The 144179-nt window shown below is 42.8% G+C and overlaps 3 protein-coding genes across 4 annotated transcripts; all 3 read left to right on the forward strand.

Moving 5' to 3' along the window:
• The first annotated feature begins 30245 nt into the window (after positions 1 to 30245).
• nck2a (NCK adaptor protein 2a) lies at positions 30246 to 91699 on the forward strand. 2 transcript variants are annotated; one of them, XM_014174378.3, is made up of 4 exons: positions 30246 to 30486; positions 67929 to 68173; positions 88260 to 89062; positions 89539 to 91699. In XM_014174378.3, the coding sequence occupies exons 2-4, from the start codon at positions 67945 to 67947 to the stop codon at positions 89755 to 89757; spliced, it is 1251 nt and encodes a 416-aa protein (XP_014029853.3). In that variant the 5' UTR covers positions 30246 to 30486; positions 67929 to 67944; the 3' UTR covers positions 89758 to 91699. The 2 variants fall into 2 exon arrangements, with proteins under 2 accessions (XP_014029853.3, XP_014029854.3); XM_014174379.3 differs by having other exon boundaries at positions 30267 to 30353.
• An 8177-nt stretch (positions 91700 to 99876) lies between these two features.
• LOC106586770 (otospiralin) lies at positions 99877 to 103330 on the forward strand. The gene is made up of 4 exons (XM_014174377.3): positions 99877 to 100018; positions 101792 to 101869; positions 102263 to 102301; positions 102967 to 103330. The coding sequence occupies exons 2-4, from the start codon at positions 101806 to 101808 to the stop codon at positions 103167 to 103169; spliced, it is 306 nt and encodes a 101-aa protein (XP_014029852.1). The 5' UTR covers positions 99877 to 100018; positions 101792 to 101805; the 3' UTR covers positions 103170 to 103330.
• Positions 103331 to 130351: 27021 nt separating this feature from the next.
• Positions 130352 to 136132, forward strand: ecrg4a (ECRG4 augurin precursor a). Its single transcript, NM_001141598.2, is given in 4 exon segments — positions 130352 to 130455; positions 132846 to 132893; positions 132990 to 133159; positions 135822 to 136132. Coding segments are annotated over 4 exon segments (438 nt in total). The 5' UTR covers positions 130352 to 130385; the 3' UTR covers positions 135972 to 136132.
• The last annotated feature ends 8047 nt before the right edge of the window (positions 136133 to 144179 follow it).

Below are 144179 nucleotides of genomic sequence, written 5' to 3' on the forward strand. Positions count from 1 at the left end.
AGGCACTATGGTGGTCTGCTTGAAAGATGTAGGTATTACAGAGTCAGACAGGGAGAGGTTGAAAATGTCAGTGAAGACACTTGCCATTTGGTCAACGCATGCTCGGAGTAAACGTCCTGGTAATCCGTCTGGCCCTGCGGCCTTGTGAATATTGACCTGTTTAAAGGTCTTATTCATCGGTTATGGAGAGCGAGATCACACAGTCGTCTGGAACAGCTGATGCTTTCATGTATGTTTCAGTGTTACTTGCCTCGAAGCGAGCATAGAAGTAATTTAGCTTGTCTGGTAGGCTCGTGTCACTGGGCAGTTCGCGGCTGTGCTTCCCATTGTAGTCTGTAATAGTTTGCAAGCCCTGCCACATCCGACGAGTGTCAGAGCCGGTGTAGTACGATGCGACCTTAGTCCTGTATTGATGCATTGTCTGTTTGATGGTTCGTCGGAGGGCATAGCGGGATTTCTTATAAACTTCCGGGTTAGAATCCCACTCCTTGAAAGCGGCAGCTCTACCCTTTAGCTCAGTGTGGATGTTGACTGTAATCCATGGCTTTTGGTTGGGGTATGTACGTACAGTCACTGTGGGGACGACGTCATCGATGCACTTATTGATGAAGCCAGTGACTGATGTGGTGTACTCCTCGTGGTGTGTGATGGAGCGTATCGGTGAGGTAACGTGATGTGTGATGGAGCGTATCGGTGAGTTAACGTGATGTGTGATGGAGCGTATCGGTGAGGTAACGTGGTGTGTGATGGAGCGTATCGGTGAGGTAACGGGGTGTGTGATGGAGCGTATCGGTGAGGTAACGTGGTGTGTGATGGAGCGTATCGGTGAGGTAACGGGGTGTGTGATGGAGCGTATCGGTGAGGTAACGTGGTGTGTGATGGAGCGTATCGGTGAGGTAACGGGGTGTGTGATGGAGCGTATCGGTGAGGTAACGTGGTGTGTGATGGAGCGTATCGGTGAGGTAACGTGATGTGTGATGGAGCGTATCGGTGAGGTAACGTGGTGTGTGATGGAGCGTATCGGTGAGGTAACGTGATGTGTGATGGAGCGTATCGGTGAGGTAACGTGATGTGTGATGGAGCGTATCGGTGAGGTAACGTGATGTGTGATGGAGCGTATCGGTGAGGTAACGTGGTGTGTGATGGAGCGTATCGGTGCGGTAACGTGGTGTCTGTGTTTGTGTGCTGAGATTCAGCTGTAAATTAGACTGTATTGCTGATAATCACTGTGTGGAATTAAAGTCAACCCGACTACCACACTCACTAATAGATGTTCTGTCATGTTTCATTGCTGCCAATGCCAGGATGCTTATATTGACATTATATTATATTGACACAATTCATCTCGCTGTCACTCCCAGCCCCAAGCTCTGGCTCCGGCACCAGCGCTTAGCTCCAGCCCCATTCCTGGCCCCAGCCCTTGACCCCCTTCCCAACCCCTCAATTCCCCATCCCCACCCCAACTCTTCGCCCAGCCCAATGTGTCCTCGTTCCAGCCCTAATTCCCTCCCCACAACCATCCCCTTTCCCCCATGCTACTCAACACCCCCTCAACCCCCCCATTTCATCCCTGGCACCCATTTATCCTCATCCCTGGGCTATCAGCCTAGTCAATAAGCCCAGCAGGGGGGGGGGGGGGGGGGGGGGGGGGGAATAACGCTGCAGCTGTCTGGGCACTACCAGGGTCCATGGTGCTGTTAAAGCCTGGTGCTTACCGATGCCGCAAATACAGCCAGGACGGAAAGGTCAGGTCGCCCAGCCCCTGTCATCACCAGACCCCCGTTAATCATTTCCCCCCCAACAGGCTCATGGAGCCAGACCCTCCCTGGGTTACACCAGAGCCCAGCTGATCCCCTGGAAGGGGAATCTTTCGAACCTTTGAACCGGCCAGAGCTCCAGCACACTGACATGGATCCCTTGATAGAGATTGCTTTGATGGACCGGCCGTGACACAAGGTCACCAGGAGGAGGGACCCAAATGAGCAATCAGAGGTAATGGAAATTGAGGAAGTCATTTTGGAAAACATTGAGTGAGCTGTTGTGGATGCAGGCTTTTGTTCTAGCCAAGCATTAACATACGTACAGTACTAGTCAAAAGGTTGGACACACCTACTCATTCAAGGGTTTTTCTTTATTTTTACTATTTTCTACATCTCCTCTCCAGGGTTGACCACAACAGAGAGGACATCAATACTGAAATGGGTATACCCAAGAGGATACTCGTATATCATATACACACATCTCCTCCCACCAGCCTCCTCTGGTGTCAATGCATACTGAGAATGTGTCATAGGCGTCGTAAGGGACAGACCAAGGCGCAGCGGGTATAGTGCTTATCTTCTTTCTTTATTTTAAAGAGAACTCTCAAACAAAATAAACAAAACGACGAAACAGTTCCGTAAGGCACACAGGCTATACAGCTATCCAGGAAACAACCACCCACAAAAACACAGGAAAAACAGGCTGCCTAAGTATGGCTTCCAATCAGAGACAACGAAAGACACCTGCCTCTGATTGGAAGCCATACTTGGCCACACATAGAAAAAGAAACATAGAAATAGAAAACTAGAACCAAAATCCCCTAGAACCAAAAAACCCCAAAACACACAAAACAAACACCCCCTGCCACGCCCTGACTATACTACAATTACAAATGACCCCTTTACTGGTCAGGACGTGACAGTACCTCCCACCCCCCCCCCCCCCCCCCCAAAAGGTGCAGACCCCGACTGCACCTCCAAAACCAAAAAACTTTCATTGTGTACCTATGATGAAAATTACAAGCCTCTCTCATCTTTTTAAGTGGGAGAACTTGCACAATTGGTGGCTGACTAAATACTTTTTTGCCCCACTGTATCTGTGACTAACAGATGCATTATCTGTATTCCCAGTCATGTGAGATCTAAAGATTAGGGCCTAATGAATTTATTTCAATTGACTGATTTCCTTATATGAACTGTAACTCTGTAAAATCATTGAAACTGTTGCATGTTACATTTGTTTTTGTTACGATGGAAGCAGTCAATATGGGCACCTCATATGACTGCCTTCATTGAATGTAACTTGATTTAGTTTTATCTGTAAGCATGTGTTCCATATATAAACAATTTAATCACCTTGTTTCCAAAGAGAACTCCTAATCACCTTACAAACTAATGTGACAGTTAATGAATGCATTATGAAACTTCCTCTAAATGTCCCTAATAGAAATTCTCTAACACTAGATTTGAATGATATCCTTATCATTGAATGTATGTATGCTGTAAATAAACTGTGCTTTCAGGGTTGACCACAACAGAGAGGACATCAATACTGAAATGGGTATACCCAAGAGGATACTCATATATCCTATACACACATTTCCATATCTCTTTTCTAGTCAATTCTGTTGTCGTGACGATGCAGTAAAGTGATGTAGGTCTATGAGGCAGCAAAGCCCTGGTCATTTAACCCAGTGTTGTGTTTCCTGCCTTAAATCCCTGGACAGGTTGGTGGAATGGTTCCCCCAGCCTTCTATCGTTGGTTTGTGTGCTTTATTTGGAAACCACAGGGCTGCTAATTACTGTAGGTTGGTTCCCTTTGTCAGACTCAAGAAAGAGGTCCACATGTATTAGGACATCTCTCTCTCTCCCTGTATCGCCTCTCCTCTCATTTCTCCTCTTCCCTTTCTCCCTTCATTTCCACTGCCCCAGTCCTCCTCTCTCTCCCCTTTACCCTGTCCCAGTCCTTCTCTCTCCCCTGCCCCCTTCCCCAGCCCATTTCTCTCCCCTGTCCCAGACCCCAGCTTTCTCTCTCTCACCCTTGCCCCAGTCCCTCTGTCTTTCCCCTGTCCCAACCCTCTGTCTCAGCCAGCAGGACTACAGCACTGCCGTCCCATCTGACCCATCTATCTGGTCCAGAGGGTAACCAGGCCCCTTCGCTTCGGCATGCGTTTATCTAACTAATTCTGTCTGCTGGAGGGCGAGGACAGCTGGTGCGGTGACACGTGGGGAACGGGGTCCAATGCAGAGGATATGGATCCCCCAAAGATATGGCAGTGATTAGAGAAGGAGGAGGAGGGGTGGATGAGAGAGAGGGGCAGGGAACTGGACAGGGGGTGAGGGGTGCCATTTCTTGTGCCTGTCATCGAACGACTACCCCTCTTAACTGCCCTGCTATTTTAGTGGAGGATGTGGAGGATGGTCTGGGGGAATCGTTCTGGCCTCAGACCACCCCTCATTAATATAATGTTTCTTTGTGTTCTTGTGGTGTGATATCAGCACGTCATTGGAGACTGAAACACTGTATTGTTGTTGCTTGAGAGTCTTACCCAACAGAAAATCAATGACAGGTGAGATACTGTGGTCCGGGGGGTCTGCTGCTGATCACATTAAGTCCTCCTCTCAACTGGAGGTAAAAACACCATCATAAAGGTCACCATTGATTAGGATCACCACCCTAATTATTGGTCAGTCATGGGGGAGAGCTCAAATGGAAAGGTCACATATAGTAGCATAGCATTTCTCTTTTCCTCAAGTCCTTACCCTATCCCCCTCTCACCAAACAGACACCACGCTTCAAAACATTGTGTGGACGCAACGTCTTGGTGCATGACTGATTTGATCCAGTGTAGGGTCTGTTGTGGTGTATTCCTGTATGGACCATCAACAGTCTTCAGCCATCTTTCAGTACTTTCAGAAGTCATTTTTCTTGCTCCCCTCCTGGTTTTTACTGGTCCAACATGAGGGAAGAGTTGTAAGCAAGGGTTCCAATACATAGTGTTCATGACAGTAGTTGTGGAACTTGTATGGTCAATCCTTGGCTTCTAGAACTTTTTTTGTTCCAAGAAAATAGATTTCAGCATGTTCAGGAGAAAACACTTCAGATTGAACCTGCTGACTATCTGCCTGACCACAAACTGGTCATTTCAACCCCAAATAATCTGTGATATCACCTTTTTTTCACCCAACTTTTAACCTACATCCAATGACATGGTGACATTCTATGTTGAATTCACGTTAGTTGAAAACTCAACCAACTGTAAATCAAAACTAGAGGTTGAACTGACGTCTGTACCCAGTAGGATGTTACTATTGTTCTCCTCCTCAGAACGCCACATTTATTGTGCAAGTGCACCTGAATCCAGTCCTTCAGGGGCCCAAACTAATTAAAGGTCTAGACAGGTTTGCTGAAAAATAACCCTACCACCTAACTCTCATCAGCTAATTAGTCTTGTTTTCTTGGAGCTAAAACACCGTCACATTTTACCGATGTCTTTTGAAGAAAAGGTGGCCACAAACGTGTGACAATTTATGTTCTGAAGTCATGTGTCTTTGCTTGCGTGATGCCTAGTTTGTTCAATGCCCTATTGGTGGCCTATTTAGATGATCATCTATATTTGATGGTCTCTTTGTTTGATGATCTAGTTGTTTGTTCACTTGTTTTGATGGGAAGCACTCACTCACTGACTAGGGGCAATATTCTGACTCCAATTTTCATAAGTCTCCCATAGATGTTGATGAATGATTTCCAAGAAAGTCAGAATCAGCCCCCAGGAACATAACAACGGCTGTCTTATAGTTATACAGTTGACTGACACTGCTTTTCCTAACTAAGTAACTTTCCTACTGAGTTCCACTCACTTTGATTTCATGCTTTTCAGAGTCTTCAAGAAAGGCCTAGTCTTGATAATTATATTACAGGTCTCATGTGCTTCTCATATACAGTACCAGTCAAACGTTTGGACACACCTACTCATTCAAGGGTTTTTCTTTATTTATACTATTTTCTGCGTTGTAGAATAATAGGGAAGACATCAAAACTATGAAATAACACATATGGAGTCATGTAGTAACCAAAAAAAGTGTTAAACAAATCAAGATATAGTGCTTGATTTTTGCGACTGCACTTGAAGAAACTTTCAAAGTTCTTGACTGACATCCATGTGTTAAAGTAATGATGTACTGTTGTTTCTCTTTGCTTATTTGACCTGTTCTTGCCATAATATTTATTTTTATTTTGTTTAACCTCTCTAGGGTATGTGGGACGAAATCGTCCCACCTACTCAACAGCCAGTGGAATCCCGTGGCGCGTTATTCAAATACCTTAGAAATGCTATTACTTAAATTTCTCAAACATATGACTATTTTACACCATTTTAAAGACAAGACTCTCGTTAACCTCTTGGGGCTAGGTGGGACGCTAGCGTGCCACCCGTGGTGCACTCCATCAACAGCAGGTGCATTTCAAGAGCGGCAAATTTGAATCCAAATAAATGTCAAAATTCAAATTTTTCAAAAATACAACTATTTTACACCATTTGAAAGATAAACATCTCCTTAATCTAACCACGTTTTACGATTTCAAAAAGGTTTTACGGCGAAAGCATAAATTTAGAGTATGTTAGGACAGTACATTTACAAGAGTTGTGTGTAATGTTTTGTCAAGTCAAAGACAGGGTCACCAAAACCATAAAACCAGCTAAAATGATGCACTAACCTTTTACAATCTCCATCAGATGACACTCCTAGGACATTATGTTAGACAATGCATGCATTTTTAGTTCTATCAAGTTCATATTTATATCCAAAAACAGCGTTTTACTATGGCATTGATGTTGAGGAAATCGTTTCCCTCCAGTCAAGTCAGTGTCACAAATTAAATAATTAAAATTAGAAAACATTGGTAAAATATTATATTGTCATTTAAAGAATTATAGATTTACATCTCTTGAACGCAATCAACTTGCCAGATTTAAAAATAACCTTACTGGGAAATCACACTTTGCAATAATCTGAGCACTGCGCCCAGAAAAATACGCGTTGCGATACAGGCTAGACGTCATGTTGGGGAGATCTAAAATCGAAAATACTATGTAAATAATCCATTACCTTTGATTCTCTTCATCAGATGTCACTTCCAGGTATCACAGGTCCATAACGAATGTAGTTTTGTTCAAAAAAGCTCATCATTTATGTCCAAAAATCTCCGTCTCGTTAGCACATGATGTAAGCCAGCCGGACTTCTCGTCATGAACGAGGGGAAAAAATATATTTCCGTTCGTTCAAACATGTCAAACGTTGTATAGCATAAATCATTAGGGCCTTTTTTAACCAGAACATGAATAATATTCAAGGTGGACGAATGCATACTCTTTTATAACGTATTGGAACGAGGGTACCCAACATGAACTCGCGCGCCAGGTGTCTAATGGGACATCATCGTTCCATGGCTCTTGTTCGGTCAGATCTCCCTCCAGAAGACTCAAAACACTTCGTAAAGGCTGGTGACATCTAGTGGAAGCAATAGGAAGTGCCAAAATATTCCTAAGCCCCTGTGTTTTTCAATGGGATAGGTTTAAAGTCAATACAACACATCAGGTATCCACTTCCTGTCAGAAAATGTCTCAGGGTTTTGCCTGCCAAATGAGTTCTGTTATACTCACAGACACCATTCAAACAGTTTTAGAAACTTTAGAGTGTTTTCTATCCATATATAATAAGTATATGCATATTCTAGTTACTGGGTAGGATTAGTAACCAGATTAAATCGGGTACATTTTTTTTATCCAGACGTGCAAATGCTGCCCCCTAGCCCCAACAGGTTAATCTAACCACACTGTCCGATTTCAAAAAGGCTTTACAACGAAAGCAAAACATTAGATTATGTCAGCAGAGTACCCAGCCAGAAATAATCAGACACCCATTTTTCAAGCTAGCATATAATGTCACAAAAACCCAAACCACAGCTAAATGCAGCACTAACCTTTTATGATCTTCATCAGATGACAATCCTAGGACATTATGTTATACAATACATGCATGTTTTGTTCAATCAAGTTCATATTTATATCAAAAAACAGCTTTTTACATTAGCATGTGACGTTCAGAACTAGCATACCCACTGCAAACTTCCGGTGAATTTACTAAATTACTCACGATAAACGTTCACAAAAAACATAACAATTATTTTAAGAATTATAGATACAGAACTCCTTTATGCAAGCGCTATGTCCGATTTTAAAATAGCTTTTCGGCAAAAGCACATTTTGCAATATTCTGAGTAGATAGCCCAGCCATCACGGCTAGCTAATTTGACACCCACCAAGTTTGGCCCTCACCAAACTCCGATTTACTATTAGAAAAATTTGATTACCTTTGCTGTTCTTTGTCAGAATGCACTCCCAGGACTTCTACTTCAATAACAAATGTTGGTTTGGTTCAAAATAATCCATAGTTATGTTCAAATATCCTCTGTTTTGTTCGTGCGTTCAAGACACTATCCGAAGGGTGACGCGCCCGACGCGTTTCATGACAAAAGAAATCTAAATATTCCATTACCGTACTTCGAAGCATGTCAACCGCTGTTTAACATCAATTTTTATGCGATTTTTCTCGTAAAAAAGCGATAATATTCCGACCGGGAAACCCTGTTTTAGTTTTGATATAAATATGAACTTGATTGAACAAAACATGCATGTATTGTATAACATAATGTCCTAGGAGTGTCATCTGATGAAGATCATCAAAGGTTAGTGCTGCATTTAGCTGTGGTTTGGGTTTTTGTGACATTATATGCTAGCTTGAAAAATGGGTGTCTGATTATTTCTGGCTGGGTACTCTGCTGACATAATCTAACGTTTTGCTTTCGTTGTAAAGCCTTTTTGAAATCGGACAGTGTGGTTAGATAAAGGAGAGTCTTATCTTTCAAATGGTGTAAAATAGTCATATGTTTGAGAAATTGAAGTAATAGCATTTCTAAGGTATTTGAATATCGCGCCACGGGATTCCACTGGCTGTTGACTAGGGTGGGACGCAAACGTCCCACCTAGCCCAGAGAGGATAATCTAATGTTTTGCTTTCGCTGTAAAGCCTTTTTGAAATCGGACAATGTGGTTACATCAAGGAGAAGTGTTTCTTTAAAATGGTGTAAAATAGTTGTATGTTTGAGAAAGTTGAATTATGACATTTTGTTGTTTTTAATTTGCCGCCCTGATATTTCACTGGCTGTGTCCCACAGGTGACAGCTAGCGTCTCACGTAGCCCATAGAAGTTAATTAATGAATAACTTGTTCTTTGTGGAAATATTTCAATTACTGTAGTTGATAATATTGGACTTGGTGTAATCAGATATGCAATATTATCCATCCTCGAGGATCAATTTTACATAAAGACTTCCATGAATGAGTGTTTTGTGTGAGCAACTAGACTTTCAATAGAGCCTTTTACCGTGCACTCTAGATTCCAAATTCCTGCAAACTTTTTATTTACATTTTATTTATCCAGGCGAGTCAATTAAGAACAAATTCTTATTTAGAATGATGTCCTGAAATGGACATTCACAATCCTATTGGTTGCATCATATGTGTACACAGCCACACCATATTGGCGTATAGCCTCTGCAACCAGAGGAGCTCACTGACACTAGAGCTCAAAATGAACTGGTATTTTCCATCTGCGCAAGGACAGCCATGGGATCACCCTGCAAACCCACAGAGGGGCTTAGACAGGAGGTGATCATTTGAGGCCATCCCTGGAGATGGGGGTTACAGAATGGGGTGAGTGGGGTACTAATGGATGGGATTTGGAGGGTTGTGGTTTCAAATTGGAGTAAATTTCGAAGGAGATCTTAAGAGTTCCCCAGAGCAAGAATAAGACAGGGGTAGACCCATAAACCTCAGAACAGGAATAGGACTGGGATAGACCCATATACCACAGAACAGGAATAAGACAGGATAGACCCATAGACCTCAGAACAGGAATAGGATTGGGTAGAACCATAGACCTCAGAAAAGGAAAAAGACTGGGATATACCCATATACCACAGAACAGGAATACGATTGGGGTAGACCCATAGTCCTCAGAAAAGGAATAAAACAGGGGTAGACCCATAGATCTCTGAACAGGAATAGGACTGGGTTAGACCCATAGACCTTAGAACAGGAATAGGACTGGGGTAGACCCATAGACCTCAGAACAGGAATAGGACTGGGTGGACCCATAGACCTCAGAACAGGAATAGGACAGGGTAGACCCATAGACCTCAGAACAGGAATAAGACTGAGATAGAGCCATAGTCCTCAGAACAGGAATACGATTGGGGTAGACCTGTAGTCCTCAGAACAGGAATAGGACTGGGTAGACCCATAGACCTCAGAACAGGAATAGGACTGGGTAGACCCATAGACCTCAGAACAGGAATATGACTGGGTAGACCCATAGACCACAGAACAGGAATAGGACAGGGGTAGACCCGTAGACCTCAGAACAAGAATAAGACTGAGGTAGACCCATAGCATTCAGAACAGGGGTAGAACCATAGACCTTAGAACAGGAATAGGACAGGGGTAGACCCGTAGTCCTCAGAACAGGAATAAGATTGGGGTAGACTCGTTGTCCTCAGAACAGGAGAAAGACTGGAGTAGACCCATAGGCCTCAGAACAGAAATAAGACTGGGGTAGACCCGTTGTCCTCAGAACAGGAATAAGACTGTGTCGACCCATAGACCTCAGAACAGAAATAGGACTGGGGTAGACCCATAGACCTCAGAATAGGACTGGGGCAGAACCATAGACCTTAGGACAGGAGTAGAACCATAGACCTTAGAACAGGAATAGAACAGGGGTAGACCCGTTGTCCTCAGAACAGGAGAAAGACTGGGTAGACCCATAGACCTCAGAACAGGAATATGACTGGGTAGACCCATAGACCTGAGAACAGGAATTAGACAGGGGTAGACCCATAGACCTCAGAACAGGAATAGACAGGGGTAGACCCATAGACCTCAGAACAGGAATAGGACAGGGGTAGACCCATAGACCTCAGAACAGGAATAGACAGGGGTAGACCCATAGACCTCAGAACAGGAATAGGACATGGGTAGACCCATAGACCTCAGAACAGGAATAGACAGGGGTAGACCCATAGACCTCAGAACAGGAATAGACAGGGGTAGACCCCAAGACCTCAGAACCGGAATAGGACAGGGGTAGACCCGTAGACCTCAGAGCAAGAATAAGACTGGGGTAGACCCATAGACCTCAGAATAGAAATAAGACTGGGGTTGACCCGTAGACCTCAGAACAGGAATACGATTGGGGTAGACCCATAGCCCTCAGAACAGGAATACGATTGGGGTAGACCCATAGACCTCAGGACAGGGGTAGAACCATAGACCTCAGAACAGGAATAGGACAGGGGTAGACCCATAGACGTTCGAACAAGAATAAGACTGGGGTAGACCCATAGACCTCAGAACAAGAATAAGACTGGAGTAGACCCATAGACCTCAGAACAAGAATAAGACTGGGGTAAACCTCAGAATAAGAATAAGACTGGAGTAGACCCATAGACCTCAGATTAAGAATAAGACTGGGTTAGACACATAGATGTCAGAACAAGAATAAGACTGGGGTAGACCTCAGAACAAGAATAAGACTGGAGTAGACCCATAGACCTCAGAACAAGAATAAGACTGGGGTAGACACATAGATGTCAGAACAAGAATAAGACTGGGGTAGACCCATAGACCTGAGAACAGGAATAAGACTGGGGTAGACCCATAGACCTCCAAACTGGAATAGGACAGGGATAGACCCATAGACCTCAGAACAGGAATAAGACCAGGGTTGACCCATAGACCTCAGAATAGGAATAGGACAGGGGTAGACCCATAGACCTCAGGACAGGAATAGGACCAGGGTAGACCCATAGACCTCAGAACAGGAATAGGACCAGGGTAGACCCATTGACCTCAGAAATCCCTTGCTATGGTGGTATTGTAAGATAGAGAAGAGGAGTCTGAGATGGGAGAAAGGGGGAGAGGGGTTGATGTTTTACTCAAGGAGGTATTTCACACCCTTTATTCTCCTCCATATCCATCCCCATTCTCCATCTCGCTGTACAGATAAGTGGAGTGACGATAGGTCTGAGGGTAGGTATGGAGTTACAGAATATTCTGGTCTGTTTTGATGTGTAGCTCATAGTGGATATTGTAGTCAAAGTCCAGGCTTTCACATAGGTGAGGATCATTAGTGTGGCCCTATCTCATGACAGAATGAAACACTCTTATAGCTACAAACTGTTTACTGTATGTAGGCAAACTCTGTTTAAGTGCAGTTTTTCAGTTCCATTTTAATTACATAAACTTTATCTGCTCCTAATAGTGGCACCCTCCAATTTAGTGCACACTATCACAAATCTGGACAGTCCCGAGACGTTGCATTGATCATGAGTCAACTTTACTGATAAACGTTTAAACAAAGAAAGGAACGGTTCTAAATCTCTGAATCAGAGCAATCAAGTACAGTATGTTACTAGTCTAAACTTCGCCCAGTAATGTTTTTGTTGTTGTTGAGGGATTGGAAGTACCCATCAGATATCAGTCGTATGGTTTTGTTTCCTGAGTTGTTTGTACTGTATGTATTTTGGCCGAGCCCATAGATGTGGTATGATACCTTATCCAGGAGCATTCACTTGGTGACCTGCCACAAGACATTCTTTAGTTGGAACACTATTCAATTACCAAATTACATTTTGAGCTAAATGTAATTTCACCCAGTCCTTCCCAAACAAATGATTCAGAGAACTGCAGTACCAAGTAATTGTGAGAAGGGTTGTTCCATGAAATGCCTGCCTTTTGCATCACTTTGATATTGTAGTCCTTTCCTGCAGTCAAATGACCAAATCTCCCTCTAGTGGCCTATTGGGTGTAACGTTATTCATAATTCATTATTTCATCATTAATAAACACTTTTTTACAAATAAATGCCCAAAATCTGGTGTTTCTATGTCAAACAGTTTTGTTGTATTTCAGTTTTCTGTGATGTATATAAAGTGTAATATTGGGATGTAAACTCCTAATGTAATACATGTCTACTCTATATCTGACATGGTACATGGTCTTCTGTTTGTTAAACCTGTAACCATGTGTGTGAGGTGTATACTTATGTTTCAAAGTAAAGTTGTTTAAGACTACCAAGAAACATTACGTGAGACCCCGATTTACCCCACTGCAGTAAACGTTTTAAGCGTCAATTAGTATTAACCACATGGGGAATTAAATACATGTTAAATATGAATATAGACTTGCTAAAATACATGTCCCTCCTTGCACCCTCTGTGACTTTTAGGAACATTTTAACCCACTTAACCCAAGTTTTCACCATCATTGTAAAGCCCTAGTTTTGTTGTAGGCAGCAGCATACCACCCTGCCTCCCACTGCTGTCTTGCCTCAGAAGCTAACCCGGATTGGTACTGGATGGGAGACCAGATTCTGCTGGAAGGGATGTTGGAGGGCCAGTAGGAGGCACTCTTTCCTCTGGTCTAAAAAGATATCCCAATGCCCCTTTAATTTTCTATTTTATTTAACCCATTGAGATGGAAAAACTCGTTTTTTTCTGAAGTTGAACATGTGCTCTTTATGACAGGATGTAAAAATTAAGTGAAATCTAACTTTTTTTTCTGGATTTTAACTTCTTACTGGACACTTTGTAACCTTTGTCAGTCCATAGCTCAAATGTATGCTTTACATCAAATATTCTGCCATGTGCCATTTGGCATTACTGGGAACTGGTGAAGGAACCTCCTCCAGTCCAGTAAATCCTATCATATTCAGTCAGTCGTTCCCATTGGGACAGGGTGTCACCACCCAAAGACATATGGGTGCCTTGTTGCCAAAACAGGTGCCCAGTCTGCCAAAGCAATATGTCTAGCTGGAGTTAGCCGCTGGACTCCCAGAAGTCAGTGAGGTGATTTGGAAAAGCTGCTGACTGAGTGATGGATCGTTGGTCTGAAATGGAAGACATCCTACTACGATACAGTCATGGGAAAGCAGGTGTAGACATGGGCCAAATGAGTTATTTAACTATGATTAATTGGTTGATCCCTGACAGGTTCCTCAAGATAGAGGGCTGAGGGCGGTGAGAGGGGCCACCTTTATGACTCACACACACACCAACTATATCAATTTAAATGTATGTCCATGAATGTTTCATATGTGCTTCGACCTGTCTCAAAATGAACATAGTTGGTTCAGAGATGTTTGGACATTTCAACCTACGTGTCCTGATCGTGTCTGGTGTGGATGGACAGAATCAACAGGTGCGCTATGGCGCACCCGCGTGCCCGGTCTAGTCAGCATGTAAACACACACACCAACACACACACACCAACTACACAGAGCTGCGGGTAGTAGTTTGGGGGTGGGGGTGCTGCGATTTTTTTCGTCTGGGTGGGAGGACGACTGGAAAAATAGTTTTGCCTGCGCTGTAGACAGATATATCGGTCTACTAATACAGGACTATTAAAGGGCCAGTGCACTACTTTTGTGTAAAAAATATCCATTTAGATTTTTTAGATTTTTCAGGGGGTGATGTAGCAACCTCTGCACCCCTACTTCCCGCGGCTATACAGCTACCAATATATACAGCTATCAATATTAGTTTGATAAATCAGCCAATTATTTGCTTTAGTTGTCGGTCTATGAAACTATGTAGTAAAACGTTTTGTAATTATGCCTCATTACCTCTAGAAAATATGCAACAGGACATGGAAATAAAAGGACGTAGAAACAGCCCAATGATAACAGCAAGATCTAATCATCCTAGCCTTCCCTGTCAGTGATTCTGGTATACCTGTCAGTGATTCTGGTATACCTGTCAGTGATTCTGGTATACCTTATACCTGTCAGTGATTCTGGTATCCCTGTCAGTGATTCTGATATACCTGTCAGTGATTCCGGTATACCTGTCAGTGATTCTGGTATACCTGTCAGTGATTCTGATATACATTTACATTTACATTTTACATTTATACCTGTCAGTGATTCCGGTATACCTGTCAGTGATTCTTGTATACCTGTCAGTGATTCTGGTATACCTGTCAGTGATTCCGGTATACCTGTCAGTGATTCTGATATACCTGTCAGTGATTCTGGTATACCTGTCAGTGATTCTGGTATACCTGTCAGTGATTCTGATATACCTGTCAGTGATTCTGATATACCTGTCAGTGATGTATCGTGTGCAGAGTGAGCTGGTCCCAACTTTGCTTTGTTATGCTTTAATTACGTTTACTCTTTCTCTTCTTTTTTTTTACCCCACCCTGAACAAATAAAATCTCTGTTTAGAGTTAAGAGTACAGTGCACTCTGAAGCCATTGGTTTAAATTATACCAAATATTGTAAATGCTCTTTCGGGTGTATGTATGTATTATTAGTGTATTCTGCAGAGACTGAATAATTAAAAAAGGCATCAGTATGTTTCAAAGGTGCTGAGTTAATTGCATTGAGGTTCAATGGAAACAGAAAAAAGTGTTGTGATGTTTTCGAATCATTTAATTGTGTGAATATAGTAGGTTCTGGTATATCTCCAGCCATCGCTGGTGTAAAGATGTATTACAAGTAGGGTCCTGAGTTTTTCCTGATCACATGACCTGACCTGCGAAAACGGCCGAGTTAGCCAAGTTTTTTTTTTAAGCAGAGGGAAGGGACTCGAAAAAGGAGACACCGAGCATCACTGCAGGGAGGGGGGAAGGGGGGGACGAGTATGAGTATTTATTACAAACACATGGGGGCGCTTTTGGACAAGAAACATATCGGTAGGTGAGAAGCCAGGGTTGAAAACTCACCTCTTTTCAATGTAGGCTACTGCAGTGTTATTGTATTATATGGTGATAATGCTGTAATTAAAATAACTCCTCAGAACAACTAAAGTTTCATGTCACCCTAGTCAACAAAATCCTATAGGATCAAATATAAAATCTAATTAGAATCCAAAAGAAAATCCTATCAGATTTTGGAGCCTATCCTTTACGATTGTATTCTATAGGATATAATCAAATAGGATAGAATCATATAGGATAGAATCATAGCGGATAGAATCATATAGGACAGCACCATATAGGATAGAATCATATAGGATAGAATCATATAGGATAGAATCAGATAGAATCATATTGGATAGCATCATATAGGATAGCATCATATAGGATAGAATCATATAGGATAGAATCATATAGGATAGAATCATATAGGATAGCATCCTATAGGATAGCATCCTATAGGATAGAATCATATAGGATAGAATCATATAGGATAGAATCATATAGGATAGAATCATACAGGATAGAATCATATAGGATAGAATCATATAGGATAGCATCATATAGGATATAATCCTATAGGATAGGACCATATAGGACAGGACCATATAGGATAGAATCATATAGGATAGAATCATACAGGATAGAATCATATAGGATAGAATCATATAGGATAGAGTCAGATAGGATAGAATCATATAGGATAGCATCATATAGGATATAATCCTATAGGATAGGACCATATAGGACAGGACCATATAGGATAGAATCATATAGGATAGCAGCATATAGGATAGCATCATATAGGATATAATCCTATAGGACAGGACCATATAGGACAGGACCATATAGGATAGAATCATATAGGATAGAATCATACAGGATAGAATCAGATCGGATAGAATCATATCGGATAGAATCATATCGGATAGAATCATATAGGATAGAATCATACAGGATAGAATCCTACAGGATAGAATCATATAGGATAGCATCATATAGGATATAATCCTATAGGATAGGACCATATAGGATAGAATCATATAGGATAGAATCATACAGGATAGAATCATATAGGATAGAATCATATCGGATAGAATCATATAGGACAGCACCATATAGGATAGAATCATATTGGATAGCATCATATAGGATAGAATCATACAGGATAGAATCATATAGGATAGAATCATATAGGATAGCATCATATAGGATATAATCCTATAGGATAGGACTATATAGGACAGGACCATATAGGATAGAATCATATAGGATAGAATCATATAGGATAGAATCATATAGGATATAATCCTATAGGATAGGACCATATAGGACAGGACCATATAGGATATAATCATATAGGATAGAATCATATAGGATAGCATCATATAGGATATAATCCTATAGGATAGGACCATATAGGACAGGACCATATAGGATATAATCATATAGGATAGAATCATACAGGATAGAATCATATAGGATAGAATCAGATAGGATAGAATCATATCGGATAGAATCATATAGGAGAGCACCATATAGGATAGAATCATATTGGATAGCATCATATTGGATAGCATCATACAGGATAGAATCATATAGGATAGAATCATATAGGATAGCATCATATAGGATATAATCCTATAGGATAGGACCATATAGGACAGGACCATATAGGATAGAATCATATAGGATAGAATCATATAGGATAGCACCATATAGGATAGAATCATATAGGATAGGACCATATAGGACAGGACCATATAGGACAGAACCATACAGGATAGGACCATACAGGATAGGACCATATAGGATAGAATCATATAGGATAGGACCATATAGGATAGAATCATATAGGGTAGAATCATATAGGATATAATCATATAGGATATAATCATATAGGATAGGACCATATAGGATAGAACCATATAGGATAGGACCATATAGGATAGCATCCGAGGGGGCATATGGGATGAGGAGTCGGGTGCTTAGACCAGGACACCAATACGATTTGCTCTATACTCTTGTATATAAAATCATAGGATAGAATCCTATAGGAGTCCAATAGGATTGGTTCCAACATCAGATAGGATTTTTCTATTGGAATCTTGTATTAGAATCTTATAGAATCTTATAAAATACAACCATGTAGCATATAATCCCATAGGAGTCCAATAGGACTCAAAAATCTGATATTATTTTTCTATTGGATTCGAAATGGATCCTTGTATTGGAATCTTATAGATATTTACATTACATTCTAAAGGATTTGTCCACCCTTTGAAGACATTTTTTGGGGGGTTCCAGGTAGAACCGTTTTGCCTTCCAGGTAGAACCCTTTCTACAGAGGATTCTACATGGAACCAAAAAGTGTTTTCCTTTTTTCTAAGAGTGTAGTTAACTTGGCTAATTAACATAGGGAGTACCCATCCTCCAAACCTCTTAGACAATTACCTATGAAGGTGGACATTGAAATAACATTGAAATATGACATTTAAATAAGGTTTCAGACCCTTTACTCAGTACTTTGGTTAAGCAACTTTGGGAGCGATTACAGCCTCAAGTCATCTTGGGTATGACGCTACAAGCTTGGCACACCTGTATTTGGGGAGATTTTCCCATTCTTCTCTGCAGATCCTCTCAAGCTCTGTCAGGTTGGACAGGGAGCGTCGCTGCACAGCTCTTTTCAGGTCTCTCCAGAGATGTTCGATCAGGTTCAAGTCCGGGCTCTGCTGGGCCAGTCAAGGACATTCAGAGACTTGTCCCGAAGCCACTCCTGCGTTATCTTGGCTGTGTGCTTAGGGTCGTTGTCCTGTTGGAAGGTGAACCTTCGCCCCCAGTCTGAGGTCCTGAGTGCTCTGGAGCAGGTTTTCATCAAGGATCTCTCTGTACTTTGCTCCATTCATCTTTCCCTTGATGCTGACTAGTCTCCCAGTCCCTGCCGCTGAAAAGCATCCCACAGAATGATGCTGCCACCATCATGCTTCACTGTAGGGATGGTGCCAGGTTTCCTCTAGACATGATGCTTGGCATTCAGGCCAAAGAGTTCAATCTTGGTTTCATCAGCCAAGAGAATCTTGTTTCTCATGGTGTGAGAGTCTTTAGGTGACTTTTGGCAAACTCCAAGCGGGCTGTCATATGCCTTTTACTGAGGAGTGACTCCCGTCTGGCCACTCTACCATAAAGGCCTGATTGGTGGAGTGCTGCAGAAATGGTTGTCCTTCTAGAAGGTTCTCCCATATCCACAGAGGAACTCTGTAGCTCTGTCAGAGACACCATCGGGTTCTTGGTCACCTCCCTGACCAAGGCCCTTCTCCCCCGATTGCTCAGTTTGGCCGGGTGGCCAGCTCTAGGAAGAGTCTTGGTGGTTCCAAACTTCTTCCATTTAAGAATGATGGAGGTCACTGTCCTCTTAGGAACCTTCAATGCTACAGAAATGTTTTGGTACCCTTCCCCAGATCTGTGCCTCAACACAATCTTGTCTCGGAGCTCTACGGACAATTCCTTCAACCTCATGGCTTGGTTTTTGCTCTGATATGCACTGTCAACTGTGGGACCTTATATAGACAGGTGTGTGCCTTTCCAAATCATGTCCAATCAATTGAATTTACCACAGGTGGACTCCAATTCAGTTGTAGAAACATCTCATGGATGATCAATGGAAACAGGGTGCACCTGAGCGAAATTTTGAGTCTCATAGCAAAGAGTCTGAATACTTATGTAAATAAGGTATTTCTGTTTTTTGTTTTTATACATTTGTTTTCGCTTTTTCATTATGGGGTATTGTTTATAGATGGATGAGGAAAATGTTGTAACTGTAACGTAACAAAATGTGGAAAATGTCAAGGGGTCTGAATACTTTCCAAATGCGCTGTATATTAAATTAAATAAATGTTAATATCTTTGCGCTACTGTAACTAATAATTTATTTTGCAAAGATGCTGTGAATTCTAAGGGGAAAGCCCCCCCCCAAAAAAATATTATGTTAATGTAACATTGTATATAATATTGTATGTCATATTATAATGTATATTTAAAAGACAGGAAGTTGCATGAATAAGAATCAGATCAAATAACTCAAGTGAGTGTTTTGTTGAAAAAAGATGTACTCTATTGGTGGTCGTACTGCAAATGAACGTACTGTTGTTCTATATTATATATTACTGTTGTTTCCGATCAATATAAATGTTCTAATTAATGTTGCTGTATTGTACTGGAACAAATGACAACAAACTATAATTTAATGAATTCAATTAAGAAAGAAATTGTCTGGGAAAAATCCTTCAAGACTCATCAAAAACCTATAGGATCCAATAGGACAAAAATCAATCCAATAGGATTCTGATAGAGGTGACACAAAATCCTATAGTAGCCAAGTGGTTAGAGCGTTGGACTAGTTAGGTTGCAAGTTCGAATCCCTGAGCTGACAAGGTACAAATCTGTCGTTCTGCCCCTGAACAAGGCAGTTAACCCACTGTTCCTAGGCCATCATTGAAAATAAGAATTTGTTCTTAACTAACCTGCCTAGTTAAATAAAGGTAAAATAAAATACTGAAAACAAGCTAAAAATGCAGGTTTTCTGACAAATGCTCAGTGCTATTATTGGGAAAACTTCAAATATGAATTGAAGATGTCAGTTGAAAAAGAAAACAGAAAGTCAGATCTGTTCATCAAAGTAACAAGGGAAACAGCTACTTGTTTTTCTCAGACGGTTGAGATTCAGCGCATGACGGTCACAGAATACATTACATTGTCATAGCAGATGCTTTTATCCAGCAAATTCCTTTGTATTAAATTATGCCTTAAAGGGATATTTCGGGAATTTGGCAATGAGGCACCTTTATCTACTTCTCCAGTATGAAGGAAATAAATTAGAGGTAGTTTCACAAGCCAATGCTAACTAGCATTAGCGCAATGACTGGAAGTCTATGGGTATCTGCTAGCATGCTAGGCATTGCGCTAACAGTAGTTAGCATTGGTTTGCAAAACTACCTCTAACTTCCTTTATACTGGACACCGAGACATACAAATGTTATCCACAAGTTTATCCGACTCCAGGGAAGTAGATAAAGGGCTTCATTGTTAAAATCCCGAAGTATCCCTTAAAGAGACCAGTTGATCAGTTACCAGTACAGATCGTTATTCTGTCTGGAAAGTAACGGCAGTAAAGAGACCAGTTGATGAGTTACCAGTACAGATCGTTATTCTGTCTGGAAAGTAACGGTAGTAAAGAGACCAGTTGATCAGTTACCAGTACAGATCGTTATTCTGTCTGGAAAGTAACGGTAGTAAAGAGACCAGTTGATCAGTTACCAGTACAGATCGTTATTCTGTCTGGAAAGTAACGGTAGTAAAGAGACCAGTTGATCAGTTACCAGTACAGATCGTTATTCTGTCTGGAAAGTAACGGTAGTAAAGAGACCAGTTGATCAGTTACCAGTACAGATCGTTATTCTGTCTGGAAAGTAACGGCAGTAAAGAGACCAGTTGATCAGTTACCAGTACAGATCGTTATTCTGTCTGGAAAGTAACGGTAGTAAAGAGACCAGTTGATCAGTTACCAGTACAGATCGTTATTCTGTCTGGAAAGTAACGGTAGTAAAGAGACCAGTTGATCAGTTACCAGTACAGATCGTTATTCTGTCTGGAAAGTAACGGCAGTAAAGAGACCAGTTGATCAGTTACCAGTACAGATCGTTATTCTGTCTGGAAAGTAACGGTAGTAAAGAGAGATCTGAAGAACTCTTCAAATCGAATAGTCTCCTCAATCATTTCTTCAAAGCACTTCTGTTGGCAATATATTGCCACAATAGGGACCATTCATTAAGGAGAGAACTGGTTCAGTCTTATTGGATCTAATGAATTGTTCTCCCATTTCGGAATGGCTGCATCCACATTGTCTTCCTTAGAGGAATTCACTTGTTTCCTTCCTTTTGCATTGCATCATTGTCATGTCTGTTTAAGCTATGACTTTAAAAGGAGCATGTAATGCAATTATTTACTTCTGAAGTACCAAAGTCAAACCAGAGAGAGAAATGGAAGGGCAACAGAGAGAGTAGTTTTTTGTTTTTTATTTACACATAGAGAAAAGTTGACTTACTGGAAGTAAGCTGGTCACAGACAGCTACTTTGGCCCTCCACAGTGATATTACTTTACCTTCCTGGGTCACATTCAGCGGCGAGAAAAGTAAAACATTTTGAAACAGGGAGATACAAGACCTGAACTTGTTTTTGTTCAACATTGCAAATCAATTTGCTCAGGTACCCTAGTACTGAAGATCCCTGTGGGTTGCATTCAGTGGGAACAAGCTCCCTTTAGTTGGTTTATTAAAATCAAACTTCCTCAAAACAACAACTGATAAAGGTTTCATAAGGAAAGAGAATAAACATTGAACAAAGGTCAGATTGGAGTGTTTGTCCTGGCTTCCAGTCAAAGGCAGCAACGTGTCCTTTACACAGCAACCTGGAAGCTCAACAATATGTCATGCATAAAGCAAGTTGTTATATCACTGTGTAAATTGATTCCATTCCAGATAATACATTTAAATCTAGGCTGTTTGAGTTTTCTCTTTGACTCAGCCAATTTCTGAATGAAAAATAACCAGTCACTAGTCAACAAGGTATATGAGTAATAGAAGTGTCACACCACCCATTGTCCCTTGACTCTCCATCACAGCCAAGCCAAGCCGGCAACACCCGGTTTGAACTAAATGTTAGAATTTACCTTTCGTAGCAGGGTAGGAGAGCTTTCTGGCTAACACCTAACTCAGAGTCTGAAATGGCTCTTTGATGTATGCACAATTGTCCATAATGAAGGGGGCTGTGCTCTTACTGGTTGGCTTTCTCACTCAAACACCCACACACACGCAGAGCCCCCGAGCGCTGCCCAGGTCCATTACAATGGTTGGATTTTGAAATCCAAACAATGAGAGGTCTCAACCTCTGAGGAAAAAAAATACATTTAAGAGAACCAATCAAACCCATCTCACAATTTCTGAGTGAATATTGCATTAACAAACGGCCTCCTATCCAGACCAGTGTGATAACAGCTCTCCTTGTGCTGAGTAATGTGGGTCGCATCAGCCAGGGTAGAAAGTAGGCAACAGGTTGGGAGAATTAAAGTAGCAGGTTAGGAGAATTAGGTTAAGGCTAGGAAAAGAGTTAGGGTTACTTAAAATGATAATAGATATATATACTGCTCAAAAAAATAAAGGGAACACTAAAATAACACATCCTAGATCTGAATGAATGAAATAATCTTATTAAATATTTTTTTCTTTACATAGTTGAATGTGCTGACAACAAAATCACACAAAAATAATCAATGGAAATCCAATTTATCAACCCATGGAGGTCTGGATTTGGAGTCATACTCAAAATTAAAGTGGAAAACCACACTACAGGCTGATCCAACTTTGATGAAATGTCCTTAAAACAAGTCAAAATGAGGCTCAGTAGTGTGTGTGGCCTCCACGTGCCTGTATGAACTCCCTACAACGCCTGGGCATGCTCCTGATGAGGTGGCGGATGGTCTCCTGAGGGATCTCCTCCCAGACCTGGACTAAAGCATCCGCCAACTCCTGGACAGTCTGTGGTGCAACGTGGCGTTGGTGGATGGAGCGAGACATGATGTCCCAGATGTGCTCAATTGGATTCAGGTCAGGGGAACGGGCGGGCCAGTCCATAGCATCAATGCCTTCCTCTTGCAGGAACTGCTGACACACTCCAGCCACATGAGGTCTAGCATTGTCTTGCATTAGGAGGAACCCAGGGCCAACCGCACCAGCATATGGTCTTACAAGGGGTCTGAGGATCTCATCTCGGTACCTAATGGCAGTCAGGCTACCTCTGGCGAGCACATGGAGGGCTGTGCGGCCCCCCAAAGAAATGCCACCCCACACCATGACTAACCAACCGCCAAACCGGTCATGCTGGAGGATGTTTCAGGCAGTAGAACGTTCTCCACTTTGTCTCCAGACTCTGTCACATCTGTCACATGTGCTCAGTGTGAACCTGCTTTCATCTGTGAAGAGCACAGGGCGCCAGTGGTGAATTTGCCAATCTTGGTGTTCTCTGGCAAATGCCAAACGTCCTGCACGGTGTTGGACTGTAAGCACAACCCCCACCTGTGGACGTCGGGCCTTCATACCACCCTCATGGAGTCTGTTTCTGACCGTTTGAGCAGACACATGCACATTTGTGGCCTGCTGGAGGTCATTTTGCAGGGCTCTGGCAGTGCTCCTCCTGCTCCTCCTTGCACAAAGGCGGAGGTAGCGGTCCTGCTGCTGGGTTGTTGCCCTCCTATGGCCTCCTCCACGTCTCCTGATGTACTGGCCTGTCTCCTGGTAGCGCCTCCATGCTCTGGACACTACGCTGACAGACACAGCAAACCTTCTTGCCACAGCTCGCATTGATGTGCCATCCTGGATGAGCTGCACTACCTGAGCCACTTGTGTGGGTTGTAGACTCCGTCTCATGCTACCACTAGAGTGAAAGCACCGCCAGCATTCAAAAGTGACCAAAACATCAGCCAGGAAGCATAGGAACTGAGAAGTGGTCTGTGGTCTCCACCTGCAGATCCACTCCTTTATTGGGGGTGTCTTGCTAATTGCCTATAATTTCCACCTGTTGTCTATTCCATTTGCACAACAGCATGTGAAATTTATTGTCAATCAGTGTTGCTTCCTAAGTGGACAGTTTGATTTCACAGAAGTGTGATTGACTTGGAGTTACATTGTGTTGTTTAAGTGTTCCCTTTATTTTTTTGAGCAGTGTATATATGCAGTAGCAGTCAAAAGTTTGGACACACCTACTCATTCAAGGGTTTTTCTTTGTTTTTACTATTTTCTACATTGTAGAATAATAGGGAAGACATCAAAACTATGAAATAACATATATGGAGTCATGTAGTAAGCAAGAAAGTGTTAAACAAATCAAAATATATGTTACATTTGATATTCTTCAACGTAGCCACTCTTTGCCTTGATGACAGCTTTGCACACTCTTGGCATTCTCTCAGCCAGCTTCACCTGGAATGGTTTTCTAATAGTCTTGAAGGAGTTCCCACATATGCTGAGCACTTGTTGGCTGCTTTTCCTGATTCACGCAGTCTCCTCTGAACTGTTGATGTTGAGATGTGTCTGTTACTTTTCTGCATTTATTTTGTCTACATGTATTTGGGCTGCAATTTCTGAGGCTGGTAAATCTAATGAACTTATCCTCTGCTGCAGAAGTAACTCTGGGTCTTCCTTTATTGTGGCGGTTGTCATGAGAGCCAGTTTCATCATTGCTCTTAATAGTTTATGCAACTGCATTGACTGACCTTCATGCCTCAAAGTAATGATGGACTGTTGTTTCTCTTTGCTTATTTGAGCTGTTCTTGCCATAATATGGACTTGGTCTTTTACCAAATAAGGGTATATTCTGCATACCACCCCTACCTTGTCATAACACAACTGATTGGCTTAAACACATTAATACCACATATTAACTTTTAACAAATGAAATTAAATAAAATTTTATTTGTCACATACACGTGTTTAGCAGATGTTATTGCAGGTGTAGGGAAACGCTGTGTTTCTAGCTCTAACAGTGCAGTAATATCTAACAGTAATATCTAACAATTTCACAACAATACACACAATTCTAAAGTAAAGGAATGGAAATAAGAGGAGCGTGTCATCAGTCCGGTGCAACCTGTGCCGGCTCCACGCACCAGGCCTACAGTGCACCTCCCCAGCCCGGTACGTCCTGTGCCGGTTTCACACACTGGCCCTGAAGAGTGTGTCACCAGCCCGGCACCACGCACCAGGCCTACAGTGTGCCTCCCCGCACTTGCCCTGAAGAGTGTGTCACCAGCCCGGTGCAACCCGTGCCGGCTCCATGCACCAGGCCTCCAGTGCGCCTTCCCAGCCTGGTACGTCCTGTGCCGGCTCCCCGCACTCACCCTGAGGAGCGTGTCATCAGTCCGGTGCAACCTGTGCCGGCTCCCCGCACTCGTCCACCAGTGCGTGTGTACAGTCCGGAGTCTCCAGCGACGGTTCACAGTCCAGAGCTTCCAGCGACGGTTCACAGTCCAGAACCTCCAGCGACGGTTCACAGTTCAGAGCCTCCAGTGACGGTTCACAGTTCAGAGCCTCCAGTGACGGTCCACGGTCCAGATCCTCCAGTGACGGTCCACGGTCTGGAGCCTCCAGTGACGGTCCACGGTCCGGCGCCTCCAATGACAGTCCGCGGCCCGGAGCTTCCTGTGCCGGTTCCACTGCGCCGATGCCCAGTCCAGGCACGTAGCACCCGCTCAGTCCCGCTCCATGGCCGGAGCCTTCCTCTGTGCCGGTGCTCAGTCCAGGCACGGCGTCCAGTCCCGCTCCATGGCCAGAGCCTTCCTCTGCGCCGGTGCTCAGTCCAGGCATGGCATCCAGTCCCGCTCCATGGCCGGAGCCTTCCTCTGCGCCGGTGCCCAGTCCAGGCACGGCGTCCAGGCACGGCGTCCAGCCCGGCTCCATGGCCGGATCCGTGGTCTGAGCGGGTGCTACGTCCCGCACCGGAGCCGCCACCGACGCTAGTTGCCCACCCTAACCCTCCCCTTCTAGTTTCAGGTTTTGAGGTCAGAGTCCGCACCTTTGGGGGGGGATACTGTCACGCCCTGACCATAGAGAGCCCTCTGGGTTCTCTATGGTGTTTTAGGTCAGGGATTGACTAGGGGGTTTCTAGGTATTATATTTCTGTTATGGGTGTTTGTATGGTTCCCAATTAGAGGCAGCTGAATATTGTTACCTCTAATTGGGGATCATACTTAGTGTGTCCTTTTTTCCACCTACTATATGGGATATTGTTTTGTATGAGTGCCTATGTGCGCTACGTATTTCACGATCATTATATCTTTGTTGTTTTGGAAGTTTCACTATCATTAAAATGTGGAACTCTACTCACGCTGCGCCTTGGTCCAATTATTCATACGACAGTCGTGACAATAGTCAATGAACATCATTCTTACATAGGTATTCCTCTTGTCCAGATGGGATAGGGCAGTCTGCAGTGTGATGGCGATTGCATCGTCTGTGGATCTATTGGGCCGGTAAGCAAATTGAAATGGGTCTAGGGTGTCAGGTAAGGTAGAGGTGATATCATCCTTAACTAGTCTCTCAAAGCAATTCATGATCACCTAAGTGAGTGCTACAGGGCAAAAGTTATTTAGTTCAGTTACCTTTGCTTTCTTGGGTACAGGAACAATAGTGGACATCTTGAAGCATGTGGGGACAGCAGACAGGGATAGGGAGAGATAGAATATGTCCGTAAACACTCCAGCCAGCTGGTGTGCACATGCTCTGAGGATGTGGCTAGGGATGCCGTCTGCGAGGGTTAACACGTTTAAACGTCTTACGTTGACCACGGAGAACGAGAGCCCACAGTCCTTCGTAGCGGGCCGCGTTGGTGGCACTGTGTTATTCTCAAAGCGGGACGAAGAAGGTGTTTAGCTTGTTCGGCAGCAAGACGTCGGTGTCCGCGTCTTGGCTGGTTTTCCCTTTGTAGTCCGTGATTGTCTGTAGACCCTGCCACATACGTCTCGTGTCTGAGCCCTTAAATTGCAACTCCACTTTGTCTCTATACTGATGTTTTGCCTGTTTGATTGTCTTATGGAGGGAATAACTACACTGCTTGTATACGGCCATATTCCCAGTCACCTTGCCATGGTTAAATGCGATGGTTTGCGCTTTCAGTTGCAGGGCGCCAAATTCAAACATCAGAAATCTCATAATTAAAATTCCTCAAACATACAAGTATTATACACCATTTTAAAGATAAACTTCTCGTTAATCCAACCACAGTGCCCGATTTCAAAAAGACTTTACGGTGTAAGCACACCATGCGATTATGTTAGGTCAGCGCCAAGCCACAAAAAACCATACAGCCATTTTCCAAAGAAGGAGAGGTGTCACAAAAGTCAGAAATAGCATTAAAATGAATCACTAACCTTTGATGATCTTCATCTGGTGGCACTCCCAGGACTCCATGTTAGACAGGAAATGTTTGGTTTGTTCAATAAAGTTAATCTTTACGTCCAAAAACCTCATTTGAAATTGGCGTGTTATGTTCAGAAATGGATTGTCTCAAACAAACATCCGGTGAAAATGCAGAGAGCCACATCAAATTACAGAAATACTCATCATAAACATTGATATAAGATACAAGTGTTATACATACGATGAAAGATACACTTCTTGTTAATCCAGACGCTGTGTCCGATTTCAAAAAGGCTTTACGATGAAAGCACACAATGCGATTATGTTAGGTCAGCGTCTAGCCACAAAAACCATACAGCCATTTTCCAACCAAGAAGAGGTGTCACAAAAGTCAGAAATAGCATTAAAATGAATCACTATCCTTTGATGATCTTCCTCTGATGGCGCTTCCAGGTCTCCATGTTAGACAATAAATGTTTGTTTTGTTCGATAAAGTTCAACTTTATGTCCAAATACCTCCTTTTTGTTTGCGAATTTAGTCCAGTAATCCAAATGCACAAAGCGCGGGCACAAAGTCTAGACGAAAAGTCAAAAAAGTGCCATTTGAGTTCGTAGAAACATGTCAAACGATGTTTCTAATCAATCCTTAGGGTGTTTTTTTATCATAAATATTCAATAATGTTTCAACCGGACAATACTGTTTTCATTAGAAAGGAAAGGGAATGGAGCTTGCGCCCACGGCCACACACGTGACTAAACTAAAGGCTTTCACCTGGGCCATCTGCTTCGAGTGCTCTTATTCGCTCCGTTTCACAATAGAAGCCTGAAACGGAATCTAGTGGAAGCCTTAGGGAGTGCAATCTGACCCCACAGACAATGGATATCGATAGGCATTCACTTGAAAACTACAAACCTCAGAATTCCCACTTCCTGCTTGGATTTTTCTCAGGTTTTCGCCTGCCATTTGAGTTCTGTTATACTCACAGATATTATTTTAACAGTTTTGGAAACTTTAGAGTGTTTTCTATCCAAATCTACTAATTATATGCATATTCTAGCTTCTGGGCCTGAGTAACAGGCAGTTTACTCTGGGCACGCTTTTCATCCAAACTTCCCAAAGCTGCCCCCTATCCCTAAAGAGTTAATAGTCACAGTGGGTACAACATATCCTATACACTTCCTGATAAACTCAGTCACCGTATCAGTATTATACTTCGACATTATTCTCGGAGGCTAACCGGAACATATCCCAGTCTGCATTATCAAAACAATCTTGAAGTGTGGATTCCGATTGGTCAGACCAGCGTTGAATAGTCCTTAGTGCGGGTGCTTCCTGTTTGAGTTTCTGACTATAGGAAGGGAGGAGCAAAATGGAGTCGTGATCAGATTTGCCGAAAGGAGGGCAGGGGAGGGCCTTGTAGGCATCCCAGAAGTTGGAGTAGCAGTGGCCGAGTGTTTTAGCAGCGCGAGTACTACAGTCAATGTGTTGATAGAATTTCAACATTCTTTTCCTCTAATTTACTTTGTTAAAATCCTCAGCTACAGTAAATGCGTTCTCAGGATATGTGGTTTGCATAAAGTCCAGTGAAATTCTTTGAGGGCTGTCGTGGTATCGGCTTGAAGGGGGATATACACGGTTGTAACTATAACCGAAGATAATTATCTTGGGAGGTTATACGGTTGGCATTTGATTGTGAGATATTCTAGGTCGGATTAACAAAAGGACTTGAGTTCCTCTATGTTAGCACTATCACACCATTAGTCGTTAATCATGAAACATACACCCCCTCCCTTCTTCTTCCCAGAGAGATATTTGTTCCTGTCTGCGCGATGAACTGAGAACCCAGCTGGCTGGACTTACTCAGACAATATATCCAGAGAGAGCCATGTTTCTGTGAAACAGAGTATATTACAATCCCTGATGTCTCTCTGGAAAGAAATCCTTGCCCTGAGCTCGTCAACTTTTTTTCCAGAGACTGGACATTTGAGGGTAATATACTCAGAAACAGTCGGTGGTGTGTGCACCTCCTACGAACAAAGGATCCAATTCAGGAAAGTCGTATTCCTGGTCGTAATGCTGGTAGTGCTGGTGAATTACTGTCGCTCTGATATCCAATAGTTCATTTCGGCTGTATGTAATAACACACAAAAAAAATATGGGCTAATAACGTAAGAAATAACACATAAAAAACAAAATAGTGGCAAGTTTCCTAAGAGCTAGAAGCACGGCAGCCCTCTCTGTCGGCGCCAGTTAACACCTGTTAATTGAAATGCATTCTAGGTGACTGCCAGAATGCCAGAGTGTGCAAAGCTGACTTCAAGGCAAAGGGTGGCTATTTGAAATAAAATAAATAAAATATATTTTGATTTGTTTAACACTTTTTTGCTTACTACATGATCCCATATGTGTTATTTCATAGTTTTGATGTCTTTACTATTATTCTACGATGAAGAAAATAATACAAATACAGAAAAAACATGGAATGAGTAGTTGTGTCCAAACTTTTGACTGGTACTGTATTTATATATATTTATATACAGTACCAGTCAAAAGTTTGGACACAACTACTCATTCCATGGTTTTTCTGTATTTTTATTATTTTCTTCATCACAGAATAATAGTCGTAGAATAATATATATATATATATATATATATTATTCTATATAGAGACGCAAGCTTTAAGTATCCCATCTAGCCATGAACGCAACACCCCCCGCAAGCCTCCCTTGGCAGCGGTGACGTCACTAGGTCGAGTGAATTGAGGTGGAGGCAGCTACGAGAAAGGAATTGTTTTGGGAAACCAAAGAAAGTACGTGAATTCATTTTGTTGTGCTTTTCCTTACGACTCGACTGGTTTGTGGAAACGGTTTATTTTCGTTCTTGTTCGAGTGTGTGTGCTTCGTCTGTCCCCGTTGCCCGTTCTCGTTGGAGTGAACACAAAGGTAAGAAAAAAATTAACTGAGCGTAAAGTTGGTGTGGTCGCCCCGGGGTTATGTTTGTGGCGTGAACTATAGCCTATAGTCGCTGTATTTTCTTTTCACAAATGTAGCATTGCGAACTATGACAAGTCAGTGGTTATAAACATTACACACAGAAGTCTATTTATCGTGTGGTACAAGGCCTAGACGTGGACAATATTCATGGAACATTTTGTCAGAACACTAAACTAAACGTCACTTTCTGATTCTTTCTTTCAGTCACTGTGTCGTCGTGTCCACACACTGGCAGTTGTTAGGCTGTATGTGCGTTTTTACAGGATTGTTTAAATATGGTTAACGGGAATGCTTTTTGTTGTTGCCTTTTTACATGAAATAATGCACTTTATTATTAGAAGTAGGCTAGAATATGCTAGTAGAGTATATCGTGTAAATTAACATTCGACTCATTCATTTGTATCTGTTGTGCTTCAACTGTCTGAAACCAAATATTATCTGGTTTGCATTGTAGGCTGTTTTTTTCTTTTAAGAGTTCCTCTTACTTTCAGTTTTGTCTATTTGTGATTTTCAGGTTTCATCAATTGGAGAACTGCTAAATGCTATCCCGTAGCCAATGACCTTTCCCGCAATTGGTCTACAATCGAATCAAAACCTAGATTCTCGCACACATCTCATATTCGTTGGTATGAGCATTTTGCTTCAACAGCTTCACGTAGACAATTAAACAATCTTCATAGCAAACCTTTATCACACATTGAGGAAAATTATATTTTGTTGCCAGAAAAAAAGGAGCTTCACATTGTAGGCTACGATAGCCGGCAGGCATTACATACAGCAGTAACCTGTTTTGCAGTCTGGAAGAATGGTTAATGAACTTCTTTCACACACAGTCCAGACCAAAAGAGCATGACAGAAACATCTAAAGAAATATAATTTATAATCCACCACTCTTTTGTCTACTAGGCTACTGTTTAGAAACCGTCATTCAGCCCAAGGCTGACCTTTTATGCAAATGAATGCACTCACACCACCACTCCACAGCACCCTTATGTTATTCCATCAGGCTTTCCGCGGTGTGAAGTGGTTCCATCCAGAGATACTGTACTTTACAGTCAGGCGTTAATCCCATTTTTTACCCGTGCTGCAAATGTCACATAAATGCCAGAACTAACACATTTAGCTCAGTGCTATGCACAGTAATATGAAAACGTTCCACTGATTAACAGACTCATAAGGAAATTTAGCTTATCAGCTTTCTTATCCTTATCAGACCAGTTTTATGTGACGCGGATGAAGGTTCTGTATCTGGGACAGTCAGCGGGTCAGGTGTAGTTTTGGGCCGCACCTAGCAGATACACCCCTCTGAGAGGTAGGTCACCATGGCAACCCAGTTTTTTACGGGACATGGTTGGCTGCCGTTGTTGCAATGACAGGTATGTAAATGAAGGTTTTGGCATTCTCTGTAGGCTTGTTGTTAAAGGTCCAATGCAGCTGTTTTTACCTCAATATCAAATCATTTCTGGGAACAATTACGTACCTTACTGTCATTGTTTTCAGATAAAATGCACTGGGAGAAAAGGGTCAATATCAGGGGATATCTATATTTATCTGGATACGCATGTCCTTCATTTCATATGGAGCTAGGATATTCTCCGTAATGGGACAGTTTCTACATGAATCCAATCCGGACCTTAGAAATCTCCCTGCTACCTTATGAGTCCAGGGAGATATCTGGGATGAGCTCCCTTCAAGACAAGCTTCTGATGCGCGTGTACCCACTTACATATTTGTAGAATATTTTGATATCGCAAAAGGGTATGTGTCAACATGCTGACATATCTAAGCCTTTATACTTAGGCATGAACGAATCCACTTACTTTCAGAAATGTATAAAATCTGTAGTCATTATCTGATCATTTATGTATCCTTATATAACATTTTTAAATGATTTCAATAGATATCCTTACATGATCTGTACATCTTCAAATGTCTGCTCAAATAGACTAAATCTGACTCATGATCAGTGTCCAGCCTCCAAATTATATAACCTTTTTATTTTTATTTAACCTTTATTTAACCAGGAAAAGCCCACTGAGACCCAGAGTCTCTTTTTCAAGGGAGATGTGGCCAAGAAGGCAGCAACAATCAATACATTACATCATTAAAACATATAACACAACATGATCCAGCCTAAAAAAAGCATTTACACTCCTCCGTAACAGTCTCCTATCAATATTTTAAATTAATTCAGTGACACTAACATATCTAGATGAAGCATGGATTGTAGACTATTACTTGCCTCTGATGCACAAGAAGAGAAGGTAGTCTTGCCTAATACTGTGAATGTCCTGGGGACATTAAGTAGCAACCACCTAGCAGACCGGGTATGGTAACTGATGGTGAAGAAGACCAGACTACAGAGGTAAAGAGGGAGTTTACCCAAAAGGACTTTGTAGATGAACACATACAAATGTATCTTTCTGCGTATATAAAGTGAGGTCCAACCTACCATTCGGAACAAGGTGCAATGCTGGGTGAGTGACTTGGCATTTGTAATAAAGCGCAAGGATGCATGATAAATACAGTCCAGTCTCTGTAAGACGGAGGAAGTTGCATGCATATACAACAAGTCACCATAATCAATTACAGCGAGAAAAGTGGCCTGAACAAGCTTCTTTCTAGCCATAAGCAGGAAGCAAGCCTTATTACGAAAATAAAAACCCAATTTCAATTTAAGCTTTGTCACAAGATTATCCAAATGAACTTTAAAGGGCAACTTGTCACCCAACCAAATACCTAGGTGTTTGTAGGATAACACTTTTTCCAATGGATAAGCCACCATATGTGACAATGCTAACCTTTTCTGGCAGAGTTCCAGCTCTGGTAAAGGTCATGAATTTAGACCATAAAGGGAGGCCTGCAGTGACTGAAAAGCAGTCGGGAACTCCTCAACATCCTGCTCCAGAGAAGGAGTACATTAATACATGACTGTATCATCTGCATATAGATGGAACTTTGCTGGTTGCATCCATTTCCCAAATCATTAATACAAATTGGGAAAACAGGAGCTCAAATGGAACCCTGGGGCACACCTCTATTAATCTCTAGAAAGCTAGACTTGTGATTGTCAGTATATACACATTGTGTTCTGTCAGAAAGATGGTTTCTAAACCAGTTTACTGCCCCTTCACTGAGACCAATGTTTCTGAGTCTAGCTAGCAACAATTCATGGTCAACTGAATCAAAAGCCTTTGATAAATCCACAAACAGAGTAGCACAATGTTGCTTTTTATCAAGTGCATTAATGATGTAATTTGCCATAGCTGCAGTTGTGGTGCTGTGCCTCGATCTAAAGCCAGACTGAACCCCGCTCAGTATGTTCTTTTCAATTCAGTTTTTTTAACTGTGAGTTCACTAGAGATTCATAGACTGGCCAGGATAGGGAGTTTGGAGATAGGACGATAGTTATTAGCATCTGAGGGCTCTCCAGCCTTTAGCAGTGGGAGGACATAAGCTGATTTCCAAATGCTGGGTATGGAATTGGTCAAGAGACTCTAGTTGAAAATGTGAGACACAGGTTCAGTAATAATACCAGCTGCTATCCTTAAGAGGTAGGGGTCCAGGTTGTCTGGACCTGCAGACCTTTTAGTGTCTATTGCCTTTTAGTGCTTTATAGACCTCAGTATAAGAAACAGGCTCAAGGTTAAAATGGTTCACATGAGGGACTATATCATAGTTGACTGTAACAGAGCTTGCGTTAGAGGCCTGGGCCCCACCATTATCTAAAACTGAACCAGCCGATATGAAGTGCTTGTTAAAAACCCCTACAATATTGGCTTTATCCTTCACTTCATTAGAATCCATCATTAAATGGTCAGGAAGGCCAGAGGATACATTAGAACCTGACACTGATTTGATTAGCTTCCAGAACTTGGTAGGGTTGTTTAGGTTCTCTCTCTTTGTTTCTTAGCGCTCTGAAGGAGGCCCATTCAACAGGAGCATTTATGTCTAGCTTGAGCCCAAGATATATTTCTCTTTCTAATTCATTCTGCCAAGTTATCTGAAAACCAGGGATTGTCTGGTCTGTGCACTGCAGACACTAGAGAACACATGATCGAGAGGAATAGGAAGCAGTTGCTTTGCGAGCCTGATAATGCATGATATAAGTGATTTATAGTTGGTATTAAGCAGTCACAAAAGTATGCCTTATTTACTTTGAGGAACTACTAAAATAGTGATTTTTGTCAGACAGCGTAGACAGCAGCTCTGTAGAGATGAGGTGATGACTCTGTAGAGATGAGGTGATGACTCTGTAGAGATGAGGTGATGACTCTGTAGAGATGAGGTGATGACTCTGTAGAGATGAGGTGATGACTCTGTACAGATGAGGTGATGAATTGGAATGAAATAAAGTCATCAGTAATGTGAATAACTGATGGTTAATAAGTCATAAGCAGTAATGGGCAGTCACTATCATCATAGGACTTTTATTCAGTGTTACAGCATTCAACCCAAACAATGCATAGTGCATCTAACCTGTTGGGGCTAGGGGGCAGTATTTGCATGGCCGGATAAAAAACGTACCCGATTTAAAACTGGTTACTACTCTTGCCCAGAAACGAGAATATGCATATAATTAGTAGATTTGGATAGAACACACTCTAAAGTTTCTAAAACTGTTTGAATGGTGTCTGTGAGTATAACAGAACTCATATGGCAGGCCAAAACCTGAGAAGATTCCATACAGGAAGTGCCCTGTCTGACAATTTGTTCTCCTTCTGTGGCATCTCTATCGAAAATACAGCATCTCTGCTGTAACATGACATTTTCTAAGGCTTCCATTGGCTCTCAGAAGGCGCCAGAAAGTGGAATGACGTCTCTCCTGTCTCTGGGCGAAAAACAGCAGGAGATTTTGTGAGTGGTCAGGCAGTGAACAGCGACACTGGAGATGCGCGTTCATGTGAATTCTCCATTTTTTTCTTTCAGCCTTTGAATGAATACAACGTCGCCCGGTTGGAATATTATCGCTATTTTATGAGAAACATGGCATAAAAATGTATTTTAAACAGCGTTTGACATGCTTCGAAGTACGGTAATGGAATATTTTGACTTTTTTGTCACGAAGTGTGCTCGCGCGTCACCCTTCGGATACTGACCTGAACGCATGAACAAAGCAGAGGTATTTGAATATAACTATGGATTATTTGGAACCAAAACAACATTTGTTGTTGAAGTAGAAGTCCTGGGAGTGCATTCTGACGAAGAACAGCAAAGGTAATCACATTTTTCTTATAGTAAATCGGAGTTTGGTGAGGGCCAAACTTGGTGGGTGTCAAATTAGCTAGCCGTGATGGCCGGGCTATGTACTCAGAATATAGCAAAATGTGCTTTCGCTGAAAAGCTATTTTAAAATCTGACACTGCGATTGCATAAAGGAGTTCTGTATCTATAATTCTTAAAGTAATTGTTATGTATTTTGTGAACGTTAATCGTGAGTAATTTAGTAAATTCACCGGAAGTTTGCGGTGGGTATGCTAGTTCTGAACATCACATGCTAATGTAAAAAGCTGGTTTTTGATATAAATATGAACTTGATTGAACAAAACATGCATGTATTGTATAACATAATGTCCTAGGAGTGTCATCTGATGAAGATCATCAAAGGTTAGTGCTGCATTTAGCTGTGGTTTTGGTTTTTGTGACATATATGCTTGCTTTGAAAATGGAATATTGAAGACTCATGTTAAAAGGAACCACCAGCTTTCATATGTTCTGAGCAAGGAACTTAAACGTTAGCTTTCTTACATGGCACATATTGCACTTTTACTTTCTTCTCGAACACTTTGTTTTTGCATTATTTAAACCAAATTGAACACGTTTCATTATTTATTTGAGGCTAAATTGATTTTATTGATGTATTATATTAAATTAACATAAGTGTTCATTCAGTATTGTTGTAATTGTCATTATTACAAATAAATAAGCAAAAAAATAAAGAAATAAAAAATCGGCCGATTAATCGGTATCGGCCCTCCAATCGGCATCTGCGTAAAAAAAATAAAAAAAAAAATAAATACAAAATAACATAATCGGTCGACCTCTAGTTCCTTACTTTATAGAACGGGTGGCAACCCTAAGACTAAATATTGCTGTTACAATGCACAACTTTCAATGTTATGACATAATTATGTGAAATTCTGGCAAATTAATTACGGTCTTTGTTAGGAAGAAATGGTCATCACACAGTTCGCAACGAGCCAGTCGGCCCAAACTGTTGCATATACCCTGACTCTGCTTGCCCTGAACGCATGAGAAGTGACAATTTCTCTAGTTATTGACTGCTAACATGCATTTCTTTTAACTAAATATGTAGGTTTAAAAAAAATATACTTCTGTGTATTGATTTTAAGAAAGGCATTGATGTTTATGGTTAGATACATTTGTACAACGATTCAGCTTTTTTTGTGAATGTGCTTTTGTTAAATCACACGTTTGGCGAAGTTGAAGTAGGCTGTGATTCGATGATAAATTAACAGGCACAGCATTGATTATATGCAACACAGGACAAGCTAGTTAATGTTGATGATATTGCTAGGTTAACCAGTGATTATGTTTTTTTTTTTTATAAGTTAAGTTTAAAGTTTAGCAACTTACCTTGGCTCCTTGCAGCCGCAGGTCTTTTTGATGCTGCACTCGCGTAACAGGTGGTCAGCCTGCCACGCAGTCTGCTCGTGGATTGCAATGTAATCGGTGTCCAAAAAGGTCGATTACCTATTTTTATGAGAACTTGAAATCGGCCATAATTAATCGGCCATGCCGATTTTAATCGGTCGTCCTCTAATGTACATACTACCTCAACTAACCAGTGCCCCTGCACATTGACTCTGTACCGGCACCCCCTGTATATATTATTTTTTTACTGCTGCTCTTTAATTACTTGCAACTTTTATCTCTTATCCATATTTTTTGAAACTGCGCTGTTGGTTAGGGGCTCGTGAGTAAGCATTTCACTGTATAACACCTGTTATATTCGGTGCATGTGACAAATAAAATTTGATTTGATTTTAAACCTGCTTTGTAATATCACACCAACAATGGGACGGTGTTCTGTCTTAAATAGCTGTAGGACTAAATGCTCTGGCTATGTCTGACATGGGCTACCGACATCCTACTCTTCCCTAAGATATAATTAGTTGTGTACACACTTCAGTACCAATCTCCTTCAGTACCAGTCTCTGATTTTAAACAAAGAGCTGTATGGAGCTCCAACTTGCTGTTTGTTTGTAGACCGGGTGTATTAACCACAGTGAGACAGAATCAACTATTTGTCCGTTGAAGACGCAGACTCTTTCAGGCGCCTAAACGTCCCCAAACCTCTAGTGCAAGGGGTCCCAACTACTGGATCATTACATTTTTTAACAACTATTTTTTTTAAAACATTTAGTCAATTTGGGGTCTTGTTGGTAGGTACTTCTAAATGATGGCAACATGCAATGGTGAGGAAACTCGTATTTTTCCGTTTGTGCTGTTCTCAGTTGGCATCATATGTTTTCGCAAGCATGAATACTTCTCCAGGTTCCGTGTTTGGTCTCTTCTCAGTGTTTCAGATATATATCTAACAATTCCTCTCTCTTCATGTGTGTTTCAGATCTCTCTAAGTTTCTCTGTCTTGATCTCAGTGTTTCAGATCAATAGCTAACAGTTTCTCTCTTTCATATCTGTGTTTCAGATCTCTATATATTTCTCTCCCTCTCTCCATATCCGTGTTTCAGATCTCTCTATATAAGTTTCTCTGTCTTGATCTCAGTGTTTCAGATCAATAGCTAACAGTTTCTCTCTTTCATATCAGTGTTTCAGATCTCTATATATTTCTCTCCCTCTCTCCATATCCGTGTTTCAGATCTCTCTATATAAGTTTCTCTGTCTTGATCTCAGTGTTTCAGATCAATAGCTAACAGTTTCTCTCTTTCATATCAGTGTTTCAGATCTCTATATATTTCTCTCCCTCTCTCCATATCCGTGTTTCAGATCTCTCTATATAAGTTTCTGTCTTGATCTCAGTGTTTCAGATCAATAGCTAACAGTTTCTCTCTTTCATATCTGTGTTTCAGATCTCTATATATTTCTCTCCCTCTCTCCATATCCGTGTTTCAGATCTCTCTATATAAGTTTCTGTCTTGATCTCAGTGTTTCAGATCAATAGCTAACAGTTTCTCTCTTTCATATCTGTGTTTCAGATCTCTATATATTTCTCTCCCTCTCTCCATATCCGTGTTTCAGATCTCTCTATATAAGTTTCTGTCTTGATCTCAGTGTTTCAGATCAATAGCTAACAGTTTCTCTCTTTCATATCTGTGTTTCAGATCTCTATATATTTCTCTCCCTCTCTCCATATCCGTGTTTCAGATCTCTCTATATAAGTTTCTGTCTTGATCTCAGTGTTTCAGATCAATAGCTAACAGTTTCTCTCTTTCATATCTGTGTTTCAGATCTCTATATATTTCTCTCCCTCTCTCCATATCCGTGTTTCAGATCTCTCTATATAAGTTTCTGTCTTGATCTCAGTGTTTCAGATCTATATCTAACAGTTTCTCTCTCCATATCAGTGTTTCAGATCTTTATATATGTTTCTCTCTTTCTCCTTCTCAGTGTTTCAGATCTGTATATCTATAAGTTTCTTGTTCTCTGTCTCTTTGGAACACTGACCTAAATAGACTTGAATGTCTCTCTATGAAGGCTATAATTATAGTGTTCAAGACTTGGTGGAGCCTTGCAAGCCCATAGCCCATCCCTTGATATTTAGTGGTTTCTCATTCCATTCAAACATATTGTTTTATCATATGTTATCCCTCAGTTATACGTTTGACAATTTTCTGACTGGCCGTCTGTATAAATAGGAAATAGAATATGTGTAATCATCCACATTTATAGCTAGGCTACACAATAAATTAAGACTTCCACTGTGACGTGTAAAACTGACCCAGAATCACCAAGATGTCATCATTCCTCATCTGTTGTGCTTGTTAGAGAAAAGAAGCCATGTTGTAAAACCACCCATTCACAACACCACTGATTTGGTAGCACAGTAGCTGGTCCTAAACTCTCTGATCTTTCTCCCACTGCAAAATGTTAATCTGCCCAATAGAGGACTAGATGGACACAGACCCAGATGGTTGGAGATATATTATGTAATGAAGGATGGGAGGTCCAAAGGTTAGCTCATTGTTATTCACCCTCTAATCATGTTGTAATCAGGAACAGGGCAGCCGTTAATCGTGGCAGCAGTTACAGGGTAAATCCATTTTGAATTCAATCACTTTTTGACGGCACCCCTTTTCGATTTGAACAAAACCTTCCATACATATTTGCCTGTTGTAGAAGTGCTCAGAAAGTCACTTTTTGGACCTGAATACCAAAACATTCAATAGATAAAGGTGCTCAAAGTTGACCCATTTAGCATAACCCACCATACCATGAGACATTCATGTCTTCATCACTGGAGAAGATAAACAGTTGAGATTGATATAATTTAAAAGCTTACAAACAGGGTGGTCAAACAATTTTTTAATTTTTTAATAAAACAATTACTTAAAAAAAAATCTTAAACGTCAATGCATATGTTGTACCTTAGACCCTATTTTACATCATCTGAGGTGTGACCGCCATTGGTTGAGACACAACATTCTCTTGAATATTTTGGCTGATAAGTGCTAAAATGGGAATAAAACGGACATTTTAAAATGGTACCACAAAGATGGTTGGAGGTTCACACATCAGAGAATGTTGACTTGAATGTGAATACTGTCAATCCTCCGTAGGAAACCTATTGAAATCATATCGATGAGAATACACATGACATCTTTATGGGGTGCGTGTGTTTTTCTTTCTGTATGCCATATATATCTGTGCATACACATTGCAATCCTACTTATAACATAGTGAGAGCAAATGTTGAAGAGATGCATGTCATTATAGGCACACAGTACATGATCATCAGAAACGTCCCTTCCAGCTTGGAGCTCTTTAAGAGTTATCCGACACGGACAGTCCAAGGAGATTTTGTCCTCTGGCTGAACCTTCTATTTCTGCCCTCTCTCATCAGTGATTGTTTTACAGACTTCTTTCTCCATGTCATTACATGGTGTACCAGCTCTCCCACTTTTCCTCACTCACTCTTTCTCCTTCTCACTCATTTTAAGCTGTTTATCTCACTTCTGTCTCAACGCTCCCACTCCCATCCTCCCTTCCCTCTCTCTCAGGTCCTCACTCCGCTTGCATCCAACAACTGAACCAACAGTCTGTCAGCTCAGCTCCAACGGACTTGTGTCACCACTGGGCACCCAGCCTAATCCTGTTCTGGGCTGCAGATACGGATAGAGAGGGACAGCGAGGGGGACAGATTGGGGGGAGGGGGAGATGGCACTGGTATGTCTCTTTCATGGCCCATCTACACCCTGTCCACAAGCCCTGACCCCAGCCCCATATGGTTCCATAAGGCCCTTAAAACAGGCCCTTTAAAAGACCCACCTTTCCCATGGATGCTGGGGGAGATGGAGGACGTGGGAAAGAGAGGGAGTATGAATGGGAGTCACTGAAACAGTCAGTTAACTCAGTTCATCATGAAGACATGAAATACAGCTCCAGTGTACAGCTTTAGACACTCCACAGGGCTGGGACCGGGGGGGGGCTGGGACCGGGGGGGGGGGGGCTGGGACCGGGGGGGGGGCTGGGACCAGGGGGCAGGATTTCTGTTGGGACTATGAGTTCACACCAGTGCCACTCTCCCCCTTTCTCCCCTTCCTCACCCCACCCTCTTCCCCCTGACAGACAAAATAACCCTCAGAAGTGCTCGTTAAAGAGTAATTAAGGGTGGATGGCACTCCCGCGCCATCTCGCAGTCTGCATGGCTGGCTTCAAATTACCCTGGTGAAAATTGGCACTTTGGGGCGAGGGGTGAAACCCAACACCCCCCTGAGTGAGAGAACGAGAACGAGAGCGACACAGACCTCAGTTCATGACCTCCTCTGCAACAAACACACTTGTCTGACAGAAGCAGTTCGGTAATATCACTGCATCGAGCTTTGGATTCCCTTAGCTTGCTATCTGGTCACTGGAAATACAGTGGGTGGTGGGATTCTGTGTGTGTATTTTCCTGCTGCCCTAGGTGTAACCTGTATGTGAGTTGAAAATTAAATACAAAGGAATAATTTAATTACCTACTACTCGTGCTCTTTCGCTGACAACTCATTGACACTTCCGTTCTGTGAAAGTTGTCAAAGTTCCTGTCAACTTGGGGTACCAGTGTAACGCCCCCAGAGGTGGCATGCGCAGCAGTCATATGTTAGTGCAAGATTAAAGCAGCCAATCCCAGAGAACAGGCATGATGCCAGCAGTAGCATGAAGCCGTGATTCCCTTTCTGCCTCCTGGCTTCAGTCATGTTCAGATAACAACCCAGATCGCCAGGGTGTTCTGAGGAGAGGTTAAACCCTCATGGTGCTGGATTGCCATTGTGGAGAGCGGGGGATTGGAGAGAGAAGTAGGTTTGGGCGGTATCTAGATTGTCATAACGGGATATTCGGTAAAACCGGCACTGAATACAAGGGGTGATTATTTTCAAACCCCAGTGAGTCTATGTAATCCGAAAGTTAGCAATGCTAACAAGCACATGTAAATCCCATATAGAATGCTAATGAGTGCATTGTGAACATTTTAATGGTATTTGCAGAACAGACAACCCATCTCAAAGTTATACAAGTTAAAAATAAAAATGCTATTCACAGTTTGCTGTACACACTAAACAAATATTAGACAGCAAAGCTCTTGATCCAGGAGGGGGTTCTCTGATGTTACCAATCAAATATTGATTTTGGAAGAAGTTAGTTATCTAGCTATGTGGTTAACTAGCTACTTAATTAGCAAATCAAATGCACACTTGCAAAGCACAAAAACCTGTGGCGTACTGCATTAGCATCGAATAGCCCCTGCGATATGCAACTTTTCAGGGAAGTTAGGAACCAATATACACAGGCAGTTAGGAAAGCGAAGGCAAAATGTTTCAAGCAGAAATTTGCATCCTGTAGCACAAACTCCAAAAAGTTCTGGGACACTGTAAAGTCCATGGAGAATAAGAGCACCTCTTCCAGCTGCCCACTGCACTGAGGCTAGGAAACACTGTCACCACCGATAAATCCACAATAATTGACAATAAGCATTTTTCTATGGCTGGCCATGCTTTCCACCTGGCTACCCCTTCCCCGGTTAACAGCCCTGCACCCCCCCACAGCAACTTGCCCAAGCCTCCCCCATTTCTCCTTCACCCAAATCCAATGTTCTGAAAGAGCTGCAAAATCTGGACCCCCCCCTACAAATTAGCCGGGCTAGACAATCTGGACCCTCTCTTTCTAAAATGATCCGACGCAATTGTTGCAACCCCTATTACTAGCCTATTCAACCTTTCTTTCGTAACGTCTGAGATTCCTAAAGATTGGAAAGCTGCCACGGTCATCCCCCTCTTCAAAGGGGGTGACACTCTAGACCCAAACTGTTACAGACCTATATCTATCCTACCCTGCCTTTCTAAGGTCTTCGAAAGCCAAGTTAACAAACAGATCACCAACCATTTCGAATCCCACCGTACATTCTCCGCTATGGAATCTGGTTTCCGAGCTGGTCATGGGTGCACCTCAGCCATGCTCAAGGTCCTAAACAATATCATAACCGCCATCAATAAAAGACTACTGTGCAGCTGTATTCATCGACCTGGCCAAGGCTTTCGACTCTGTCAATCACCGCATTCTTATCGGCAGACTCAACAGCCTTGGTTTCTCAAATGACTGCTTCCCCTGGTTCACCAAATACTTCTCAGAAAGAGTTCAGTGTGTCAAATTGGAGGGCCTGTTGTCCAGACCTCTGGCAGTCTCTGTGGGGGTGCCACAGGGTTCAATTCTCGGGCCTACTCTTTTCTCAGTATACATCAATGATGTCGCTCTTGCTGCTGGTGATTCTCTTATCCACCTCTACGCAGTCAACTCTCCTTCCGTGGCCTCCAACTGCTCTTAAATGCAAGTAAAACTAAATGCATACTCTTCAACCGATCGCTGCCCGCACCTGCCCGCCCATCCAGCATCACTACTCTGGACGGTTCTGACTTAGAATATGTGGACAACTACAAATACCTAGGTGTCTTGTTAGACTGTAAACTCTCCTTCCAGACTCACATCAAGCATCTCCAATCCAAAATTAAATCTAGAATTGGCTTCCTATTTCGCAACAAAGCATCCTTCACTCATGCTGTCAAACACACCCTTGTAAAACTGACTATCCTACCGATCCATGACTTCGGCGATGTCATTTACAAAATAGCCTCCAACACGCTGCTCAGCAAATTGGAGGCAGTCTATCACAGTGCCATCCGTTTTTGTCACTAAAGCCAAATATACTACCCGCCACTGCGACCTGTATGCTCTCGTTGGCTGGCCCTTGCTTCATATTCGTCGCCAAACCTACTGCCTCCAGGTCATCTATAAGTCTTTGCTAGGTAAAGCCCCGCCTTATCTCAGCTCACTGGTCACCATAGCAGCACCCACCCATAGCACGCGCTCCAGCAGGTATATTTCACTGGTCACCCCCAAATCCAATTGCTGGATCGAATCCCCGAGCTGACACGGTAAAAAATCTGCCATTCTGCCCCTGAACAAGGCTGTTAACCCGCTGTTCCCCGGTAGGCCGTCATTGTAAATAAGAATTTCTTCTTAACTGACTTGCCTAGTTAAATAAATAAAAAATAGATCACATGCTCCGGTCTCATTGTTGTGTGCCTGGAGACTACCGGTGGTAAGCTTCATAATGTGATCTGCTTTCTCTTAACGAATTGCACAAGTTCACTGCAGGTATTTACTTAAAAAGTAGCTACAAATATTCAAATGGATAAAAAAAGTATCAAATAAATAGTTTTGACGGTATGGAGAGAGAGGGAGAATCAACTACTTCCCCATTACTGTGTAAGATGTGATCCTCTGTCCATGCATGGCTCACATAGCCCTGATGGTGACACAGCTCTCAGGGTCAGAGGTTGCTGCTATATCCTAACCTATCCCTGATCTTTTCTCTGGTAAGACTGGTAGAGCTACCCTATAGCACTAGTTTACAGTTTTAAAATACTACTTTATAATATCAATAGAGCCCCTAGAGATTTCCACCAGTTAGGACTTTTAACAGATTATAATATGTGTCTCAGGCTGCTAATAAGTTCTGACTGAACTACCCAATCACCCATCTCAGCATTGCTCTATCTAGAGGAAACCTCGAGCTGTGATGTGCTATTTAACATCACCTGTCAATTAATTAATATAATATGCCTTCTGTGTGTGATTGTCCATCAGCCGAGTTCATGGTGGGCCATGGATTAAAGGAGTTACTGATTTGTCACATTTCCTCTGGATTGGTCTCAGAGGTCGACCGATTAATCGGAATGGCCGATTTAATTAGGGCCGATTTCAAGTTTTCATTTGTCCGATTTTTATTTTTATTTTTTATTATAAAAAAAAATAAAATGTTAGACCTTTTATTTAACTAGACAAGTTAGTTAAGAACACATTCTTACTTTCAATGACGGCCTAGGAACAGTGGGTTAACTGCCTTGTTCAGGGGCAGAACGACAGATTTTTACCTTGGCTACTTCGAGCTCGGGGATTCAATCTTGCAACCTTACGGTTAACTAGTCCAACGCTCTAACCACCTGCTTTACATTGCACTCCACGAGGAGCCTGCCTGTTACGCGGATGCAGTAAGAAGCCAAGGTAAGTTGCTAGCTAGCATTAAACTTATCTTATAAAAAACAATCAATCAATCATAATCACTAGCTAACTACACATGGTTGATGATATTACTAGTTTATCTAGCCTGTCCTGCATTGCATATAATCGCTTAGGTACACGTTGCTCCAACCATAAACATCAATGCCTTTCTTAAAACCAATACACAAGTATATATTTTTAAACCTGCATATTTAGTTAATATTGCCTGCTAACATGAATTTCTTTTAACTAGGGAAAATGTGTCACTTCCCTTGCAAACAGAGTCAGGGTATATGCAGCAGTTTGGACCGCCTGGCTCATTGCGAACTGTGAAGACTTTCTTCCTAACAAAGACAGCCGACGTCGCCAAACGGGGGATGATTTAACAAAAGCACATTTGCGAAAAAAGCACAATCGTTGCACGACTGTACCTAACCATAAACATCAATGCCTTTCTTAAAACCAATACACAGAAGTATATATTTTTAAACCTGCATATTTGGCTAAAAGAAATCCAGGTTAGCAAGCAATATTAACGAGGTGAAATTGTGTCATTTTGCGTTCATTGCACGCAGAGTCAGGGTATATGCAACAGTTTGGGCCGCCTGGCTCGTTGCGAACTAATTTTCCAGAATTGTACGTAATTATGACATAACATTGAAGGTTGTGCAATGTAACAGGAATATTTAGACTTAGGTATGCCACCCGTTAGATAAAATACGGAACGGTTCCGTATTTCACTGACAGGAAAAACGTTTTGTTTTCGAGATGATAGTTTCCAGATTCGACCATATTAATGACCTACGGCTCGTATTTCTGTGTGTTATTATGTTATAATTAATTAAGTTTATGATTTGATAGAGCAGTCTGACTGAGCGACGGTAGGCAGCAGCAGGCTCGTAAGCATTCATTCAAACAGCCCTTCGCAATGCATTGCGCTGTTTATGACTTCAAGCCTGTCAACTCCCAAGATTAGGCTGGTGTAACCGATGTGAAATGGCTAGCTAGTTAGCCGGGTGCGTGCTAATAGCATTTCAAACGTCACTCGCTCTGAGACTTGGAGTAGTTGTTTCCCTTGCTCTGCATGGGTAACGCTGCTTCGAGGGTGGCTGTTGTCGATGTGTTCCTGGTTCGAGCCCAGGTAGGAGCGAGGAGAGGGACGGAAGCTATACTGTTACACTGGCAATACTAAAGTGCCTATAAGAACATCTAATAGTCAAAGGTATATGAAATACAAATCTTAGAGAGAAATAGTCCTATAATAACTACAACCTAAAACTTCTTACCTGGGAATATTGAAGACTCATGTTAAAAGGAACCACCAGCTTTCATATGTTCCCATGTTCTGAGCAAGGAACTTAAACGTTAGCTTTCTTACATGGCACATATTGCACTTTTACTTTCTTCTCCAACACTTTTTGTTTTTGCATTATTTAAACCAAATTGAACATGTTTCATTATTTGAGGCTAAATTGATTTTATTGATGTATTATATTAAGTTAAAATAAGTGTTCATTCAGTATTGTTGTAATTGTCATTATTACAAATAAATAAATGGTAAAAAAAAACGGCCGATTTATCGGCATCGGCTTTTTTTGGGGGGGGTCCTCCAATAATCGGTATCGGTGTTGGAAAAATCATAATCGGCCGAACTCTAGCCTCAATGGGTTAGTGTCAAAGAACCCCTTTTGACCCCTTCTCCCCTCTATTAGTACGCGCCAATAGCCTGACAAGCTGCAGTGTGCCGCAGTGTTAATAAACACACACACACACACACACACACACACACACACACACACTGAGGGTGCACTATGAAACTGTTTTATTTATTAGATGGATGGCTTAAGGGTGACTGGGGCCCTAACGAGATTACCAGTGCCAAGCAAATACATGGCCACGCACAAGCAGATGCCTGTTGAATGTTGTTGTTTTGTGTGGAAGGAGTGACATCCAGCATTCTGCCTGTTTGGGAAAATAGAAACACTTCTGTTGCCTAGAGATGGGTTGTTTTGGCTTCCATTTTCTAAAAGAACATCTATTTTATGTGGTGTTGGTGTGTGACAATGTCATAGTTGGTAGTGTCAGGAGTTTTGCCCTGACCAAGAAAATGTCAGGCTCACACACATACACACACACTTGTTAATGCTGTGTCAGCCGGTCGTGACAGTGTGATTTTTAGTCTTGGGCCAGAGATGATCCTCTTCACACAGGCTGCTTCCGTTTCTCTCCTCTGATTGTGCGTCAACCTTACTTCCTGGGGCTGGGAGCATTGTCACGACGTCAGAGCAGGGCTTATATAACACATGCACAATTGGGCAAGGCAAGCAGGAGAGAAGTGACTCACCCCCCAGTATATACCTGCAGCGCACCAGGCCAAAGGCCATGGCAGCCACACTGACTCTCTCTCTGTGTGTGTAGAGAGAGGGGGGGGGAGAGAGAAAAATAAGCTGTCTTGTGGCATGCCAACGACCAGCAGGTGAGTATGGTAGTGTAATGAAGTAAACCCACTTTCTTCACTCCAAATAGTTCTTCACATTCTCTATTTCTCATTCTCCCTGTACTGTCACTCTGGTGCCATTGGGTTGCTCTTCATCAAAGAGAATAATTCAGCTGTTCAGAGCAGCTGTGGAGGAGAGAAGAGCAGGAGGTACAAAGAGAAGGTTAAGCACACGCTGAAAGTCAACAGCACTTAACATTACTGGAGAAAGAAGAGGGGCAGAGTAAGAGAGAACAATTCTATTTTTACTTTTATGTAGTCTCTTATTTGCATATGTAGCGATTTTGGTTAAGTTAGCATTGAGCATTGATGTCTACTTCCTGAGACCTTGAAGTACAGGTGCTAGGACTCATGAATGCCTTGGCTTGTCAGACGTACAGAGATCGACTCCGTTACACATGCTAATCTGAATTCCCTGAAGCCAGCCTGGGAGACAGAGCCAAGAGAATCTCATCCACATGTTATGCTCTGGTTCTTGACTCCACACCTAATGATGCCTACGGTGACTGCACAACACACCATGTCTGTGTAGGCAAAGCTCTCCTCTCTCCACACTCACTCACAATATAGTTTATGTAGGAGAGAATAGGCATGCTTCTTTCTAGGGTATCTCATTAAGAAAATACCATGCCTGCCTTCCATTGCCTTGGAGGGATTACACACATATGGTCATGCATGTATAATTACACATGTACATTAACAGATAATTACATTAATGTATATGGGCAACATTGTCCAATGTTTGAACCCATCATAGTACCAGCCCCAGAGACGTATTCAACCCTCTCCTGTCATAGTACCAGCGACAGAGAGGTCTTCACAACTCTCCTGTCATAGTACCAGCCCCAGAGAGGTCTTCAACCCTCTCCTGTCATAGTACCAGCGACAGAGAGGTCTTCAACCCTCTCCTGTCATAGTACCAGCGACAGAGAGGTCTTCAAACCTCTCCTGTCATAGTACCAGCGACAGAGAGGTCTTCAACCCTCTCCTGTCATAGTACCAGCCCCAGAGAGGTCTTCACAACTCTCCTGTCATAGTACCAGCCCCAGAGAGGTCTTCACAACTCTCCTGTCATAGTACCAGCGACAGAGAGGTCTTCACAACTCTCCTGTCATAGTACCAGCCCCAGAGAGGTCTTCAAACCTCTCCTGTCATAGTACCAGCGACAGAGAGGTCTTCAACCCTCTCCTGTCATAGTACCAGCCCCAGAGAGGTCTTCAACCCTCTCCTGTCATAGTACCAGCCCCAGAGAGGTCTTCAACCATCTCCTGTCATAGTACCAGCCCCAGAGAGGTCTTCAACCATCTCCTGTCATAGTACCAGCCCCAGAGAGGTCTTCAACCATCTCCTGTCATAGTACCAGCGACAGAGAGGTCTTCAACCCTCTCCTGTCATAGTACCAGCGACAGAGAGGTCTTCAACCCTCTCCTGTCATAGTACCAGCCCCAGAGAGGTCTTCAAACCTCTCCTGTCATAGTACCAGCCCCAGAGACTCACTTAAATAATTAATTTGATGATACAGAAGTAGCAATACAAGGATATAACATCTATAGAAGAGACAGGAATGCTTATAGGGGAGGTGTTTCTGTATCTATTCAGAGCCATATCCCTCTAATGCTTAGAGAATATCTTATTTCGAGTGTTATTGAAGTGTTGTGGTTGCAGGTTCACTTGGCACATCTAAAGCCTTTTCTTTTTGGGTGTTGCTATTGGCCACCAAGTGCTAACAGTCAGTATCTAAATAATGTGTGAAATGCTTGACTGTTTACATCACATACACTGAGGTATACTTTCTTGGGGCCTGAATATTGACTGGTTTTCATCAAGCTGTGCACTCAAAAGGAAGCTTCTCACTGTAACCAGTGCCTTTAATCTGGATCAGGTTATTAATCAATTTACCAGTGTGTTTACAAACACTACAGGAACAAGATCATCCACATGTATACACATTTTTACTAAACTCTAGAACTTGGTTCTAAAGCTGTATCTGTACCCATTGGATGCAGTGATCACTATAGTGGCAATATCCCGAAAGCTGGGCTTAAAATAGTGTATAAGAAATCATACAAAAGATTTTGCTGTGACTCCTATGTGGAGGATGATAAAAATATTTGTTAGTCTGATATGATTGATAAGGAGCATCCTTATGCTACAGATGCTACACACTATGGAATTGCTTCTTCCAATTATTGATAAACATGTACTTGCTGACTAAGCCTGACATTTTCTTGGTCAGGACAAACTCCTGACACTGTTCAACTGACTATCGCCCCATAGCACCCACTTCTGTCATCATGAAGTGCTTTGAGAGACTACTTCAAGGATCATATCACCTCTATCTTACCAACCACCCTAGACCCACTTCAATTTGCTTACCGCCCCAATAGATCCACAGACAATGCAATCGCCATTGCACTGTACACTGCCCTATCCCATCTGGACAAGAGGAATACCTATGTAAGAATTCTGTTCATTGATTATACCTCAGCCTTCAACACCATAGTACCCTCCAAGCTCATCATTAAGCTAGGGCCCTGGGTCTAAACCCTGCCCTGTGCAACTGGGTCATGGACTTCCTGCTGGGCCACCCCCAGGTGGTGAAGGTAGGACACAACTACTCTTCGCTGGTCCTCAACACAGGGGCTCCACAAGGGTGCGTGCTCAGCCCCTCCTATACTCCCTGTTCACCCATGACTGTGTGGCCATGCATGCCTCCAACTCAATCAAGTTTGCACATGACAGATGAGTCGTAGGCCTGATTACCAACAATGACGAGACAGCCTACAGGGAGGACGTGAGGGCCCTGGCAGAGGGGTGCCAGGAAAGTAACCCCTCTCTCATCGTCAATAAAACGTAGGAGCTGATCGTAGACATCAGGAAACAGCAGAGGGGGCACACCCCTATCCACATTGACGGGACCACAGTGGAGAAGTTGGAAAGCTTCATGTTCCTTGGCGTACACATCACTAACAATCTGAAATGGTCCACCCACGCAGACAGTGTGGTGAAGGTGCAACAGCGCCTCTTCAAACTCAGGAAGCTGAAGAAATTTGGCTTGGCCCACAAGACCCTCACAAACCTTTACAGATGCACAACTGAGAGCATCCTGTCGGGCTCTATCACCACCTACAACTGCACCGATGTCTGGTACTGCAACGCCCGCAACCGCAGGGCTCTCCAGAGGGTGGTGCGGTCTGCCCAACGCATCACCGGGGCCACACTGCCTGCCCTCCAGGACACCTACAGCACTCGATGTCACAGGAAGGCCAAAAAGATTGACATAAACCACCTGAGCCACAGCCTGTTCACCCCGCTATCATCCAGAAGGCGAGGTCAGTACAGGTGCATCAAAGCTGGGTCCGTGAGAAGCTGTTTTTCAGTTTCTCAAGGCCATCAGACTGAAACCTGGCAGCATCATGCTATGGGGATGTTTTTCAGTGGCAGGGACTGGGAGACTAGTCAGGATTGAGGCAAAGATGAACAGAGCAAAGTACAGAGATTTTGATTAAAAACCTGCTCCGGAGCACTCAGGACTTCAGACTGGGGGTAAGGTTCACTTTCCAAAATATCAATGACCCTAAACAGACAGCCAAGACAATGCAGGAGTGGCTTCTGGACAAGTCTCTGAATGTCCTTGAGTGTCCCAGCCAGATCCCGGACTTGAACCCGATCAAACAACTGTGGAAAAACCTGAAAATGGCTGTGCAGCGACACTACCCATCCAACCTGACAGAGCTTGAGAGGATCTGCAGAGAAGAATGGGAGAATCTCCCCAAATACAGGTGTGCCAAGCTTCATACTGTCATACCAAGAAAATGCAATGCTGTAATCGCTGCCAAAGGTGCAAAGTACTGAGTAAAGGTTCTGAATAAATAGCTACAGTTGAAGTCGGAAGTTTACATACACTTAGGTTGGAGTCATTAACTTGTTTTTCATCCACTCCACAAATGTCTTGTTAACAAGCTATAGTTTTGGCAAGTCGGTTAGGACATCTACTTTGTGCATGACACAAGTAATTTTTCCAGCAATTGTTTACAGACAGATTATTTCATTTACAATTCACTGTATCACAATTCCAGTGGGTCAGATGTTTACATACACTGAGTTGACTGTGCCTTTTAAAAAGCTTACAACATTCCCAAGAATGATGTCATGGCTTTAGAAGCTTCTGATAGGCTAATTGACATAATTTGAGTCAATTGGAGATGTACCTGTGGATGTATTTCAAGACCTACCTTTAAAACTCAGTGCCTCTTTGCTTGACATCATGGGAAAATCAAAAGAAATCAGCCAAGACCTCAGAAAAAGATTGTAGACCTCCAAGTCTGGTTCATCCTTGGGAGCAATTTCTAAATGCCTGAAGGTACCACATTCATCTGTACAAACAATAGTACTCAAGTATAAACACCATGGTACCAGGCATCCGTCATACCGCTCAGGAAGGAGATGCGCTCTATTTCCACAGTAAAATGAGTCCTATATCAACATAACCTGAAAGGCCATCTGAGTAAGGAAGAAGCCACTGCTCCAAAACCGCCATAAAAAAGCCAGACTACGGTTTGCAACTGCACATGGGGACAAAGATCGTACTTTTTGGAGAATTGTCCTCTGGTCTGATGAAACAAAAATAGAGCTGTTTGGCCATAATGACCATTGTTATGTTTTGAGGAAGAAGGGGGAGGCTTGCAAGCCAAAGAACACCATCCCAACCGTGAAGCACAGGGGTGGCAGCATCATGTTGTGGGGGTGCTTTGCTGCAGGAGGGACTAGTGCACTTCACAAAATAGATGGCATCATGATGTGGATATATTGAAGCGACATCTCAAGACATCAGTCAGGAAGTTAAAGCTTGGTCGCAAATGGGTCTTCCAAATGGACAATGACCCCAAGCATTCTTCCAAAGTTGTGGCAAAATGGCTTAAGGACAACAAAGTCAAGGTATTGTAGTGGCCATCACAATGCCCTGACCTCAATCCTATAGAAAATATGTGGGCAGAACTGAAAAAGCGTGTGCGAGCAAGGAGGCCTTCAAACCTGACTCAGTTACACCAGCTCTGTCAGGAGGAATGGGCCAAAATTCACTCAACTTATTGTGGGACGCTTGTGGAAGACTACCTGAAATGTTTGACCCATGTTAAACAATTTAAAGGCAATGCTACCAAATACTAATTGAGTGTATGTAAACTTCTGACCCACTGGGAATGATGAAAGAAATAAAAGCTGAAATAAATCATTCTCTCTACTATTATTCTGACATTTCACAGTCTTAGGATCACCACTTTATTTTAAATGACCTAAGAGGGCATTTTTACTAGGATTAAATGTCAGGATTTGTGAAACTGAGTTTAAATGTATTTGGCAAAGGTGTATGTAATCTTCCGACTTAAACTGTATGTAAATGTAATATTTCAGTTTTTATTAGCAAAAAACAATATATATATATATATATATATATATATATATATATATATATATATATATATATATATTATATATATATATATATATATATATATATATATTAAAAGTAAAGAACATATTATTATTATTATTTTTTTTATGTCCCCATGGGTTGATGAGAAATTGAAAAACAGTATGGTTGAAAGAGATGGGGATAAAGAAGTGGCTAATAAGTCTGACTGCACATCTTACTGTAAATTGCGTAATTATGACTAAACTCAACAAAACTGTTTTGAAGCGAAGATCAATAATATAAAGAGTGATGGAAAAAAACTTGAGTACTTTAAATGAAATTATCAGTAGAAAGACAAATTCAACTCCATCTTTAATTGAATCAGGTGGCTTCTTCATCAAACATTTATTTTAATGATTACTTAATTGGCAAATTGGGGAAACTAACAGTGAGCCATTGTATTCGTGCATAAAAAAAAATGAGATGGGCATTGCAAGTTAGAATTTTGTAAAGTTAGTGTGGGAGAGGTGGAAAAATGATCGCTATATTATTGCAAACCTCCTGGCATTGACAACTTAGATGGATAACTACTAAGAAAGGAGTAGCTATGTAGTCGGCTACCAATCAGTCATATCTTTAATCTGAGCCTAGCGGAAAGTCTTGTTCCTCAGGCACTTCCGGTGAATTTACTAAATTACTCACGATAAACGTTCACAAAAAACATAATTATTTAAAGAATTATAGATACAGAACTCCTTTTATGCAATCGCGGTGTCCGATTTTTAAAATAGCTTTTCGGTGAAAGCACATTTTGCAATATTCTGAGTAGATAGTTCGCCATCATGGCTAGCTATTTTGACACCCACCAAGTTTGCTACTCACCAAACTCAGATTTACTATAAGAAAAATTGGATTACCTTTGCTGTTCTTCGTCAGAATGCACTCCCGGGACTTCTACTTCAATAACAAATGTTGGTTTGGTTCAAAATAATCCATAGTTATATCCAAATAGCGGCGTTTTGTTCGTGCGTTCAAGACACTATCCGAAGGGTGACGCGCCCGACGCGTTTCGTGACAAAAAAATTCAAAATATTCCATTACCGTACTTCGAAGCATGTGAAACGCTGTTTAAAATCAATTTTTATGCGATTTTTCTCGTAAAAAAGCGATAATATTCCACCGGGAGTCGTTGTTTTCATTCAAAGACGAAAAAATAAAAACATGGCGTCTCCTCGTGCACTCGCCCCCAGTCTCATTGTTCTCAGATCGACCACTATCCAAATGCGCTACTGTTTTTTAGCCAGAGACAGCAGTCATCATTCACCGTTTTGCCGCCTTCTAAGAGCCTATGGGAGCCGTAGGAAGTGTCACGTTACAGCAGACATCCTCAGTTTTCAATAAAGAGAGTGTAGAAGGCCAAGAAATGGTCAGAGAGGGCACTTCCTGTTTGGAATCTTCTCAGGTTTTTGCCTGCCATATGAGTTCTGTTATACTCACAGACACCATTCAAACAGTATTTTCTATCCAAAGCTAATAATTATATGCATATTCTAGTTTCTGGGCAAGAGTAATAATCAGATTAAATCGGGTACGTTTTTTTTATCCGGCCGTGAAAATACTGCCCCCTAGCCATAACAGGTTAAACTACAGGCGGCCCCGAACAAAGTGGCACATCTTACTCTTCATTGTAATCAAAGGGATAATTTAGATGCTATGCATGCCATTCTCTCTTGGCTAAGAGTTGAGGAGAGGGACTGCATCACTTTTTTTTTTTTTAATAAGAAACATCTTTTCACAGTCCTCACATCCAGAACAAATTCAAGAAAGAGTACTGTACTATATAGAGCCGTTATTGCATGGAACTCCCATTTCATATTGCTAAAATGAACAGCAAACCTGGTTTAAAAAAAAAAACCTGGATAAAGCAACAACTCATGGCACAACGCCTCTCCCCTATTTGACCTAGATAGTTTGTGTATGTTGATATGTAGGCTACGTGTGCCTTTTTTGGGGATGCTAATCAAATACCAAATACCAGCCCTAGAGACCTCTTCAACCCTCTCCCATCTATCCTCCCCCACCTCTTAAAAATCACCACACACACACTCTGCTGCATCTGGTCTCCCAGGTGTGCACAGCACTGGGACTAATGAGAGAAACAGGATAAGTTAAATAACGAGTATCCTGGAGGTTTGTGCGTTTCTGTTTGCTTGTGTGATGAGCGAATGAGAGTTTGTTTGTTGCATCTGAAGCTAAATCTAAATCCACATTTGATTCTGGGGTTCAGACTATGGTTCCCCCTTCTATACACAAGTGTGTGTTCAATTCACCTGGCATTGTGGGTGTCATTCTGTGTTGAGTGACATAGTTAGGAGCTCTACTGCTAAATCAGAGATCCATGCGTCACGTGTTTTTTTTGACAGGTATTTTAGCAGCCAGTCACTGTGAAAAGGACACATCCTGACCTGTAGTGAATGGGAGGTTAAACGTTAGCTGAGGGGAACCTGCAGGTAACTGCAGACCAGTGGCATCACATTTCCTCTGTGTGCTGAGTGTGTACAGTATGAACAGTCTGCAGCCCCCTGAGCTTAGTCCTCTGAGCTAACGGCGGTGCTTACACCAGCAGATCTCTGTTCTACTCCACTGTTTCTTACCCCTTCCTATATACCTGAGGGGTGTGCAGCATGTAGGAATGCGTGTGTGATCAACATGGCCAGTAATCTTCTCGATATATCCACCCTGCACAGCCAGAAGAGGACTGGCCACCCCTCATAGCCTGGTTCCTCTCTAGGTTTCTTCCTAGGTTTTTGGCCTTTCTAGGGAGTTTTTCCTAGCCACCGTGCTTCTTTCACATGCTTTGCTTGCTGTTTGGGGTTTTAGGCTGGGTTTCTGTACAGCACTTTGAGATATCAGCTGATGTACGAAGGGCTATATAAATAAATTTGATTTGATGTTCAGGGGATGGGTTTTCCATAGGGCATGATTTCCTTCCATGTTTCCATCATTCTCCTCTTCTGGGTCTGTGTTTGTCTTTAACTCAGGGTATCTAATCAAAATAATCTCATGGCTAATCCTGTGGTGACATGGAGCCTTGTGCAGGGATGAAAGCTATTCGGTGATATTTGCCGTTTTGATCAAAATAGGTCATCCATGTGAATCGTGCAGATCCATAAAAAAACGTGTGTGGGGGGGTCAGACAAAGTGCGCAGACGCAGTGTGTATCACCCTGTTGAGCTATATAAGAGGTGCAAACAGATTGTCTTCCTGGGAGAGTCTCAATACTTGTGTCCTCCACACCTTCTCAAAACACATTGGAGGAGAAGGTCAGAGGGGACAGAACTCTGGTTTTCTCATCCAATGGGTTTTGAAGATCCGAGGCTGCAAAGGAGTATGCAATTGATATTCTCCCACTATATGCTCACTAACCCTACCTTCTCTGGCGGCTGTCATCACGCTCTCCACGCAACAAAATGTTCCTGACTGGGAAATTTGGAATACAAGTCGAGGTAAGTAACCTGTGTTTTAAATAATTATACGGTTATAATTGATCAGAAACAAATTATAGTTGCATTTGTTTCAATAGCGCAAATGATTAAAGTTATTAACGTTAGCTAGCTACCTTAGCATCTAAGCTGGCAAGCTAACATCACCTCCCGCCAATGAATAATGGTGTATGTTTCTCATATCGAAATGACCGTCCTACGCATCCTAAAAATACAATCTCGGAGTTGGGAGCGTCAGATATGTCATATCAGTGTGAGTGCTTCCAATAATATTGTGTGACAGCTGTGAGCAGCCAGCCGCATCGCCTAACCAGCCATGAGTCTACTCAGCCACTTCTCTCCAGACCCAGCGCCAGGACAAAGTTTCTGAGGGGGCAGTTGAAATCTGTGAGGGGGCACATTTTTGGGGAGTTCTTGCATTGGAATTATATTAAATTTTGCTTATGCTATAACACAAAATTCTAATTCCGAGACTCTGAGACCATTGAGTGCTTTTGAAGTGAATCGATGCTGCGCTGTATCAGCAGAATGGACAGTGCCCTACACACTAAATCAAGGCCGTTTTGGTAATGAATATAGGCTACAAGATGGGGTGTTTTGTAATAGGTGAATTACCCTTTTTATGTGAATGCAGCTGTACACACAACTGTCTTACCAAAATAATGCAAACTAAATGCTGAAAGTAGTAGCCTAGTTATTCATGCATGCAAACAAAAACACTGAATAGCAGTTTGGATTAGAATACTGACACGACTGCGAACGCAAACAAATTAATGCATCAGAACAAAACAGCGGTACCTAGTAGGCCTAGTAAACACTATCAGATGGATAAAGGCATGACACAATCTATATTTAGGCCAGTGACTTTAACAGTAAACAAAAGTTGAATGGAGATCCAAATAATGAAAACACAGCCTACTACAGTGAGATGCAGCCATGACCAGCTGTCTTTCCAAACAAATAGGCCTATAGGTCCTCTTCAGACAATCCACACTATACTTCTGTGGATTTAAATTTGACCCATGTAATGAATTAAGCAATGTCAGCATACCATAAACATGTTTCCTGAGTATTGAGATTGTTCAAATATGTATTATGTACTTGTTGTTTTTGCAAATGTATTACCTTTTTGGACCGTCACTAGTTATCATCCCTGCTTGTGGGAGGCACTATGATTGTTGGTGTGTTTATGTCTGTGTGCCATTGCTACACTTCAGATGTCCATGACCTTAAGCAACCTAAGGAAATGGGCATCTGGTGTGACAGTGGCAGATGTATTTGAGTTGGGGAGAACCCAAAATATTTTATACTACCCCTTTTTTCGTGATATCCAATTGGTAGTTAGTCTTGTCCCATCGCTGCAACTCCCATACGGACTTGGGAGAGGCAAAGGTCGAGCCATGCGTCCTCCCGAAACAACCCTGCCAAGCCGCACTGCTTCTTGACACAACCCGGAAGCCAGCCTCACTGATGTGTCGGAGGAAACACGGTACAACTGGCGACCGTGTCGGCGTGCATGAACCCGGCACGCCAAAGGAAACATGTTAGCACCCGGCTAGGCAATGCAGATGCTCCAGGAGCCATGTTAGCCCCAGGTGGTTGTGCCACAGAACCCTCTCCAGTACTGTAACTGACACCAACATAAAGGACAGTTTGCAGAAGTACAGTCATTGTGATTGAGGATTGTCTTGGAGTTGCCTGGGGGGAGAGGGTGTAGTACAATAATCAATGATGTTCAGAACACTGCTTTAGCCCACAGCCATGTGTGTTGTATTTCACCCTTTGGTTGACAATATGGCTGATTTACATTGGCACTGTGACACACACACGCACGTGTTCACCTCAGCATTACCCTCACTCCTCCAGACGGTGCTAAACAAACTGAGCTGTACCTCCAAAGCTCTTGTTTTCTGTGCTTTGTATTGTGTGCCCAGGGACATGGAGGAAGGGACCATGCTGTCATCTCTCCTGGGGTAAAAATAGAGAATACATGATTAACACTGTAGTCTGGTGCACTTCCATTGAAGCGGTGAGAAATAAACAAAGGGAAGACAAAATATGCCAGTCACAAAACAATGGTAGTACAGTAGGAACCATCTAGAGACAGCAGGAGCGGTATCGATACTCTCAATGATCGGCTATGAAAAGCCAACTGACTTTTACTCCTGAGGTGCTAACCTGTTGCACCCTCGACAACTACTGTGATTATTATTTGACCATGCTGGTCATTTATGAACATTTAAACATCTTGGCCATGTTCTGTTATAATCTCCACCCGGCACAGCCAGAAGAGGACTGGCCACCCCTCATAGCCTGGTTCCTCTCTAGGTTTCTTCCTAGGTTTTGGCCTTTCTAGGGAGTTTTTCCTAGCCACCGTGCTTCTACACCTGCATTGCTTGCTGTTTGGGGTTTTAGGCTGGGTTTCTGTACAGCACTTTGAGATATCAGCTGATGTAAGAAGGGCTATATAAATACATTTGATTTGAGTAAGTTAGCCCAAGAAGAAGGAGGGGTTAAGATAGTCGTGGGACGGACTACATTAAAATAAAATAGGACACTCCAACGCCTGTACCTATTGCTTGACAACATTTTAAATCTAGACAGATTTCAAGCCAGCTCCATCTTGAGTACTATGTGAGTGTCCAGGCATTTTATTCTACTACACATTTTTCTCGCTTTTTTGCAGTCTGACCAGTGAGTAGAGGTAGGTTTGTGTGTGTGTGACCACCACACCAACCATAACCATGGAAACTCACTAAACAATGTCTCTCCCACTCAGGGGGGAATGGAAAGAAATTACAGAACCAGAGTGAAGTGAGAAATTGCTTGAAAATTTGGGAGTGAATGGAGTAAAGACTGGGTGGATGGAGAAAGAGAGGAATTCACAGTTTTAGTGAAGATGGACATACGTGTGAAAGCGCTGTCCAAGGCGGCTGACCGGGACTGGGTGGACCCAAGACACTGCCTAATCTTCTCTCTGGGTGGAGAAGATGATTGAGAGGACAGTGATACTTTCTGAAAATAATGACCTCCCTGCTTTCTGAAGCACTGAGGTGGAGCGCTGTCACAAAGTCAACTATATATACTTTAGAAACTTTTTACACTGCACATGAAAATGTAGTAGTTCAGCTTTGATGTGTAACTTTTGTGGAAATGCCATTTTCTGGTGCTGAAGAGAAGGACATGTAGAGCAGGTGTTCTTAATCCTGGTCCTGGGGACCCAACGGGTGCACGGTTTTTCCATAGCACTACCCGCCTGAATCCATTAATCAACTCATCAAACCTTTAATTAGTGATATCAGATGTTTGTCCCCAGGACCACGATTTAAAATACACCTGGCATAGAGTATGGTTATTTCAGTCTTAGAGCTTACTTATGCTCTGTCCATTTTGCTGTACAGGCTTTTGTCAGCGATATGGTTTAATCACAGTAGCTTTGATCAGGACTTACAATAGCTTAATTCGATAAGTCCCTCTTCCTGCTTTATTTTATCCCCATGAAGTAGCCGGCTGAATGACTGCAGGCCTGGGCCTCGTTCTGTCAGTAGCTCAAGCTATCTCCTTAGGGTCTATTTTGAGCAGGCACTTGAAAGGACAGCATGATGTCTTCCTTTTGGGACCTCCCTGAGCCATCAAAGTCTTGGGTCTGTTGACAGTTTTTAGCCTGTCCTCTTTGATGACATCAAACATGGTAGTAATTTTCTGCCGCTCAAAATGAAGAGGAGCACGCACCAACCTCATCAGAGAGAGAGAGCGATGGGTCTCGCCAACTGCATTGCATACCACACCCCTGATGTGTGCAAACACACACACACACACACGCGCACACACACCTGTCCCGTTTAGTGTTTCAGGCCAGGTGTGAACAGAGTGGTAGGGCAGGACTGTGGCAGTGGGCTCACTATAAAACACATCATTAACATTGACAGTGTTCCAGTGAATTTGGCCACGATGACGAGGGCTTTGACCTGCTTTCAGCACCCATTGTCAACCCGCCAAAGCAGTCTGTTGTGGGTGCTGCTAGTAGGCCCCTCCAGATCACAGTGAACCGATGGGTCTATAGGAGTACCAGGAGCTGTTTCCTTATCCTGCGGTGTATTCATTCAGGATGCTTCAAAGGCCCCAGTCACCCCTAGTCCTCAGTGCTAGGAACTGGTCACTGGCTGGAGATCAACCAGTTTCAGAAATGACCCAAAGAAAACACCACCAAACAAATCAAAGTGTTGGAAAAAGGGGAGAATAGTTTGTTGTTCCCCTGGCTCTTCCTCTGTTTTTGACCTGAATGCCAAATGCGGAGAGCTGTGCCAGTCTTGTTTCTTTTTTTAATCCTCTTTTACTATCGCTTTGTGTTGTGATGAAAAGGCCTGGGAGTTTTTTTTTTCTCTCCCTGTCAGTGAAGAACTGAAGTGCTGGAGTAGTTCAATTCAGCACTCTGTCACTTCTCTTCGTCTTTCAACTCTCAATAGAGGGATGGAGGGTCAGGGGGAGCAGTCTCCCTCTCTTTCTCCTATTCCCCCTTTTAACCACGTGTCTTCCCTGTTTCTTCCCAATTTTATCCTTTAAAGACAATCTGACAATAGCAGGCAGGCATAGATGACAATGCAGCTGAAACTTGATGGCTGTAGGGAAAGGGTAATGAAATAAATTGAGTTGTATACTAAAGCTTTGCCTGGAGGGTGGACGTCAGCTGTAACACATCTAGGCCAGAACTGAGGTGCGTCGGAGCTTTAACGCATCTAGCACAGAACTGAGGTAAGCTGATTGTGTGTAGTAAGAGTAGTGATGGGGGGGGGGGGGTCTATACAGTTTTAGTCAAAATGCTATATTGTCAATCGCAATATTATCTTTGCGCTAGTTGCTGTACCTGCACCAGAATGCTAGTATTTTTCCTTCATAGCTTGTTCTCCATTTTCTGTATAAATATTGAGTTAAAAAAAATGTTTTCCTTGACTTGTTTTCTCATTACTCTCTCTTGTGTCTCTGCAGCAGACATATGGTGAGCAAAATGCTTGGAACATCGAATCACATTAAAATCACAGTATCGAATTGCAATACATATAGAATTGTGAGAATCGTGATACGTATCGTGAGGTCCCTGGCAATTCCCAGCCCCAAGTCAGAGTGCTGCTATGTTTTAATGTGTAGAGTGTGTTTAGTGAGACTGTTGGGGTGTGTGTGCTGACTGTTGGGGTGCCTTCCCTGTGGCTCAGTTGGTAGAGCATGGTGTTTGCAATGCCAGCATGGTGTGTGCAACGCCAGGGTTGTGGGTTCGATTCCCACGGGGGGCCAGTACAAAAAAATGCATGAAATGTATACATTCACTACTGTAAGTCGCTCTGGATAAGAGCGTCTGCTAAATGACTAAAATGTAAATGTAAAAATGTGTGCCGACTGTTGGGGCGTGTGCCGACTGTTGGGGCTTGGGGCGTGTTTAGTGAGACTGTTGGGGCGTGTTTGGTGAGACTGTTGGGGCGTGTTTGGTGAGACTGTTGGGGCGTGTTTGGTGAGACTGTTGGGGCGTGTTTGGTGAGACTGTTGGGGGTGTTTGGTGAGACTGTTGGGGGGTGTTTGGTGAGACTGTTGGGGGTGTTTGGTGAGACTGTTGGGGCGTGTTTGGTGAGACTGTTGGGGGTGTTTGGTGAGACTGTTGGGGGTGTTTGGTGAGACTGTTGGGGGGTGTTTGGTGAGACTGTTGGGGCGTGTTTGGTGAGACTGTTGGGGGGTGTTTGGTGAGACTGTTGGGGCGTGTTTGGTGAGACTGTTGGGGCGTGTTTGGTGAGACTGTTGGGGGGTGTTTGGTGAGACTGTTGGGGGGTGTTTGGTGAGACTGTTGGGGGGTGTGTGCTGACTGTTGGGGGGTGTGTGAACGCCCAGAGAGGGGCTTCCCCATCTCTCCCTAATGAGCACGGTCGTTGGGGGAGACTGAATAATCACCATGGATACAGAGGTTGCGGGGCCATCACACTCTGAGGGAGAACGAGCGTCATCTATCAGAACGCTGATGAACTGGGGAGGGTGGGTGAGAGAGAGAGGTGAGACAGACTGCAAGAGAAGGGAGGGAGACAGGTGGTTATTATCATACACTTCTTACCGGTCACATCCTTGTGTGTGAGGTTGATTTGGGATTGGTTGTGTGTGTAATTTCGATAGCAGACACTACTGCCCAATGATAGCCTGTGGATGAGGTTAGATGTGTGTGTAACTGTGTATACAGCTGTTCTGTAAGCCACGTTGGTAACACCTCAACCCCTCTCACTCAACCTTCTGCATTGTTTCCAAGGCAAGGACAGACTCACAGGCAAGATTTGGCCTGCTCCTCTCCTACCTGAGTTATACGGTCCTGTGTGGCAGAGCTTCTCGTGAATTATACGGTCCTGTGTGGCAGAGCTTCTCGTGAATTATACGGTCCTGTGTGGCAGAGCTTCTCGTGAATTATACGGTCCTGTGTGGCAGAGCTTCTCGTGAATTATACGGTCCTGTGTGGCAGAGCTTCTCGTGAGTTATACGGTCCTGTGTGGCAGAGCTTCTCGTGAGTTATACGGTCCTGTGTGGCAGAGCTTCTCGTGAGTTATACGGTCCTGTGTGGCAGAGCTTCATCAGTGAATTGCCCTCTCATTAAAGAATAGTGTCGAAGACGATATGAGAAAGGAAATGTGTGATCCCAAGTTTCTTTCCCCCTGTGGGCCGGGGTATTTGACCATTTATCGAGATATCTGTCTCTAGAACACTCCAGTGTACGTACAGACAGACAGACAGACAGTAGCAGCACTATGTTTAACCACCGGCCTTTAGCTAAGTTTCACACAGCAAGGGTTTAGCAGTTGTCTGTCTCGCTCTCTCTGTCGATCTCGCACTCTCTCACCATGAATATGTAATCAGGCCGTTACTATGCAACGTGCATTTTTAAACAACGACTACCTCCTCACAGTAGAATAGTGTTACTATACTATTTACCTGCAGGTCAGGACTTCAACAGAAGGGAGACTGTGATTGATTGAGTCGGGCACTAGTTTATTGCTCCTCCAGGTTTGGATTCAAAGAGGTAGACCTGGGCTGTCTCAACACAAGATGTAATGCATCAAAAGTAGACTGTTTTTAGTATTTCACTTTAAAAAAAATAACATTTGGTGACGAGGTTGACGATTGTAGAACGTTAGTGTTGTGTGTGAATTACTTCTCTCCCTCTTCTTCTTTGCGATCATCTCCATTTCATGTTTACAAGGCGGCGCTTCCGTTGTTTATTTGACGGTTGTTTCCCAGCAGCAGTGGTTGAACTCCGGCGGAACATTCTAAACATAGATGCTGAATTAGGATGTTTCATTCCACTGGCATGTGGGACACGTGGGAATTTCATTAGGCTGTTATGGTTAGGCTTGACAGAACAGAACACTGAGACTGAGCACACCTGACCGGCTCTCATAAATATAGACATTTAATATGGTGTTGTGTTCATAAATATAGACATTTAATATGGTGTTCACCTCATAAATATAGACATTTAATATGGTGTTCATAAATATAGATGTTTAATATGGTGTTCATAAGTATAGATGTTTAATATGGTGTTCATAAGTATAGATGTTTAATATGGTGTTCATAAGTATAGACGTTTAATATGGTGTTCATAAGTATAGACGTTTAATATGGTGTTCATAAGTATAGACGTTTAATATGGTGTTCATAAGTATAGATGTTTAATATGGTGTTCATAAGTATAGACGTTTAATATGGTGTTCATAAGTATAGACGTTTAATATGGTGTTCATAAGTATAGACGTTTAATATGGTGTTCATAAGTATAGACGTTTAATATGGTGTTCATAAGTATAGACGTTTAATATGGTGTTCATAAGTATAGATGTTTAATATGGTGTTCATAAGTATAGATGTTTAATATGGTGTTCATAAGTATAGATGTTTAATATGGTGTTCATAAGTATAGATGTTTAATATGGTGTTCATAAGTATAGACGTTTTAATATGGTGTTCATAAGTATAGATGTTTAATATGGTGTTCATAAGTATAGACGTTTTAATATGGTGTTCATAAGTATAGACGTTTAATATGGTGTTCATAAGTATAGACGTTTAATATGGTGTTCATAAGTATAGACGTTTAATATGGTGTTCATAAGTATAGATGTTTAATATGGTGTTCATAAGTATAGACGTTTAATATGGTGTTCATAAGTATAGACGTTTAATATGGTGTTCATAAGTATAGACGTTTAATATGGTGTTCATAAGTATAGACGTTTAATATGGTGTTCATAAGTATAGACGTTTAATATGGTGTTCATAAGTATAGATGTTTAATATGGTGTTCATAAGTATAGATGTTTAATATGGTGTTCATAAGTATAGATGTTTAATATGGTGTTCATAAGTATAGATGTTTAATATGGTGTTCATAAGTATAGACGTTTTAATATGGTGTTCATAAGTATAGATGTTTAATATGGTGTTCATAAGTATAGACGTTTTAATATGGTGTTCATAAGTATAGACGTTTAATATGGTGTTCATAAGTATAGACGTTTAATATGGTGTTCATAAGTATAGACGTTTAATATGGTGTTCATAAGTAAACACTCCCCAACACGCAGGCAGTCAGGCGCGCATACAATACATGTCTGAATGTACGGATACATGCACACACTTCCATGTACAGTCAGCTGTAAAGTAGTGTGACTGTTCACCTGATTCCTGTCCTGCATGGTGAGCTGGAGCATGCATACGGTCTCTTTCACACTAATGGGCTGGGCTGGGTGTGTATAGCCAGCACTCTCTTGTTAACCTCTCTAGGGTAGGTGGCACCAAATCGTCCCACCTACGCAACAGCCAGTCTAATCCCGTGGCGCGATATTCAAATACCTTAGAAATGCTATTACTTCAATTTCTCAAACATAGGACTATTTTACACCATTTTAAAGACAAGACTCTCCTTTATCTAACCACACTGTCCGATTTCAAAAAGGCTTTACAACGAAAGCAAAACATTAGATTATGTCAGCAGAGTACCCAGCCAGAAATAATCAGACATGCATTTTTCAAGCTAGCATATAATGTCACATAAACCCAAACCACAGCTAAATGTAGCACTAACCTTTGATGATCTTCATCAGATGACAACCCTAGGACATTATGTTATACAATACATGCATGTTTTGTTCAATCAAGTTCATATTTATATAAAAAAACAGCTTTTTACATTAGCATGTGACGTTCAGAACTAGCATACCCCCCGCAAACTTCCGGGGAATTTACTAACAATTTACCAAATTACTCACGATAAACGTTCACAAAAAGCATAACAATTATTTTAAGAATGATAGATACAGAACTCCTCTATGCACTCGATATGTCCGATTTTAAAATAGCTTTTTGGTGAAAGCACATTTTGCAATATTCTAAGTACATAGCCCAGGCATCACGGGCTAGCTATTTAGACACTCAGCAAGTTTAGCCTTCGCCAATAATCAGATTTACTATTACAAAAGTTTGATTACCTTTGATGTTCTTCGTCAGAATGTACTCCCAGAACTTCTACTTCAATAACAAATGTTGGTTTGGTCCCAAATAATCCATCGTTATATCCAAACAGCGGCGTTTTGTTCGTGCGTTCAAGAAACTATCCGAAATGGTAAATCAGGGTTACGAGCATGGCGCATTTCGTGACAAAAAAATTCTAAATATTCCATTACCGTACTTTGAAGCATGTCAACCGCTGTTTAAAATCAATTTTTAAGCAATTTATCTCGTAAAAAAGCGATAATATTCCGACCGGGAATATGCGATTTCGGTAAATAGAGGGAAAAAAGAAAGACTGGGGTGACCGGTGCACGCGCTTAAGCCCACTGTCCCCTGATCGGCCACTTGACAAAGGCGATAATGTGTTTCAGCCTGGGGCTGGAATGACGACATTCAGCTTTTTCCCGGGCTCTGAGAGCCTATGGGAGCCGTGGGAAGTGTCACGTTACCGCAGAGATCCTTTGTTTTGGAAAGAGATGTCAAAGAAAGCCAATAAATGGTCAGACAGGCCACTTCCTGTAAAGGAATCTCTCAGGTTTTTGCCTGCCATATGAGTTCTGTTATACTCACAGACACCATTCAAACAGTTTTAGAAACTTTAGGGTGTTTTCTATCCATATCTAATAAGTATATGCATATTCAAGTTACTGCGTAGGAGTAGTAACCAGATTAAATCGGGTACGTTTTTTATCCGGCCGTGTAAATACTGCCCCCTAGCCGTAAGAGGTTAAAACCATCTAGTCTGTCAGAAAGACTGTCAGGGTTGCACGGCCAAACTGAAGGTGCAACAACATCGATGTTTCAATGCTTGACTTCAGGAGTTTCATTCAGTGACAGTCAGCTGTTTAATTAAGCAATAAGGCCCAAGGGGGTGTGGTATATGGCCAAAATACAATGGCTAAGGACTGTACATGTGCACGATGCAACGCGGAGTGCCTGGACACAGCCCTTGGTATATTGGCAATATACCACTAACCTCCGAGGTGCCTTATTGCTATTATAAACTGGTTACCAATGTAATTAGAGCAGTAAAAAGAAATGTTTTGTCATACCCGTGGTATACCCAGCTGTCAGCCAATCAGCATTCAGGGCTCGAACCACCCATTTTATAAAAAGCATTATCCCGTAAGTCAGTATGAGCTCCAATCTCAGCCTCTCTGAGTTACATCTCTGCCCTCTTTCTCTCTGAAGGGAGAATTTTTTTTTTACATTTTTACGGGAAAAACTCCTGGGCCCCATTGGTGTTTAACTGGCTTCACATACATCTGCCATGTGATCTCAGATCTGGTGGATCAGGATCCAGATTTTTAGGTGCTTCCTGATAGAGGTCAACCACAGTTTAATGAAAGCCTAACCACACTGGCTTGGTTTCAATAAGGAGTTCTCCTATGACTGCTGTTTGATATATGTGGTTTTTAGTTCATCACTGTTGCACCGTCTATCTTATTTTATAGCTGGATGGTGTAGTAGTGATTGTTATCTGATGGCATAATTATGGTGTGTAAAATGGAGGCAGGGTTGCATTAGTGTGATTATATGTATTAGTAGGCTTTCCTGCTTTTTTCCCTCTCACACATTTACCTCATTAGCGTAATTGTTAAATCATTGATTTTGGGGTGGGGGGGGCTACCATGCAGCCAATCAGTCTCTTGGTCTTAGGTCTAATTTGGGATTGATGTGTAACTTACTCTCTTCTCTCTCTGTCCAGGGGGACTCCATGAAAGATGACGGAGGAGGTGACAGTTGTAGCCAAGTGGGACTACACGGCCCAGCAGGACCAGGAACTTGACATCAGGAAGAATGAGCGGCTCACCCTGCTGGACGACAGCAAGACGTGGTGGAGGGTGAGGAACGCCTCCAACCAGACCGGCTACGTCCCCTCCAACTACGTAGAGCGCAAGAACAGCCTGGTGAAGAAGGCCTCTCTGGTCAAGAACCTCAAAGACACACTGGGTAAGAGGGTTGGAGCTGGGTTTATCAGTATGTTGTTGGTGACAGTGGTGGTAGTTTGTCAGTGACGGTGGTGGTGGTAGTTTGTCAGTGACGACGGTGGTGGTGGTAGTTTGTCAGTGACGGTGGTGGTGGTGGTAGTTTGTCAGTGACGGTGGTGGTGGTGGTAGTTTGTCAGTGACGGTGGTGGTGGTAGTTTGTCAGTGACGGTGGGTGGTGGTAGTTTGTCAGTGACGGTGGTGGTGGTGGTAGTTTGTCAGTGACGGTGGTGGTGGTGGTAGTTTGTCAGTGACGGTGGTGGTGGTGGTAGTTTGTCAGTGACGGTGGTGGTGGTGGTAGTTTGTCAGTGACGGTGGTGGTGGTGGTAGTTTGTCAGTGACGGTGGTGGTGGTGGTAGTTTGTCAGTGACGGTGGTGGTGGTGGTAGTTTGTCAGTGACGGTGGTGGTGGTGGTAGTTTGTCAGTGCGGTGGTGGTGGTAGTTTGTCGGACGGTGGTGGTGGTGGTGGTAGTTTGTCGGACGGGGTGGTGGTGGTGGTAGTTTGTCAGTGACGGTGGTGGTGGTGGTGGTAGTTTGTCAGTGACGGTGGTGGTGGTGGTGGTAGTTTGTCAGTGACGGTGGTGGTGGTGGTGGTAGTTTGTCAGTGACGGTGGTGGTGGTGGTGGTAGTTTGTCAGTGACGGCGGTGGTGGTGGTGGTGGTAGTTTGTCAGTGACGGTGGTGGTGGTGGTGGTGGTAGTTTGTCAGTGACGGTGGTGGTGGTGGTGGTGGTAGTTTGTCAGTGACGGTGGTGGTGGTGGTGGTGGTAGTTTGTCAGTGACGGTGGTGGTGGTGGTGGTGGTAGTTTGTCAGTGACGGTGGTGGTGGTGGTGGTAGTTTGTCAGTGACGGTGGTGGTGGTGGTAGTTTGTCAGTGACGGTGGTGGTGGTGGTAGTTTGTCAGTGACGGTGGTGGTGGTGGTGGTGGTGGTGGTTTTGTCAGTGACGGTGGTGGTGGTGGTGGTAGTTTGTCAGTGACGGTGGTGGTGGTGGTGGTAGTTTGTCAGTGACGGGGGGTGGTGGTGGTAGTTTGTCAGTGACGGTGGTGGTGGTGGTGGTAGTTTGTCGGTGACCGTGGTGGTGGTGGTAGTTTGGCAGGGTTATCAGTGTGTTATCGGTGTGCTGGAGGCAGGGTTATCGGTGTGCTGGAGGCAGGGTTATCGGTGTGCTCGAGGCAGGGTTATCGGTGTGTTATCGGTGTGCTAGAGGCAGGGTTATCGGTGTGCTGGCGATGGCAGGCGTGGTAGTTTATCAGCAGTAAAAAAGAGGAGCATCCCTCGACTTCCTCCTCTATTTTGTCAATCCCCTCTACACAACCGCTAGAAATGGATGAGGTCATTATTAATCCTTCTCCTGAATTGTATGCGTGTGTCCCACTCTGGTACTGGGGCTGGATGTGAGCCTCTGTCTTACTTTACAGAGCAGCTATCCACCAGCATCTCAAGGACAGTGTTCAGTTGGCCATCTCTCTGTGAATTGCCACAGCTTGATGTCTGTATATCCTCACATTAATACAAGCACTCACTCATGTGTGACCTGTGAGTGTAAAGGTCATGCACCTGTCCCAGGTTTGTCAGCATTCCTCTTCACAGGTTTCCAGTTGGAAAGATTCCTAGTTTAGAGTTAAGGGTTCAGGATAATGTGTGTAACGTCATGAAAACTGCTCAGCACACTACAGGATTATGGAAGATTATATCTTATCTAAGATGTTTACTAAACATCCATGGATGATCCAACGTGAGCCTGTCTCTCTCTGGGCTGGTGGAGACTGAAGAGACGCTGGCATGTTCTCTCTCGCCATCTCCTTTCTCCCTTTTTTATACTCTCTCATATACTCAAATACATTTTGCTGAACTGTGAACTCTTGTGCGCACCAGAGAGAAAGAGACCTAGGGAGTTGAGCACACAGGGGCATTAGTATGGAGTTGGTCCCCCCCCCCCCTTGTTGCTGTAACAGCCTCCACTCTTCTCGGAAGGCTTTCACTAAATGTTGGAACATTGCTGCGGAACTTGCTGCCATTCAGCCACGAGCATTAATGAGGTCGGGCACCGATGTTGTGCGATTAACCCTGGCTCGCAGTTCGCGTTCCAATTCTTCCCAAAGGCGTTTGATGGGGTTGAGGTCAGGGCTCTGTGCAGGCCGGTCAAGTTCTTCCACACCGATCTCGACAAACCATTTCTGTATGGACCTTGCTTTTTGCGCTGGGGAATTGTCATGCTGAAACCGGAAAGGGCCTTCCCTAGACTGTTGCCACAAAGTTGGAAGCACAGAATCGTCCAGAATGACACTGTATGCTGTAGAGTTAAGATTTCCCTTTACTGGAACTAAGGGGCCTTGACCTTTACAGTTGGCACTATGCATTGGGGCAATAACAGCACTTACAGTTGACCAGGGCAGAAATTTGACGAACTGACTTGTTGGAAAGTTGGCATCCTATGACGGTGCCACATTGAAAGTTACTAAGCTCTCCAGTAAGGTCATTCTACTGCCAATGTTTGTCTATGGAGATTGCATGGCTGTGTGCTCGATTTCATACCTGTCACCAATGGGTGGGACTGAAATAGACAAATCCACTCATTTTGAAGGGGTGTTTACATACTTTTGTGCATATATAGTGTACGTCTTCTCTGCTGGTGGGAGAGCGAGAGAGAAGTTTAGATCGCGAGAGAAGCACACAGACATGCATAGAAAGGGAGAGTGAGGGAGAAATAGTGGCGAGATGGAGGGTGGAGGAGGCTATGCGAGGGGATGGGTAGAGTCTGTTTCAGACACACATATTCCCCTCTGCCCCGAGGGACGGCTCCATCAGACTGTGGGCCAACACTGCACAGCCTGTCACTTTCACTCGCCAGCACTGAGTCAGGACTGTGTGTGCGTGGGGAGTGCTCACGATGTGCACAGATCTTGCTTCTTTCTCTTGCCATGAATCTCAAAATATTTCTAACAGTAAGAAAACTAATTCTAGAGGCACTGAACCAACACTCATCAACAAACATTCTCACCTTCTCTGCTATCCCCTACACCCTGTTATTTTGACACCAATGTGAGTGTATCCATAATTAAAGGGATGTCTCTATATGCCCATTAAAGAGATGTGGCTGAGTCATTGAAGTCCTGTCTACAGGCCAGTAAACCAGCTTCAGAGTGAGGTCTCTAACAAAGCAATGCAGTTCCCCACCCACCAACCATCAGGGCTTGACGCGCTAGCCTGATAGTGTTGCAGCCTGTGGTGAAACCAAGAAACAACTAACTATCTGCGTCTGTTATTGAATTTTCCATTATGGCCAGGTTCTACTTCAACCCCTAGCATTTCAATATTTTGTATTTCATCATAAATCAATGTTTGGATTGTGAGGGTTCGGCAGTAACTTCTAATGTGTCTTATTTTGTGTGTGTCCACATGCATGCCGGCCCGCCTAGTAAGTCAGCACTCTAAGTTATGGTATCTCTTTATTTCAGTCAGGACTGCATGTTTCGCTGTGTCCTGGGTTGCTCTTCCTGAAGGGAGAAGCTCAGTAGCATTGACACAAAATGGCTGTGCAGGGGGCAACCATCTCCCCACTGACCCAAAATGGCAATGCTCACTCATCCATTGACAGCTACTGCAGGCCAATACAGGCAAATGTCTCCACACTGAGCCAAAATGGCTCCCTCACTCTTTTTTTCTTTATTTACCCATTTTTCTCGCCTTGACTTCACTCTCTCTGACAGATATAGGGTGTACAGTACACACTGTCTTCGTGCCTGTCTGCCCATAATGTTTGTGAAAACATAACTCGCTAAATGTTTATGGACTGAGCGCATACAGTAGCACTGTGTGTTAATAGCACTATGCTTTTACTGTAGCAATGTTTTGAAATATTTGACAGGCCACAACTTTACACACACACACACACACACACACACACACACACAGTTGAAGTCAGAAGTTTACATACACTTAGTTTGGAGTCATTAAAACTTGTTTTTCAACCACTCCACAAATTTCTTGTTAACAAACTATAGTTTTGGCAAGTCGTTTAGGACATCTACTTTATGCATGACACCAGCAATCTTTCCAACAATTGTTTACAGACAGATTATTTCACTTATAATTCACTGTATCACAATTCCAGTGGGTCAGAAGTTTACATACACTAAGTTGACTGTGCCTTTAAATAGCTTGGAAATTTCCAGAAAATGATGTCATTGCCTATCAGAAGCTTCTAAAGCCAACTGACATCATTTGAGTCAATTGGAGGTGTACCTGTGGATGTATTTCAAGGCCTTCCTCTAAACTCAGTGCCTCTTTGCTTGACATCATGAGAAAATCTAAAGAAATCAGCCAAGACCTCAGAAAAAAATTTGTAGACCTCCACAAGTCTGGTTCATCCTTGGAAGCAATTTCCTAACACCTGAAGGTACCACGTTCATCTGTACAAACAATAGTACGCAAGTATAAACACCATGGGACCACACAGCCATCATACCGCTCAGGAAGAAGACGCGTTCTAGAGATGAACGTACTTTGGTGCGAGAAGTGCAAATCAATCCAAGTACAACAGCAAAGGACCTTGTGAAGATGCTGGAGGAAACAGGTACAAAAGTATCTATATCCACAGTAAAACGAGTCCTATATCGACATAACCTGAAAGGCCGCTCAGCAAGGAAGATGCCACTGCTACAAAACCGCCATAAAAAAGCCAGACTATGGTTTGCAACTGCACATGGGGACAAAGATCATACTTTTTGGAGAAATGTCCTCTGGTCTGATGAAACAAAATAGAACTATTTGGCCGTAATGACCATCGTTATGTTTGGAGGAAGAAGGGGGATCTTGCATGCCGAAGAACACCATCCCAACTGTGAAGCACGGGGGTAGCAGCATCATGTTGTGGGGGTGCTTTGCTGCATGAGGGACTGGTGCACTTTACAAAATAGATGGTATCATGAGGGAGGACAATTATGTGGATATATTTAAGCAACATCTCAAGACATCAGTCAGGAAGTTAAAGCTTAGTCGCAAATGGGTCTTCCAAATGGACAATGACCCCAAGCATACTTCCAAAATTGTGGCAAAATGGCTAAAGGAAAACAAAGTCAAGTTATTGGAGTTGCCATTACAAAGCCCTGACCTCAACCCTATAGAAAATATGTGGGCAGAACTGAAAAAGCGTGTGCGAGCAAGGAGGCCTTCAAACCTGACTCAGTTACACCAGCTCTGTCAGAAGGAATGGGCCAAAATTCACCCAACTTATTGTGGGAAGCTTGTGGAAGGCTACTCTAAACATTTGACCCAAGTTAACCTCTTGGGGCTAGGTGGGACGCTAGCGTGCCACCCGTGGTGCACTCCATCAACAGCAGGTGCATTTCAAGAGCGGCAAATTTGAATCCAAATAAATGTCAAAATTCAAATTTTTCAAAAATACAACTATTTTACACCATTTGAAAGATAAACATCTCCTTAATCTAACCACGTTTTACGATTTCAAAAAGGTTTTACGGCGAAAGCATAAATTTAGAGTATGTTAGGACAGTACATTTACAAGAGTTGTGTGTAATGTTTTGTCAAGTCAAAGACAGGGTCACCAAAACCATAAAACCAGCTAAAATGATGCACTAACCTTTTACAATCTCCATCAGATGACACTCCTAGGACATTATGTTAGACAATGCATGCATTTTTAGTTCTATCAAGTTCATATTTATATCCAAAAACAGCGTTTTACTATGGCATTGATGTTGAGGAAATCGTTTCCCTCCAATAACCGGCAGTCAAGTCAGCGTCACAAATTAAATAATTAAAATTAGAAAACATTGGTAAAATATTATATTGTCATTTAAAGAATTATAGATTTACATCTCTTGAACGCAATCAACTTGCCAGATTTAAAAATAACCTTACTGGGAAATCACACTTTGCAATAATATGAGCACTGCGCCCAGAAACTATGTAAATAATCCATTACCTTTGATTCTCTTCATCAGATGTCACTTCCAGGTATCACAGGTCCATAACGAATGTAGTTTTGTTCAAAAAAGCTCATCATTTATGTCCAAAAATCTCCGTCTTGTTAGCACATGATGTAAGCCAGCCGGACTTCTCGTCATGAACGAGGGGAAAAAATATATTTCCGTTCGTTCAAACATGTCAAACGTTGTATAGCATAAATCATTAGGGCCTTTTTTAACCAGAACATGAATAATATTCAAGGTGGACGAATGCATACTCTTTTATAACGTATTGGAACGAGGGTACCCAACATGAACTCGCGCGCCAGGTGTCTAATGGGACATCATCGTTCCATGGCTCTTGTTCGGTCAGATCTCCCTCCAGAAGACTCAAAACACTTTGTAAAGGCTGGTGACATCTAGTGGAAGCAATAGGAAGTGCCAAAATATTCCTAAGCCCCTGTGTTTTTCAATGGGATAGGTTTAAAGTCAATACAACACATCAGGTATCCACTTCCTGTCAGAAAATGTCTCAGGGTTTTGCCTGCCAAATGAGTTCTGTTATACTCACAGACACCATTCAAACAGTTTTAGAAACTTTAGAGTGTTTTCTATCCATATATAATAAGTATATGCATATTCTAGTTACTGGGTAGGATTAGTAACCAGATTAAATCGGGTAAAAAAAAATTATCCAGACGTGCAAATGCTGCCCCCTAGCCCTAACAGGTTAAACAATTTAAAGGCAATGCTACCAAATACTAATTGAGTATATATAAACTTCTGACCCACTGGGAATGTGATGAAAGAAATAAAAGCTGAAATCATTCTCTCTACTATTATTCTGACATTTCACATTCTTAAAATAAAGTGGTGATCCTAACTGACCTAAAACGAGGATTTTTTTACCTGGATTAATTGTCAGGAATTGTGAAACTGAGTTTAAATGTATTTGGCTAAGGTGTATGTAAGTCTGACTTCAACTGTGTGTTATATATATTTATATATATATATATTTATTTATTTATTTATTTTCCAATTTAAACCTCAACAATATGGGAACTACAAAGATTATGAAAGGGAACACATCCACTACCTCTCAACACACTTGTGTATTTAGTATAAAAACTACTGACTCCCCTGTGTGTCATTGTACTGACTAACTCCTCATGACTCCTTCCGGTTGCCCTGTGCATTGGAAGGGTTGGGGAGTAATCGGTTACAAAAACCAACTAATCTGTTACATTACCAGCAAAAATATTATCAGATTACAAATCATTCTGAAAAAACAGATTACTTCTAGGATTACTTTAATATTCATAAAGGATGTTTACAACAAACTTTGACACCTTTCTCTTTTCTCAATGACATTCAAATCAATCAGCATTGAAAAAGGCGCAGGTTTCTACGTTTGTTCTGCCTGAGCGAGTCTGACCACAAGTCAGAGACCACTATGATGACACAGCAATGCGTTTGATCAATAATAGATCACAGGAATGTGTGTATGTATGTATGTATGTATGTATGTGTGTGTGTGTGTGTGTGTGTGTGTGTGTGTGTGTGTGTATATATGTATGTGTATATATATGTATGTGTATATATATGTATGTGTGTATATATATGTATATACGTATGTATGTGTGTGTATATACGTGTATGTATATATGAAACATTTCTGTGGAAGAGTTTCATTTAATTTGTCTTCCTATCTCAATCATTGTCATGTGGTTCATCAAAATTCTATCTAAATGATAAGGATACAAACCTAAAAAGTAACTTCACTTTTATTGCCATTGCCAACTATGTAAAAAATAGCCTATAGCCAACAAATTGAAACATTGCAGCCTACAGGTAGAAAATACCCTGATAAAAAAATAAATATCATATTGGCTATGCATGGCCTGTCTGCAATGAACTTGAAACATTGTCTAAAATATGCTGGGCCCTCAGAGGTTCCTGAGCCAGTGAGCAAACAAAAGACCATACCTAAATTGGAAAAACTCCTAAAAGGAATGAAATAAATCAAAACTTGTTTCTCTCAAGCATATGTGGTGTGCTCTGCAAACAGCGTGTCCACTCCAACAACGAGAACGTTAGACTGGAATAATTATATATTGAATGCATTAACAGAAATTACTGTAATCTAACAAACATTATAGATGACAAATTATAGGAATTAATGGTAAATGTACTACTGGTGATATATGTAATGGGGAATTGACAGACACTAACAATCAAATACAAATAATTCACACAATGAAGTTGACTGTTCACAAATTGGCAGGAGAGGGCACGTTCTGGAGAGCGACGTGCGTTTTAGCCATCCCCGCGGCCACCGCAATGTATTAGTATCCTGAGATGGGCGCGAATCAGACATGTCTTCTGTGCATAAAAATATATATTTACCTACCTCCATGAAGCTGGTTGAGAGAATGCCAAGAGTATGCAAAGCTGTCAAGGCAAAGGATGGCTACTTAGAAGAATCTCAAATATTAAATATATTTTTAGATTTTAACACTTTTTTTTTTTTTTTTTGGTTACTACATGATTCCATATGTGTTATTTCATAGTTTTGATGTCTTCACTATTATTCTACAATGTAGAAAATTGTAAAAATACAGGAAAACCCACGTGTCCAAACTTTTGACTGGTACTCTATATTTGTTACGCAAATCTCGGTCGACCAACAGCCTATCGCCTAAACAATTGACCAGTCGACTAATTGGAGTCAGCCCTACTGATTACGATTGACAGGTAATTAGTAACTGTAACGTATTACATTTTAAGTCTCTTACCTAGGGCTGTTGCGATGACCGTATTACCTCCACACCGGCGGTCATAAGGCAGTCAAATTCCACATGACCGTGTAGTCACGGTAATTAGGCTTCTCCAAGCTCTGATGCTGCTGATGGTCATTAGTAACCTATCAAACTTGTTAACTGCCTGGTACTCAGCACTCTACTCGCTCTTATCACTCTGACATAAATGTAATCTAAAATCTAATCAAACACTTCATGAGAGCCCATAAGCTCATGTTGCACAACATTTCTGTAGGCTATGTAATTGCGTGAGAAAACAGAGTGATGGCCTCTGTTGAAAAGAGGATCCCATCAGCTTTCTCTATAGGCTAGGCCTACTATATTTATTTTTCAACTTTCCTAATATTAAACACATTGCTTATATTTACAACAGGAATATACTCTACCAGGCTGGCATGAAAATGAACCACAGGAAAAGTATCCTCCATTCGCTATTTAAGTGCATAGATGACCTGTATTTTTATCTCTGCCCCTGTTTTGAGACAGGTGCATGATAATGGTCCGTTCTAAATCAAAATAAGTTGCACACATTATTTAGTATATGTAAAGACAAGCTTAAAACAAGAATTGTCTGATGGGTGACAATATAGCCTAACTGGCATACATAAGCAGCACGTGAGTTTTAAGTTTGGGGAAGATCATTTTCACCATAAAAATGCACCTTTATAATAATTGCATTACATGCATAATCGCATTTGCGGTCACTTGATAATGGTGTTTTTCGCTAATGGAAAATTCGTGCTTAGGGTGCATTATGGCCATACAAAGGGGATGCCGCCGTGAAATCCGAGGCATTATCAAGTGCTTGTCAAATTGGGAACGTTAGTCTCAAGTTTGTACAGCCTCCGCAAAAAACAAAGCAGAGCTCATGCCTTTCAAGCAACTTTTTTTCAAATCGTTACGTCATGCCACCTTACAATGTATTAAAAACAAAACATAGCCCAACATTTGCAGAACAACTAAAGTTACATTAATAACTCTAAATTAAGCATATAGGAGTACCTATTTCTTTGTTAACCTCTCAACAAAGAATGGTCGCACTCCGCCAAATCGTTTGGAGAAAATGTCCTTTATTTTAATCAGCGTTGTTCAATTGTGTTCTTCATACTATAAAATAATGCCACGGAATTCTAAGCAAATCTTGTCTGCTAAATGAACTAGTGTAGCCCATAGCCAGATCAGGACCTAACATCAGGACAACTCAGAGTATGCTATTCTGTTCTTCTGAAATAAACTACATTTTCTTCATATCATGCTTCTTTAGAACTGTCCCTAATAAATAATGGATTTATTGCGAAGTTGTAGGCTATATTTAATGGATTTATTAGACATTTTTAAATGTAGATGTTCCAAAGTTCTGCGTCAGTGGCTTGTAGGTGATTAGTGGAAGCCAGGAGATGCTAAATGTGTTTGTTGATTAACGATCAATTATCGTGAGACTGACAGTTATTTGCTTGACAATCACCGGCTGATGAAATTTTGTGACCGCCACAGCCCTAATCCTACCCACCCTGTTGATATGCCAACCTCTGCGTCACTCTGGGTTTTTATTAACACATGCTGAGGTAGGGTTGTCATGGGTCAGGCTCCAGTGCTGAATGAATAAGGATGGGGGGAGAGAGAAAGATGGAGTGTGGGAGGAGGGAATAGAGACTGTTCCGCTGCCAACCAGCAGACCAGAGCCTTGAAGTGGAAATGAGGGAGATAGAGAGTGTGTGTGTTTCAGCTGAGCTGGGTGGGTCTCGGGGACTTTGTGTCTGCTGCCCTCGGCATATCTCTGCTCTCTACCCTGAGGCAGTCGACAGCTCAGTCTCTCCACGGGACGGCTTGAAGTAGACCCAGGAGGAGAGGCTTCATGTTGTCACATCAAGTTGGGCAACACGCGCGCACACACACACTAATGAGTTATTCCACCCATTCAGTGCCTTTTGAAAAGTGTAACTTAAATTTGTTATTTTTTTTTTAAATTCAAAGTTAATAAAAAAAAAAGACTAATACTATTCTATTAAAACACAAGAAGCACTTTGACTGCATATGAATCTAAAATATAAATATCTCTGCAATTGTTAATGTCATGCCCCCCCTCCATTCTTGACTTTTCCTAAATAAGTATTTAACACACGTTAACATTAGCATTTTGATATCACAAATGGAGGTCGACCGATTATGATTTTTCAACGCCAATATCGATTATTGGAGGACCAAAAAAAGCCGATGCCGATTAATCGGCCGATTTTTAAATACAATAAAAAATGTAATTATTTTATTTATTTTTATTATTTTTATTTATTTGTAATGACAATTACAACAATACTGAATGAACGCTTATTTTAACTTAATATAATCAATAAAATCAATTTAGCCTCAAATAAATCATGAAACATGTTCAATTTGGTTTAAATAATGCAAAAACAAAGTGTTGGAGAAGAAAGTAAAAGTGCAATATGTGCCATGTAAGAAAGCTAACGTTTAAGTTCCTTGCTCAGAACATGGGAACATATGAAAGCTGGTGGTTCCTTTTAACATGAGTCTTCAATATTCCCAGGAAAGAAGTTTTAGGTTGTAGTTATTATAGGACTATTTCTCTCTATAAGATTTGTATTTCATATACCTTTGACTATTGGATGTTCTTATAGGCACTTTAGTATTGCCAGTGTAACAGTATAGCTTCCGTCCCTCTCCTCGCTCCTACCTGGGCTCGAACCAGGAACACATCGACAACAGCCACCCTCGAAGCAGTGTTACCCATGTAGAGCAAGGGGAACAACTACTCCAAGTCTCAGAGCGAGTGACGTTTGAAACGCTATCAGCGCGCACCCGCTAACTAGCTAGCCATTTCGCATCGGTTACACCAGCCTAATCTTGGGAGTTGACAGGCTTGAAGTCATAAACAGCGCAATGCGTTGCGAAAAGCTGTTGGCAAAACGCACGAAAGTGCTGTTTGAATGAACGCTTACGAGCCTGCTGGTGCCTACCACTGCTCAGTCAGACTGCTCTATCAAATCATAGACTTAATTATAACATAATAACACACAGAAATACGAGCCGTAGGTCATTAATATGGTCGAATCTGGAAACTATCATCTCGAAAACAAAACGTTTTTCCTGTCAGTGAAATACGGAACCGGTCCGTATTTTATCTAACGGGTGGCATCCCTAAGTCTAAATATTCCTGTTACATTGCACAACCTTCAATGTTATGTCATAATTACGTAAAATTCTGGGAAATTAGTTCGCAACAAGCCAGGCAATGAATGCAGGAGCAGTGACACAATTTCATGTTAGCAGGCAATATTAACTAAATATGCAGGTTTAAAAATATATACTTTTGTATTGATTCATAGAAAGGCATTGATGTTTATGGTTAGGTACATTGGTGCAACGACAGTGCTTTTTTTCGCAAATGCGCTTGTTAAATCATCACCCGTTTGTCGAAGTAGGGTGTGATTCGATGAGAAATTAACAGGCACCGCATCGATTATATGCAACGCAGGACACGTTAGATAACTACACATGGTTGATGATATTACTCGTTTAACTAGTGATTGTTAACCTCTCTAGGGTATGTACGAAATCGTCCCATCTACTCAACAGCCAGTGGAATCCCGTGGCGCGATATTCAAATACCTTAGAAATGCTATTACTTCAATTTCTCAAACATATGACTATTTTATACCATTTTAAAGACAAGACTCTCGTTAATCTAACCACACTGTCCGATTTCAAAAAGGCTTTACAACGAAAGCAAAACATTAGATTATGTCAGCAGAGTACCCAGCCAGAAATAATCAGACACCCATTTTTCAAGCTAGCATATAATGTCACATAAACCCAAACCACAGCTAAATGCAGCACTAACCTTTGATCTTCATCAGATGACACTCCTAGGACATTATGTTATACAATACATGCATGTTTTGTTCAATCAAGTTCATATTTATATCAAAAACCAGCTTTTTACATTAGCATGTGACGTTCAGAACTAGCATACCCACTGCAAACTTCCGGTGAATTTACTAAATTACTCACAATAAACGTTCACAAAAAACATAATTATTTTAAGAATTATAGATGCAGAACTCCTTTATGCAATCGCTATGTCCGATTTTAAAATAGCTTTTCGGCAAAAGCACATTTTGCAATATTCTGAGTAGATAGCTCGCCATCACGGGCTAGCTATTTTGACACCCACCAAGTTTGGCACTCACCAAACTCGGATTTACTATAAGAAAAATTGGATTACCTTTGCTGTTCTTCGTCAGAATGCACTCCCAGGACTTCTACTTCAATAACAAATGTTGGCTTGGTTCAAAATAATCCATAGTTATGTTCAAATATCCTCTGTTTTGTCCGTGCGTTCAAGACACTATCCGAAGGGTGACGCGCCCGGCGCGTATCGTGACAAAAAAATTCTAAATATTCCATTACCGTACTTCGAAGCATGTCAACCGCTGTTTAAATCAATTTTCATGCGATTTTTCTCGTAAAAAAGCAATAATATTCCGACCGGGAAACCCTGTTTTCATTCAAAGACTGAAAATCTAAAATGGACTCTTCACGCGCACCCCCGTCTCATTGTTCTCAGATCGACCACTTACCAAATGCCTACTGTTTTTCAGCCATGGCCTGCAAAGTCATTCAACTTTCTGCCGCCTTCTGAGAGCCTATGGGAGCCGTAGGAAGTGTCACATTACAGCAGAGATCCTCAGTTTTCAATACAGTGTAGAAGGCCAAGAAATGGTCAGAGAGGGCACTTCCTGTACAGAATCTTCTTAGGTTTTTGCCTGCCATATGAGTTCTGTTATACTCACAGACACCATTCAAACAGTTTTAGAAACTTTAGGGTGTTTTCTATCCAAATCAAACAATTATATGCATATTCTAGTTTCTGAGCAGTAGTAATAACCAGATTAAATTGGGTACGTTTTTTTATCCGGCCGTGCAAATACTGCCCCCTACCCTAGTGAGGTTAAGATTGATTGATTGTTTTTTTTTATAAGATAAGTTTAATGTTAGCTTGCAACTTACCTTGGCTTCTTGCTGCCCTCGCGTAACAGGTAGTTAGCCTGCCATGCAGGCTCCTCGTGGAGTGCAATGGAAGGCAGGGGGTTAGAGCGTTGGACTAGTAACCAGAAGGTTGCAAAAACGAATCCCCTCTGAACAAGGCAGTTAACCCCCGTTCCTCGGTCGTCATTGAAAATAAGAATGTGTTCTTAATCTGACTTGCCTAGTTAAATAAAGGTGTAAAAAATAAACAAATCGGTGGCCAAAAATACCGATTTGTTATGAAAACTTGAAATTGGCCCTAATTAATCGGCCGTTCCGATTTAATTGGTCGACTTCTAATCACAAGCATAATTTGTGTTATAGGCAGTTTTTAAGAGAACATTTTCCTCTTTTAAATATGTATATAGTATCTCATAGTGTATATAGTATCACAGAGCAGATTCGGAGGTTTCCAAAACACTTAACTCTCAAATTGAAGAGTAGCATAAATAAAATTGCATACAGTAACATAAATAATGAAAATGCTGTTGTGTTCCTTTGAAAGATACTTTTTCGTATTCTAGTGTTATCCAAGCTCTTCATAAACACAACCAAAGGTTATTTTTTCAGATTAGCATACAGTGCCCTTGGAAAGTATTCAGACCCCTTTACTTTTTCAAATTTGTATTACGTTACAGCCTATTTCTAAAATGCTTTTAAAAACAAACAAAAAAACAAATCCTCAGCAATCTACACACAATACCCATAATGACAAAGCGAAAAATAAAATACAGAAATACCTTAATTACATAAGTATGCAGACCCTTTGCTATGAGAATCAAAATTGAGCTCTGGTGCATCCTGTTTCTATTGATCATCCTTGATCTTTCTACAACTTGATTGTAGTCCACCTGGGGTAAATTCAATTGATTGGACATGATCTGTCATCTGTGGGACCTGTCCATATAAGGTCCCACAGTTGACAGGTCATGTCAGAGCAAAAACCAAGCCATGAGGTTGAAGGAATGTCCGTAGAGCTCAGAGACAGGATTGTGTCAGGGTACAGATCTGGGGAAAGGTACCAACATTTTTACAGCATTGAAGGTCCCCAAGAACACAGTGGCCTCCATCATTCTTAAATTTAAGAAGTTTGGAACCACCAAGGCTCTCTTAGGCTCCAGAGTGGTGCAGTGGTCTAAGACACTGCATCCCAGTGCAAGAGGCGTCACTGCGTTACCTGGTTCGAATCCAGGCTGCATCACATCCCAGCGTCGTCCGGGTTTGGCCAGGGTAGGCCGTCATTGTAAATAAGAATTTGTTCTTAACTGACTTGCCTAGTTAAATTAAAATAATTACAGCTGGCCCCCCGGCCAAATTGACCAATCAGGCTAGAAGGGCCTTGGTCAGAGATTTCCTCTGGACATTGGAGAACCTTCAGAAGGACAACCATCTCTGCAGCACTTCACCAATCAGTCCTTTATGGTGGAGTGGCCAGACTGAAGCCACTCCTCAGTGGCTTGTTGTACATGGACCTTGACTCTTCTTTTAAACATTATGGTCTGTTCAATATTCCTGTCTTGTTTGCATTTGTCATCCCCTTCTGTCTTTCTTTCTCACTATTTTTTTCCTCGATCTCGCCCTCTTTTTCTGTTTCTCTTTCGCTCTTGCTCTCTTTCTCACTCTCCCCCTCTTTTCTGTGAGTTCTGTCCTGTGATGTCTGGTCTTCTGTGTGTTAGTAACAGCTGCCAAGGGAGCCTCCTCCCTCCACCTCTCCTCACCCATTCCTCTCTCACACAACAAAGCAGGAGGAAAGTTTAGTGCCACTCTGTGTGAACCCAATAACTTTCTGAGTTAGCTGTCATCTACAGAGCTGTGACCTGGCTCTACACTGCAACACGCATTGACACACACAGTTGTCACTTTTCCATGTGTTGTGACTAAACAAATTACAGCATTGGGAATGTGTGTGTGCGCAGTAGAATGTAATTGTACTTACTTTAGTTTTTGTTAGTTATGCAGTATGTTTGGTGACTTTTATTTAAGATGTAATTGGCTTGTACAGTAAGAGCTGCCCTGATGGGGTCTGTCTGCCCAGCATCCAACCACCGGAGCCATTAGTCATCTGTATGTCAGTCACCCATCTCCCTGGGTGTGACAACTGAAAGCATCAGAACAACTCTTAGTTGGCCCTAGCTAGTGCTCAACATGGGTTACAACAGGTAAATAATCAACATGGAGGAGACAGGAGAGAGCTTGCTGTCTTCGTTGTGCAGGAGATGGAGGCAGGGAGAGGAGACGGGTAGGTATAGAGGCACCTTTGATCCCCTGCCTGCCTGTCAGTACCACAGCAGAGCCACGCACCAGGCTGTCTGCTCCACTTTCCTCCCCAGCTCCAATGTACTATTTTCAGTTTTTTGAGGGGACTCGGTCAGCTGAGCTTGAGCATGTCGGTGGTGCTGAATGCCTGGTTTAATGAGGAGATGGGAGTTGTGACGAACACACTAGCAGTTGTGATGGAGGGAGTGTGTGTGTCACTTCGGTGTGTTTTTACTGTATGTGGGTTCGAGAGAATTACTGTGTATGTAGTGTCTGTGCATGTGTGTGCAATCTTGTATGTACTGTATGTGATTGTGAACATTAGTTTGAAGCTGTTCTGGCTCATGGTTCCCAGTGCCCTATTAAGACACTGTTCGTGGTTCCTTTATTTTGGCAGTTACCTGTATGTGTTTGTTTTGTCCTCTAGCTTGTGTTTACTCCCCAACTGGGCCCAGACTGTAGCCTGAAGCCTCAATTTAGTGCCCCCCCCCCCCCCTTAACCCCTGCCTTGTCTCCCAGTGTCCTGAATCAGCTTCGGCTCCTGCTGTCTTATTTACTTTCTCAGTACCGCTGGAGTTAGAACTTATGTGTTTCTGGTTGTGGATATGAAAGCTGTTTATATCATGGCATTGTTGAATACTCATTTCTGATTGGCTTGAAGGTGTTTAGAGGATATATTGGCATGGGGTTAATCGAGGCCATTATCACTTAAATAGAACGGGTTACCAACATATTCAAATAATGATTGACATTTTCATTTAGAGTAAATTATTCCTACTATTTAATCCTTCCACAAAATATAGTCCTGACACAAATCTAGGGTTGCTAACCAAGGCGGCTGGTCGTTCGTTCTATTGGTTGGGTTGCCAGAGACGTGACCCAGTCGTTCAGTCTTTTTCTTCTGTCTTTTTGTTCTGTATCTATGGATGCGACCCAGTCGTTCATCCTAAATGTTCTATTGTCATACTGGCTGGCAACGTTCTTATCCCTTGCTTGCTAGCTACCCAACTACGGCTAACTTAGTCACGTCAAACACCGCAGCCAGAAGAACAGCAAAGTAGCTGTTTTCTAGTGACGTTTATTTGGATACATTCATAAGAATGAGCTAATGATGAGCGATTTCACCTGGCAAAGAAAATGTGTTCTCTCGTCAGGACACTGCTGTTCAGAGGAGCTAGCCAACAACACAGCTAACACAATCACTTCAGAGGAGCTAGCCAACAACACAGCTAACACAATCACTTCAGAGGAGCTAGCCAACAACACAGCTAACACAATCACTTTTAACTGAAGCTGAAAGACTGCTAACTAGCTGCATTTAGTTTGATCTGTTTTCTATTGACATTTCTTTCGTATGTGTCCTTAAATTATGCCTATTCATGATTTCAACTGGCTGAGAAAAACTCTGTCCCGAATCCCGACCCCTACACGTTCATTACTATTGGACAGCTGGAGATTGAATTTCAATATTGAAACAATGTTGGAAATGTCAGAGAGACCGACAGCAAGGTTTATACAAATCGCTATTGAAAACCAATTGCTAGTCTAAAAGAAATGGGAGAAAATGTCTAGATGGTTTTTACAGTAGAGATCAAGTTTATAAATTGTATGGCTGGGCTGATGAGACAGTGGATTGCGCAGAGTAAATAGGCATAGCTTTAGCCGGTTGTCACTTCAAATCAAATTGTATTGGTCACATACACATGGTTAGCAGATGTTAATGCGAGTGTAGTGAAATGCTTGTGCTTCTAGTTCCGACAGTGCAGTAATATCTAACAAGTATTCTAACAATTTCACAACAGGTGGAATAGACACAGGCTAGAATGCGGTTTTAACCAATCAGCATCCAGGATTACAGTGAGGGGGGGGGGGGGAGTATTTGATCCCCTGCTGATTTTGAACATTTGCCCACTTACAAAGAAATGATCAGTCTATAATTTTAATGGTAGGTTTATTTGAACAGTGAGAGACAGAATAACAACAAAACAATCCAGAAAAACGCATGTCAAAAATGTTATAAAATGATTTGCATTTTAATGAGGGAAATAAGTATTTGACCCCTCTGCAAAACATGACTTAGTACTTGGTGGCAAAACCCTTGTTGGCAATCAGAGGTCAGACGTTTCTTGAAGTTGGCCACCAGGTTTGCACACATCTCAGGAGGGATTTTGTCCCACTCCTCTTTGCAGATCTTCTCCAAGTCATTAAGGTTTCGAGGCTGACGTTTGGCAACTCGAACCTTCGGCTCCCTCCACAGATTTTCTATGGGATTAAGGTCTGGAGACTGGCTAGGCCACTTCAGGACCTTAATGTGCTTCTTCTTGAGCCACTCCTTTGTTGCCTTGGCCGTGTGTTTTGGGTCATTGTCATGCTGGAATACCCATCCACGACCCATTTTCAATGCCCTGGCTAAGGGAAGGAGGTTCTCACCCAAGATTTGAAGGTACATGGCCCCGTCCATCGTCCCTTTCATGCGGTGAAGTTGTCCTGTCCCCTTAGCAGAAAAACAACCCCAAAGCATAATGTTTCCACCTCCAGGTCTGACGGTGGAGATGGTGTTCTTGGAATCATAGGCAGCATTCCTCCTTCTCCAAACACGGCGAGTTGAGTTGATGCCAAGAGCTCCATTTTGGTCTCATCTGACCACAACACTTTCACCAGTTGTCCTCTGCCAATGAACATCTGAATGACTCAAACTTCCGACAGGCATGTATATGTATTCTTGAGCAGAGGGACCTTGTGGGCGCTGCAGGATTTCAGCCCTTCACGGTGTAGTGTGTTACCAATTGTTTTCTTGGTGACTATGGTCCCAGCTGCCTTGAGATCATTGACAAGATCCTCCCGTGTAGTTCTGGGCTGATTCCTCACCATTCTCATGATCATTGCAACTCCACGAGGTGAGATCTTGCATGGAGCCCCAGGCCGAGGGATATTGACAGTTCTTTTGTGTTTCTTCCATTTGCGAATAATCGCACCAAATGTTGTCACCTTCTCACCAAGCTGCTTGACAATGGTCTTGTAGCCCATTCCAGCCTTGTGTCGGTCTACAATCTTGTCCCTGACATCCTTGGAGAGCTCTTTGGTCTTGGCCATGGTGGAGAGTTTGGAATCTGATTGATTGCTTCTGGGACAGGTAACAAGCTGCGGTTAGGAGCACTCCCTTTAAGAGTGTGCTCCTAATCTCAGCTCGTTACCTGTATAAAAGACACCTGGGAGCCAGAAATCTTTCTGATTGAGAGGGGGTCAAATACTTATTTCCCTCATTAAAATGCAAATCAATTTATAACATTTTTGACATGCGTTTTTGTTGTTATTCTGTCTCTCACTGTTCAAATAAACCTACCATTACAATTATAGACGCATCCTTTCTTTGTCAGTGGGCAAACCATACAAAATCAGCAGGGGATCAAATACTTATTTCCCCACTGTAGATCCACCCATTGTATAGTTCCCTATAATGCACAGTAGAATTCAATGTCTATAGTTCTCTGTTTGAGCTGCTTTTGAAAGCAAGTCGAATTGAAAACATTGGCATTGTGGTTTGGTTAGCTAAACTAGCAAGTCTGTGTTTGGTTACCAAGGAAACTACTGTAGCTTTCTAGTAAACTTGCTAGCTACTTCAGTGGATGTTGAACACATTTCTAGAGGCAACTGTGTTCAATTATAGCCATGGTATAAAAGAGATAATCAATGTTGGGCTCTATGCGTTCTCCGGGAAATAATGCAACTCCTAGTTGTTTATTATTTTCCATAAGACGCATAACCCCTTGTTGATTATCCTTTACTTAGTATCTGGTTATACAAGTGTTGTAGTACCAGTCCCTGCCAATGCTGCCAACTAGAAGAAATCCACAGTACTTTTTATTCAGTCCACTGGCAAATCCACTGGCAACACCAGACATGTTGTCTTTGACTGGCTCTCTAAAATATAATCAAATGTCATGGTAGGTTAGCTTAACATACTGATGTAGTGATTTCTGTCTTTGTGTCTCTGTCTCAGGACTGGGTAAGGGCAGAAGGAAGCAGAGTGCCAGTGACCCCACACCCAGCACGGATGCGGAGTATCCCTCCAATGGGAGTGGTGGTGGCGGAGGAGGAGGGGCCGAGCGGGTCTACGACCTCAACATCCTGGCTGTGGTCAAGTTCTCGTACGTGGCGGAGCGCGAGGACGAGCTGACCCTAGCCAAGGGGTCCCGGGTCATGGTGATGGAGAAGTGCAGTGACGGTTGGTGGCGGGGCAGCCAGGGGGGCCGTGTGGGCTGGTTCCCCTCTAACTATGTCCTGGAGGACCCCGCAGAGGGGGAAGGGGGTAGAGGAGGAAGGGACTCCCCAGGTTATCCAGGGAGGGGCAGGGAGGCCACGATGACCAACGGACGGGCGGGAGGTGGTGGCAGCCGGGGTGGCGAGGGCGGTGGTGCGCTCCAGCTGGTCCAGACTCTGTACCCGTTCAGCTCAGTGACGGAGGAGGAGCTGAACTTTGAGAAAGGAGAGGTGATGGAGGTTGTTGAGAAACCTGAGAATGACCCAGAGTGGTGGCGCTGCCGGAACACCCGCGGCCTGGTGGGCCTGGTGCCCAAAAACTACGTGCTGGTGCTGAATGACACCAACGGGCCTCCCGGGCTCCCCGCCCTTCCGCTGTCGCCCCCTGGTTCCCCACAGATCGGCCACGTGACCCCGGCGTGCGAGGGCAAGTTTGGCGGCAGGGACTGGTACTACGGAGGGGTGACCAGGCACCAAGCAGAGCTGGTCCTCAACGAGAGAGGAGAGGAGGGGGACTTCCTCATACGTGACAGCGAGTCATCGGTGAGTGGGGGAGGAGAGGATGAAGGAAAGGGAGGGATTAGGGAAGGAGATAGGAGTGTGTGAGAAGGATAGACCAGGGTTTCCCAAACACTGTCCTGCCCCCCCCAGGATAGATGGTACAGTTGAGGGGGAGATGGAGGATAGAAGGATGGTGGGAAGGGGAAGATCTCAATTGCATACTCCTCATGCCCCTCTCTGACCACCACCTCCAATGGGTTTTGAGGAAGTGACGAGGAGAGAGGTCGCAAGGAGTATGCGATTGAGATCTTCCCAAGGATAAAATACTAAATTGGAGGATAGGAGACGTACAGTATCTGCACACATGAACAGCTATTGGCCTGTGATTTATAAATGAAGTCATAGTGCCCTCTGCTGGTGGATAGTGAGGAGTGTTAGTAGAGTGTTTGTTGGAGATGTTTCATCTATGTTGTGTGTAAGTGAACTGACTCTCGCTCTCTCCATCCTTCTCCCTCTAGCCCAGTGATTTCTCTGTGTCTCTGAAGGCGCCTGGGAAAAACAAGCACTTCAAGGTGCAGTGTTCAGAGGGGGTCTACTGTATTGGCCAGCGCAAGTTTAGCTCCATAGATGAACTGGTGGAACACTACAAGAAAGCCCCCATCTTCACCAGTGAACAAGGAGACAAGCTCTACCTTGTCAAACCGCTGCCCGCACCCCAGCTATCCTCAACATGCTGAACGTGGGGAGAGACCTTACTGTCTGTTTTAGCCCAGTCACATAGCTCGTATTGGTTCTGTTTGCTTTTGTTAGTTAAAAAAATCCAAATGTAAACCCTCTCCAGAGGTTCTGATAATTTCTAAAGGAAAGAATAAGTTCACCAAGGGACCACTGTAAACACTCTTTAGATACATCTCTTCCTCCGCCTTCATCCTCATCTATACATCTCTTCCTCCGCCTTCATCTTCATCTATACATCTCTTCCTCTGCCTTCATCCTCATCTATACATCTCTTCCTCCGCCTTCATCCTCATCTATACATCTCTTCCTCCGCCTTCATCTTCATCTATACATCTCTTCCTCCGCCTTCATCCTCATCTATACATCTCTTCCTCCGCCTTCATCCTCATCTATACATCTCTTCCTCCGCCTTCATCTTCATCTATACATCTCTTCCTCCGCCTTCATCCTCATCTATACATCTCTTCCTCCGCCTTCATCCTCATCTATCCCTCTCTTCCTCCGCCTTCATCCTCATCTATACATCTCTTCCTCCGCCTTCATCCTCATCTATACATCTCTTCCTCCGCCTTCATCTTCATCTATACATCTCTTCCTCCGCCTTCATCCTCATCTATCCCTCTCTTCCCTCCGCCTTCATCCTCATCTATACATCTCTTCCTCCGCCTTCATCTTCATCTATACATCTCTTCCTCCGCCTTCATCCTCATCTATACATCTCTTCCTCCGCCTTCATCTTCATCTATACATCTCTTCCTCCGCCTTCATCCTCATCTATCCCTCTCTTCCTCCGCCTTCATCCTCATCTATACATCTCTTCCTCCGCCTTCATCTTCATCTATACATCTCTTCCTCCGCCTTCATCTTCATCTATACATCTCTTCCTCCGCCTTCATCTTCATCTATACATCTCTTCCTCCGCCTTCATCTTCATCTATACATCTCTTCCTCCGCCTTCATCCTCATCTATACATCTCTTCCTCCGCCTTCATCTTCATCTATACATCTCTTCCTCCGCCTTCATCCTCATCTATCCCTCTCTTCCTCCGCCTTCATCCTCATCTATACATCTCTTCCTCCGCCTTCATCTTCATCTATACATCTCTTCCTCCGCCTTCATCTTCATCTATACATCTCTTCCTCCGCCTTCATCTTCATCTATACATCTCTTCCTCCGCCTTCATCCTCATCTATCCCTCTCTTCCTCCGCCTTCATCCTCCTCGAACTCTAGTCGAGAGAGAGATACTGTCAATGTGCCACCTGCTTACTGTATTACTTTTCTATTGGCACTACACTTACTGTTCTGTTTTTCTATTGGCCCCAGCTCTACACTACTGCTATTTGATTGGCTCCTGCTGTACACTAACTGCAATGTTCTATTGGCTCCAACTCTACACTTAGTTCTCGATTGAATCTGGATGGCTGAAGCATTACAGATTGAACACTAGAGATGTAAAGGTCATTTCTGATTGAGCTGACAGATGCAGCGTTTACCATGAATGCAGTCTCCGCTGACGCGAGAACATATTCTTTCAATTTAAATCCTGCTTTAACGCTGAACTTCCACTATATGAATTGAGCCCTTACTGCACTGCTATTCATTGGCCCTAGTGCTGTTTTCCAATGAAATCAGGTCTTCAGTCGTTCTACTCTCAATATGTAAATGTAGCTGATGGATGGCACTAATTCAACAGTAATGTTTTTTGTTTTTATTTACTTCTTGCTACGTATCGATCATGGGGTTCTCAGCTTTTATTAGATATAATATATCTGAATGTTATTGAGCATTGTTATTTAATTCTTGTTCCCACTGTATGTATATATTCAGAAGATGTGCATATATGAATCGTTTTGATCCAACCTATGGTACTGTACCGCTGATCACGTGATGAGAATTGAAATGCGTATGTTCAATAAAAGTTTTTGCAGAATAACTCAAATCATAAGCCGTCTGCCCTTTCTGTCTCTGATGCTGTATTTTGAGACGAGTGGTAAATGCTGCTGGTCTCTGGGAGTGGATGTTATTATTCTACACTGTAGTTAATCATAGATCTATCTGGCTGTTTAAATACAGTCCGGCTGGCTGTTTTAAATGCAGTCTGGCTGCTGAGGGACTCAGGCCAGAGGAGATGACTGAGCGTCGTCTTCTTTGACATCATGGCGGTCCGCAAACAATCGTTTAAGTACTGTGCTGGAATGTACGATCAATCATGAGCTGGCGAATTCTGTACTACCATGAAAATAAAATGAAAACCAAGTAAATCCTTACTAACATCTACTAAACCCTCCACCAACCCTGTTAAACGTTATATCATGCTGAAACACTCCACCCTTAGGATTGTTCAGCATGTCAACAATTTCAACAGTAACATCTTACCCCCAATATCTCTCTTGCCGTCTCCACAATAACCTTCAACCTAGCATTTCTGCTTTCCAGAACCCGAGTCGTGTTGATAACCTTATAAAAGCTATGAAGTCAACTTTATTCCTTATGTGGCCTCACTCTTCCTCCCTTCACATTTTCTTTATCGTTTATGGACATTGGGACCCCAGTGAAGACTCCCCTCAATCTAGCATAATCACCAGGGACATGGCCTTTAATCTTCTCCCTGTTTAAGCTTTTCCATTTTCAGAATCTTCTCTTGCTGAACCTGGATACCACAAAACATTAACAATCTACCATTTCCAATGAACTGAGCTAATTTCACTTCACCTACCTCTTTCTCTACGGCATTAGTCAGATAGGGTGTAAGTGAGGCCCTGTGGTCTCATCAAACAAACTATTTCCACTCCAACACATTACTCTTGATTCATACCTTGGCCCTCTTCATGCTTTCTTTGCTAGATGCTCCACTGCTTTCTGTATCATGATCTCTCTTCTTATTATGTCTTTCCAGTACTGACCATTCCCGTCCTTGACCCTCATTCTGTCGCTCCATACCATCAGAACTGACACCTATTGCGTTCGCATTCCAGCACAGCTGTTGCTTCACCAACCTTTCCTTCATTTCGCCGGCGTCTCGTTGCATCATTGGTTAACACCATCTGCCACAGGTCTGATGACACCTAGCTGTCAACATGCAGAGTTTGACAGATTGATTGAACTGGATCGACTGGCTTGTCTCAATCTGATCAGAGTATATCATTAATAGCTCCCTCAGAGACAGTCTGTACAAATGATGCAGATGATTGTGAAAGCGTAAACAGACTTCTGATTTGTCCTACACTGACACCCACAATGACAACCTTGTCAGACGTTGATTAAGGGCTCGATTGAATCAGATCCGCTTTAGCCAACATCTGCATAGCGGTTGTTTTGATGGTGTCGGAGGTGGAACTGCGTTAGAGCTGTCAAATCCACAAGTGGCTCCTGTCATTATATGTAAAGCTGACTGCACTACAAGTTCGAACACTGGAATGTGAGATGTAATCTACACCTCCATTAGAATGATATAAATCCTCATTATTTTTGTTTTAATGATTTTTCAATTTAAGCGTAATTATTCTATATAGCCTACATATTCTTGTTCTGAACTTCTACCACGAATGGGGTGGGTATGGCTTCTTGAAAATGATCGCAAGAGCAGTTGATCACTGCTATACAGTTATACCTCCCACACCGCCAAAACATCTGCTATGTGGGCAGGGCAGTGGCTGTTGTACCGTCCTAGGCAAGATCAAATAAATTGCTGCCCCCGATAAAACTAGAATAGTCCCAGGAAGAAAATGACGTTGAAAATAAAATATGTATTTTTTGAAGACGTTGAAGTTACGTTAATTTTAGGTTTTCAATCAAATCTGAAAATATGTATTTTCCAGACATTGAAATAAGGTTCATTTTCAGTTCTGAATGAAAGTTGAAAAGACCTATTTTAAAGATGTTGAAATCCGGTACATTTTTGGTTCTGAATGAAAGTTGAATAGACGTCTATGTTTGGACCAAATCAAGGCCGGGTTGGATTAAAAACCAACGTCCTTGGAAATCAAGCCAAAGTCAGATAAAAAAAAACATCCAAAAGGCGTCGGCATCGTTCTGTGCTTACTGAGGTGTTGCCTCAAATTGAATTTTATGAGTGCCAATCTATGCGCAAAAACATATTTCCAGCCTTCAGACAGTGGTGAATGGGAAGAAAAATCTGTTGCCAGGGGTGTAACTATGACTGGAGACGTGTTTGTCAGTGATGTGTACGCCGAGGACCTATTTCACCTCCACTGCGGTCCCGTCGATGTGAATAGGGGCGTGCTCTCTCCGTTGTCTCCTCAAGTCCACGATCAGCTCCTTCATTTTGTTGACGTTGAGGGAGAGGTTATTTTCCTGGCACCACTCCGCCAGGGTACTCACCTCCTCCCTGTAGGCTGTCTTCTCATTGTTGGTAATCAGGCCTACCACTGTAGTGTCATCTGCAAACTTGATGATTGAGTGGAGGCATGCATGGCCACACAGTCATGGGTGAACAGGGAGTACAGGAGGGGACTGAACACGCACACTTGTGGGGCCCCTGTGTAGTGGAAGTGTTGTTTCCTACCTTCTCCACCTGGGGGAGGCCGTCAGGAAGTTCACGACCCAGTTGCACAGGGCGGGGTTCAGATCCAGGGCCCCGAGCTTAATGATAAGCTTGGAGGGTACTATGGTGTTGAAGGCTGAGCTGTAGTCAATGAACAGCATTCTTGAATGAAGGTATTCCTCTTGTCCAGATGGGATAGGGCAGCGTGCAGTGCAATGGCGATTGTATTATCTGTGGATCTATTGGGGCGGTATGCAAATTGAAGTGGGTCTAGAGTGTCAGGTAATGTAGAAGTGATATGATCCTTAACTCTCAAAGCACTTCATGATGACAGAAGTGAGTGCTATGGGGCAATAGTCATTTAGTTCAGTTACCTTGGTGGACATCATGAAGCAAGTGGGCACAGCAGACTGGGATAGGGAGAGATTGAATATGTCCGTAAACACTCCAGCCAGCTGGTCTGCATGCTCTGAGGACGCAGCTAGGGATATAGTCTGGACCGGCAGCCTTGCAAGGGTTAACACGCTTGAACGTCTTACTCACGTCAGCCACTGAGAACGAAAGCCCACGGTCCTTGGGAGCGGACCGCATCGGTGGCACTGTATTATCCTCAAAGCGGGCAAATTAAGGTGTTTAGCTTGTCCGGGAGCAAGACGTCAGTGTCTGCGACGTGGCTGGTTTGCCCTTTGTAATCCGTGATTGTCTGTAGACCCTGCCACATACAGCCTAGTTTTAATGATTGTGAATGTTTTACCCTGGTTTTATCTGCTACATGGTTTATGTTAGATCATTTTATGGATGGAACGTTGGTGGAGCGCCACAGTGATGCCTCCGACAGAGAGGCACGCTGGGAAATGACAAGCAAAATATTTTGTGCCCCTGCCTTTGACAAGGTGGGCACTTCTTATCACAGGGCTACAACAGCTCTCATCTAAAACGCCCATATGCCACTGGTTGAGAGAGAAATTGTTTTTGGACAGAATTATGTGAGGTTTTATGTGTTGTTGGAGGTGCATCTTGGTCAGTTTAGCTCAGTAAATGACGCCCTTGTCAATCTGCAACCATAGGCGGCGGCCTAATCCTGCCTGTTAACACTTTATCTGATTGAATCTTGGCCTAAGGGTGTGTTAGTAGTCAATAACATGGTGTGAAATTGTAGCTTTCTTTCAAAATATTTCTGGTAACAACTGTATCACTACAGCAGGTAAATCCCTCTGTTAAGAGAAAGTGGGGGAGAGGATGATGGAATGAGGAGATGTGAGCTAGGGGAGGAGAGGATGAGAGGATGGTAAAAGGAGAGCTGATAGGGGGCAGGGAAGTAGAGGGTGGGTGAGATGGAAGGGGATGAGAGAAGAAGAGAGGAGGATGGCAGGAAGGATGAACAAAGAGGGGAAGAGAAAAGAGTCTGGATGAGAAGATGGTAGAAGTCAGGAAATAAGAGCGGAAGATAGGATATATTGTCCCCTACCCCCGAATCTCCTTTAGAGGGCACTGGTCCTCTAGCTAAAAGAGATGCACTGTGAATGTCTGCCTATGTAACATGTCTAAACTTCCCTATTATCTTACTTTACTACCTTAATGTCTGCTGGTGTAGAAACATGGCCAATGCATTAGATAAGATGGTGGTGGTGAAGGGTAAAGCACTAAGGACATTAATGACAGAAAGTCCTATACTCTAGACTCTGTGAGACAGCCAAGCTTTGATAACCCTGATGAATGTGTGATCTGTTGGTAAGGACCTGTCTAATGGAGTTAATGACAGACGTGGTTTACTGTGAGCGGTGGAGATGTGTGTGACTATGAGGCAGAGAGGAATGGGCAGTCTAGTGTTTTTGCTGCAGTGTGGAGCAGGGTCTCTGCTGAGTAAGGGAGGGTGTTAGTCCTTCCAGCTTTATCTCGGGGAATGGCTTGGCCAGTCACACTGTTCACATTACATTGAGTAAATCCTTCAGCGTTTTGATTGACCAGTGGCAAAACATCACACCGTGTCTGTCTGGTGAGGAGCACCCTTAGCAGAGATGCCAACAACCGGATTCATCTGGTTTTCAAGGATACAGCTATCTTCAACCTAGCTTCCTTTTACGCTGAAAACCAGATGTGGAAACCACTCAGACATCTTTTTACGCCTGCTACATTAGATTAGGTGAGGAGGAGTGGGCTAGACACACACAAACCATACGGGCCCTGACGGGCTAGTGGTAATGGCTGGAGTAGAATGAGTGACATGGTTTCAAATACATCAAACACGTGGTTTCCATGCCTTCATCTGACACCGCCTGGTATAGAGGTCCTGGATGGCAGGAAGCTTGGCCCCAGTGATGTACTGGGCTGTTCGCACTACCCTCTAGTGCCTTGCGGTCGGAGGCCGAGCAGTTGCCATAACAGGCAGTGATGCAACCAGTCAGGATGCTCTCGATGTTGCAGCTGTAGAACCTTTTGAGGATCTGAGGACCCATGCCAATTCTTTTCAGTCTCCTGAGGAGGAATAGGTTTTGTTGTGCCCTCTTCAGAACTGTCTTGGTGTGCTTTGACCATGTTAGTTTGTTGGTGATGTGGACACCAAGGAACACGAAGCTCTCAACCTGCTCCACTGCAGCCCCATCGAGGAGAATGGGGGCGCGCTCGGTCCTCTTTTTCCAGTAGTCCACAATCATCTCCTTTGTCTTGATCACGTTGAGGGAGAGGTTATTGTCCTGGCACCACACAACCAGGTCTCTGACCTCCTCCATATAGGCTGTCTAGTCGTTGTCTGTGATCAGGCCTACCACTGTTGTGTCATCGGCAAATTTAATGACAGTGTTGGAGTCGTGCCTGGCTGTGCAGTCATGAGTGAACAGGGAGTACAGGAGGGGACTGAGCATGCACCCCTGAGGGGCCCCTGTGTTGAGGATCAGCGTGGCGGATGTGTTGTTACCTACCCTTACCACCTGGGGGCGGCCCGTCAAGATGTCCAAGATCCAGTTGCAAAGGGAGGTGTTTAGCCCCAGGGTCCTTAGCTTATTGATGAGCTTTGATGGCACTATGGTGTTGAACACTGAGTTGTAGTCAATGAATAGCATTCTCACGTGGGTGTTCCTTTTGTCCAGGTGGGAAATGACAGTGTGGAGTGCAATGGCAGTGTGGAGGGCAATAGAGATTACATCATCTGCGGATCTGTTGGGGGCGGTATGCAAATTGGAGTTGGTCTAGGGTTTCTGGGAGGATGGTGTTGTGAGCCATGACCAGCCTTTCAAAGCACTTCATGGCTACAGACGTGAGTGCTACGGGTCGGTAGTCATTTAGGCAGGTTACCTTAGTGTTCTTGGGCACAGGCACTATGGTGGTCTGCTTGAAACATGTTGGTATTACAGACTCAGACAGGGAGAGGTTGAAAATGTCAGTGAAGACACTTGCCACTTGGTCAGCACATGCTCGCAGTACATGTCCTGGTAATCCGTCTGGCCCTGCGGCCTTGTGAATGTTGACCTGTTTAAAGGTCTTACTCACATTGTCTATGGAGAGCGTGATCACACAGTCTTCCGGAACAGGTGGTGCTCTCATGCAGGTTGCAGTGTTATTTGCCTTGAAGCAAGCATCGAAGTAGTTTAGCTCGTCTGGTAGGCTTGTGTCACTGGGCAGCTCTCGGCTGTGCTTCCCTTTGTAGTCTGTAATGGTTTGCAAGCCCTGCCACATCCGACGAGCATCAGAGCCGGTGTAGTACGATTCGATCTTAGTCCTGTATTGACGCTTTGCCTATTTGATGGTTCATCGGAGGGCATAGTGGGTTAGAGCTTCCGGGTTAGAGTCCCGCTCCTTGAAAGCGGCAGCTCTTGCCTTTATCTCAGTGTGGATGCTGCCTGTAATCCATGTTTTCTGGTTGGGGTATGTACATACGGTCAGTCTGGGGACGACGTCATCGATGCACTGATTGATGAAGCCAATGACTGATGTGGTGTACTCCTCAGTGCCATCGGAAGAATCCCGAAACATCAATGCCATCGGAGGAATCCCGGAACATATTCCAGTCTGTGCTAGCAAAACAGTCATGTAGCCATTCGCATGATATATTACGTTTTGTATGTATTCATTTGTAGATGTCCATCACCCATCTCGTATGATATGCTACAAATTACAATTTGTATTATATGTTACGAATTTCAAAACGTACAATATGTTATGAATTTGCTACATGTAGTATGATATGTTACGATTTCTAGCTAGGTGGCTAAAATGAGCTAGCTGGCTAACGTTTGCTTGGCTACGGGGTTAAGGTTAGGAGAAGGGTTAGCTGAAAGGGTTAAGGTTAGGGGAAGGGTTAGCTAACATGCTAAGTAATTGCAAGTTGCTAATTAGCTATAGTTGTCCGTGATGAGATTTGAACACACAACCTTTGGGTTGCTAGACATTCGCATTAAATGCTTATCCATCCACCCCGAAAAACCACTCTACTTTTGTTTTTGCCTTAAGTAACCATCTGTCTTATGTAACCATACCAACCGTAACATATCACTCTAATTTGTCTAGGTACATCTAATTACGTCTAGTCTATGAGACCAGGCTGTTTCATCTCATTGTGTTTGTGAAGGCACATACGAGTATACACACTCTCTCTTTTACACACATACAGTACACACTCTCTCGCTCTCTTTTTCTCTCTCTACTTTGTCACAAACACACACACCTCTTGTCATGTGTCTCAAAGCCTGAATAAACAGTTCAATTAAACATTAAATGGTTATTGAACACCAATTTAAACACCAGCCAAGCACTCAAAGCCTTGAATGAAGACTTGATTAGTACCGTCATTAGTACTGCTTGATTAGTACTGCTTGATTAGTACTGCTTGGCTGGAGTTCAAGGCAGCAACCCACCAGCCCTGGCAGGGGAAGTTTACCCAACCTTGGTCTAAACATCAGAACAGTAGCTCCGTCACAGTCTCAGGCTTACGTCCTGGTGCTAGCCTCCCCCAAAGAGAATAACAGATGGAAGAGAGAAATGACAGGATGCTCTCTCATGACCTGTGCCAGTCTCTGTTTGTCTGTCTGGTTTCTGTGTCTCATCCACTCTGTGGCTCTTTCTCTTTCCCCACAATAAATGTGTTAAATATTAAAATACTGCAGCCGGCTGCTGTCTGGATACAAAGTGTGAAGAGTTCTGCACTGGCTGTGTACCGATCTCTCACAGCTCTCTCTCTCTGTCTCTCTCACTATCATATTTGTCTCAATTTCCCCCCTGGCTGCATTTTCCGCCTGTCTATATTTTGATCCCTTTTTTCTTCCTCTCTCCATCTCCCTTCCTGTTTTTTCCAAACAGATATGTTTAACCCTGAGGTGGTACACTGTATTTGATGCTCAGTGCCAAATGTTTATTCTTCACGATAGATTTCCTTGACGGTAAACCACAGTTTGGTCAGCATTTATAGTAATGCATGGTTGATGCTGTAGTCTACCTAACTAACGCTGCAAATTCAGTGTTGTCAGCATTATGCCTAGAGTCAGGTTATAAAGAGTTTGTATCACAGATCACTGTGTGTGAGAGAGAGATCTAGTGACGTATGTTGTGGTGGAGGTCAGACATACAGAGAGGAAGTGTGAAAAACAAATATGTCTGCCCTTCTTCTGTCTCCTCCTCACCTGAAGATGGACAGCAACCCCAGAGCACAGGACAGGGACCGTTCAACGGGTACAGACCACAGTACAATCATAGAGGATAAGGTAGCTGTAGTTTACTGTGGTCAAATACGGTCAAACTCCTTGGCTCAGTGATCTCAATCAGGTAAGGTTTTCTACCTGATATTTAATATTTTTAGTACAATTTTTTTTTTCTCTACATTGGTTGGTTAGGTAGTGTACTCTAGACTAGGGCTTAGATTCAATCCATAGTGCGGAAGATTTACGCTGTAGCGCAATTTAGATTTAAAGGCAATGTTCCTGCGTTTGCGGATACTGCATGTTTGTATCATTTTTTAAATATTTTTTTCTAAGGTGTGGATCAGAAACGTTGATTAATGTGCACTGTCCCTGTAAAAATAAAATAAACTCAAACTCAAACTTAGGCTTTTACTTCCAGCTTATACATACTATATACATTTTACAGACACAGTGCATTTTACATTAGTTATCTTTTGTTCGTTTTTAGTCCCATCCTTCTGCTACCCTTAACCCATCCCATCCTATTTCTAAAGACCATCCATATATTTTTTAACTGTGCTGTGATGTTTCACAGAAGTTCTGAACCTTTCTATTCTCATAGTTTCTACAAATTGTAAATTAAAGGTAAACATTTTTATTATCAACAGTATTATTATATTGTTGATCGATTGACTATGACTTTTCCGATCACCCAGCAGTGCTATTTGCAGAGTTATCTCCAGGTAAATGTTGCAATTCTTCAGCCATTCCGAAAACAAGCTACATATGGACAGTATCAATATAAATGATCTAATGATTCTGTCTCTTCGCAGCAAACTCTGCAGAGCTGGGATGGTTGTGTCCCCCATATATATGACATCCTATTGGTTGAAAGAATGTTGTTTAATAATTTAAATAGAAAAACAAAGTTTTGAATCCAGCGTCGTTTTGTGTATCAGTTCATAAACCATGTGCAATGGAATTGGTACATCGGAAATCTCTTCCCAATTATTTTGTATGTCACAGCTGTCAATTTTTTGGTCCTTAAATGAAATTGGTATACTTTTTTATTTATCACAATTTTCTTGAACCAATTTTGGCCTTTAATGCAGGGCCGACAGACAAGTTTCTTACCTTTTCCAATTACTTATTCTATTTTTGCTGTAATGCTGCAATCAGTTGGTTGTAATTTTGGGTAGAGCAGACATTTCCATATATTTGTGTTAGCTGCATGTGTGACATAACTCCACCATTCCTATTTATGATATCATTTACAAAGAATATATCATTTGTTTGTTTTTCTCTCCAAAAATAATAGTTTTTTTTATCAATTAGTATATTTGAGTTTGACCATAATATTTGTTGTAATATTTGTTCTGTCTTTTCTGGTGGATTAAACTGAAATTGCAACCAATTTTCTATGGCTTGTTTTAAAAATAGCGATATTTTGGAGATTTCATTTTCAAATAAGCAAAAGTGAGAGGTTGTAATCTGAATAAAGAGGAAAAGGCCATTCCTGAAGGCAATGTTCCCGCGTTCGTGGGACCGCATTCACGGTAGACGCTGCATATGTCGGCTCAATGGGAAATTACCTTTCCATTTAAATTGCGCAACAACGTGGGTCTTCTGCGCTACAGATTGAATCTAGCCCTCGAGCACTTGTTGGCTTGGTAACAATATTGGAAGCACAATAGACAGGTATTTTCCCTTTGTATTCATTTCTGCCTTTACCTTTCTTCCACATTCTATTTTCTCTGGGTGGTTTGAGGAAATTAGTCCTTGATAGTTCAAGGTACACTGAGCGTTTTTTCTTGCTACTGTATCTGCCTGCATGTGTTTTTTCTGTGTCTCCTGGCCTCTCTGCCTATTCAGTTCGACTGAATAGTGTTTCTGTGTCCCTCTGTCTTTCTCTGGATAGCCTTGTCTGACAGCATGCATCGTCTGCGTGTCTCAATGTTGGTCTGCTTCATACTCCTGGGATTCCTCAGTTTCACAGGTAGGTGAACACCTTTGAGTATACCACTCATAGACTGTCTTCCCTGTGGCTCAGTTGGTAGAGCATGGTGTTTGCAACGCCAGGGTTGTGGGTTCGATTCCCACGGGGGTAAGTACAAAAAAGAAAACAAAAATAAATGCATGAAATTAAATGTATGAAATGTATGCATTCACTACTGTAAGTCGCTCTGGATAAGAGCATCTGCTAAATGACTCAAATGTAAATGTGTTTTTCACAGGCAACCCAGTTCTGATCTTCTGCCCAGTTATTAACAAAGGAACTGATTGGTCAAAAGACCAGAATTGGGCTGGCTGTGTAAATGCACCCATACTGTTCTAAAGTCCTAGACTTTGGTCTGACTCTATCTGTTTCCCTTCACTGTGTCTTAACCAGGAGCAGAAGAGACGGAGACTGCCACAAAGGAAGGCAAAGGTGAGCCAAGAAAGAAGGATGGATGAATATGTTTTATTATAGGGCGGCAGGGTAATCACTAGGCTACCCTGGGAGGGCAGGGTAATCACTAGGCTACCCTGGGGCGGCAGGGTAATCACTAGGCTACCCTGGGGCGGCAGGGTAATCACTAGGCTACCCTGGGGCGGCAGGGTAATCACTAGGCTACCCTGGGGTGGCAGGGTAATCACTAGGCTACCCTGGGGCGGCAGGGTAATCACTAGGCTACCCTGGGGCGGCAGGGTAATCACTAGGCTACCCTGGGGCGGCAGGGTAATCACTAGGCTACCCTGGGGCGGCAGGGTAATCACTAGGCTACCCTGGGGCGGCAGGGTAATCACTAGGCTACCCTGGGGCGGCAGGGTAATCACTAGGCTACCCTGGGGCGGCAGGGTAATCACTAGGCTACCCTGGGGCGGCAGGGTAGCCTAGTGGTTAGAGCGCTGGACTAGTAACCGAAAGGTTGCAAGATTGAATCCCCAAGCTGACAAGGTAAAAATCTGTTGTTCTGCCCCTGAACAAGGCAGTTATAACCCACTGTTCCTAGGCCGTCATTGAAAATAAGAATTTGTTCTTAACTGACTTGCCTAATTAAATAAAGGTTAAAAAAAAAAAACATTTGATTTATTGATTGATTTTGTCCCTAGGCAGGGAAAAACGTGAAATGCCCAACTGGGCCCTGTGGTCATCAGACTTCACAGGCTGGTTGCAGGAGCTGACTGCCCAGGCTGGTTACGACCGGATCCAGGACCTGGCCAGAACCTACTGGGCCCACTTCCCTATTGCCAGTTACCTAGGTTACGACAGCCCCGACCAAGACACAGAAGAATCTAAGGGGGTACCGGAATGAAGTTTGGGTCAAATGAAATCTTTGGAGAAGTTTTAAAATCACTGCCTTTTATCTATTGTCTGACTATTGCATTGATCAAACTATACCCTGAACATGGTTAGTAGCAGACAGGCATGCATGCACGCACACACAGTTGATGCTATAAATCTCCTTTAAACAAATTGATGGCTTATTGCGCTTTTCTTTGTCATCTAGTCAAAGCAGGAAAGCTTGCAAAGTTATTATCTTTGAACAGTTTGATTCTCATACATTCAGATTCTTGCATCAGAAACCTGACTTTTTGATGTAAAAACTGATCTTGCGTGGCTTTGATCAACAATGTTGATTAAGACACTTCACAGTGTTGATTGAGTTGGACAGAGAGCAAAGGTGGTGGACAGAAGGGGGGGCAGGTGCTGTCGTCGCTCTACGAGACATCTGTAGCTTCTGAGAGGAACAGAGAACTGAAATAAAACTCCATTAGATAGATCAGTAGTTCAAGTGAAGAAAGTAAAGAAGTGAAGTGCTCAGTGAGTGTTATTGGAATGGGCCCTATTCGACCTCTGTTCATATATACAACAGAGCTCCTCATCAGAAGATTACTTCTCAACACTCTTGTGATATGGTACCACAGCAAGAATCCTCTCTGCTCTTTGCTCATCTGCCACAACACTGAATCTCATTTCATGGTGCAGTGTACTTACGGAGCAGAATGCTCTTTCTCCTGGAGCGTAAGCTGCTGTGTCCAGAAATCCCCCACGCTTTGCTGTTCTACTGAAGCTGTAGAAAACCTCCAGGAGCCTTCTATCTGCACAACCAGGTCTCAGAGCATTTCGTAATATTCTGTACGTAAATCCAAGACACTGCATTTAGTATTAGATGCTACGTTTTGTATAGTATGTATTAATTTGTGGATGTCCATCAGCCATTTCGTATGATATGTTACAAATTTGCAAAACTTATGGTATGTTATGAATACTAGCTAGGTGGCAACGTTAGTTAGGCTAAGGGTTAGGTGTCAGGGTTAAAACTTTTGGTTGCTAGAAGTTCGCGTTATACGCCAACCCATCCACCCCAACCAATCACCCTAATTTTGTTTTGCCATAAGTAACCATCTGTCTTATGTAACCATACCAAATACACTGCTCAAAAAAATAAAGGGAACACTAAAATAACACATCCTAGATCTGAATGAAAGAAATAATCTTATTAAATACTTTTTTCTTTACATAGTTGAATGTGCTGACAACAAAATCACACAAAAATAATCAATGGAAATCCAATTTATCAACCCATGGAGGTCGGGATTTGGAGTCACACTCAAACTTAAAGTGGAAAACCACACTACAGGCTGATCCAACTTTGATGTAATGTCCTTAAAACAAGTCAAAATGAGGCTCAGTAGTGTGTGTGGCCTCCACGTGCCTGTATGAACTCCCTACAATGCCTGGGCATACTCCTGATGAGGTGGCGGATGGTCTCCTGAGGGATCTCCTTCCAGACCTGGACTAAAGCATCCGCCAACTCCTGGACAGTCTGTGGTGCAACGTGGCGTTGGTGGATGGAGCGAGACATGATGTCCCAGATGTGCTCAATTGGATTCAGGTCTGGGGAACGGGCGGGCCAGTCCATAGCATCAATGCCTTCCTCTTGCAGGAACTGCTGACACACTCCAGCCACATGAGGTCTAGCATTGTCTTGCATTAGGAGGAACACAGGGCCAACCGCACCAGCATATGGTCTCACAAGGGGTCTGAGGATCTCATCTCGGTACCTAATGGCAGTCAGGCTACCTCTGGAGAGCACATGGAGGGCTGTGCGGCCCCCCAAAGAAATGCCACCCCACACCATGACTGACCCACCGCCAAACCGGTCATGCTGGAGGATGTTACAGGCAGCAGAACGTTCTCCACAGCGTCTCCAGACTGTCACGTCTGTCACATGTGCTCAGTGTGAACCTGCTTTCATCTGTGAAGAGCACAGGGCGCCAGTGGCGAATTTGCCAATCTTGGTGTTCTTTGGCAAATGCCAAACGTCCTGCACGGTGTTGGGCTGTAAGCACAACCCCCACCTGTGGACGTCGGGCCCTCATACCACCCTCATGGAGTCTGTTTCTGACCGTTTGAGCAGACACATGCACATTTGTGGCCTGCTGGAGGTCATTTTGCAGGGCTCTGGCAGTGCTCCTCCTGCTCCTCCTTGCACAAAGGCGGAGGTAGTGGTCCTGCTGCTGGGTTGTTGCCCTCCTACGGCCTCCTCCACGTCTCCTGATGTACTGGCCTGTCTCCTGGTAGCGCCTCCATGCTCTGGACACTACGCTGACAGACACAGCAAACCTTCTTGCCACAGCTCGCATTGATGTGCCATCCTGGATGAGCTGCACTACCTGAGCCACTTGTGTGGGTTGTAGACTCCGTCTCATGCTACCACTAGAGTGAAAGCACCGCCAGCATTCAAAAGTGACCAAAACATCAGCCAGGAAGCATAGGAACTGAGAAGTGGTCTGTGGTTACCACCTGCAGAACCACTCCTTTATTGGGGGTGTCTTGCTAATTGCCTATAATTTCCACCTGTTGTCTATTCCATTTGCACAACAGCATGTGAAATGTATTGTCAATCAGTGTTGCTTCCTAAGTGGACAGTTTGATTTCACAGAAGTGTGATTGACTTGGAGTTACATTGTATTGTTTAAGTGTTGCCTTTATTTTTTTGAGCAGTATATAACATATCCTGCTAATTTGAGTGTGCCGGATTTACATTTACTATGTTACATCTATTCTATGAGAACAGGTTGATCTGCATGGTAAGGGGGCTGCTACGAAGGAGGTCGGTAAGCCAGCAGAAAGAAACAGAACAGCAGGGGGAATGGTCTAAAACCTCTGATTGCACATCCTTCTTTTGTGGACTAATTGCTATGAGTTTGTGTGTGGGGGAACAAGGAGTGCCTGGTGAAGGAACGCAGCTACTGTAGGCTTTAGGCAGACAGAGTGTATGATGGGTTTATGTCTGGTTCAGTGTTGTAAAGAGAGGCGGGGGCGCTTAAGCTGCTACTGAAGAAGAAACGACAAAGACTGTAACATGAGTCTGAAGTCTCATGGGTCATCCATTTCTCCTCTCTGACATTTTTTCCTCCCTCTCTGCCCTCTGTCTATTCCCTTTCTTGCTTACAGTCTCTTTTTCTCGCTTTCTCTGAGTCCCTATATTTTCTCTCTCCCTATCTGTCCCTCTTGCTTTGTCTCTCATCTCTCTGTCTCCTCCCCCACCTTCTCCCTCCTTCATACTCTAGCACTTTTCTGCTTTAGCCCTGTGCCAGTTTTCTATGTCCCTGTCCAGCTTGGGCAAGACAAGGAGCTGCTCTTTGCTTCTCCAAAACACATACACGTTGACGCACGCACTCATGTCCACTGTGTCCACATTGTGACCAGATTTCCTGGTCCCTCCCTGTATGTAAATTATTTGACGGATATTCTTTCAAAATAAAATGTATTTATTTATTTTATGCCATATATTGATGTCATAAATCAATGTTACCACCTGTCAATGATATTAGAATGCGGGATAATTATGAATTAAATGGTTTCACTGTCCAGATCCGTTTACACTTGTGAGATATCCAGACACAATGCGTGCCTGACTACCTCCGGAGGTGGGCAGGAAAATCTGATCACAATCCAATCACAATGCATTTTTTGATCATGTACATCAGTGGTCACCAACCTTTTCTGAGTCAGGATCACTTTCTGAGTCAAAATGCAAGCCGGGATCTACCACTCAGATTTAACATGACTTAAAAAATGTAATCATCCTATGCAACATTTAAGCTATTGGGGCTAGGGGGCAGTATTTGCACGGCCGGATAAAAAACGTACCCGATTTAATCTGGTTACTACTCCTGCCCAGTAACTAGAATATGCATATAATTAGTAGATGTGGATAGAAAACACTCTAAAGTTTCTAAAACTGTTTGAATGGTGTCTGTGAGTATAACAGAACTCGTATGGCAGGCAAAAACCTGAGAAGATTCCATGCATAGCACCTCGTTTATTGCAAAGTGTGATTTCCCAGTAAAGTTATTTTTAAATCTGGCAATGCGGTTGCATTCACGAGATGTTAATCTATAATTCTTTGAATGACAATATTACATTTTAACAATGTTTTCGAATAGTAATTTTGTAAATTGTAGCGCTGATCCACCGGAAGCATTTGAGGGAAAATATTTTCTGAACGTCACGCGCCGATGTAAAATGCTGTTTTTATATATAAATATGAACTTTATCGAACAAAAAATGCATGTATTGTGTAACATGATGTCCTAGGAGTGTCATCTGATGAAGATTGTCAAAGGTTAGTGCTGCATTTAGCTGTGTTTTGGGTATTTGTGATGCATGCTAGTTGCTTTGAAAATGGCAGTGTGATTAGTTCCTCCACTGACACTGACCAAAAAGGGACACTGTCTTCCAGCTGGTGAAACTCGAGTCGCTCATTTCTGCCTCATGCACAAATTCATGTTGTTACTTCTATGAACAGAAAGTTAAATAAATATTCCTCAATATTAAAAAGGACCCAAGCCGCTAATAATAACAATACAAGCCCTATCGATACACGTTCCTACTCATTCATTACAGCTGCAGTGCTGGTTGTAGCGCGAGTGGAAGTACAAAGAACGAACATTTTATGGCTTATAAAAGTATTGAATATGACAGTGCTGGTTAAGAACTTAAACATGAACTCATAAAAATAGTCACTCTTTGCTGTATTCATTGACAGTCTCTCTCTAGTCATGGTTTTAAACTGACAGTCTCTCTCTAGTCATGGTTTTAAACTGACAGTCTCTCTCTAGTCATGGTTTTAAACTGACAGACTCTCTCTAATCATGGTTTTAAACTGACAGTCTCACTCTAGTCATGGTTTTAAACTGACTGTCTCTCTCTAGTCATGGTTTTAAACTGACAGACTCTCTCTAATCATGGTTTTAAACTGACAGTCTCACTCTAGTCATGGTTTTAAACTGACAGTCTCTCTCTAGTCATGGTTTTAAACTGACAGTCTCTCTCTAGTCATGGTTTTAAACTGACAGTCTCTCTCTAATCATGGTTTTAAACTGACAGTCTCTCTCTAGTCATGGTTTTAAAAGTTTAGAAATCTCAACTTTGCTGTAACTTTCTTTTATGCCTGATACTTTACTGCAGACACGGTAATCTGAGCCATCCGATTGGCCAGCAGTAGGCCAATAGTGCACTTGATTTGCTCTCCAGGCTTGCAGGGAAGGCAGAATTTGTACATTCAGACACATAAAATGGTTTGAAATTGGAACACTTCGCCTACCTGACGCGAAGGGCAGCTATTCATCAACTGCGCAAGATGAATAAAAAAAATAGGAACACAAGGCTTTATCGTTGGATATTTTACAGAAATGTTTGGTGATCAACTGGAAATGCCTTGGAGATTGACCAGTCAATCGCGATCGACCTGTTGGTGACCACTGATCTACAAATCTGGGCACAATCAGGATGTGGACACAATCAGGACAAAACAGGTATAAACGTGGCATCTGAATCTCACTTCTAAACAGGTCATTGACTCCCAAGATGGCGTAGCAGTGCAGACGTGTTTTGTTCGTCCTCTCGTGTACTTTTCTATTTTTTGTCCTTTTTTGTATATATTTCTATTTTCAATCTCTTTCCATTTTAACTCAATTATACCTTCCGGTAACCTGCCTCACACAATGTGATACAGAACTGCTATTATTTTTAATTTTTAGACCTTATAGCAAGAGCCACCTAGCCATCAGAAGCTAACCAGCTAATTTAGCTACAAGCTATTTAGTCATTGTTAGCCACTGCTAGCGTCCTTTACCTTCTGCACAGATACCAGCCCTTTTTTTTAGCTTGGATAATACTCGCCAGCCTACCAGTATCGGACTGTCTCTCCACTACAACGCCGGATTCCTGCCGGAATCCCAGGACCATTACTCCTGATCTTCACAGCTAGCTAGCACCCTCCGAGTTACCCAGTACCGAAGCTATCCCTGAGGCCCACCTCCCGGCCTACTCAGTTGTTCACCCCAACCCCACCCAAACACGGCTAGAACCCACTACTCCACCGGATCCTTGCCATAAGCTCTGGACCTTGGCACCGGATCACCGCTGCAACCGAGTGTCGGCCCCAGCCGCGAACTCAGGCTGTGTGTGTAGTTAACCGACCCTCTCTGTCCAGTCATCGCCATTTTACCTGTTGTTGTTGTTGTTTTAGCTGATCAGCTGTTGTCTCACCCGTTGTTGCCTAGCTAGCTCTCCCAATCAACACCTGTGATTACTTTATGCCTCGCTGTATGTCACTCTCAAATGTCAATATGCCTTGTATACTGTTGCTTAGGTTAGTTATTGTTTTAGTTTACAATGGAGCCCCTAGTTCCACTCATCATACCTCTGTTACCTCCTTTTTCCCACCTCCCACACATGCGATGACCTCACCCATTATAACCAGCATGTCCAGAGATACAACCTCTCTTATCATCACTCAGTGCCTGGGCTTACCTCCGCTGTACCCGCACCCCACCATACCCCTGTCTGCACATTATGCCCTGAATCTATTTTACCACGCCCAGAAATCCGCTCCTTTTATTCTTTGTCCCCAACGCTCTAGGCCTCCTCCCTAAGTTTGTTTTACTCACTGCTTTAGCACACTCCGCCAACCCTGATGTCCTTGCCGTGTCTGAATCCTGGCTTAGGAAGGCCACCAAAAATGTTGAGATTTCCATACTCAACTATAACATTTTTCGTCAAGATAGAACTGCCAAAGGGGGAGGAGTTGCAATCTACTGCAGAGATAGCTTGCAAAGTTCTGTCATACTTTCCAGGTCTATACCCAAACAGTTCGAACTTCTAATTTTAAAAACTAATCTCTCCAGAAATAAGTCTCTCACTGTTGCCGCCTGCTATCGACCCCCCTCCGCTCCCAGCTATGCCCTGGACACCATTTGTGAATTTATCGCCCCCCATCTAGCCTCAGAGTTCGTTCTGTTAGGTGACCTAAACTGGGATATGCTTAACACCCCGGCAGTCCTACAATTTAAGCTAGATGCCCTCAATCTCACACAAATCATCAAGGAACCCACCAGGTACAACCCCAAATCCGTAAACATGGGCACCATCATAGATGTTATCCTGACCAACTTGCCCTCCAAATACACCTCCGCTGTTTTCAATCAGGATCTCAGCGATCACTGCCTCATTGCCTGTATCCGCTATGGGTCCGCGGTCAAACGACCACCCCTCATCACTGTCAAACGCTCCCTAAAACACTTCTGTGAGCAGGCCTTTCTAATCGATCTGGCCCGGGTATCCTGGAAGGATATTGACCTCATCCCGTCAGTCGAGGATGCCTGGTCATTCTTTAAAAGTAATTTCCTCACCATCTTAGATAAGCATGCACTGTTCAAAAAATGCAGAACTAAGAACAGATATAGCCCTTGGTTCACTCCAGACCTGACTGCCCTTGACCAGCACAAAAACATCCTGTGGCGGACTGCAATAGCTTCGAATAGTCCGCGTGATATGCAACTGTTCAGGGAAGTCAGGAACCAATACACACAGTCAGTCAGGAAAGCAAAGGCTAGCTTTTTCAAGCAGAAATTTGCATCCTGTAGCTCTAACTACAAAAAGTTCTGGGACACTGTAAAGTCCATGGAGAACAAGAGCACCTCCTCCCAGCTGCCCACTGCACTGAGGCTAGGTAACACGGTCACCACCGATAAATCCATGATAACCGAAAATTTCAATAAGCATTTCTCAATGGCTTGCCATGCCTTCCTCCTGGCAACTCCAACCCCGGCCAACAGCTCCGCCCCCCCCCACAGCTACTCGCCCAAGCCTCCCCAGCTTCTCCTTCACCCAAATCCAGATAGCAGATGTTCTGAAAGAGCTGCAAAACCTGGACCCGTACAAATCAGCTGGGTTAGACAATCTGGACCCTCTCTTTCTAAAACAATCCACTGCCATTGTTGCAACCCCTATTACCAGTCTGTTCAACCTCTCTTTCATATTGTCCGAGATCCCTAAAGATTGGAAAGCTGCCGCGGTCATCCCCCTCTTCAAAGGGGGTGACACCCTAGACCCAAACTGTTACAGACCTATTTCCATCCTGCCCTGCCTATCCAAAGTCTTCGAAAGCCAAGTTAGCCTCTTGGGGCTAGGTGGGACGCTAGCGTGCCACCTGTGGTGCACTCCATCAACAGCAGGTGCATTTCAAGAGCGGCAAATTTGAATCCAAATAAATGTCAAAATTCAAATTTTTCAAAAATACAACTATGTTACACCATTTGAAAGATAAACATCTCCTTAATCTAACCACGTTTTACGATTTCAAAAAGGTTTTACGGCGAAAGCATAAATTTAGAGTATGTTAGGACAGTACATTTACAAGAGTTGTGTGTAATGTTTTGTCAAGTCAAAGACAGGGTCACCAAAACCATAAAACCAGCTAAAATGATACACTAACCTTTTACAATCTCCATCAGATGACACTCCTAGGACATTATGTTAGACAATGCATGCATTTTTAGTTCTATCAAGTTCATATTTATATACAAAAACAGCGTTTTACTATGGCATTGATGTTGAGGAAATCGTTTCCCTCCAATAACCGGCAGTCAAGTCAGCGTCAGAAATTAAATAATTAAAATTAGAAAACATTGTTAAAATATTATATTGTCATTTAAAGAATTATAGATTTACATCTTTTGAACGCAATCAACTTGCCAGATTTAAAAATAACCTTACTGGGAAATCACACTTTGCAATAATCTGAGCACTGTGCCCAGAAAAATACGCGTTGCGATACAGACTAGACGTCATGTTGGGGAGATCTAAAATCGAAAATACTATGTAAATAATCCATTACCTTTGATTCTCTTCATCAGATGTCACTTCCAGGTATCACAGGTCCATAACGAATGTAGTTTTGTTCAAAAAAGCTCATCATTTATGTCCAAAAATCTCCGTCTCGTTAGCACATGATGTAAGCCAGCCGGACTTCTCGTCATGAACGAGGGGAAAAAATATATTTCCGTTCGTTCAAACATGTCAAACGTTGTATAGCATAAATCATTAGGGCCTTTTTTAACCAGAACATGAATAATATTCAAGGTGGACGAATGCATAGCCTTTTATAACGTATTGGAACGAGGGTACCCAACATGAAGTAGCGCGCCAGGTGTCTAATGGGACATCACCGTTCCATGGCTCTTGTTCGGTCAGATCTCCCTCCAGAAGACTCAAAACACTTTGTAAAGGCTGGTGACATCTAGTGGAAGCAATAGGAAGTGCCAAAATATTCCTAAACCCCTGTGTCTTTCAATGGGATAGCTTTAAAGTCAATACAACACATCAGGTATCCACTTCCTGTCAGAAAATGTCTCAGGGTTTTGCCTGCCAAATGAGTTCTGTTATACTCACAGACACCATTCAAACAGTTTTGGAAACTTTAGAGTGTTTTCTATCCATATATAATAAGTATATGCATATTCTAGTTACTGGGTAGGATTAGTAACCAGATTAAATCGGGTACATTTTTTTTATCCAGACGTGCAAATGCTGCCCCCTAGACCCAACAGGTTAATAAACAGATCACTGACCATTTCGAATCCCACTGTACCTTCTCCGCTGTGCAATCCGGTTTCCGAGCCGGTCACGGGTGCACCTCAACCACGCTCAAGGTACTAAATGATATCATAACCGCCATCGATAAAAGACAGTACTGTGCAGCCGTCTTCATCGACCTGGCCAAGGCTTTCGACTCTGTCAATCACCGTATTCTTATCGGCAGACTCAATAGCCTTGGTTTTTCTAACGACTGCCTCACCTGGTTCACCAACTACTTTGCAGACAGAGTTCAGTGTGTCAAATCGGAGGGCATGTTGTCCGGACCTCTGGCAGTCTCTATGGGGGTACCACAGGGTTCAATTCTCGGGCCGACTTTTTTCTTTGTATATATCACTGATGTCGTTCTTGCTGCGGGCGATTCCCTGATCCACCTCTATGCAGACGACACCATTCTGTATACTTCTGGCCCTTCCTTGGACACTGTGCTAACTAACCTCCAAATGAGCTTCAATGCCATACAACACTCCTTCCGTGGCCTCCAACTGCTCTTAAACACTAGTAAAACCAAATTCCTGCTTTTCAACCGTTTGCTGCCCGCACCCGCCCGCCTGACTAGCATCACCACCCTGGACGGTTCTGACCTAGAATATGTGGACCACTACAAATACCTAGGTGTCTGGCTAGACTGTAAACTCTCCTTCCAGACTCATATTAAACATCTCCAATCCAAAATTGTCACCGAATATGTCGTACTCTTCGGCGAATATGTCGTATGTGAGAGAGAAGGACCAAGGCGCAGCGGGATTGTGGATGCTCATGTTTTAATTCAAAAAAGGAGTAAAGCATCCACTGGAAAAACAATGCACACGACAGGAACAGTCTTACAGGCATACAAAAACGCAGTGCAAGAACAATTCCCCACAACCCCAAAGACAAACACACACACCTATATAGGACTTCCAATCAAAGGCAACTATACACACCTGCCTTCAATTGGAAGTCCCAATCACCAACACAACATTCAACAAACACAAACCACCTGCCACATCCTGACCAAGACTAAGCAATACGCCCTCTGCTGGTCAGGACGTGACAGTACCCCCCCCCCTCAAGGTGCAGACTCCGGGATGCACCTAAAAAAGAAAAACACAAGAAAATCCCCAATACCCCAACAAAACCAACAAACAATAACCCCTAAACAAAAAAGGGAGGGAAGGGAGGGTGGCTGCCGTCACCGACGGCACTGTGCTACACCCCCCCCTCCCCAACCCACCTATATTCTGGAGGTGGCTCCGGTTCTGGCAGCTCGGGGCAGTCTGGCCACTCTGGCAGCTCCGGGCAGGCTGGCCACTCTGGCAGCTCCGGGCAGTCTGGCCACTCTGGCAGCTCCGGGCAGTCTGGCCACTCTGGCAGCTCCGGGCAGTCTGGCCACTCTGGCAGCTCCGGGCAGTCTGGCCACTCTGGCAGTTCCGGGCAGTCTGGCCACTCTGGCAGTTCCGGGCAGTCTGGCCACTCTGGCAGTTCCGGGCAGTCTGGCCACTCTGGCAGTTCCGGGCAGTCTGGCCACTCTGGCAGTTCCGGGCAGTCGGGCCACTCTGGCAGTTCCGGGCAGTCTGGCCACTCTGGCAGTTCCGGGCAGTCGGGCCACTCTGGCATCTCCTGGCAGTCGGGCCACTCTGGCAGTTCCGGGCAGTCGGGCCACTCTGGCAGTTCCGGGCAGTCGGGCCACTCTGGCATCTCCTGGCAGTCGGGCCACTCTGGCATCTCCTGGCAGTCGGGCCACTCTGGCAGCTTCTGACTAGCGGGCGGCTCTGGCGGCTCCTGACTGGCGGGCGGCTCTGGTGACTCCTGACTGGCGGGCGGCTCTGGTGACTCCTGACTGGCGGGCGGCTCTGGCGACTTACGACTGGTGGGCAGCTCTGGCGACTTACGACTGGCGGGCAGCTCTGGCGACTTACGACTGGCGGGCAGCTCTGGCGACTTACGACTGGCGGGCAGCTCTGGCGACTGTTGACTGGCGGGCAGCTCTGGCGACTGACTGGCGGGCAGCTCTGGCGACTGTTGACTGGCGGGCAGCTCTGGCGACTGTTGACTGGCGGGCAGCTCTGGCGACTGTTGACTGGCGGGCAGCTCTGGCGACTGTTGACTGGCGGGCAGCTCTGGCGACTGTTGACTGGCGGGCAGCTCTGGCGACTGTTGACTGGTGGGCAGCTCTGGCGACTGTTGACTGGCGGGCAGCTCTGGCGACTGTTGACTGGCGGGCACCTCTGGTGACTGTTGACTGGCGGGCAGCTCTGGTAACTGTTGACTGGCACTCCAGTCTTGCCCCGTCAAACAGCCCTTGTGCCCCCCCCTAAAAAAATCTTGGGGGTGCCTCTCGGTCTCCCTTACCCGTCGTGTTCCCCAGTCCTCGCCAGACTTCTTCCGCTGCTTGGTCCTGGTTTGGTGGGGAATTCTGTCACCGAATATGTCGTACTCTTCGGCGAATATGTCGTATGTGAGAGAGAAGGACCAAGGCGCAGCGGGATTGTGGATGCTCATGTTTTAATTCAAAAAAGGAGTAAAACATCCACTGGAAAAACAATGCACACGACAGGAACAGTCTTACAGGCATACAAAAACGCAGTGCAAGAACAATTCCCCACAACCCCAAAGACAAACACACACACCTATATAGGACTTCCAATCAAAGGCAACTATACACACCTGCCTTCAATTGGAAGTCCCAATCACCAACACAACATTCAACAAACACAAACCACCTGCCACATCCTGACCAAGACTAAGCAATACGCCCTCTGCTGGTCAGGACGTGAAAAAAATCAAATCTAGAATCGGCTTTCTATTTTGCAACAAAGCCTCCTTCACTCACGCCGCCAAACTTACCCTAGTAAAACTGACTATCCAACCGATCCTCGACTTCGGCGATGTCATCTACAAAATAGCTTCCAATACTCTACTCAGCAAACTGGATGCAGTCTATCACAGTGCCATCCGTTTTGTTACCAAATCACCTTCTACCACCCACCACTGTGACCTGTATGCTCTAGTTGGCTGGCCCTCGCTACATATTCGTCGCCAGACCCACTGGCTCCAGATCATCTATAAGACTATGCTTGGTAAAGCTCCACCTTATCTCAGTTCACTGGTCACGATAACAACACTCACCCGTAGCACACGTTCCAGCAGGTATATTTCACTGATCATCCCAAAGCCAACACCTCATTTGGCCGCCTTTCATTCCAGTTCTCTGCTGCCAGTGACTGGAATGAATTGCAAAAATCACTGAAGTTGGAGACGTTTATTTCCCTCACCAACTTTAAACATCAGCTATCTGAGCAGCTAACCGATCGCTGCAGCTGAACATAGCCCATCTGTACATTGCCCACCCTATCTACCTACCTCATCCCCTTACTGTTTTTATTTTATTTACTTTTCTGCTCTTTTTGCACACCAGTATCTCTACATGCACATCTTCATATGCTCATTTATCACTCCAGTGTTAATCTGCTAAATTGTAATTATTTGCTCCTATGGCCTATTTATTGCCTACCTCCTCATGCCTTTTGCACACACTGTATATAGACTTTCTTTTTTCTACTGTATCATTGACTTGTTTATTGTGTTATTGGCTTGTTTGTTAACTCCATGTGTAACTCTGTGTTGTTGTCTGTCACACTGCTAAGCTTTATCTTGGCCAGGTCGCAGTTGTAAATGAGAACTTGTTCTCAACTTGCCTACCTGGTTAAATAAAGGTGGGAAAAAAGAATTGGCCTATCATTAACATTAACCCTTCAGCCAGACAGTGGTAGCAGACAGTCTAGTGTGTGTTTGCATCTGCTGTGCTTGGTGCCTATGACTGACTGAAACAGTATCAGTTACCTTGGTTGACTGGGACACATGGATTAATTAGTGGCTGTGATCTTGCCCTGTACTGTTTACGCCTTCAAAATTTGGGAAAGATGTAAGAATGAAATAGGTTATTTCATAGGAGAGATGAGAGCGATATGCACGAGTCTTCACATTGGATGCCTCTATTCTGGTGGAAAATGTTTTTGTGAAGGTGTGTGTGTGTGCGTGTGTCTGTGTGTGCGTGCGTGTGTGTGTGTGTGTGTGCGTGTGTGTGTGCGTGTGTGTGTGTGCGTGCGTGTGTGCGTGTGCGCGTGCATGTGCGTGTGTGTGTGCGTGCATGTCTAATGAGAAGAACAGAGACGGGATGGAAAGATATTTATCAGAAAGAGAAGGAGAGGGCAATAAAATTGCATAGGTTTATGAACTAAAGCAGCAAAGCGCTTTCTTAATGCAACTGCCTTTTCCATTGACTTATTCAATATAGCTCCCTCTTTCTGTCTCTGTTCAATTACTTGCAGCCTGTCTCATGTGTCGTGTCTGGCATCATTAAAACTGAAGACCTATTTATCAAATAACTCTCTGTAATTATTATTACGTGATTAAACTGATTAATCATGAACTGTAATTAACTTGTTATGGATAGGGGGCAGTATTTTCACGGCCGGATAAAAAACGTACCCAATTTAATCTGATTATTACTCCTGCCCAGAAACTCAAATATGCATATAATTATTAGCTTTGGTTAGAAAACCCTCCAAAGTTTCTAAAACTGTTTGAATGGTGTCTGTGAGTATAACAGAACTCATTTGGCAGGCCAAAACCTGAGAAGATTCCAAACAGGAAGCGCCCTCTCTGACCATTTATTGGCCTTCTTGATCATCTCTATCCAAAACAGGGGATCTTTGGCATAACGTGACATTTTCTAATGCTCCCATAGGCTCTCAGAAGGCACCAGAACGTTGAATGATGACTTTGCAGGCCATGGCTGAAAAACAGTAGCGCATTTGGATAGTGGTCGATCTGAGAACAATGAGACTGGGGGCGCGTGCACGAAAAGACTCCATGTTTTCATTTTCAGTCTTTGAACGAAAACGACTCCCGGTCGGAATATTATCGTTTTTTTTACGAGAAAAATCGCATAAAAATTGATTTTAAACAGCGTTGGACATGCTTCGAAGTACGGTAATGGAATATTTTGAATTTTTTTTGTCACGAAACGCGCTGGGCGCGTCAGCCTTCGTTACCCTTCGGATAGTGTCTTGAACGCACAACAAAACGGAGCTATTTGGATATAACTATGGATTATTTGGAACCAAACCAACATGTGTTATTGAAGTAGAAGTCCTGGGAGTGCATTCTGACGAAGAACAGCAAAGGTAATCCAATTTTTTTTATAGTAAATCTGAGTTTGGTGAGTACCAAACTTGGTGGGTGTCAAAATAGCTAGCCATGATGGCCGGGCTATCTACTCAGAATATTGAAAAATGTGCTTTCACCGAAAAGCTATTTTAAAATCGGACACCGCGATTGCATAAAGGAGTTCTGTATCTATAATTCTTAAAATAATTGTTATGTTTTTTGTGAACGTTTATTGTGAGTAATTTAGTAAATTCACCGGAAGTGTTCGGTGGGAATGCTAGTTCTGAACGTCACATGCTAATGTAAAAAGCTGTTTTTTGATATGAATATGAACTTGATTGAACAAAACATGCATGTATTGTATAACATAATGTCCTAGGAGTGTCATCTGATGAAGATCATCAAAGGTTAGTGCTGCATTTAGCTGTGGTTTTGTTTTTTGTGACATTATATGCTAGCTTGAAAAATGGGTGTCTGATTATTTCTGGCTGGGTACTCTGCTGACATAATCTAATGTTTTGCTTTCGCTGTAAAGCCTTTTTGAAATTGGACAGTGTGGTTAGATAAAGGAGAGTCTTGTCTTTAAAATGGTGTAAAATAGTCATATGTTTGAAAAATGGAAGTTTTCGGATTTTCGAGGACTTTGTATTTCGCGCCACGCCCATCATTGGATATTGGAGCAGGTGTTCCGCTAGCGGAACGTCTAGATGTATTAACCTCTATGGGCTAGGCGGGACGTAATCGTCCCACCTACGTAACAGCCAGTGTAATCCAGTGGCGCGATTTTCAAATACCTTAAAAATCTTCAATTTCTCAAACATATGACTATTTTACAGCTATTTAAAGACAAGACTCTCGTTAATCTAACCACACTGTCCGATTTCAAAAAGGCTTTACAACGAAAGCAAAACATTAGATTATGTCAGCAGAGTACCCAGCCAGAAATAATCAGACACCCATTTTTCAAGCTAGCATAAAATGTCACAAAAACCCAGAAGACAGCTAAATGCAGCAATAACCTTTGATGATCTTCATCAGATGACAACCCTAGGACATTATGTTATACAATACATGCATGTTTTGTTCAATCAAGTTCATATTTATATCAAAAAACAGCTTTTTACATTAGCATGTGACGTTCAGAACTAGCATACCCCCCCGCAAACTTCCGGGGAATTTACTAACAATTCACTAAATTACTCACGATAAACGTTCACAAAAAGCATAACAATTATTTTAAGAATTATAGATACAGAACTCCTCTATGCACTCGATATGTCCGATTTTAAAATAGCTTTTTGGTGAAAGCACATTTTGCAATATTCTAAGTACATAGCCCAGCCATCACGAGGCAACTATTTAGACACCCGGCAAGTTTAGCCTTCACCAAATTCAGATTTACTATACTAAAAATGTTATTACCTTTGTTGTCTTCGTCAGAATGCACTCCCAGGACTTCTACTTCAATAACAAATGTTGGTTTGGTCCCAAATAATCCATCGTTATATCCGAATAGCGGCGTTTTGTTCATGCGTTCCAGAAACTATCCGAAAAGGTAAATCAGGGTCGCGCGCATGGCGCAATTCGTGACAAAAAAATTCTAAATATTCCATTACCGTACTTCGAAGCATGTCAACCGCTGTTTAAAATCAATTTTTATGCAATTTATCTCGTAAAAAAGCGATAATATTCCGCCCGGGAATCTCCTTTTTGGTAAACAGAGGAAAAATCACAAAGACGGGGCGGCCAGTGTACACGCCTAAGCCCACAGTCCCTTGATCGGCCACTTGAGAAAGGCGATAATGTGTTTCAGCCTGGGGCTGGAATGACGACATTCACGTTTTTCCTGGGCTCTGAGAGCCTATTGGAGCCGTGGGAAGTGTCACGTTACCGCAGAGATCCTTTGTAATGGAATGAGATGTCAAAGAAAGACAATAAATGGTCAGACAGGCCACTTCCTGTAAAGGAATCTCTCAGGTTTTGACCTGCCATTTGAGTTCTGTTATACTCACAGACACCATTCAAACAGTTTTAGAAACTTTGGAGTGTTTTCTATCCAAAGCCAATAATTATGTGCATATTCTAGTTACTGGGCAGGAGTAGTAACCAGATTAAATCGGGTACGTTTTTTATCCAGCCGTGTCAATACTGCCCCCTAGCCCTAACAGGTTAACTAGGAAGTCGGGGCACCAAGGAAAATATTCAGATTACAAAGTTATAATTTTCCTAATATAACTTTCAAATATTTTAATGTCTGATCAATTAGTCTTCGAATTAATGAATTATTATTTACCTCACGTTGGTCTCATTCCAAACGTCGTAAATTGTTGGTTTTCTGCACGAACCCAGTCTTCACTATGAGTCATCCATACATCAATTGTCTTAAAATCATTTATTTACTAACTAAGTAATTCACAGAAATGCATAACACAAACAAAGTAGATATAGTTACAAAAAAATTATAGAGGAATGCCTAGTGGGCCCTAGTGGGCTAAACCGGTATGGCGGCTTGTTAGACAAAAGGGGAGTGGGGGTCAGCTGAGAAGGCACTACAGAGTTGATAATTATAACAATTGAAATAGTAATCCTTTGCACATGAACGCTCACTCATTCGGGAATAATTGCAATCAATATATATATTTACGCTCGGTGTGTAGTTGGGATCTCGGTTGAAAAGTTTGTTTCTGTTGGAGAGGTTGTCCTCTCTCTCTCTCTCTCTCTCTCTCTGTCGTGGTTAGAATGGATAGTTCACAGTAACATTCATTCATTTTATTATAGAATAGCTGTTTCGGCGGTTGTCGGTCTTTGCGTTCAATGATACCGAATTCCTAGCTGCAGACTAGTAATTAATATCAAAAGACTTGTTCTTATTCTGTCGGTATCGATAGTCTAAGAGTTTAACCACGTGGTATGGTTAAAAGTTCAGCAAGAGAAATGCATGGTCTCAAACCTTGGCCCTCTCGTTATCGAGGTAAGCTGGTCTGGTGATAGAAAACCTAGGTGGGGGTTTTATTCGGAAGAGCAGAAAAGGGCCTGTCCCTTGATGCCAGACCATAACTGTGCTCATGGGCAGTCCTCTGATTTAGTTAAACTCCAAAGGGAATTGGAGTTTCCTTCATTAAACAATCCAAAATCACATTACACAATTTCACAAACAGTTCCATCCTTATACATTCATTTTATACAACAATTAGATGTTCGCCTCATAGCTGAGGCTATTGTATAAACAGCGTTATGGTAATGTGGCCGTATTGTCTCCCATGAGTTTCACAAAATTGTACCAAACGGACCAGTTCGTAGCTGGATTCTTCACCGATCTTTTATACCTTCTCCAGAACATAAATGTCATTCGGTTCGCCAGTTCTGTGAGGTGGAAGAACTTCCTTTGTTTTCTCTATGAAAACTCACTCTTTCTCTATACTGTGGCCATGAGGAGAGGATCTCCTCATAGGAATTTACGACCTCTCTTACAGAGCCTGGTGAAAGGGGTATAGAGAGGGAGAGGGGGATGGTGCTCGCTGTACCCAAAGAGGGCAACGTCATGACACATGGGAAGTGATGTCAAGGTAAATGCTGATCTCAGTCTGTGGTGAATAACCTAATGGTCCCTATAAATTCAACGCAAAAGGTGGGTAAATGCTAGGACAAAATAAAAAAGATGTGTAAATGGCATTTAAGTGCATTTACTGTCCGCTACACTACTGTTCATGGGTCGGACATAACTGTTTGGTCTCTCTCTTAAAACCTGTTGGGGCTCGGGGGCAGTATTGAGAAATTTTGAAAAAAATATGTGCCCATTTTTAACTGCCTCCTACACCAACTCAGAAGCTAGGATATGCATATTATTAACACATTCGGATAGAAAACACTCTGAATTTTCTAAAACAGTTTGAATGGTGTCTGTAAGTATAACAAAACTCATATTGCAGGCAAAAACCTGTGAAAAATAGATTTAAAAAAAATGTGAATTTTGTGACTGTACTATTTAGTGTCATTGTTTTATTTTTTTTATTTTTTTTTCACCTTTATTTAACCAGGTAGGCAAGTTGAGAACAAGTTCTCATTTACAATTGCGACCTGGCCAAGATAAAGCAAAGCAGTTCGACAACATACAAAAACACAGAGTTACACATGGAGTAAAACAACATACAATCAATGATGCAGTAGAAGAAAAAATAAAAAATAAAAAAAATAAGACTATATACAATGTGAGCAAATGATGTGAGATAAGGGAGGTAAAGGCAAAAAAAATGCCATGGTGTTATAGGTGTTATAGTTATAGATACCATAGTGAGAAAGGATTCATTTCGCAACACCTACGGCTTCCACTAGATGTCAACGATCTTTATAAAGTTGTTTGAAGCGTCTATGATAAACAGAGAGCAAATTAGAATGCAAGGAAGTTGACATGTCATCACTTCATTTTTTTGCGCCTGCGCATAAATCTGAGAAGCGTGAGTTTGTCATTATTGTTTATCTAGACATAGGATAGGTTGTGTGAAAATATTACTGATGTTTAACGTTAAAAATGGACCAAAAGATTAATGCTAAACAACGTTTGACATGTTTGAACGAACGTAAAAAGATTATTTACTAGGTTTTTTTAGCTTTTCGGCGTGATTTTACAACCCCCCACCACGTTTTGTGGGAGCATAATGAACGCTAACTACTTGGTGTTATTTGGACATAAATTATGAACTTTGTCAAAAGAAACCACATTTGTTCCGGACCTGGGATTCCTGGCAGTGCCTTCTGATGGAGATAATCAAAGGTAAGGGGATATTTACAATGTTATTATCGATATTAGATGATGCTAACTGTATAGCATAGCTTATTGTTCTTAGCATAGCACCCCGTTTATTGCTAAATGTGATTTCCCAGTAAAGTTATTTTGAGATCTGGCCATTCGGTAGCAATTACGAGATGATAATATATTATTCTTTGAATGACAATATTATAATTTACCAATGTTTTCGAATAGTAATTTTGTTATGTTCACCGGAAGCATTTCAGAGAAGAAAAAAATCTGAATTTCAAGCTACTGTAAAATGCTGTTTTTGGATATAAATATGAACTTGATGGAACAAAAAATGCATGTATTGTATAACATAATGTCCTAGGAGTGTCATCTGATGGAGATTGACAAAGGTTAGTGCATAATTCTAGCTGGTTTCTGCTTTTGGTGACGCCTGACCTTGAATTGAAAATGGATGTTTGTACTTTTGTGGCTATGTACTGTCCTAACATAATCTAACTTTATGCTTTTGCCGTAAAGCCTCTTTGAAAATCGAACAATGTGGTTAGATTAAGGAGATGTTTATCTTTTAAATTGTGTAAAATAGTTGATTGTTTGAGAAATTTAAATTATTAGATTTTTGATGTTTTGAATTTCCAGCCTTGTTAGCAATCCCGACTCGGGGTTCATTGCTAACCTGTAGCCCCAACAGGTTAACCCTTGTGTAGTCTTAAAATTCTGTATACTCCCCTTGTCCGAAGGGTCAAAAATGACCCGCCTTCACTAAACCCCTTAAATAAAGCAGCTTAATTGAATTTTAAACCCCAAATCTGTTTGCATGAAGGAACAACCTGTCATTCATCACAAACTTTGTGAATATCTGGGTTTTCCCTCTTCACAATGCAGAAAGACTGGATTTAATCAGTGGACCCAACTCATTTTTATTACAACACACCTGTCATAATTATTTTCTTTACTAAAGTAGTTTATTATTATTATTATTATTGCTAAAGGTACTGCATAGGTGTAAACATATTTTTTTTTGCAAGAGATAGAGCTTGTATAGCCTAAGAAAGTAGCAGAAATGTGCAGAAACTAGTTTTGAATGCATTTTATTGAATCAACTCAAATTAGCACATGTAGGATAGTTTGCAAGTGTGTGTGCATGGACTTTGCCTATGTATTGCTCACGTGCAGCACATAGTATTTGTTTTACAGTCCTCCTTTGGGGGGCAGAATTGGCATCTCCTCCTCTTGCCTGCCCCAGCTGCAGCCTCAGATGGATCAGGACAAGATTCAGCCCCCTGAACAGCTTTCACAAGCGAGGCAGAGGCTGCTGTGGGGGGGAGGGGCTCCCTTCTTTGAATGTGTGGGGTTACAAGTGCCTTTCCCAGCTTCTCCAGGAACCCCCTCTTCTTGTTCCGCTTATCAGGCATCCAGGTAGGGTTGATCTTGTTCCATATCACAAAGGCATTGTATGAGGACACATCAATGATGTTAGGGAAGATGACCAGAGGCCAGCCATCCTCCTGCAGCTGTAAGTTCCAATCACCTTGTCCAGGTTGTCCACGCCTCCTTTGTTGTGGTTGTAGTCCAGGATGATGGCTGGCCTCACGATCACTGATCTCAGCTGTTTTGTGCACTGTGCTCAGGAGGACCACATTCTTGTTCCTCTTTGGGAGGTAAGAAACTAGAGTGGTGGTGGGGGTGAAGGCAAACTTTGATGAGAAGGCCTCTCTCCCCCTTGTTGCGAGGAGTGCAGGGGGGAGCTCAGGCTTGTTCTTTCTAACTGTGCCAACCATGGTGATCTTCCTCTTCAGGAGCTGCTGGCTGAGTTCAATCAGTATCACACAATCTCAATTTCTCATTGTGTGTGTGTCTTTGTGGTTTTTGTGGTGTGTAAATGATTTTATAACTGCTGGGTCAAAAATGACCCTAAGACAATCTTTGTATCCCAGTGATGTACAGCTTTCATGGAAATATGAACCAAGGAGATGTTTCACTTTTTCTAATGTTGGGGTCACCCTAGGAAAAGTCATCAAATTTCAAGTTGAAAAAATACAATTTAAGGGGTTTTCTCTGCTGTTAAACATAGTAGCGAGTCATTTTTTTACACTTAAGGGTTCATTCAATTCAATGGCTTTATTGGCATGGGAAATGTGTTTACATTGCCAAAGCAAGTGAAAGAACTAAAACAAAAAACAACGACAAAAAGCAACAAAGCAAATAAAATAAAAACCAAGACAAAAACAACCAGACATTAACAGTAAGCATTACACGGATAAATAGTTAAGAGAATGACACAAATAAAATAAAATCAAAGTGTAACGTTCGTTAAAAGGAGTCGACCAAGGTGCAGCGTGGAATATGTTCATCTTGTGATTTATTTACTCAGAACACGATAAAAAGTAATGAACAAAAAAAATACGACCGTCACGTTCTGTAGGCACACAAAACAATACAAAATTAAGATCCCACAAACACAGGTGGAAAAAAGGCTGCCTAAGTATGGTTCCAAATCAGAGACAATGATAGACAGCTGCCTCTGGTTAGGAACCATACAAAGAAATACAAAACATATTATGCCCACCCCACACCCTGGCCTAACCACATAGAGAAATAAACCCTCTCTCTCAGGTCAGGGCGTGACAGGACCCCCCCCCAAAGGTGCGGACTCCCAGCCGCAAACCTGAACCTATAGGGGAGGGTCCGGGTGGGCATCTATACTTGGCGGCAGCTCTGTTTCGGGGCGTAGCCCCCACACCACCCGCTGATCCCCTGCTTCTGTGTCGCTGGAGGAACCAGACCGTGGATCATCGCCGGAGGCTCTGAACTGCCGACCGCCGCTGAAGACTCTGGGCTGCGAGCCGCCGCTGACGACTCGGGGCTGCGGACCGCCGCTGAAGACTCGGGGCTGCGGACCGCCGCTGAAGACTCGGGGCTGCGGAACGCCGCTGAATACTCGGGGCTGCGAACCGCCGCTGAAGACTCGGGGCTGCGGACCGCCGCTGAAGGCTCCGGGCTGCGAACCGCCGCTGGAGGCTCCGGACTGGGGAGCGTTGCTGGAGGCTCCGGACTGGGGAGCGTTGCTGGAGGCTCCGGACTGGGGAGCGTTGCTGGAGGCTCCGGACTGGGGAGCGTCGCTGGAGGCTCCGGACTGGGGACCGTCGCTGCAGGCTCCGCGCCATGGATCATCACTACTGGTTCCGCGCCATGGATCATCACTGGAGGCTTTGTGCCATGGATCATCACTGGAGGCTCCGGGCCATGGATTATCACTGGAGGCTTCATGCCATGGATTATCACTGGAGGCTTCTGCCATGGATCATCCCTACAGGCTCTGGGCCATGGATCATCACTGGAGGCTTCGTGCCATGGATTATCACTGGAGGCTTCGGACCATTGATCATCACTGGAGGCTTCCTACGTGGAGCTGGAACCGGTCTCACCGGACTGAGGAGACGCACAGGAGACAGAACCAGCTGGCTGAGGGGACTCTTGACTCGGTTAATCTCTTTGCAGGTTAAGGCTTTGTGATGGAAGGTTTTGGCATCGCTTTCCTTAAGGTGGTTGTAGAATTTAACGGCTCTTTTCTGGATTTTATAATTAGTTGGTATAGTCCTAATTCTGCTCTGCATGAGTCATTTGGGATATTGCATTTTACTTTGAGTATATGTGTAGAATTCTACATGCAAAGTCTCAATAGGGTGTTTGTCCCATTTTGTGAATTCTTGGTTGGTGAGCATACCACAGACTTCACAACCATAGAGGGCAATGGGTTCTATAACTGATTGGATAATTTTTTTATCCAGATCCTAATTGGGATGCCAAATGTTATGCTCCTTTTAATGGCGTAGAAGGCCCTTCTTGTCTCTCAGATTGTTCACAGCCTTGTGGAAGTTACCAGTGGTTGTAACGTCAATGCAGAGGGTCAGGAAGCAGGTGCAGTTAGTGAGTTTAGTATTAATGAACATAGAATGATACAAAACAAGAGAAACATCTGAAAAGGAAACATAACCATATACGACAGTTGAAATCGGAAGTTTACATACACTTAGGTTGGAGTCATTAAAACTAGTTTTTCAACCACTCCACAAATATCTTGTTAACAAACTATAGTTTTGGCAAGTCGGTTAAGACATCTACTTTGTGCATGACACAAGTAATTGTTCCGACGATTGTTTACAGACAGATTATTTCACTTATAATTCCCTGTATCACAAATTCAGTGGGTCAGAAGTTAACATACACTAAGTTGACTGTGCCTTTAAACAGCTTGGACAATTCCAGAAAATTATGTCATGGCTTTAGGAGCTTCTGATAGGCTAATTGACATCATTTGAGTCAATTTGCGTTGTACCTGTGGATGTATTTCAAGGCCTACCTTCAAACTCAGTGCCTCTTTGCTTGACCTCATGGGAAAATCAAAAGAAATCGGTCAAGACATCAGAAAAACAATTGTAGACCTCCACAAGTCTGGTTCATCCTTGGGAACAATTTCCAAACGCCTGAAGGAACCACGTTCATCTGTACAAACAATAGTACGCAAGTATAAACACCATGGGACCACGCAGCCGTCATACCACTCAGGAAGGAGACGCGTTCTGTCTCCTAGAGATGAACGTACTTTGGTGTGAAAAGTGCAAATCAATCCCAGAACAACAGCAAAGGACCTTGTGAAGATGCTGGAGGAAACAGGCACAAAAGTATCATATCCACAGTAAAACGAGTCCTATATCGACATAACCTGAAAGACCACTCAGCAAGGAAGAAGCCACTGCTCCAAAACTGCCATAAAAAAGACAGACTACGCTTTGCAACTGCACGTGGTGACAAAGATCGTACTTTTTAGAGAAATGTCCTCTGGTCTGATGAAACAAAAATAGAACTGTTTGGCCATAATCACCATCGTTATGTTTGGAGGAAAAAGGGGGACGCTTGCACGCCGAAGAACACCATTCCAACCCTGAAGCATGGGGGTGGCAGCATCATGTTGTTTTGGTGCTTTGCTGCAGGAGGGACTGGTGCACTTCATAAAATAGATGGCATCATGAGGTAGGACAATTATGTGGATATATATTGAAGCAACATCTCAAGACATCAGTCAGGAAGTTAAAGCTTGGTCGCAAATGGGTCTTCCAAATGGACAATGACCCCAAGCATGCTTCAAAAGCTGTGGCAAAATGGCCTAAGGACAACAAAGTCAAGGTATTGGAGTGGCCATCACAAAGCCCTGACCTCAATCCCATAGAACATTTGTGGGCAGAACTGAAAAAGCGTGTGCGAGCAAGGAGGCCTACAAACCTGACTTAGTTACACCAGCTCTGTCAGGAGGAATGGGACAAAATTCACCCAACTTATTGTGGGAAGCTTGTGGAAGGCTACCCGAAACCTTTGACCCAAGTTAAACAATTTAAAGGCAATGCTACGAAATACTAATTGAGTGTATGTAAACTTCTGACCCACTGGGAATGTGATGAAAGAAATAAAAGCTGAAATAAATCATTCTCTCTACTATTATTCTGACATTTCACTTTCTTCAAATAAAGTGGTGATCCTAACTGACCTAAGACAGATCCTAACTGACTATTATTAGGATTAACTGTCAGGAATTGTGAAAAACTGAGTTTAAATGTATTTGACTAAGACGTATGTACATTTCTGACTTCAACTGTACCTGATAACTGATAAGTAATCAGGAATGAATGAAATCCAGGTGTGACTGATGATGAGCCGCAGGTGTGCGTAAAGATGGGTTGCCAGGACCGGTGCTTTGTAGACCAGTGACATTGAGCGCCAGGGAGCGGGAGTAGACGTGAAGCTGGTGTTGATGTTTAGGCCAAGGTAGGTATAATTATTTGTGTGCTCTAGGGCATCGGTGTCTAGATATAATTTGTATTAGTTGTCCTGGCAACTGGACCTTTTTTGGAACACCATTATTTTTGTCTGACTGAGATTTACTGTCAGGGCCCAGGTCTGACAGAATCTGAAAGGAAGATCTAGGTGCTGCTGTAGGCCCTCCTTGGTTGTTGACAGAAGCACCAGATCATCTGCAAACAGTAGACATTTGATTTCAGTTTAGTAGGGTGAGGCCGGGTGCTGCAGAATGTTCTAGTGCCCTCGCCAAATCATTGATATAAATGTTGAATAGGGTGTGGTTCAAGATGCATTCCTGTAGAACCCCACACCCCTTCGGGAAGAAATCTGTGTTTACTGCCAATTCTGATTGCACACGTATTGTTTTTTTAGATTTCATAATATCGTAGGTTTTCTCCCCAACACCGCTTTCCATCAGTTTATACAGCTGGCCCTCTACAAAATTGAGTCAAATACTTTTTTGAAATCAATAAAGCATGAGAAGACTTTGCTTTGGTTTTGGTTTCTTTGTCAATTAGAGTCTGCAAGGTGAATACGTGGTCTGTTGTACGGAATTTTAGTAAGAAGACAATTTGACATTTGCTCAGAACATTGTTTTCACTGAGGAAATGTTGGAGTCTGCTGTTGATGATACTTTAGAGGATTTTGCCGAGGTTACATTTGACACAGATCCTGCGGTAATTATTGGGGTCAAATTTTTCTCGACTTTTCTGGATTGGGGTGATCAGACCTTGGTTCCAAATATTGAGCAAGATGCCAGAGCTGAGGATAATATTCAAGAGTTTGAGTATATCCAAGTTGAATTTGTGGTCTGTATATTTTTTTCATTTCATTTAGGAAACCATCAACACCACAGGGCTTTTTGGGTTGGACAGTTTGAATTTTGTCCTGTTGTTCATTCAATGTAATTGGAGAATCCAATGGTTTCTGGTAGTCTTTAATAGCTGATTCTAAGATGTGTTGTGGATCATGTACACTACCGGTCAAAAGTTTTTGAACACCTACTCATTCAAGGGTTTTTCTTTATTTTTACTATTTTCTACATTGTAGAATAATAGTGAAGACATCAAAACTATAAAATAACACATATGGAATCATGTAGTAACCAAAAAAGTGTTAACCAAATCAAAATATATTTTCTATTTGAGATTCTTCAAATAGCCACCATTTGCCTTGATGACAGCTTTGAACACTCTATCATGTATATGCTTTTGCTCTTGTCCGAAAAGGTTGGAGAAGTGGTTTATCCATAGATCTCCATTTTGCATAGCTAGTTCTTTGTGCTGTTATTCTCTCTCTCTCTCTCTCTCTCTCTCCCTCTCTCTCTCTCTCTCTCTCTCTCTCTCTCTCTCTCTCTCTTTCCACACTGGGTTCCCTTACTCATTCCACCACTACAGCATCCATTTTGACACTTTCTCAGCAAAGTTAATTCAGTCGACTTAATTGGGTGGTAATAATTCAGAGGTGTATCGTTGGCTCAAGTTTGCAAGTTCACCTTTGGTATACACTGTATAGGGAGGACAGCAGCTATACGGTTAACATTCCTCTCTCTTCCTCTTTCACTGCTGCTGCTGTACTTACTGGATGGAAAAGAACCCCAGGCACACATGAACATTCCATTAGAAGAAAAAACACTACTTCAGTCAGGCCTGTTTCTGTGGGTTGGATTTTGGTATAAACGACATTAAGCCACTACGGGCCAGTTTCCGAACGGAACGTTTGGCTCGCGGCCCCAACTGCGCCCCTGTATCTGTGTGTTTGTGGTGTGTGTTTCCATTAGACGGGTCAGAACGCGAGAGCGAAGGGGACAACATGGCTTCTCAGCGGCTTTATCTGAGGTTGGTAGGGCTCACCGCTCTGCTCACATTGCTGGCTCTCGCAGGTGAGGTAACTCTCGCTTTCTCTTCCTGTCTACCTCTCTCTCTAGCTCCTTTCTTTCAACGATCTCTCTGTCTCCATCTCCTCCCATCTATCACTCTGTCCCCCATACCTCCTACTATGCTAGATAATTTGATTTCACTCATATGGAACCAAACTTAGATTAACAAAGCTTCTGAAGTAACATCTGATACACTGAAGTGTTAATTGATATAGTTATTTAAGAATGTCAAGTTTGAAGGTATGTTTTATGAAGTTTTATTGGGTATTTGAATTATCTAAGGTGAGTGCTGAGTTATTTTTGCATAATGCATGAATGCGTAACACATTTCTTTCTCTTGTGTGGTTGTGGAATCTAGCTTCAAATATATACTTATTCATGTTACTATACTAGAACTAGTTTACATGATAAAACATGGTATTGTTAAATCTCATGGCTCCTGGGGGGGGGGGGGGGGGCAACAACATTCTGGTTTCAGTCACTGATAGTGTAGAACAGAGTAGGGAGGAGTGAGGAATTCATCCCGAGCTCAGGTCAGATGAAGTGAGAAGGAACAGTCCTGTGACACACATATAGGAGGCAGGGCCATGACTACACCAATAAGAGGAACCAATTAATTTCCTGACTTAGCAGCAGAGATGGATTGGCTGTCTAGATGTGCAAGGAGTTGACTCCTCCTAGTAGGAGGGTATAAATATAGGTGCTTGTGTAAACATTTATTTGTCTTTGCAGCTGTTTGACCCAGTGGGGAATAAACTTTCCTGCTGAAAGGTGAATTTGTCTCCCAGTGTCTGTTGGAAAGCAGACTGAACCAGGTCTTCCTCCAGGATTTTGCCTGTGCTTGGCTCTATTCCATTTATTTTTTAACTTAAACAAACTCCCTAGTCCTTGCCGATGAGGAGCATACCCATAACATGATGCAGCCACCACCATGCTTGAACATATGAAGAGTGGTACTCAGTAATGTGCTGTATTGGATTTGCCCAAAACATAAAAAGGATAAAAAGTTAAATTCTTTGCAGTATTACTTCAGTGCCTTGCTGCAAACAGGATGCATGTTTTTGAATATTTTTATTTTGTACAGACTTCCTTCTTTTCACTCTGTCATTTAGGTTAGTATCGTGGAGTAACTACAATGTTGATCCATCCTCAGTTTTCTCCCATCATAAACTCTGTAACTGTTTTAAAATCAACATTGGCCTCATGGTGAAATCCCTGAGCAGTTTCCTTCCTCTCCAGCAACTGAGTTAGGAAGGACACCTGTATTTTTTGTTGTGACTGGGTGTATTGATACACCATCCAAAGCATTATTTAATAACTTCACCATGCTTGAAATGATATTCAGAATCTGCTTTTTTTGTTATCTACCAATAGGTGCCCTTCTTTGTGAGGTATTGAAAACCTCCCTGGTCTTCATTCACAGCTCGACTGAGGGACCTTATAGATAATTATATGTGTGGGGTACTGAGATGGGATAGTCATTTAAAAATCATGTTAATCACAATTATTGCACACAGAGTAAATCCATGCAACTTATGTGACTTGTTAAGCACATTTTTACTCCTGACTGTATTTAGGCTTGCCATAACAAAGAGGTTGAATACTTATTGACTCAAGACAGTTCAGCTTTACATTTTGTATTCATTTCTAAAAAGTTCTAAAAACAAAATTCCACTTTGGCGTTGTGGGGCATTGTGTGTAGATCAGTGGAACATAATCTAAATGTAATCAATTTTAAATTCCGGCTGTAACGCAACAAAATATGGAAAAAGTTAGTGTGTGAATACTTTATATTCTAAAACAGGAGACAAGCGACAATGGACTTAATGTGTCACTGAAAACTAGCTGGCCATGGAAATTCCATGAATCCCTTTCACCTCAAAAGGCTTTTCTAGCTGTCTCTTTACCACCATTTTAATGAGCGAGAAGGGTTGCCTAGACAGGGAAGAAGACAGAAAGAGGGGAAAGAGGGAGAGCGAGGTAGGGAAAGAAAGCAGACCAGGCAGATCTCTCAGTGGAAAGTCTCATTCATCATTCATGTAAATGTGAGGCAGCAAATAGCAAACACCACTCCTCCTCTCTAGACAGACTGCTACTGTAGGTGGATAAAAAAAAGTTTAGTGGGGAAATTGCTAATTTGCAACTTAGACTCCTGCAAACCATTTCCTATAAACCTCATCCATGTGCTCCACTTCTGGCTGTTTGTGTGTGTGCGTGTGTGAGTGTGTGCTAAGCCTCTACTGAATGAGCTGGGATTTATCACACCACAATCTAACTTTATAATCACAATGGAATTACACTACAGTAGTCTCCTCTCCCTTGCTAAAGGGATTCTAGGCTCTACATTAACCCACATTAACCCCACTAAGTGTCCTATTGACTCTCTTTATCAGATGTTTCCAGTGAGAGCAGCCTTCACAAGATTCTGAAGAAAAGAGATGGTAATATTGACAGATAGCTTTTACATACACACATTAAACACTGCACCTACTTTACATTCTACTGCCATTACAAGTCTCCTCTCTGCCTCCCCCCAGTGGTGGGTGACAGTAGCGCTTCCTCTAAGTATAGGGTGGCTGTTGCTCCCGCCAAGGCCAAAGAGTTCCTGGCCAAGCTACGGCGGCCCAAGAGGAACATCTGGGACCGCAGCAGGCCAGATGTGCAGCAGTGGATCATGCAGTTCATGTACATGGGCTTCGACGAGACGGTGAGCGGGCTAAGAGGGTTGAATAATAAATAATAATAATAATTTGGCAGGTGCTTATATTTGCCGTATTTCACACATGTACAAGTGTGTACTTGTGTGAAATGGGAATGTGTTTTTTTTGTTGCATATTCCAACTCCCCCTGAAACAGTGAAGAGAGGGGTCACGGAATGGGGTAGGGCTTGAGTTTAATCTGACGCTGTGACCTAACCCTACTATGGGCTATTATTATAGTATTGCACATGTTATATGATTAGGTCACAAGGTTGTAAAAACTCCTGGCCCCAGATATTTGATAGGGTAAACAGTACTACGATCTGTAGAAGTATAGGCCTATGAGAACACACTAGTAGCCATCCACAGCTACATGGGGGAAAATAGCCATTATACAAAGCACTAAGATCTAAAGCATTTATGTGAGAAAAACTCATATTTTGGCGAAATGCCAGTGTACTAAGTCAAATCAAATCTATTCATCTCATACACAGTTTACCGCTGGTAATAAAGGTCCAGCGAAATGCCTATGTGCTAGCTCCCTCAACAATGCAGTACACTAATCAATAATAAGTAGCAGAAGAGGTAGCATAGTAATAATGGACTGTACGTACACACACACAGTCAACAGTGCTGTTCAATTGTATTCTATTGATTCTACCACCCTGTGTGTGTGTGTGTGTGTGTGTGTGTGTGTGTGTGTGTGTGTGTGTGTGTGTGTGTGTGTGTGTGTGTGTGTGTGTGTGTGTGTGTGTGTGTGTGTGTGTGTGTGTGTGTGTGTGTGTGTGTGTGTGTGTGTGTGTGTGTGTGTGTGTGTGTGTGTGTGTGTGTGTGTGTGTGTGTGTGTGTGTGTGTGTGTGTGTGTGAGAGAGAGAGAAAGAGAGCAAGAGGGTTGGATGTGTGGTTAGTCAGTGCAAATCATTTCACGGTCCAGGTAGTCTCTAAGGTGCACATTGTCTCTAAGGTACAGGTCTGTGCAGTAAAGCCATACTGCACAGCCATAGGGACAAGGGCATATGCTATGTAGGTTGAATGATGAACGACCTGTGCAATGGAACACTTTCAACAACTAGGCAATACTGCAAACACAAACTACATAGCTATGTCACATGAGATGACGCTGGAGAGACGAAGCAGGTACGGGGAGTAAAACATTTAATAAAGACGGACATGGAACGAGACGGGAACAGCGTCAGCAAACTAATACTAAAGACAAAAACAATACAATGCAGCAGCGGGGAACAGAGCTGGGGAACTGACAAATATAGGGGAGGAAATGAACAGGTGATAAGTGAGTCCAGGTGAGTCCAATAACGCTGATGCGCGTGACAAGGGAAGGCAGGTGTGCGTGATGCAGGGCAACCTGGTGCCCTCAAGCGCCAGGGGGAGGGAAGAGCGGGAGCAGACATGACAAGCTATACAAAACATAAAAACGGTGGGTGGGAGGGATAATGCCCAGACTAATTTGTTGTCGTTATCAGACTAGATAAAAGCAGATGGATGTTTCTGTCACAGCAGGACCTAGAGACTCTGACACACCTTGAATACACACACGCACACACTTCAAGCTTTTTTTCCTCTCTAGCTGTTTCTTCCAGATCAATGATTCCAATGGAGATCTTTAGAAACACCAGGACCAGGGAGAAAATCTTTGGCAAAAACAAGTCAGAAATAATGACAGAGTGTGGGAGACGAAACAGAGAGACAGACCGAGAGAGCGGGGTATTGAGACGTAGAGGTTATGAATAAAGTAAAGGAAGGAGAAAGTTGTGTTTTCTCCTCAGTTTTGTAGACAGTTGACAGCTCCTGTAGACCGTTGACAGCTCCTGTAGACAGTTGACAGCTCCTGTAGACAGTTGACAGCTCCTGTAGACAGTTGACAGCTCCTGTAGACAGTTGACAGCTCCTGTAGACAGTTGACAGCTCCTGTAGACCGTTGACAGCTCCTGTAGACAGTTGACAGCTCCTGTAGACAGTTGACAGCTCCTGTAGACAGTTGACAGCTCCTGTAGACCGTTGACAGCTCCTGTAGACAGTTGACAGCTCCTGTAGACCGTTGACAGCTCCTGTAGACAGTTGACAGCTCCTGTAGACAGTTGACAGCTCCTGTAGACAGTTGACAGCTCCTGTAGACAGTTGACAGCTCCTGTAGACAGTTGACAGCTCCTGTAGGTCAATCAGTAGGATTGCTTTAATGACTTCCTAGGTATGTGACATTTCCTGTTGCCTGAACCTGCCTCTCTTGCTGTTGGATCCAACAGCCTCCGCATTTTAAGCCATGTTGGTCTATACTCTATGCATACCAGCTGTCCTGTTCAAGTCATCTCCAAAACATCTGCTGACTAGCAAATCAACCCCATAGCCCCTTACCCCCTAGCTCCTAAAACCTTACACCTTACCCCCTAGCTCCTAACCCCTTACCCCCTAGCTCCTAACCCCTTACCCCCTAGCTCCTACCCCCTTACCCCCTTGCTCCTCTCCTTTACCTGCTACGCAATCCAGTAGATCTGAAAGGATCTGATGGGTATGAGCAACAAGTTGATTGCATAACCCTGCTCTCTAATGAGCGGAGTGGAAATGTTACAATATTTCTTGCACATTTCCAATGTTTCAGATCTTTTGAGTTGGGCTAAAGTTGAGAGGTTGTGGTCGTGTTTTTTCCCTCCCCAGAGACTGGAAACGGACCTGTCCTACTGGATGGACCACGCACGGTCCAGCGATCAGGGTCGCCAGCACCATTATGACGAGAACTCTCCCATTGGACCCAGAGACAGAGGGGCACACCGTCACGGAGCCGACGTCAACTACGACTACTACTAACTCCACATGCTGTCTCACTCCCTCTCTCAAAACGTAAGACTAACCTTTCTCTTCCTTCACTACTTCTAACCCCAGCCCCCTCTCTATTTCTCCCTCATATAGTGTGCAACTTGCTTTCTTTCTTTGTATACAGTTCACTTTCCGTTAATAAACACCTCGACAAACATTTTTGGGTGTGGATCAGCTTATGCTTTTCACTCGTTTCTAACCCATATCTTAGGGCCAAGATATCCTGTGGCGTGCCACAGGGTTGGATAATGGGACCTTTGTTATTCCTAATCTATATCAATGACCTTGCTGCTGTGTTTTCTACCGTACTTCCCATTCTCTTTGCTGAGGATACCAATTAGATTTTATCACACAATAATTTTTATTCACTAATTAACGAAGCCAATGGACACATTTTCTGAATTGTTCCAGATAAACAAATAATTTTTAAATGTAAAAAAATCTAACTTTATTTTATTCACTAGTAAGAATAAGAAATATGGTTAAAAAAAGAGCCAGAATCTCAAATGGTGGGAATGAAATGGAACAAGTCACATCAACTAGATTCCTCTGAGTTATAACTGATGAACAGTTATCCTGGAAAGATCATATTCAGTTAGATCCACTAGATTCCTCTGAGTTATAACTGATGAACAGTTATCCTGGAAAGATCATATTCACTTAGATCCACTAGATTCCTCTGAGTTATAACTGATGAACAGTTATCCTGGAAAGATCATATTCAGTTTGTCTGCAGCAAAGTGATGAAATCTGTTGGTATCATCAGAAAGATTAGTGGTTTGGTTCATCAGGCTTGCTTCCTAACTCTATACTATAGCATAATTTACTATAGCTTTATCTCATTTACTGTAATATTGTCTGGGCCAGCACATATGCCTCCTATCCACACAAATTACTCATCATACAAAATACATTTGCAAGACTAGCTTCCTCCTCTAATTACCTGGCTCAATCTGCACCTTGGTTTAAGAAACTCAAGAACTTGTCTATTTACAACATTAACGTACGCAAAACATGCACTTTCAATCAAATTCAATGAAATGTATTTATAAAGCCCTTTTTATATCAGCCGATGTCACAAAGTGCTATACAGAAACTCAGCCTAAAACCCCAAACAGCAAGCAATGCAGATGTAGAAGCATGGTGGCTAGGAAAAACTCCCTAGAAAGGCAGGAACCTAGGAAGAAACAGAGAGGAAACAGGCTCTGAGGGGGGGCCAGTCCTCTTCTGGCTGTGCCGGGTGGAGATTATAACAGTACATGACCAAGATGTTCAAACATTCTAACAGGGTCAAATAATAATAATCATAGTGGTGGTAGAGGGTGCAACAGGTCAGCACCTCAGGAGTAAATGTCAGTTGGCTTTTCATAGCTGAGCATTCAGAATTAGAGACAGCAGGTGCGGTACAGAGAGAGTCGAAGACAGCAGGTCTGGGACAAGGGAGCATGTCCAGTGAACAAGTCAGGGTTCCATAGCCGCAGGCAGTACAGTTGAAACTGGAGCAGCAGCACGACCAGGTGGACTGGGGGCAGCAAGGAGTCATCAGGCCAGGTAGTCCTGAGGCATGGTCCCAGGGCTCAGGTCTTCCGAGAGGGAGAATTACAGGGAGCATACTTAAATTCACACAGGACATCGGATAATAAATACTCCAGACATATCAGACTGATCATAGCCCCCCAACACAAACTATTGCAGCATAAATACTGGAGGCTGGTACAGAAGGGGTTGGGAGACACTGTGGCCCCATCCGACGATACCGTTGGACAGGGCCAACCAGGCATGATATAACCCCACCCACTTTGCCAAAGCACAGCCCCCACAACACTAGAGGGATATCTTCAAACCACCAACTCACTACCGTGAGACAAGGCTGAGTATAGCCCACGAAGATCTCCCCCACGGCACAAACCCGAGGAGGGCGCCAAACCCAGACAGGAAGATCACGTCAGTGACTCAACCCACTCAAGAGATGCACCCCTCCTAGGGACGGGATGGAAGAGCACCAGTAAGCCAGGGACTTAGCCCCCGTAATAGGGTTGGAGGCAGAGAATCCTGGTGGAGATTAGGGCACCGGCCAGGCAGAGACAGCAAGGGCGGTTCATTGCTCCAGTGCCTTTTCGTTCACCTTCACACCCCTGGGCCAGACAACACTCAGGCTAGCACTGGAGTAATATGATACATTTTTTTGGTTCTAGTCAAGATTCTAGCAGCCGTGTTTAGCACTAACTGAAGTGTATTTAGTGCTTTATCCGTGTATCCGGAAAGTAGAGCATTGCAGTAGTCTAATCTAGAAGTGATAAAAGCATGGATTAACTTTTCTGCATCATTTTTTGACAGAAAGTTTCTAATTTTTGCAATGTTACGTATATGGAAAAAATTGTCCTTGAAATAGTCTTGATATGATCGTCAAAAGAGAGATCAGGGTCCAGAGTAACGCCAAGGTCCTTCACGGTTTTATTTGAGACGACTGTACAACCATCAATATTAATTGTCAAATCCAACAGAAGATCTCTTTGTTTATTGGGACCTAGAACTAGCATCTCTGTTTTGTCCGAGTTTAAAAGTAAAACATTTGCCGCCATCCACTTCCTTCTGTCTGAAACACAGGCTTCCAGGGAGGGCAATTTTGGGGCTTCACCATGTTTAATCGAAATGCACAGTTGTGTATCGTCCGCATAGCAGTGAAAGTTAACATTATGTTTCCGAATGACATCACCAAGAAGTAAAATATATTGTGAAAACAATAGTGGTCCTAAATCGGAACCTTGAGGAACACCAGAACTTAGTTGATTTTTCAGAGGACAAACCATCCACAGAGACAAACTGATATCTTTCCGACAGTTAAGATCTAAACCAGGCCAGAACTTGTCCGTGTAGACCAATTTGGGTTTCCAATCTCTCCAAAAGAATGTTATGATCGATGGTGTCAAAAGCAGCACTAAGGTCTAGGAGCACGAGGACAGATGTAGAGCCTTGGTCTGACGCCATTAAAAGGTAATTTACCACCTTCATGAGTGCAGTCTCAGTGCTATGATGGGGTCTAAAACCAGACTGAAGCATTTCGTTGTGCCTTCAGGAAGGCAGTGAATTGCAGCTTTTTCTAACATTTTTGAGAGGAATACCGCTCGCACAGTTTATCTAAACCCTTCAATGGATTCTTCCAGGTTAATTCTTGAAATCCATCTATAGTCAGGTCCATAAGTTTTTGCATCATTTTGGCTATGTACTCCACCACAATGGATTTGAAAGGAAACAGTCAAGATGTGCTTTAAGTGTAGACTTTCATCTGTAATTTAGAGGTTTTGTCAAAATGATTGTATGAACTGTGTAGGAATTACATTTTTTTCATACATAGCCCCCAATTTTATGGACTCAAAAGTAATTGAACATATTAGCATAATCATAAAATAAATTGTGAGTTTTAATACTTGGTTCCAAATCCTTTGCAGTCAATGACTGCCTGAAGTCTGGAACCCATAGACATCACCAGATGCTGGGGTTCTTCCCTGGTGACGCTCTGCCTGCCCTTTACTGCAGCAAGTGAAATGCATGCTCAATTGGATTCAGGTCAGGTGATTGACTTGGCCATTGCAGAACATTCCACTTCTTTGCCTTGAAAAAGTATTGGGTTGCTTTTGCAGTATGCTTCGGGTCATTGTCCATCTGCACTGTGAACCTTCCAAGGAGTTTTGAAGCATTTGGCTGAATCTGAACAGATATCCCTAAACACTTCAGAATTCATCCTGCAACTTTTGTCAACAGTCACATCATCAATAAATACAAGGGAACAAGTTCCATTGGCAGCCATACATGCCCATGCAATAACACTACCTCCACCATGCTTCACAGATGTGGTATGCTTTGGATCATGAGCAGTTCCTTCCCTTCTCCACACTCTTCTCTTCCCATCATTCTGCTACAAGTTGATCTTTGTCTAATCTGTCCATAGGATGTTGTTCCAGAACTGTACAGGGGTTTTAGATGTTTTTTTTGGCAAACTCTAATCTGCTCTTCCTGTTTTTGAGGCTTACATCTTGTGGTAAACCCTCTGTATTTACTCTGGTGAAGTCTTCTCTTGATTGTTGGCACAGATACACCTACCTCCTGGAGGGTGTTTTTGATCTGGCCAACTGTTGTGAAGGGGTTTTTCTTCACCAGGGAAATAATTATTCTGTCATCTACCACAGTTGTTTTCCATGGTCTTCCAGGCCTTTTGGTGTTCCTGAGCTCACCAGTGCATTCTTTCTTTTTAAGAATGTACCAAATAGTTGATTTGGCCACACCTCATGTTTTTGCTATCTCTCTGTTGTTTTTTATTTTTCAGCCTAATGATGACTTGCTTCACTGGCAGTGACAGCTCTTTGTACTTCATATTGAGGGTTAACAGCAACATATTCCAAATGCCACACTTGAAATCAAATCTAGACCTTTTGTCTGCTTACTTGTAAATGAACTAATGAGGGAATAGCACACACCTGGCCATGGAACAGTTGAGCAGCCAATTGTCCAATTACTTTCTGTCCCTTTAAAAGGGGGGCACATATGTGCAGTGCTGTAATTCCTACACTGTTCACCCTCAAATTTAAGCTGAAAGTCTGCACTTTCAGCTCATATTCATTATTTAATTTCAACTCCAATATGTTGTGGTAGACAGCTAAAATAATAATAACTTGGTCAATGTCCAAATATTTATGGACCTGACTGTATATAACACAAGACACTGTGATAACCTTTACCCCCTCCACTGCCACACCTCACATAGTCAATTCTCTGTCAGATATAGAGGTACCATACTCTGAAACTTTTATTTTGAAATGTCCATAACATTATCTCTCAATAACTTCAAGTGAAGACTGGGGGTCAGGCTGATGAACCAAACTACACAGTAATCTCCATATAGCCTAAGTCTCACACTGACACAGATTTAAACAAAACCCTTTTTTTGTGTGATTACTGCTCAATTCATTTTTACATTTATAATTAGTAGGTTTTGTTATGTTTTAACAAACCATTTTTATACTTATGTATTGTAAAATAAATTGTGGGGGGTGTGGTTTTCAAATAAACCCCTGGGCTTCCAACAACACCTGCACACCATTTATATTTTATTTGTATTGTTCTCTATCATTTGGTGCAAATAAATTCAACTAAACTGTCTCCTCTCTCACACTTCTCCCCAGCCTAATCCTGCTCCAGATCTGGCTTTTCTCTTCCTATCTCTTTACACCAGCTGTTTGTATTGTTTGTTTGTCTAGGATCTCTAGAGGATCAGTATAAATAAAGACTGACTCATTGCTCAGCCTCACATTATTGACTAACCTCCCCACCTCCAGATTGGAGCAACTACCAGAATAGTAACACCAAGGTTTTAGAAGTGACACACGCACACATGGGAGACATTTATTGGAAATATTTTATTAAAATAGCATTTTCACCTAAAATTGATTATATAAGATTTCTGGATTTCCGATTTGACAGTAGAGCTTTCACAAAGGTTATCCCAAAAGTTACTCAGAACCAAAAGACACACACACACACAGTGACACAGAAACACACTCTTGAGTGGCGTGTGTGTGTCCAGGCTTACAGCTCACTGCACAGCACCAGAGCAAGTGTAGAAGGGGGTGGGGCCTAGCACACCCATCTGAGGCTTTGAACAAACCAACTCACTCTCCTTCACCCCTCCTCGCTTCTCCTCTCCTCCAATGTTGCAATGGTTGGAATACAAAGCAGTCTTACGTAAGAGCCAGGAATCAATGCAGGTAATAAAATAGATCACGTCAACCGAACAAAACAAATGACACAAACTGCACAGTGTAAACAACGCAACAAAACACTTCTCTCAAGCCTGATCTTAAATAACAGCCTGTATTGACAAAAAAAACCAGAGTGCAAGACTGGGTTCCGATCGTTGTCAGTTTTTTTTTATTATCTGTTTGTGATTCTATTCTTGCTTTCAGGCACGTTTGTGTCTGAAAAGCAACACCTCGCGGGAGTGTAAAAACCACAGCAGACATAGGAACATTATTTCTTCGCGCCGAACTCAAGAGAGTTCTCTGAGGGTCCTGGGTCCTCCGGTGTCCCAGCAGCCTTTGGGGATGGTGTGACCCTTGACCCCTTGAGCTCAGTTGTGTTGTCTTGGTCGTCCTTTCTTCTGGCGGGCTGCCTTGGGCTTGGGGATGTACTGGTTGTTGGCCTGGTGCTCCAGCTCCCGGCTGAAGTACTGGATGGTCTTGTTCAGGCCCTCCTCTAACGGCACCTGGTAAGGCAACAACACACACGTCTTACAGAACATCATTGTATGTGTAGTAGACGTATGATTAAATGCATTGAGAGTGTGTGTCTGTCTAGCCGCATGTGTGTATTTGGCTAAGGTGTATGTAAACTTCCAACTTCAAATATATAAATACATTTAAACTCAGTTTCACAATTCCTGACATTTAATCCTAGTAAAAATTCCCGTCTTAGGTCAGTTAGGATCACCACTTTATTTTAAGAATGTGAAATCTCAGAGTAATAGTAGAGAGATTTATTTCTTTCATCACATTCCCAGTGGGTCAGAAGTTTGCATACACTCAATTAGTATTTGGTAGCATTGCCGTTTAATTGTTTAAATTGGGTCAAACGTTTCGGGTAGCCTTCCACAAGCTTCCCACAATAAGTTTGGTGCATTTTAGCCCATTCCTCCTGACAGAGCTGGTGTAACTAAGTCAGGTTTGTAGGCCTCCTTGCTCGCACATGCTTTTTCAGTTCTGCCCACAAATGTTCTATGGGATTGAGGTCAGGGCTTTGTGATGGCCACTCCAATACCTCAACTTTGTTTTCCTTAAGCCATTTTGTCACAACTTAGGAAGTATGCTTGGGATCATTGTCCATTTGGAAGACCCATTTGCAACCAAGCTTTAACTTCCTGACTGATGTCTTGATGTTGCTTCAATATATCAACATAATTTCCCTTCCACATGATACCATCTATTTTGTTTAGTGCACCAGTCCCTCCTGCAGCAAAGCACCCCCACAACATGATGCTGCCACCCCCGTTCTTCACGGTTGGGATGGTGTTCTTCGGCATGCAAGCCTCCCCCTTTTTCCTCCAAACATAACGATGATCATTATGGCCAAACAGTTCTATTTTTGTTACATCAGACTAGAGGACATTTCTCCAAAAAGTACAATCTTTGTCCCCATGTGCAGTTGCAAACTGCAGTCTGGCTTTTTTATGATGGTTTTGGAGTAGTGGCTTCTTCCTTGCTGAGCGGCCTTTCAGATTATGTTGATATAGGACTCGTTTTACTGTGGATATAGATACTTTTGTACCGGTTTCCTCCAGCATCTTCACAAGGTCCATTGCTGTTGTTCTGCGATTGATTTGCACTTTTCGCACCAAAGTACGTTCATCTCTAGGAGACAGAATGCTTCTCCTTCCTGAGCGGTATGACGGCTGCGTGGTCCCATGGTGTTTATACTTGCGTACTATTGTTTGTACAGGTGAACGTGGTACCTTCAGGCATTTGAAAATTGCTCCCAAGGATGAACCAGACTTGTGGAGGTCTACAATTGTTTTTCTGAGGTCTTGGCTGATTTCTTTTGGTTTTCTCATGATGTCAAGCAAAGAGGCACTGAGTTTGAAGGTAGGCCTTGAAAAACATCCACAGGTACACCTCCAATTGACTCAAATGATGTCAATTAGCCTATCAGAAGCTTCTAAAGTCATGACATAATTTTATGGAATTTTCCAAGCTGTTTAAAGGCACAGTCAACTTAGTGTATGTTAACTTCTGACCCACTGGAATTGTGATACAGTGAATTATAAGTGAAATAATCTGTCTGTAAACAATTGTTGGAAAAATTACTTGTGTCATGCACAAAGTAGATGTCCTAACCGACTTGCCAAAACTATAGTTTGTTAACACGAAATTTGTGGAGTGGTTGAAAAACGAGTTTTAATGACTCCAAACTAAGTGTATGTAAACTTCCAACTTCAACTGTATATATGCAGTTGTGTATCCAGTGTGTGCGTGTTTGTACTGACCACAGGTTCCCAGCCCAGCATCATCTTGGCTTTACGAATGTCGGGGCGGCGTCTCCGAGGGTCGTCCTGCGCCTCTGGAAGGAACTGGATCTGACTGCGGCTCACTAAGTGTGTGTGTGGCAGGAGGAAGAAGGGAGGTAGAAAAGGCTACAGTTAGGTACAATCCA

This window comes from Salmo salar, chromosome 25, assembly GCF_965601325.2.
Source record: "Salmo salar chromosome 25, fSalSal1, whole genome shotgun sequence".
In the NCBI taxonomy this organism is placed as follows: domain Eukaryota; kingdom Metazoa; phylum Chordata; class Actinopteri; order Salmoniformes; family Salmonidae; genus Salmo; species Salmo salar.

Excerpts from the sequence above, each read along its gene's own strand:
- nck2a (XM_014174378.3), top strand. The coding sequence starts at position 67,945 with ATGACGGAGGAGGTGACAGTTGTAGCCAAGTGGGACTACACGGCCCAG. Across the intron at positions 68,174-88,259 it reads GAACCTCAAAGACACACTGG|GACTGGGTAAGGGCAGAAGG; the intron begins GTAAGAGGGTTG and ends TCTCTGTCTCAG. Across the intron at positions 89,063-89,538 it reads TACGTGACAGCGAGTCATCG|CCCAGTGATTTCTCTGTGTC; the intron begins GTGAGTGGGGGA and ends TTCTCCCTCTAG.
- LOC106586770 (XM_014174377.3), top strand. The coding sequence starts at position 101,806 with ATGCATCGTCTGCGTGTCTCAATGTTGGTCTGCTTCATACTCCTGGGA. Across the intron at positions 101,870-102,262 it reads GGGATTCCTCAGTTTCACAG|GAGCAGAAGAGACGGAGACT; the intron begins GTAGGTGAACAC and ends TGTCTTAACCAG. Across the intron at positions 102,302-102,966 it reads TGCCACAAAGGAAGGCAAAG|GCAGGGAAAAACGTGAAATG; the intron begins GTGAGCCAAGAA and ends TTTTGTCCCTAG.